At 39.9% G+C, this 144179-nt stretch overlaps 2 protein-coding genes across 4 annotated transcripts; one reads left to right on the top strand and one right to left on the bottom strand.

Annotated features, from left to right (window-relative positions):
* The first annotated feature begins 3645 nt into the window (after window positions 1-3645).
* Window positions 3646-14982, top strand: lmo4b (LIM domain only 4b). Its single transcript, XM_029430466.1, has 5 exons — window positions 3646-4102; window positions 5709-5949; window positions 10427-10523; window positions 11620-11775; window positions 13993-14982. The coding sequence occupies exons 2-5, from the start codon at window positions 5714-5716 to the stop codon at window positions 13999-14001; spliced, it is 498 nt and encodes a 165-aa protein (XP_029286326.1). The 5' UTR covers window positions 3646-4102; window positions 5709-5713; the 3' UTR covers window positions 14002-14982.
* Window positions 14983-40668: 25686 nt separating this feature from the next.
* Window positions 40669-111774, bottom strand: LOC115007250 (uncharacterized). 3 transcript variants are annotated; one of them, XM_029430031.1, is made up of 5 exons: window positions 111543-111774; window positions 106984-107105; window positions 100496-100543; window positions 54281-54486; window positions 40669-45625 (listed from the first exon to the last, which is right to left on the bottom strand). In XM_029430031.1, exons 1-5 carry the CDS (start codon window positions 111598-111600, stop codon window positions 45406-45408), a joined length of 654 nt encoding a protein of 217 aa, XP_029285891.1. In that variant the 5' UTR covers window positions 111601-111774; the 3' UTR covers window positions 40669-45405. The 3 variants fall into 3 exon arrangements, with proteins under 3 accessions (XP_029285891.1, XP_029285893.1, XP_029285892.1); XM_029430033.1 differs by having other exon boundaries at window positions 111594-111774; XM_029430032.1 differs by having other exon boundaries at window positions 111645-111757.
* Window positions 111775-144179: the final 32405 nt, after the last annotated feature.

The following is a 144179-nucleotide window of genomic DNA, read 5'->3' as shown; positions in this document are numbered from 1 at the left end:
AGCAACACAGCCATGAACTCTGATTGAAGGGTTTGATTATAATAATTTTGCCATTCTGAATGTGCTTATTTTCATGCCATTTCAGCTACACATCACATCACACTGGAGTGTACTGATATGCCATAGATGTAACTGAATGTGGTCTGACAGCATCCCACAAATGCACCAGAAATTCCTTTTCTATTTGTTTTTAAACTTACCTCCAGACTTTCATATAAAACTGTCAGAGTTTTAAGGAGCTGAGTAATGACTTTGTCCAAATGTTGCAGAATGAGTTAAAGAAATAGTTTTTTGGGAGTTTGATTATGCCAATTATTTCTTGCCAAGTTACCAAGAGTTAGATGACAGATAGATACCGCTCTCATGTCTGTCAGAAAGATTCAAGCTCCCACCAGCAGATGGCTAGTTTAGCTCAGCTTAAAGGCTAGAAGCAGCTAGCCTGGCTCTGTCCAGAGGTAACAAAATCCGCCTAGCAGCAACTCTCAAACTCTCTAATTAACATATTGTGTCTTGTTTGTATAATCTGTGCCTGAACCTGACGTGTAAACTTTTGTCAGAGCCAGGCTAATGGTAAGCTAGGCTAACCGTGTCCTAATTCCAGCTCGCCACTCAACACACAGACGTGAAATTGTTATTGAACAATTTGTTTCCATTGCCTAGTATCACCACGCCAATTTCTTAAGCCATTCCATGTTTTATCGACACACATTTTCTGTGTGTCATTTCAGGGCGCGGCAATATAAGACGCTCAGAGTAAGTGCTACAGAAGTCAGGTGACGTAGTAGCCTATAGAGTGAGGAAGTCTACAGAAGTTGGAGCGGGTGGGGATGGATGGATCAAACAAACACAGGACTTTAACCAAGGAGACTGCTGATTTTCTTTCGTGTGAAACCAAATGTCAAATGTTGACTTCTTAACTTATGTACATAACAAACATACTTATTTTAACTTAAACCATGATCTTTCCTAAACATAACTATGTTTTGTTTGAATTCACAATGTTTGCCACATTTTAAAACTGTGATTTTGCGTCCGTATGTGATAAATTGGGAATGAGAACAGGGCGTTCCATAAAACCTTATAATGCGTAGACATTATAAAAACTTATTAAAAGTGGCATGCTATTTTCTGTCTCCCATGAGATCACGTTGGTTTCCGTCTCTTTCCTGTCTCTGTATCCACTCTTTATGCTAAGATTAGCTAACTGCCGGCTGGATATAGCTTCATATTTAGCATACAGACATACGAGTGGTATTGATCTTTTCATCTAACTCTAGGCTGGAAAGCAAGTAAGGGAATTTTCCAAAATGTCAAAGTATTCCTAATGTGTTTTCAGGTAAGTAACCAGTTACTCATTTAGAAGATTTCATTTGGAGATCTTTCTGCTGAGTCTGCCATCCCCCGTTCAGTCATGGAGTGGGCCCTCTCTATCTGTAGATAATCTGAACTCTAATCTTCCCTCATCAGTTGGCTCAGCTAACTGAATATAATTCTCTCTGAAAGACAGCACACATACACACACACATGCAGTAAAGGGAGTGTGATGCGGTTTCACAAACAGGAGACAAGGCCACACTTTGCTGTGGTCAACAATGCAATGTGATCTTATGAAATGAGTGTGAGAGAAAGTTATGGTGACCTGCGTGTTGTTTAGTCAGAAGATTGCCTGCACTATGTAAACTTGCAGATTGGAATCGGCCTCTTTGTGGCTCAGTGTCATGTAAATAGAATATAACACAGAGGGAGTCCCAATCTGAAGTTAACCACCATGTTGAAGATGGCTCTCTTGCTTTTTCCCACAGGGCAAGCAGCTTCATTATGAACCACCGCGGTCTCCTTTTCATCTTGGTGAGATCACCCCTGTGGGGAGTATCAACACAGCGAGCCACGTCTGACGCTCTCTTGTCCTTGTTTAAACATTGAAATAGTGTTGCGCGACATTGTTGTGTGCCGCTGTTTTTTTTAATCTGGTGTGCTTCATAATGCAGCTGCTTGGAAACTGCCACAGGACTGAGCGATCTCAGCGGAGAAAGGAGATGATCAAATTGTGAGGGAACACCCCCCTCCCCTCTTTCCTCCTCATCTGCAAACTCTCTCCCCCACACAGCTCCCTGACCCCTCCATCTCCTCCTCCTCCTCACTTCAACAAGCCATAATTATTTTGCAAAAGAGCTCCAGAAAAAGAACGTGCAGAGTAATTTCTCTTGCCCAGTTATGAAAAGCTCATTAAAATAGGCCTGGAACAAACAAAGCTTTTCCTGTGAGGCCCCTTTTCAAATTCATTTCATAATTTCCCTCTGTTTTAATCATTTATATCAATTAATCATTCCTTGGTGGAAAAGATATTCTTTGCCATCTTCTGCGGTTTTTGTTCTACTGAGTGAGAGGCTTTATGAGGATGTCAGGAGAATGTGACTCAAACCAAAGTGGAGTAGCATTGGCTTTGCCAAAGGGAAATCAGCTTGATGCAGCACAATCTCTTTGGAGCCGCAGGAATAATTAAACAATTAAAGTCAAGAAAAAGATAATCTTTATACATCTGATGTCTTTCTAATGAAGCCAGGGGCATCTTACAATCAAGCTGTTTTGTCATGTAAAACCGGTCAACCCAGTGAATCTCTAACAACTTTTCTCTGAGGCAACTTTTCTCCAATAGCAACACTTTTTTTGTTTCACTGAAGACGTCACTTGTTTTTCACCTAACAATATTTGGCTGCTACACTGCTGCACTTCGGCTTTTCTTTTGCTGAATTCCCTTCTCTTTCAACATCATGTTAGGAAACATGTCAGCACCACATTATTTTTATTAAAAGGTGTTGCAATCGCTTCCAGTTTATCTTGTCTTTGAAGTCTCACATGATGGTGGAAAACTAAAACTGCAAGACTGAATGAATTAAAAGATCTCAGCCAAATCGAGGTCTTGCAGATTAGCCTTAATAGGTGTTGAAACCAATGACCTGAGGCTTAATGAGGTTGTAAACGACAGCAGGCCTTGCGATTACTTTCAGTGACAGACGATGGCGCCACTACGCAGCTATTAGGCCATGATATTTCCCAGAGGTTGGAGTCATCCTCGGTAAACTAAGTAGTTATTGAATGTCAACTAATTAAACTCAGACGTGAGATGAATGCAGTTTACTGGATGCTGCCATGCAGCTAGTATTTAGAAAAATGTTCAGTCTGCTCTTAGATGAAACCAGCCAAAAGGGAGATCCATCAGCTTTATTAGGATAATATCCAGCTATCAGAGCGGATCAGTCCCCTTATAAATATTATAGACGATTGAATGAGATAATACATTACACCCTTTATTGATGCAACTAATTAAACAGGAAACACCCAAAGAATAGGTATATTACAAGGATTGTATTTGGTGTCTTGTAGCCTCTCCTCTCCCTGGCAATGTTCATAAGTGTGTACATTTGACACTCCGTTTCTTTCGCACCTCTCCGGTCCATCTATACCATTCACCTCCGTTTCCATCCTTCTCTGCTGCGTGTCCAAGTCAATCTCACATCCCTCTGATTGGCTGGATTTGTTATTCCTGTTAAATGGACTGTGCGCCGATTGGCTGCGTTGGCCCCTTCGTCACGCGGCTAAAAGGGTTTTTTACTGGAGGTTTCTTCCTGTCAGCGACACATGTAGAACAAGCAGCTAACGGGACCCAGATAGCAGACCGGAGGACAGTCAATTATAGCCTCTATGCGAGCCGCGTTATTTCTTTTCCCTTTCCTTTAACAAAACACTCACTTCTCGGTCTGAAGGACATTACGGCATAGAGTAGACCTGTAATTACGTCTTGCAATGGACTCCTTTTGTTCCAGAAAAAACAAGAACACTATTGCAGCAACAGTAAAACGGGAACCATCCAGTGGAAATACTATCTGATAACTCCATTTGCTCGGCACGCCGCTTGTTGCCAGTGAATATCCGAGCTTGAGCTCTCACTGAGGTTCGCTGTCGCGCGGAGCTGGAGGCCGACCGCGCGCGTGTATCCGCTTTTTACCTGTACTTTTTGGGACTGTTATAGTCTACCTGTTTACCTGCCTAACCCTGCAAGTCATTAACTTTACAGCCATTACTCTCAAAAGAGACAAACGAGGTGGGTGTTTGTTGATATTACAGCTCTGTCGCATGGTTAAAATGTCTGTTTTTATTCTTTCTAGTTATAGCTAGTTTACACTGGAAACCAGCCTCGTAGGTTCTACTCATGTCTTTTTGGTCTTTCTTTTAAGAATGCTAGCAGTGATATTTGATAGACTGTGTTGTTATTCTTGTGACATTATCATTCTCCTCCTTCTCCTCTATTCACGCATTTACCCCTCAATAACGCGAATGTGATGCTACATTTCTTTTCTTTTCCATTAAAAAGTAGCAGCCAGCGGACAGGACCTTTTTAGCACATGTCTGCCTGATATGTTTTTTCTCTCTCTCTCTCTCTCTTTCTCTTTCTCTCTTTCTATTTCCATGACTTGGTCTCTGCGCCCAAATTGCCTGCCCGTGTAATTACTTGAGTTAGCCCATTTAAGTTAAAAGCCACCCCCCTCCTCTTCCCCTTCCCCTCCTGTCCCCTCCATCTCTCAACGAAAAAAAGAGAAAAGAAACTCCTCTCTGAATGAAACTTGACGATGGTCCGTCTTGTTTATCCAGGGAGTCACTTTCAGGTCGGCTTTTTGATTCATCTCCTTTTAGATTTAATCAGCACTAAGGTACTGTGGTTTGTCCCTAAGAGCCATCGCTAATGGGCTTACTGAATGCTTTTCTGTGTGCACCCCCCTCTCCCTCTCTCCCCAACTCTAATTAGCCTACCTGCCTTTCAACAAAGATTTGGCTTTATCCAGGCATGTAGTCTGCCTCACCAAATTGAAGAGGATTACATTTGAAAGAACCCACATTAATTTTGTGGGGTGAAACAAATGCCTGCATTGCATTAGATTAGAACACTTAGCATCATTACAGGAGAGTATATCAGGGCCATGTTGCCTATTAAGGTGCTGTTAAATGTTGGGTTTTAGTTGCAAGACCATCATCTTCATTTCTCAGGTCAAAAGGCCTGCAAGCACCAAGTGTTGGTAAACACAGAGCCAGCAAGCCTAACAGTTTCACATGTCAGTTTGAAGCTGTTCCAGCCTATTCATACAGTATTCCTTTGTGTTTTGCCCATAACCACAACCTCCCAGCTATTCAAACTGTAATAGAGTGAGAGATTGTGTAGTGAAGTATTGTGCTATTTAGAATTTCTTAGGACAGCTCAACAAAAGCCCATGCTGCATAAGTTCCTTTTGCTCCCGGGTTAACAGTTAGCAGACTTTTATCATGAGAGGTCCAATGAAGCAACAGCACAGGGATGAGACAGATCAAGGGCAGATTAGTTCGCTAAATGACTCGTGGCTCTCTTGTAGCAGAACAGGACTGTTTCCTTTATGAGATCTTGTTTTTTTGTACGATTTGCAGTGTGCAGCCTTTCAAAGACCACGTTGATGGAACAAGATTTTAAAGGGTCTGGAATTTTAAAATTGATAATTGATAAATTCACTTGTGGCGTACATGATCCTATTACCCTGTTGTATAGGGATCTTACACAGCCCTGTGACCCATCCCAGGTCCTGACCCAATTGTATACAAAACACTACTTGCCTAGTAAATGTATGAACAGCAGCTTTCTGGGTGCGGACTGTAAATATCGTCTCTTCTGTGTGTGTTTTTAGGGACAATGGTGAATCCCGGAGGAAGCAGCCAGCCCCCACCGGTGGGCACAGGTTCTCTGTCCTGGAAGCGGTGTGCAGGGTGCGGGGGCAAAATCGCAGACCGTTTCCTTCTTTACACCATGGACAGCTACTGGCACAGCCGATGCCTCAAGTGCTCCTGCTGCCAGGCCCAGCTGGGCGAAATAGGCACGTCGTGCTACACTAAAAGCGGCATGATCCTCTGTAGAAACGACTATATCAGGTGAGAAAAATACTTTGCATTATTTAGATTAGCACTCATTTTCTGGAGATTATCATTGGAATTATATGTTCGATAATCCATTTTACATTTTACATGAATTTATAAGAGAATTGTGTTTCTCAGAAACCAGACAAATGTACTTTAAAAAGTCCTGGAATATATTAAGAAACAATAGTAACAAAACAGACAAAAATGAGGCTAGTCATGCAATGTTCAGCAAGGTTGGGTGAGCATCAGCAAAACATGTGTCTGAAATTGTACTAACATCATCAGTGTTTATTAAAGTATCCTGGTAGAATGTCCCCGGTCAAACACACTGCTGGCATGTTGACAGAGCACAAAGCAAAAGAGTTGTTCTGCAGGCCATCTGCACGTCTGTCCTGTTTGCTGTTCATGGTCATATGAAGGACAGAAAATTGGTCGTGTAGGATTTATGTTTGCTGTGCGAGACACATGGGCAGTTATCGTGTCGGGCACAGATTATCGTTTTATTTTTGGTCTTTTTTTTTATGTAACAGAAAAACACCATTTAATTAGCAAAGAGAGCCTTTTTAAATATTCTAGTAGGTGTGCCAGACACCCAACCACAGCTTATTGATGACACACTCATTCTGGTAATGTAGAGCAGTCTGGTGTGACGGCACAAGGCACAGTTTACTGAAAGTTCAAATACTTTCTTGAATCACCCTGGGCTGCAAGAAAGGTATTGATTTCAACCCTGTTAATTAACTGTTTATTATAACACTTTTATATCAATGCAATATATCAAGTAGAATTTTCCTGATTTCACAAGTCAAAATGCATGTAAACCCGTGAATCTGCATTTGGATACAGTTAATTTCTTTTGCATTAATCTGAAACTCTGAATTGCAGTACAGTCAACATGAACATTCAACACTGCTATTTAAATCTGCACGGATAATTCAAAATCTAAAGTGTGCCTGTGCGCTCTCACTCACCCACCTCATAAAAAGGATGAGGAAGTCAATGGGGTACTTCATTCATTATGGGACTATAACGTAATTAAAATTGGAAGGGGGTAAAATGTGCATACACCTTTCCACTTGTAATGAGAGCATGCTCAGTGGAAGAGCTAAAACGCATATTATGGAACCACGAGATCTCTGTAGAGATAAAGATAGGAGTGGGGGAAAAACATCTGACAGTGAGTCTACACAATTAAATGCTTTAATTATAGTCCCCCTCCATTTCCTTTAGTCCTGATGGGTTTTATCTAATGAGATCTGGTCCCTGGCTTGTATCCGCTCCCAATGACGTGTCCGAAATGAATGAGAGCCACACTGCAAACAAAACATTTAATTAACCAAATTGGCTTTTGAGAGAGAGCAAGAGAGAAAGACAGATAGAGAAGAGGGATTATTGCAAAGGCCATTTGCCGCTGTTTTTTCCCCTCATCTTAAAGGGACAGACTCAATTTTGTAATAGACTGCTATACTGCCCAAACAACATACATTTTAATCTCCAAACTTATATTAATACAGCTGATAAGAAAATGCTCATCTGAAAGATCAGGAGTCGAATCACATCACAGCTATAATGGGATGTAAGCCTGTTCTGGGGTGATACCCATCTCCTATCAATCACGAAGGAATATACACACACATCACATGACAAGCACCATCTCTGTTTTTCATGCAGTGCTGCCACCAAAAGCTTTAATGTCAAACTCTAAGCCAAAGTTGCGTTTGCTGCGGGGATCATGTTGTTTTAAGCTCAGGGTGATATTATTTCTGTGGGCTGCTAGTAGAGGGAGAATTAATTTACTTGTGGCTGCTGGATTCAGGGAGAATGCTGTCCCCTTAATTGAATAAGCCTAGGTAATTAAATGGCACTTTTCCAATAGAACGTGTGAGGTAAATCTAATAGTTGGTTATTTAATATCACTTTGAAGTCGGCCCACTCAAGCACTATGACAGCACAAGAGAATGTGAACTATTAGGCCAGGAAAAAACCGGGATCTCAGAAATTAATTAAATCGCATGCAATTTAGGGGAAACGTTTATCTTGATTTGTCATAACAGAATTAATTCAAGGCCTTCAATTCACTTGGGGCCAGATCTGTTACTCTGAATTAACCAAGTGTAATTTGGCTGATCCCCCACCACCACCACCACCCACCACCCTTACACACACATCTCCCCATCCCCCTGTTCCCAAAACACATGCACATACACAACACAGATCCACGAGCGCCCTCCCTCATCCAAGCAATCTCCCCACCCCACCCCGGCCCCTCCACCCTTTTCTCTAATGCAGCTCTTGCCATTATGCAAAGCCCCGCTTCAGTATCAATATGGCCTAGTGCTTTTAAGGTGCTTTGGCTGCTGATGTAGAGAGGCATTTTTAATGGACTGTGTTGCAGAAATCATTGCTGTGGGGTAATTTTACCCTACTCAAAGGCCTTGGTGAATGAGGTCTGCATTTACCAGACAGCCTAGCAGCAGCAAGCCATGCTATATTTCACCTGGCAGTCAGTGCTGAAATGAAATCCAATAGTTGTTGCCTATATAGACAACAGACAGCTCCAAACGTTTTTGTTTTTTGTGTTATTTAATTTAATCAAACGTGTTGTTCGTACCAAAGTCAGAGAGACGGGGGGAGAAAAAAGATAAATCCAGTCAGCCAGCCAGAAACATAGTAAGAGCCACGGATTTTTTTTAGGAGGAAAAAAACTGAAACCAGATGTGTCACTGCAATTAAAGGGTCCCTTGGCCTTAATTATACTGACCTGGGGTGTCTACTTCACCTCAGCGCTGTAGGTCACTGGCAGCGGAGACCATTAGAGCCCAAGTTCAAACCGATATAGCAGCTTAATTTAGCTCCTAGAGACTTCGACTCCTTAAATCAAATACTATATCAAGAGCTATCCCCTTATAAAATAATTAACCTGGTATGAGTTCCACATTGGTGAAATAAAAAAGGCTGTGGTGAATACGTTCTGTAGTCTTTGTTTCGACACCTCTCAAAAGCATTCACGCCGAGGAAACTCCTTGAGGAATACAATTAAACATGAACACGAGGAACATATTTTCAATTTGAGCAAAGTTTGAATTTTCGAACGACTGGGCTTTGATATGCAGAAATGTCTTTGTGTGAGAGTGTAGTTTTGTTTCTCCACAGATTGCATGAGCACAGAGTCTTAAAGCGAGGCCTATATGTTCATTTCCACGATCATGCTTGTCCCAGTGAAAGCGCAGAATTGGCAGTGTTGTGACGACAGTCTCCAGTTAATTAGTTTCTGAAATTGAGTTTTGATGGAGCCATTCCAAATGATGCTAAGACAAAATTTGTTTCTGCCTAGGCTCTCTTATTGAAAACCATTTCTGTGTCCCTTTGCAAAGAGCTCTGGCTTGTTTGTTTGTCAATATATCTAACAACTGCTTGGGTTATGGTTGGGATAGTAGAAGCGTTTATTCCCTCGCTCCGTCTCAGCCTGAATTTGCTAAATACTTTTGGTAAAATTGTCCTCTAGAATGTCTAAACAGAAAAAGTGTCCTTCTTATAACACTTTCTCTTTCTTTTTCTTGTTAATTTCTTCTAAGCCAAACAAGTTTTATCTGATGCACACACACCAATGTTAACCACTCCCCCCTATCCCTTTCTTTTCCCATCCCTCTCTCCCCTTCTCTCTGGAGCATGTCAGATGCCGTGGTCTTATTTGATTGCTTAGGAAAAGTGCAGTGATAGAGCAAACACCCGGTGAGATATGATGACAAATGGGTCCAGATCCCAGTAAATTACTTTCTGCTCAAATCGAAATTTCATTCAGTTTGCTGCTCACCGAGATGAAGTAATCTAAATTGTGGACTCAGAAGGAAGATAGAAGGGAAGCTGGAGCAAGCATTTCATTATCAAGAGGCAGAGGGGGAGAGAGGGAGAGAGAGAGAAGGTTAGGGACGAAAGAGATGAGCAGAAGCAAATCTAAAGTGTTGACACCATGATTGAAAAGGTTAACCCATGCACATTATATATCAACCCGAGTAGCTACTGGTTTCTAATGGAAACACGGCACTGACAGAGCATTCACAGGAGTCCTAATGGCAAAAGCACTACATCTGCGCCTGGATGTACAATCAAATCCTCTTAGGTCCTGATTGCTTATGTTCCAGGTTATTATTAGGTTGCAAAAAAATGTGCACCAAAAGTAATATGCAGTTTCAGTGCTAGATGCTTGTGGAGTGCGAGAGGATTAATTTCTCTGTCGATATTGTGATGATTTTGTATTTCTTCATTCTGTTGCTCTCCTGTCTTTTTTTTCCTCTCCTGTATGTTTTCCCTTCAAGTTAGAAATGGAGCCGGGGCACACTGAACTTTGCACTGAACTTTTTCATTCAGTCACATACTCAACAGACACAAGTGTGGATGCCACTGTCCATTACACACGGCTAAATCTGTGACCATGCCTACAGTGGTTTCATAGTAACACCTGCTCTTCTCCTACTTCCTTTTTCCTCAGGCTATTTGGAAACAGTGGAGCTTGCAGCGCTTGTGGTCAGTCTATCCCAGCCAGTGAACTGGTGATGAGGGCGCAGGGCAACGTGTACCACCTCAAGGTAATCTCAAGTTTCCTCTATGAAGTATTAAACTGGACGTAACAATGCTGCGCTTGTTGTTATTTGGTAATCGCAAACTAACTTTAAAGATGCATACCACCCCCCTATTGTATCGGAGTGTTTAGATACTGCGCTCGTTAAGTCAATGAAAGCCAATCTGTCTTCATATAGAGTGCTGCAGGGGGGACAGCCTTGTGTAGGCCAGCCCAGGAAGTTAGCATTGCCATGGTTTCCTCAACAACAGCCACTAGGACATTTTGGATTATTGCAGAAAATAAGCTCTATGTTCACCTTTTGTACAACAAGTTAATCTTCACCAACGAACACCACCTTTATTATTTTTGATTATGATTGAAGTAAAAAGCTAACGTTAGGCTATAAACAAACTCCACCACGGTCGCATGACTTCACGTTAGCGCATGATGACCTTTAGAAGTCTCAATGAGCCACTTGTTAGCGATTGCCTTTATTAAGACACGTTAAAGCTTCAAAAATCACACGTGCTGTATTTACTGACATATTTTATGTCTTAGAACAAAACGTTAAATCTTGTGTTTACAGCAGATCTTATTTCAGGCATCTAACCAAAACCATAATCATTGTATTTGTAGCAGCTATAACAGGTAGGAAAAGGAAGAGATTGCTGAAGGGTTAAAACAATTAGTTCATTGTAATCACCATCTATTTATATATTTGATTAATCTTAATCTTTTTAAGCAAAAATGCCAAACTTTAGCTCACTACAGCTTCCTGATTGTGGGAAATGGTACTCTTCTTTGTATAATCTCTGATAGTAAATGAAATACTTTGGGTTTTGGACAAAACAAGGCCTCTGATAAAATCTAATTGAGTTTAAGACAATTGTGATTGCCATTTTTCATTATTTTCTGACAGTTTATAGACCAAACTATTAATCAGAATTCTCTAAATTGCTGTTTATTAGTTGTACCTGTATTTTCCTCCTTTAACCACCACTGCACACACAGTTGTGCAGAAATGCATATATGTCTGCTTTCACAAGGTGTTATTACATAATAGGATTGAGCACTGGGGCCTGCTTGTGAACACTTGTCTTTGTGCCCCCCCCTCCCTGCAGTGTTTCACATGTTCCACCTGCCGGAACCGGCTCGTCCCAGGAGATCGGTTCCACTACATCAACGGCAGCCTGTTCTGCGAACACGACAGACCCACAGCACTCATCAACGGCCATTTGAGTTCACTGCAGACAAACCCACTACTGCCCGACCAGAAGGTAAGACCCCCCCCCCCCCCACACACACACACCCGCACTTCTCTCTGCACCAGTGACACATGACGCGGGAATGTCTGATGATGGAGAGTGCTCCAGAGCTCTTTGTGCTCTCATTTCAGAGTATTAAAATAGGCAGAAGGCTCATAACTTCAAAGTAAAGGACAAGTCAGTAAAAGCTCGCCATCAGTCAGCTGGAGTCATTAGCAGGAAAAAAAAAAACATCTGTAATTGTCTCGGCGACATTTTTCACTCTGTTTACATTGATGTCGTTGATTCAACTTCCACTGCGAGGCACGCTGCAGATACTAAATCTTACAGAGCAGAGATGAATTTTATTTTTAGACAGCCAATGGATTTTTCCATCATTCTTGTTGGAGGACTCAGAAAATCTGTATTAACCGTCGGCACAAAACATGTGAAAATGATTTTATTTTTTACTGCTGTTCTCACACTCGGTTTGTTGTGAGTAGATACATATTTAACTCCTCTTGAATTTGTTTGTTGCTCGATCCCGAACCGTGCTGAAAAATGACCCACTAGGCCATTAATACCGAGTGTTAAAAACAGCATTTGACTACCATATCAACGAGGCTGGGATCACCTGGGCTAAGTTATTCCTCCAAGGCCAGAAATATGTATCCGGGGCCCCGAGGTTGAACACAGACAGCAAGCTGCAGCAGCCAGTATATCATGAAAGCTGTCATCATGGCTTTCCCTGATTTCATCTTGATGCCTCCAGTGAAAGCAAAACAGAAGGCCTAATCATATACGAAGGATAACTTCATTCTTCAGGATAGCTTCATTCTGCCCGCAGGAGATATAATCATTTTTGCCTCACAACAAGGAGCTTTATTGATACCTTGTCTGCACACACAGCACACAGAGAGATATGGGGGGTGTTTGGAGTGTGTCAGAGTCTGACTGAAAGAGGAATTATATTGTTGGGAGCATGCATTTCACCTTGAGTGGTTTTGTGAGTAGAGGAGAGGTAGAACTCCATTAAGCCCCCCCACTCCCCTCCCTCCCACCACGTCACAGGCCTTTTAAGGGCTTGTCACTTCTACAAATCAGCTCTTAGAGCTCTTAGAGCTCCTCACATTTAAATTGAAAGCCGTTGCATTATCTAGCTTAATTTCAAATGTCTGTTTAAGTCCTTACACCCCCCCCCCCATGTCTCTTGTAGCATGGCTGGTGTAGTAAATATGAGGCCTCATTGTTTATTTATGTGCTAACATCAATTGTAGTGAAAACTGCTGAATTATTGATGCTAAAATGCAATCTGAATATTGGCTGCGGTGCTTTAATTATAGCAGAGAGAGAATTATTAAATAAACAGAGACACATCGCTCAGTGGGAACAGTCTCAGGATGCTTTTGTTATCTCCGTGAGTGAAATAAGGAGTTAGCCCGCTGCTGCAGCACTTTATCACACAAACATGCTCATTTCTTTTGCTAAAACAGAATTTGGACGGCCTGAAATAACACAGACTCCCAGTACGATAACAGCTCTTCAAAATCAATACACCATGTATCCTCAACATGGACTGGATATAGAAACACAGGCTGGTTTAGCAGAGAGAAAATGAAGCAGTCACGGCTCATACTGAAACACGGGGGTTATCTACTGACCGTTGTTTTGATTATGTGCGATTTTGCCGTGACATAATTGGTGTTGTCCACATCTATGGCGTGGGACATTTGATGCTCATTTATTAAGCTTTCTTCCTAGCTTCTTCCTAATCTCTTTGTTCAGAACAGACAAATTACCTCTCTCACACAGAGCTGCTTTGACCCAGGGGAGCGAGACCCTCCCAGCGTCAGTCACTTTAATTAGCCCCCAAGTAGGAGTTTGCAATTACTAATAGACTGAAGCCCTCCTAGTGATTTGAGGGATGAAGGGAAAAGTAAATCGCCCCTAAGAATCATAAAGAAGAAAAAAAAATGTTTCTGTTTCACAGGACTGAACACCTCCTGCAGTGATGTCGGAGCGCGGTTATAATTATACCAAAGAGAATCGTGTCATGGATGCACTTTTAAGTTAATGCAAAGTAAATGTGGCACCAGATGGGTTTCAAAGCCTGGCTGATCAATAAATTAAACACTGGTTTTCTACCAGTTGATTTATCAGGGTGAAACATTCATGGCATTTTGTGAACTCGTACTCTTAATGACGGTGCACATTTTTTAAATGTTTTATCTTTTATCTCTCACTATTCAGGTGTGTTAGGCGGGAGCCGTGCAGGAAGCAGGATGTGTGCCTTCATTTTAGCCCTTACTCATCGTCACCCGAGACAGCGTGGATCAGCAGCACCCCAGCCTTTTAGCTGTGCTCCCAGGCCCTTTGCCCCAAAAGGAATCCTCTACCCATCTTACCAGTTACCTGACTTTTATTTCTGCAACCCATACCCAAAGCTCAGCCTTCAACCTTGGCTTTTCCCCAAATATGGGTGTATACTTGCACTTAATGCACCTGAATCGGGACGCTGAGGACTCCATGACCTTGGAATTTAAAAAAAAAAGGAGACTGATGAGAATCCATGGGGACTCTTCAGGAAGAGAAAATGAAATACAACACACAAGAGGATGTTGTGACTGAAGCGAAGGGAAGAGAAAAAGACTAATGATGTGAAAGAGATGCAGGCTTTTCAACTCTGCATATTTGTTTAAAGACATTTTGGGGGAAAACCTGGGACTTTTTTCATTTTTCCTCTCTTCCTTTTCTATCCTGATTTCCCAACAACATGGTGTTTCCACTTTATATATTTTAAGTGTTGTCAAAGGGGAATGTGTTTTTTTTTTCCTTTTGGTGGTATATATAGAAAAAGACGGGGTTTAAAAAAAAAATCTGTGTTTTTTTGTGGAAAACAAATCATGAACACTCTTGGTGTATTTGTAAAACTACCATGTATGTACAGTATGCATGTAAATGTCGTTGTCCAGGCGTGGCTACAGTACAACTGACTCTCCGCACTCCGGTCCTCCCTCCTCCCTCCTCCCTCCCCCCCTCCTCCCCTCCAACCTCAACCCTCCCCCCCTCCCCTCCAACCTCAACCCATGGCAAACGGAAGAAATGTGATCATAGTCAGTAATGTAGAGATCATCACCAACATATAAATGCTGAATGAAAGAGAAATTTATTTGTGATATTTTCCGAGACATTTGCTCCAGTATGGTGTATTTAATTAATAAAAATATTGAAGATTTAAAAGCCTCCTTAAATTAATTTTAAAGCCTCCGATTTTCTCAATTTGGGTTTTTAGATTTTGAAAGTATTAGCGCTGAGAGCTCACACACTTGGCATTGTGATGGAATGTTGTCTTTAGTCCCTTGTTTTTTACCAATGAAGCATTTCAGTCTTTATATCTGAATGACATAATTACTATAAGTTAAATTCATCAAGTGCCCAAGAATGTATCTTTCGTGCAAAAGCCTGATTTTAATGGACGACTTGTTTGCCTTACCATTGAAAATGCACTCAATTTCCAGCCTAGCAATCATCAAGGTGCATGATGAGTGTCTAACGGAAAATGGATAAACATGTATCCTCTCTCTGTTCAAATGACCGTTTGCTATTCATCACTATAATACCTGACAGAAATGGAAGAAAATGTCTCTTTGAAGATTCAATTACTGCAGAGAGGGAGAGAGGTGTCTCTCTTTGGCAGGCACAAATTGAATGGGCTATTTGCAGAACAAATTGGTGTTTGAAGTCCTTGCAAGACCTAATAGGTCTGAAGGAGGAACCCGGTAATGGCTGATGCGCTTATCTGTGGAGTCTGGGCCTCTCATGAGCCCGCCGCTGTGGCTGAAACAATGCTGCTGCACGGGATAAGGCTTTCATGCAAAAATCTGCTTCAATAGCAGAGAAAATAGGCCTAAAGAGTAAACAGAACTTCGATTTAAAAGCTAAGAAAATCATGCACAGCCAACAAACTGATCTGCTTTGATTGCTTCTGAAACCCTCTCCCAGAACATAACCCCCTAACATGGGGACTCTTCAATGTTCAAGGCTCGTCAATGTTGGAGAACCCTGAAGTTTTGAGTTATAGTTGATCTACAGCGCATGAAATTCATGTATATTTGGTTCAACATACAGTAGGTCCTCTGGTATATCTGACCGGTGGAAACCAGATAGGCCTTTTCCACAGAAGATACTTTGACATATCAGAGTGACAAAAAAGCACAGGTCTAAATAAGAAAATGAATTCCATTTAGCTGCTTCAGTTTCAATTTCAGGGTCTTGGTTTAATTGTCAAGCTAATTTTAAACAAACTTCAGAAAAAGTCACAAAGAAGAAATTGGAATTAGGGCATGCTTTAATTATTCTTTCATGTCAGCTAGTATTGGCCATGTTACATGCTGTCCTTGGATAAATATAATATAAATATATATTCGGGAAGACAGTGGAAACAGTTTCCATATTATATTAAGCTCATCAACTCTTTTTCACCAAAAGCAAAAACCAGTGTGCTGCGAGTGTAACAAAAAATGCTTTTAGTAACACAGTCAGAATGTCTGCTGTATTTATTTGTACATTAAAACATTAAAATGAGATGATCAATAAATAGTAAAACAGGAACAAGACCTCTGTGTTGTAGGTTCACAAACACAGAAAGCATTTGGGACATGTTGTAGTTGCCTCAGAGCTTTCTAACTGGCTGGATTCACTTCTCAAAATCATGATTGGACAAGAGTCTCTTTTATCTTGCAATCATTTTTAGATGATAAAAGGCTGATGCTGGCACTGATTAAATATGATTTCTATTATTTAGATGTGATTCCAAGACAACACCTGGCCTGACTCACAGTCATTACAGAGGAAGAGGGAAGGTGAGCAAAAAGGCCAAGCTCAGCAAACGCTGGTACCAACATAAATAAAACTGTTTTCATTTGTAATAAATACAACAACTATTCTTTAGACACCAATACCCACACTCACCGTGCATGTAGTCGTCAAGTGAACTTTAATACCTCTCTCTTGGAGTTCAATCTCATTGCAAATGCACAAAAGCAATATGGTCAGATTAGCAAAAAATAAAACAATCTCGAGGGATAATTCTGCTTTTTCACATGACATATAAACGGAGCTTTGGCTGGAGGTTCTATGAACCACTTTAAACAGGAATTTGGGGGAATAGCTATGTAAATATCATCAACATGTAGTCAGCATTAATACTGAGATGACTGTGAAATGCTTCAAAATCATCATCCTCATTTAGCTTAACTGCTCATTTGATTTAAGGACTTTTAGGATGATTTGAGTATGAATTATGAAACATGTTGCAGTTGTCATTCATGGTTGATGCTCGGGGAGGTGATGACCGGACGATGCATTCCACTTTCACCTGCTTATTAAACGACTCTCAGGCCAAAGAAGCCTTTAAGTATCAGATTTTTTTTAATGAATTATCCTTTAAGTTGATTTTGGGTTTGAATTTGCTTTTAAATGTAATCCACATCATAACAACACTGTTTCGTGCTACGCTAACGTTGGCCTTTTCCATTATGAAATCCGCTTGGTTCCATTAAGCTGTTTACTCACACACACACATAAACACAAACACACACACACAGCTAAATATATGTAAGCTGCACGCACACACATTTTATACGTCTCCATTTTCAACTTATTGAACAAGTCAAAACCAGACTCACTGAAAACATTTTTTAAACACTATTTACACATAATCCATATGTGAGAACTTGCTTTGATGTGGCAAACCAGAGTGAGGTCTAATGGATCTCACCCACAACAATGGAGCACACTTAAATGGCATGTCTGCCTGAGGGAAATCACTTTGCCTCAACTCCAGCTCCTTCCTGCTCTCACTGGGGAGTCTGCTGATGCACCACAACTGGATTACTTATGATTAGTCACCTTGTATTTATTTATAATTACTTTATGTCTTCATTCTGCCGCATGTTTTTCATTTATCTCTGTGTGATTGGAAGATTTTAATGGAGGGCTGTCGTACCAAGGAATGTTATTCAGAGGTCTGCAAAACTACTTATCTCTGTTATTGTTTACTGTATCAGAAACATGACATAAACATAACTCCTTCCAGATGCTCAGTGATCATCATTTCAACACATTTTATAGATTTAATTTATTAGACAATGTAAAGCGTTTATGACGCAGGAACATGCTGCGTATCTTTCCGTAGTTATGTAACACAGCTGAACCTTAAACTGAACAAAAAAGCCTCTATTGAATATTTAGATGTAATAAATATTAAGCAATATTATCACAAGCCCCATCCATTTAAAAAACTATTACAGACAGACACAAATGTCATAGTGGAACAGCAACTTGGCACACATCTGATGGCGGAATACGAATCAGACAATAATATTCCAAACTACCTTAATCTAGATCTAGTTTATTCCATGATTCAGAATCTCATGACTTCTTCCTCCGCCCATGCTGCACGTTCCAGGAACATCAGACCAGTGTTTCTGTAATCCTGGTGACAAACAAACCAACAAACCAAACTGAAAACATAACCTCCTTGGGTGGAGGTTAACATTTTCCAAAAGAGTATAATTATAAATCAGTAATGCTAGACACAATATCTATGAATACATGAAACAACATAAAGATAACAGAGTACACACTATACTGTAGTAAGTAACTACAACCACAGCCTTGCATCTGTGCTGAGTATTTTATTTCCTTGAATGAAAAGCACAGGGCACACGTTTTGACAGTTTTCAACCCACAAAGAATTACTGATGAGCTCATGATGGCTTTAGATGTGAATACAGAGGCTTGTCAGGGCCAGAACATTGATATTCTTTGAATCTTTAACTCAATTTATAGCAGGCACAAAAACAGAACCAAAACTAGAAGGATACCCTCCCTTGGCCCATGCTACACCCTTCCAACAAGTTTCATGAAAAGGGGCGAGTAGTAACAGACAAATAAACTGAACAGCAACATAACCTCCTTGGCGAAGATTAAAAAAGGTGACATGAAGCAGAAAGGCTACTCACTGACTCACATCCATCCATCGTCTACCACTTATCCAGGGTCAGGTAGCGGGGGCAGCAGCTCCAATAAGGAACCCCAAACTTCCCTTCTCCGGGCCACATCTGCCAGCTCCGACTGGGGGATCCCGAGGCGTTCTCAGGCCAGTGAGGAGTTATTATCTCTCCACAGAGTCCTGGGTCTTCCCCGGGGTATCCTCCCAGCTGGACGTGCCTGGAACACCTCCCTAGGGAGGCGCCCAGTTGGCCTCCTTACTAGATGCCCGAACCACCTCAACTAGCTCCTTTCAACGCAAAGGAGCAGCGGCTCTACTCCGAGTCTCTCACGGATGGCTGAACTTCTCACTCTATCTCTAAGGGAGATGCCAGCCACCCGTCTGAGAAAACCCATTTTGGCCGCTTGTACCCGCGATCTCGTTCTTTCGGTCATGACCCAGCCTTCATGACCATAAGTGAGGGTAGGAACTAAGATCGGTAGATCGAGAGCTTTGCCTTCTGGCTCAGCTCTCTTTTCATCACAACGGTGCGGTAAAGCGAATTCAGTACCGGCCCCGCTGCTCCGATTCTCCGGCCCATCTCTTGCTCCATCGTCCCCTCACTCAAGACAATACACAGAGGTACTTGAACTCCTTCACTTGGGGTAAGGGCTCATTCCCTACCGTTTCACACTCGAACCAGTTTTCCAGAAGCCCCTTGGTGCCGACCGAAAGTCCTTCTCCATAGCTTCTCCGAACTTCTCCCACAACTGCTGCTTTGCCTCTGCCACGGCTGAGACCACAGCTCCTCACCACAGCTTCAGCAATAGAGGTTTTGAACATCGCCCACTCAGGTTCAATGCCCCCAACCTCCACAGGGATGTCTGAAAAGCTCAGCCGGAGGTGTGAGTTGAAGATCTCCCGTACAGGGGCTTCCTCCAGACGTTCCCAGTTCACCCGCACTACCCGTTTGGGCTTACCAGTAGTGATGGCGAGATGAAGCTTCATGAAGCGTTGAAGCTTTCCATCCAATTGGTTTGCACATGGGCCGAAGCTTCATGGTGCGTCATTTGATCTACTCTTGATTTGATCTATCTTCCGTGATTACTCGACACACGCTTCGAAGCCTCGACACGAAACGACACATCACTACTTACCAGGTCACTCCAGAGTCTTCCCCCACCCCTTCATCCAACTCACCACCAGATGGTGATCAGTTGACAGCTCCGCCCCTCTCTTCACCCGAGTGTCCAAAACATGCGGCCTCAGATCAGATGATACGATCACAAAATCGATCATTGACCTTTGGCCTAGGGTGCTCTGGTACCACGTACAGTTATGAGCATACTTATGTTCGAACGTGGTGTTTGTTATGGCCATTGCATGACTAGCACAGAAGTCCAAAAACAAACAACCGTTCAGGTTTAAATCAGGGAGGCCGTTCCTCCCAATCACGCCTCTCCAGGTGTCTCCATCGTTTCCCATGTGTGTGTCTCCCAGCAAGACTACGGAGTCCCCTACTGGAGCCACCTGCAGGTCTCCATTCAGGCTCTCCAAGAAGGCCGAATACTCTGAACTGCTGTTTGGGGCATAGGCACAAACAACAGTCAGAGTTTTCCCCCCCATAACCCGAAGGCGTAGGGAGGCAACCCTCTCGTCCACCGAGGTGAAGTCCACCGAGGTGAAGTCCAACGTAGTGGCGCTCAGCCGGGAACTTGTGAGTATCCCCACACCCGCCCGACGCCTCACACCTTGGGCAACTCCGGAGAAGAATAGAGTCCAACCCCTATCCAGGAGTACGGTTCCAGATCAAAGACTGTGCGTAGAGGTAAGCCCCACCAGATCTAACTGGTAGCGCTCCACCTCCCGCACTAGTTCCGGCTCCTTCCCCCACAAAGATGTGACGTTCCACGTCCCCAGAGCCAGCCTCTGCTGTTCGGGTCTGGTCCGTCAAGGTCCCTGACCATCACTGCCACCCGTGTGACAACGCACCCGACCCCAGCGGTTTTTCCCATGAGTGGTGGGCCCACAGGATGGATGGATGGGAGTCACCATGTAGCGTCTTCGGGCTGTGCCCGACCGGGCTCCGTGGCAAACCCGGCCACCAGGCGCTCAAAATGTTGTTGGCATTCAGTGAACTTAGTTGCGTGTGAGGCGCAGCTTCACCCGACTAGAGGCACATAGTTAGAAAGGTTTGCCATTGCAACTATAAAAAAATACATATAAAATGAAATATTGTTTGTTCACGATTTGGGAAGAAAAACGTTGTACAAAACATTAAAACAAATCTAGGAAATCAGAAAATATTTATGACTAAATAGACAAAAGTCCAAATTAATGTTTGGTAATAAATATCTCTAGTTGTTGATTAAATTTGTAACAGTCAACGACTCCTGTGCTCCTTGTCATCAGGACTGTATGGGTGTCATTTATCAGATTTGATTGACAGCGGCCACACAACTGTCATCCATGGAAATAAATGACATCACCTTGTTCCAACCAAGCTCCGCCCACTTAAAAGCCAAGAGAAAAGCTCAGAAACACAAAATACAAAAGATATCTCGCAAAATAACCAAAACAGTTGGAACTTGGACAGAAATGTTCATATGAGACTCCATCACTCAGAAGAAGAAGGTGAAGGAACCTTTAAACCTGATTGTTGGCAAACAGCTATACAATGAGCGTAAAACTAGCTGTGTATTGATGTACTACATCAATTATTACAATGCTGGAGCCTTACAGGGTAAACCCCTATCTCATGTTTCCTAATATGTATCTAAAATAAATACATGCTGTGTTAGCTGTTTCCTGTATTTCTTAAATAGATCTTCCTCCATACCATCAGTCAACATTTTCTTTATTTGTTCCATCATTCGCTCATCCATCCATCTGTTTTCTTGGCTAGTCTTGATCAGATTTTGCCAAAACCTGTGAAAATTATGCATCTCACTCTGCGTTCCAGCATTTCTGTAATTACACTGATTAGGTCCAAGGGGTTTTGTCTGTTCCTTTGTTCATTTGTATCTCATAAACCATTTATCAGATTTTGACTAAACTTGGGCAAGTGCTGCATCTCATCACCACACTCTAGTTTTCCCAGATTATAATGATTATAGGTCAGAACATTATGATACAAAGGTATTTAGTACTGCTTGGCCAGTCCGGAGGTTCTCCTCCTTTTCACTGTTCCATGTTAAATGGTTGACTGCTTCTTTCTCTAACACATCAAACAATAAATTATGTATTCTAATGTTATTTTTTAGTACTAGACCATCTGTAGATGTTGGTACCTGAGCATGGAATTCAGTAGGCCACAATCCAAGCTTTCAATGAAACCTGAAGCCCCTTCAAACACCATAATGGTGTGAAATGTGGTTCATAATTGTCTTGCTTCAGCCCACCGTGGCATCAGCAAACAACTTAAAATAGTGCTGGGGCCGGGGTGCTCAGTTACTTAGCAGGGTGTTCAATAACACAGTGAGGGACATGCAAATATTGGTAAGGCAATTATTGGCAGTCATGTTTGGCCTAAAGTAGCAGGAAACTCTATCCTCTCCATTATGTATGCTGCAAACTATGGTGCAAGGAGCTCAGTTAAAGCTTTGCTTTTTACTGTTAAAAGGCTTACCTTCTGACGAAGAGAGGCTCACTTTACGCTCAGATGTCCTTTGCAGTGGAAATGTACTCGTAATGCAAGGAGAGAAACAAAGCACCTCCTGCCCTCAGGACTCTTATCTTCTTAAAGCCACATTTACTCAAAGTGGAATTTGTTAACATGCAGTGCTGTTTCTTGAAAAAAGAAACAACAAATAAATGAAACTTTGTCTCTGATTTCCTAAAAAAAACAGCCAGAAATTTCCTTTTTTCTAACTTCCATACCATAATGACATCAGGAACAACTAATGTGAGATAAAGACATTTAATCGTTTTTTAATAAAGAAACAGCATCGTCTTTACCCCCACATAAATAAATAGACAAAAGGAATGGGAGCCATTCTTTCTCCATTGACATTAGTGTTTATTTCACTAGGGAATATTACATACACGCATGCTCGCACACACACATCTCCTCCCCTTTAACTGGTCTGACTCTTGAAAAGAATTTCTTGTTCCATTTTCCCCCATTCTCCTCAAGAATGTAGTAACAATAATAATGCATTAAGTGGGCTGAGTACTCTAAACACTCAGAGCTTCCTCTCACAGTAAGTGCAGAACCAGTTTGTCTGCTGTTGAAAGCATCTTACAGAGTCCTACAGAGAGCGGAGAGTTTGCCTCCACTCCCCCACCCTTCTCTTTCTGTCTCACACACAAACACACACACAATTAGACTCCCACACACTGCCTGTGACTCCCTATGACGAGTCGAAAACACCGTCAGACTCGGGGTCTCGCACTGTCCGGTGAATCAGAAGACCTCAACGTGTGATATCGCAGAAAAAGTCCCATCTGAGTTCCAGCGCACATCGTGCTCCCGTCGGCTGGTGCCATCAGCATGGTGCAGCTCTGAGCAGGGGGTTAAATCCCCCGTAAGAACACCAAAAGGTCACCAAATGCTGTTGTTTATGAGCCATGCTAAAATGAAGCGCTGAGCGGGTAACTTGTGGATATATTTTAGCCCCTCTGAGCCTGCAGCATCGCAAACACACCTTAATGATGAACTCAGTACTCAAATACTGTGGAAACAAAAAATAAGTAGGGATGTACATTTCAAGGACTTTTATGATTTGATTATTAAACGTGTTAAAGATCATTACTTGGTAAATTGTTAACAATAAGAATTACACAATAGAGTGCTGCTGGGATGATTTTGTGGGCTGAACCAAAGTTAGCATCGCCCTGGTTCCCTCCATCATTCCCATGAAAGTTTCTCAGTGGCGCATGAATCCAAAATGGCTCAACTTACCTGGTTCACTATTGCCGGGGCGCCCTAGCAACCACATTTTTTAGGACACGAGTTGGGTATTTACTGATGTATTTTATGTCGTAGAATAACATGTGATAATCTCTTAAACTTGTGTTAACCTTATTTTAGGCATCTAACTAATAGCCCATTGACTTTGAGAAAAAGGAACCGTTTAGTGATTTTCTTCGGAATTTTACAAGTCTGAAGAAAATGTTGACCGTTGCATTTTCTGCATTACGTTACCTGCCGCTACGCCGACAGTAACGTTAATATTGCATTTGCCTTAAAGAGGTATGTACACGATAGAACACCTCTAGGAAAGTAGGAAACTCAATAGGATTCACAGTGTTTTTGTTATGACTCAATTTTTTGTTGATAATAAATTGGAAGTGATGGGACAATCTTTTTAGTCTTTTAAAAAGGTAAGTATAAAATACATTATTTTTCAGTTTCCAGTCCAGACAGCAGCTCAAAAGTACAAGTAACACGAGGAATTGCTCAGTCTTCAAAGTTAGAGCCATTAAAGAGCACTAAATCAAGTTCAATCAAGCCAGTTGTCTCAGCAAAGGACTGTGTGATTTGGCATTATCTTTGCAATTACAAGGAAGGGAGGAGGATCTGCATAAGATATCTCTGTACTATGCCCTTTACACACACACATACACACACACACACACACACACACACACACACACACACACACACACACACACACACACACACACACACACACACACACACACACACACAAAGTGAGAGAGACATACACAAAGAGAGAGAGAGAGAGAGAGAGAGAGAGAGAGAGAGAGAGAGAGAGAGAGAGAGAGAGAGAGAGAGAGAGAGACAAGCCCTCCAGAGACAGAACATATACCTGAGGGATATGTTCTGTCTTTGATTCGGTCTCTCCACTGCCTAAGTTCTAAATTAACTTAAATACCACAGTAATATAAAAAAGAGGGTGAGGGTAGTGTTTGAGGGTGGGGGCATTTTGTGTTCATGTAAGTTGAGTTATGTCCGTTAAAAATGCAAATTTTGCCCAAAGTGTCATTTCTTTTGGCTGCAGTTGTCAAATGATATTAAAGGAAGTAAATCATGAATGTAAAGAACAACAGATTTCACAAATCCCCGTAGCAAAAATGCAAATCACAAGACCTGAAAGTGAATTTGTACTCATCCCCCGGTCTATGACCTATACTTGTAATTATGGGACCAGTTCAAGCAGCTTCAAATATACCCTGAAGAATGTCTTGAACCATCCCTCCGTCGCCTCAGAACTGAAGTTTTTTTTGTTAAGGCATTACAGCTCCCTGTTTCTTCATATGTCACAAAGATTCAGAATCTGTGACCTGAAACAGCCCGAGGAGAGCGACTTCACAGGCAGTTTCCTCGGGGACTAATGTGTTTTCAGAGCGGCGACCATCTTTTTTGCTGTTTAATGAGCTCAGTCATAAATAAATGCATGGCCTTAATTAGCCTGCGTGTGGCGGGGGCACTGGAATTAGTGAGGAGCTGTGGAGATGGAGGCTCCATGCCCGAGTTCTTCTGGAGATAGTGATCCGGGCGTGGGGAGGTGGCCTTTGAGCAGATGCTCTCGCTCTCTGCTGGTTGAGGCCTCCATGACTTCCTCCTTTCATCTAAATCTATTAAGCTGCTTCTCACCGAGCTCTCCTTGGCCGGTGGAGGGGCTTAAATCGGACAGTGGGCCAAACCTGGGCCAAACTAATCTGTTTCTTTAAGATGATTAAATCAGATTGATGAAATTAGGCTAAAGATTAAAGGAACCTTCCACTACTGAAGCAAATCTAAGCAGTTGTAAAATTTGAATGATTATTATCGATCTTTCAGGTGCATAAATTGCTAGAATTGCACAAAATCGCTCCTTATTTGCTACCTTACGACTCGACATATAATCCTAGCTACAAGTTAGCATTTTAGCTTCCAGGCTGGCCATGGCAAGAAATCATTTGAATGCCATTTTAGAGACAAACATGCAACTTTTTCCTTCTTTGGAACCTGGGAGCTTGTGGTTACGACATGGGAAGTCGCGTACATGATACGCTTGGCGTTCAAGTGGTTAGTTAGTGAGAACACAGCTGCTAGGCAACAGCATGTCGGCATCTAGAAGAGCCTCGCTGACGTGATGCAGGAAATGTAAAGGCATAGTGACAGTAAATGAAGACGACGTTGGGAATATCAACATTTTCATCGCATTTTCATTTAAATGATTAAAATTAAAACATATTAACTTTCTATCCACTCAAAGTTGAACTGGTTTTGCCATTTCAGAAAACGTCAACAAACTCGTCACAACTCGTGAAATCGGAGCTTTCAGAAAATGTCCACTTTGAGGTACCATAAGAGGGGGGGGGGGGCGTTCATATCTCCTGAACACGGTAAATATAATCCTATTTGAAGGCAGGTATCTAAGTACGAGACTAAACATTAGGAATCTCAACGTCACGTACTCGGCTAATGACGTCTTTATGTTTAATGCACACAGATTAGGTTCCTGATGTCTGCTTTGGTGTCAAAACACTAGGATGTATCAGGTATATCAGTTTACCTGAAGTAAATAAGTCACACGCTGCTTTATTAAAAGTCTCTAATGTCGGGGAGATTCTTAAAAACAAATGATTGACTTAAGGATTGATTGTATTCAACCAGAAATCTAGAAGTGAGATAAGTATTTTACTACCAGCAGGTGAGGTGGGCAGCTGTAGCGAGAGAACATGACCATCTACAATACACAGGTGGTGACAGAAACATTACTAAAGTGGGCGGATGCCTGTAGGGGACGTGGTGACTAATTCCCCTCTCATATTGCATTCTAAGTTACAGTGCAGCTATGAGAAGGCTGGGGGCTAGTCCACGCCGGCACCGGCCAAAACCTGAGCACACACACACACACACACACACACACACACACACACACACACACACACACACACACACACACACACACACACACACACACACACTGATGACTAACCAACCTCACTTTGATGAAAGCAGAGAGGGGCCAAGTGCATCCATTGTCCCAGCACGGTCTCATTTCCAGGTCGTCAAATACCGACGCTTTCTCACGTCCCTCGGCGTCTGATAGCTCCTTTTAGCACCTGTATGAGACGCACCAGGCTTTCAAAAAACTCCAATGTAAACCCATCCGTGGTAATATTACTGGTACTACTGAAGTCAGGTGACATAGTATAAAGAGCCACAAGGTCCGTGTAGGGAGGAAGCACGGGATGGATGAATTGGTCTAACAAACAGAGGACTTTCACACAGAAGGTTGCTGTTCCTTTCCTGCGTGAAACAAAAAGTCAACGTTGACTTCTTCACGTTGACTACAATTACATACGTAACTGAACTTACGTAACAAACATACAATGTTCACAATGTTTTCCTAGACTGAACCAAGTTTTGGTTGAATTCACAATGTCTTTAAAACTGCGACCGTTGTGGAGCATCACAGTTTGGCGTGTAAGGTTACCCAGTGCGTTAAAACACGATGCCAAGGGGTCCTGACCAGGCGTCTGTATGTGACAAGTTGGGAATGAGAACGGGTTGGTTTATCCACGACATCACTGCTCCTGACCATGTAAACAGCTCGAGCATAGTACACTTTGCCATCTCGCCACACATCAACATTTGTCCAAAACAATTTGTGATGAGTGGTCCTGGATCCGGATTGTAAAAATACATCGGGACCAGACATTAGTAATATTGCCGGGCCATATGTGTGGCAGACCACTGAGGTCACCTGACACTGAAGGTCACCTTTTTCAGTTCAAATTATTAAGTGCTTCCCCTCTAATCAGATGAGACGTCCCACATACTGCCCATGCTCATAGCAACCAGTGTATTTATAGGCTCCAAACTGAAATGACCAGTTGGTTTAATTTAATAGTGAGCAATAGGATTATACATGGAAACAAATTACCTAAGTGGGGGTACCAAAATCTTTTAACAATGATGGAAACCACGGACATGATGTCTCCCAGTATTATTTCATTATTGGGTTTAGCCTCTGCATCTGTCAGCTAGGCCTGGCTTCTGGATGGGCCCAGCTTGCGTCCAGACTGACGCACAGCTGCTCGCAGCTCACATAGACCCACGCCCTAGCCATCCCATACTGCAGGGTCATGAAGGGGAAGGGCAGCATCCTATCCCAACAGCAGACACAGGTCTATTACCCAATCACAATTCAATTTCATAGCCTGCTGTGGTCAAAAGAAACAAGTCAGACGTGACGGTTTGGCATGTTTTCTACCCTGCGTATCAGGAGAGATGTTTGTCCAACCAACATTGACTTTATCTGCAGATCATCTGTTATTGTGTCTCCTGGTAGTGAACAGAACATGTATTGTGACATTGAACCTCTTTAAAACGTGAGTAAGCGCAGACATTACTTAATCTGATGGAGTGCAAGGAGCCAACATCAGCATACGAGCAGAAAGCTTAAAAACGTAGTAAACCATTTCTCCTCTAAAACAGTTGTGCTGGTGACAACATTATTATTAATATTTATTCATTTTATCAAGGAATGCAATTAGACTTCAGCCTTAATATCTCAGAGGCTGTCTCATTCTCCAGCTACTCTGCTATGCTTGCCAACTGCAATCAGAAATAACTCTGTCCCTTCAACTTAATGAAAAACAAGTACTTGGCTATAAACTTGTAGTCATCCTCTATCCAATCACATTGTCTTGAGTAATTAAAATGATTAGCTTAATTAGCTTAATTAACTAAATTTGACTACAGGACATGGCCATATGGTGAGGAAAAACAAAGATGGGAGCTAATTAAAGTTAAAATAATGCAGGTTTTAATTAACTCAACCCTAAGGCATCAACATTTTCAAATTTATCCAAGCTGATAATTAAAAAGTCCTCTTGCCCAAGCAACATTTCTTCTCTGAGCTAATTAAATCTGGAAATAAATTAGCAACATGACGCTCCAAATATTAATTCCTGCTAGAAGATGACTTCACTTTCTAATGAAATTAATTAGCTGCACTGGACCCTCAATCAGATGCCAGGCGCTGTCCGTGAGCATAGACCTCATGTAATCTAGCACCGGGCTAAGGGCCCAAGGGCAGAAATTTACAATTGTAATGAACACTCTTTAACTGTGTGTCTCTCTTAATATACCAAATGAACATGTAGATCTATTTCTGCCAACGGCTTCCTCATTTATAAAGGAGCGGTAAGACCAGCTAGTTAAAACTTTCCTTTTTCAGAAAGAATGTGTAGAGCACATAACCACATAGCTGCCAGAAGCAATGCCAAGACCAGCTTCAGCAGCCTGTAAGGTTCCACAGGCTGTGCCTGTGTGTGTGCCAGCCTATTACAGAAGACCCTCATGAATTCACCCCCCTACACTCTCTTGGCAGCTTAAGGGGATGACACTGTGGACGGGAGGATGCAGTAAAATGTATCCGTCTGCATTTTCAAGTCTCCATTGCCTATGCATATCATTTACTGTATATACTGGGGCAGTGTTGTAAAACAAACTTCATTAAGGACCATTATGGCTATGTTTAAACAGACGTCTGGTGCGAGACGCGTTAAAAAGCAAGCAATGGCTTCAAACCTTATATTCTTATATATTTTAGGAGCCGTAGCATTGAGCATAAATTAGACTGTTTACTGCATCAGTGGAAAAGCAGGTTACAACATATTCAAACAGATTTTAAGATTATGATTAAGAAGATACGATCAAGATGAAATTTTAATGATACCCCAAAGGGGAAGTGCATAAAAATTCAATAATTACAGCTAAATCCAAAAAGTTCTAGCATGCAGCGCCGCGACAACGAGTCAGGTGTGATACTTTATCACAAGTTCATAATGCATCACTGCAGTAAAATAACATGACATATTTTTCCATCTTATGTTGTGCCCTCTATTTCATCTTATTTTTATATTTATCTTATTTGATCAATTGTCTTTTATTTTCCTTCTGATTCAACATCAATTATGGTATTCAATCCTTGTTTTTATTTTCATCATATGTCTGTTTTCCCGTATTGTGAAGCAGTTCGAGCTGCACTTCTTGTAGAAAAAGTCCTATACAAATAAAATGTATTATTATTATTACAGGTATAATAATTCATAATTATGTTTCATAATGCACACTACAAACTGAAGTGGATGTCTTATGTTTATCACACAGGCAAAATGATGTCATTCAGTGTCTTGAATGCAGTTGTTAATAGGATAATGTGCAGTAAAGAAACTACCTGGAATGCAGTACTGTGTCCGCTTCCTTGTTAGCGCTCTGCTTTACTGTCATTAATTAAGGCAGTACAAGTCTGACGCTCAATGTCACTGATCAATATGATGCACTTTCCATTATTCAGAGACTGTTAAGCACATCAGCAGCCTGGTGCACAAACAAAGCTGCAGACTGTACAGTAGGTGGCTCTCCAGAGGCTGCACCGTCCGCTCAGACGCTTGTTACAGCCTGTTGTGGCATGAAGGGCAAACCTTCATTTTACTATGGCGACAGAAGATGCTGTGGCCTTTGTGTGTCGAGCATGTTCTCTCAAAAAAAAGCCTGCAATGTCTTTAAAATTGAGATAATTGTGTTTACTGGGTGCAGAGCGGCTTTCAGTCTGTGCACAGACAACAAACTATGAAGAGGAAAAAAGCTGCTCTTTTGATTCTGTCAGTTTTTCAATAATTAATGCTCTCCTCTGGCAATTTTGATCCAATATGTAAATATTATCTCATCCCATTATGCAGGGCATTGATGAATATGACAAATTTCCAAGAGATGACAGTCCGGCTCACACAGTTGAGGGCAAACATTACAATACACTAATGACCGGGGCCTTTTAATGTCATCCCATCTGAGACATTAGAGAATTTGAAATTAAAGGTACAGTTGGCTCACACGACAAAGTGGAATCATCTAAGAGAAATACCCACATCAGTCAGGATGCAGCCATGATGCGCCCGAGCCGAGCTTAAAGCTAGTTATAGCTCACATCAAAGGCACGTCATCGTGCCCAACAGCTACCCTTGCCATTTGGATCCCACTGAATCCGATCCTTTAGTTACATTTTTCAAGCTATCTCTCCTCCGGCTTCCACGCTTAAACACCATTAAAATGGAAAATATAGTGTTTTCCGCATCAGCCCCGGCCTTCGTTATTTCACAGACTTGTCCTTGTTATCTTGATCGCAGTAAACAAGCAACATACACTCCTCTGAATTCTCAGCTCTATTGCAGAGTTGTCTGACAAAGTGGTCAAGAATGTAGACACAATTAGTGCTTCAGAGAAACGTCTAGATATCAACGAAGTGGTGCAATGACCTTTAAAACAAAAGGATTATAAACACTGGGATCATAGCTATGTACTCGCTGCTGCCATAAGGGTCAAACTCATTTATTTCAGGTGCTTCTCACATGTTCTGCTTTGAAGAATAATAAAGCTCAAAGCTCTAATCATGCTGCTTGGGGCTGTGATATTTCTCTTAGATATTAATAACACAGAAAGTACACAGAAGCATCAGAGATTGGGTCAAATGCAAACACAGCTTTTAGATAAAGACTAAGCGTCTGATGGTGATTGTTGATTTGATATTCAGAGACCTAATTATCCTGCTGTGGATTATATAATGAAAGCTTTTTTTCCCTTTCTTGACGCATATTCTCTTTAAACTGAACAGAGCTTGACTGTGATTAACTTTAAAAGGTCATTTAAAATAGCTTTCAGGAACCATGTGATGAAACCCTGGTTGAACGTTTCTAAATGATGTACTCGGAGATGAAGACACCACACCAGTCTTGCTCAGCGACCCCAAAAAAATACACGTTATGCTTTAATAACCCCTGACAGCATACAGAAGTCATTTCCAGACCTCCCTGCACATGTACCTGCCGAAAAACATGCCTTCTTCCAACAATATTACAGCAAGATTGCCTTAAATGAGTCTTTACATGTCTCCCACTGCACCTTTCCTGACCTACCTCAGACATGAAAGGTTAATCCATGACAGGGTTAAAAACTTATCTGGCCTCTCTGGTCACATAACATCCCAATTACTTTAACAATCTCACAGTGAATGAGGGGGGAGAGAGGGAACGAACGAGATGGGAGAGAAGAAAAATACAATAGATAAAAGTCTGTCTCAGAGTAAAAGATAAGTTCTTATCTTAATCTAATGACTCCACAGCCTTAATTTGTCAGACCTGGCTTGCCTGGAAGGAAGAAAAACGAGAGTTTGTTGTACACAGTGTTAATAAGAAGATCTCTCAAGTCTCGGTGTCTGCGAGCGGAGGAGAAAGGATCATCAGCGGAACGTTCAGTGGCAACAGAGAGATGTGCGTGTGTACTTTTGTACTTCTGCTAACAGTTGCTAATTAGCACCTTATCACCCTCCAAGTGGCTCCGTACTGTGGAGACGCCAAGCACTGAGTATTTATAACACAACTCCAGTGACTGAGGAGATAAACAGCTCAGTGAGGCCAATGGCCACCTCACACAATTTGCTGCTGTTGTGAAACTATTTTGCTGCATTATTCTAGCCAAGATGTGGGATTCATTTAGAAAACATTCCCTTTTAGATCTAGTTGTTGTGAACTCACTGCTCCAAAGGGTACTCTATTTAATCTAAGAACATGTAAGATACAACACTTGCAAATGAAATGTAATTATTTACACTTAATGGGATAATAAGGATTGTTTGAAGTAGGGTTGTATGGGGTACTCATCCATAGTAGATGTTTGGAGAAACAGACAGGAGTGCCAGCTCGGAAGCTAAGCAATGTACTGCTGTGGACGGGGGCAGCAGCAAAACATATTTTAGACGCCTAAAAAAAGGTCCACCTAAAGAAAATTAATATCAGTACCTTGCTGGCAGACAGCCCTTTCCGACAGGGAGGTTAAGCCATTATCTATGCTCTCTTCAAATCCACCATCCTCCATTGACAAGAACAGTCATTACCTCGCAGGAGTTCCTGAAATACCGTTGCCTCGATTGGTTAGTTAGTTGGACTTTGGTGCTTTAAAGCATAGGTCTTAAACAGGGGGTCCGCGGAGGTACTGCAGGGGAGTTGCGAAATTGTTTGTAGATAAAGCAATTATTATTATTATTTAGTTTTTTTTGTTTTGCGCATTCACATTCCCTCCTCCGCTGTGTTTCGGGAAGGGCGGGACTTTGCTCCCAACACAAACAGTCAGACAGACAGTCAGACAGTCAGAGACAGAGCGGAGGAAAGGAGAGGGGTCGCACGTACCTCGTCCAGACCAAACAGCTGTCTGCTTCTTTAAACTGGGGGCGTGCCGACCATCATTTACCTACAGTAGATGATGATCGGCACGCCCCCAGTAACACACTGACTATGGAGAAGTACCTGATACAACCACACTTCAAACTATCCGAGCTACCCCTTTAAAATCTGTTAATTCTCAGCCAAACCACTCCTATGTTAGCCCCCTGCTAATGCTACAAGTGTATTCATGTATTGCATGGTTGGATCCCTTTGCAATCAAACTGTTAAACCTGGCAGTGTTAGTGACATGCTTTGCTAACGGAGCTACACAGGACCAGACTGACAAAAATGACAAGGAAAAAAAACGACATGCCTCTCGAGCTGCAATTTCTTCGATGAGACAAAGGAAATAGAATGGGAGCATTGTGTGAGAGCAAATCTCAAAAGATTAATTTGAAGTGTTCACTGAATTGTGATTCCTTTTAATTAATGATAGAATTAACTGCTTTGTTAATGCGTTCCTGGAGGAAATGAGCTGCTGGCATATTCTGCAGCGAACAAAAGAAGGACACATCTCTCTTGACATTTATACAAGTCTAAGTTTGCCAGTGTCAGGGTGCGACAGCTCATGTTGGGTGAAATTTATTTTGAAGGAATGTTTTGCTGCACTGTTAGGAGACAGTGATTCGAAACCACTTCTTGGTTTGAAATCAATAAAGGCATCCATCCATCCATCGTCTACCGCTTATCCGGGATCGGGTCGCGGGGGCAGCAGCTCCAGTAAGGAACCCCAATCTTCCCTTCTCGGGGCCACATCCTCCAGCTCCGACTGGGGGATCCTGAGGCGTTCCCAGGCCAGTGAGGAGATATAATCTCTCCACCAAAAACTAACTGAGAACTGGTGTTTTCATGGCAGCTGAAAGTGAAACATGTTGCAGGGCTGTTGATACCATTTTCAAACTGCACGCATTGTGGTTGATGTCAATTTTAGCTGCCAAGTGTTGTGAAAAAACCCAGATCATCAGCTAAAGTGTCACAAATCACCAAATTGGGAAAATTTCCAAAGCACCTTCCTGTTTAAAGGATCATTTCGGTTTATTATATACGCCAGACGTAAGCCTGTGGGGAGATAATGTGTAATGTGTGTCTGCAGCTAATCTCACATACTTCTGTATTCATCAGCCTGATATTGTTCATACTCATTTATGACTCTAAACTCAAGGACCTCTCGTGGGTTGAGGAGATTTTTGAAAATGACCTCCTCTGTTGCAGGCCACATTTCTGCCTTTGTCGTGGGTCAAAAACTGACATCCATAGAAAAGTTTGATCTCATTTTGAACCAGAGCATCTGCAGATTAATTCCATACCCAATATGTTATGATCCATTAACTTTAGGCACGATACAAGATCCCAGTTTTTGTTATATTTCACCGCCATCTTGACTGTAAGGGTGCCTGCAGGGACAATTAAGTGACATTCTACTCTACTTTGTTTGGGAGGTGACAGGGAGACACACCTTCTAGTTACAACTTGAGTCTTACTTCCATAGTTTTTGTCATCATTACGATTGGAAATACTGACACTAAGTAAAATAAGTCAAAAGTCAACTCAAAGCTGCAGTAACATTAAGGCGGTGGTATGCTTGAAACAAATTAGTTGGCAAGAAGTGTTGTCTGATTTTTACAAGTGGAAACAACACTTTTTCTCCACACAAACACATGTAGTTCTGTAGCTGTGCTAAGAGGGATTGATCTCACACTAAAAGGCTTTTAAGCCCACATTGAACTAAACACTGTCTTTGTGGCAAATGGCTTCAGCTGCTTCCTGTGTGGGGATGTCCTTCTGACAGGCTTAACTTACTGAAAATAAAATGACGATTATAGGGTACATACAGAAATGGCATGGCGAGGTCGCTGAAGTGAACAATCTGCTGTATTAAAACAAGCATATTATTACAGTTATTTTTATTTGATCCACTTATTGGAGACAGAACAAAAGCCTCCAAAAGGTAAAGGTGTTTTCCCGGAACAACTGGAGACTTCATACTGCATCAGTGTAACACTTTGACAACATCAGTACACTGTGTGCTCCCTGACAACAGCAGGGTTCCATGTTTCAGGACATTTTCTCGTACTTTGTGATGATTTTGTATTCGGCAAGACATGCGGACAGAAAATCACTGAGATTTCAGGAACAGTGATATTGGAAGTGGAACTGAGTGAGTATTACAGGCTACATCCCTGCAGCGGCTTCTAACACATACTAAATTACTCTGCGTCCACGTCCATACTCTATATAAATCCATCAAAGGGAGGGGAAAAGAATATCTGTGAGAGTGAACATAGCGCTGTATCTTTTCATCCAGTCATTCAAGGCATTTAATTAACTATTTGGAGTGTGTCTCTCCGGTGAGTTGGGATACGCATCGGGTACCACTGGGTATGATAGTACATACTCTTAAAAGGACAGGTGGACCGTGGAGCTCCAAATTAAAAATACTTTAACTCAGATGAGTCTTGGGCGTAGGATTTCAAGAAAGGAAAACTATTCCTGGCTCCTTTTGGCCCACGGTGCTTCACCTATCAGGCCAGGAGGAGCACATGTTCACACAAATGTCACCTTGTGTGAGTAGTGCTACACCCACCGACCCTCCTAAAAACAAACAACAGCTGCATATTTTATTCAAGAGCAGGGCAACGGGGCATCCATACGAGCATAATATCAGCGAGCAGGCGATTCCCTGCACAGGCCTGTCGAGCATGATGTACGTAGCGGACCGGTATCTTCCCTACCAGAGCTCAGATTGTTTTGATATTTTTATTAACATGTGCTCAATCATAAATCACCCCGCGCAAGTGAGGCCGATCTCTCCTCTCTGCGCTGCATCAGATTACAGGTGGAAGACAAAGTTATCGGACACCTTGCCGCGTGTCTTGCGTTTAAGCTACAACACTTCTTCCTTAAAGACTTAAATTCAGTTTACATTCAAACATTAGAATGGAGCGGAATACAATATACATAATATTATGCTAATGGCTTTTCCTATACAGTGGTTAGGATTCAAAAGCAGCCTTCTATCCTTCACCTGTTTTTATCAAAGTTGGAGACAGACCCAGTTGGACAGGCAGTAAGCACTTCCTGCAAAGTCAGGGTTTGATGTCGTATCTCTTTAAATAACCTCAGAGGACATCATTTTGTATTATTGTGCATCTTGTGATTTTATCTGCACAAAAAGGATGTGTTAATGCATTATTTAAGTACAATAATGTGTCATTGCATCACAATAAGACTTCACGCTCTTCTTTTTTTTACTTCTCAGCAAGCCACCGCTCAGTGCCCCCGACTCAGGCCAAGCAGCGGCCGAGCCGTTCTGCAGCCACACACATTTGCATGTCATACTAACTTGCCAGTGTGCGCAAAACTGTCAGACTCTCTTAAAGGCTCTGGATGCTATGTGTAATTCCTTTAACACAAGGCCATGCTGATATCCTTATCATTGTTGTAATGGCGTGCTCATGCCACCCTGCATCCTGCGAGCTCGCACAAGGCAGCTGGTAATTCATTTAATTTATGCAACTCGACCCGCGGTGCATCAGACTGCGCTCGTGTTGCGTTGACGGCTAGAATACATGTCCGGACACTCAGCAGCCTTCGTCCTTCAGAGGTGATCTCAGATGGGATTCTGTCACAGGCCAGAAAAACATAATTTTTGACTTCCTCTCTGCAGCCAGGGACTCATGAGGAACACATGTGGGAAAAGTCTTGATCCAAACTGTGATGATTTATGAAACGGTGTAGGACTGATCAGGGGCGGACTCCGGGTGTCTAAGAGACAGGGGCTGAAAAATAAAAAGGGCACCAGCGCACAGAAGGTTTTCTAGCATATATGGCACTGCATCATGTTTTCTACATGTTAGGGGCCACCCTAGAGCAGTGGTTCCCAACCTGGGGGCAGCTAGAGCTCCAAAGTGTGTAAGACAACTTTGTTTTAAATATACAGTTCACCTATATCCATACCTGTCAACATTGGAATTTCAAAATAAGGGAAATATTGTAGGCGGACTCGTCCATATTTTAACAGCTCTCATCCCCCCAGCCCCCACCCATATAATGTAAATGTAAACACATAAGGGACGGGTATATACATTCAGAAAATACATGTTTATTTAAAGTATGTATTACTTGTACAGACATGTTTATAAGATTTATGTATTTTATTTATGAGTTATTATCATCAACTTATTTGATGATTGATGAGTTGTGTGTCTTTTGTTTCCCCGACGAGGACTTCCTTGCGATGGCAGGTACAACTGCGTCTCCATCTACCTCCCGTTCACTGTGACTCTCATCCATATGTTTTGTCTTCTTGTTTTGTTTTCTTCTTCTGTGTGTTTACTGGCGGATAACGTTTTTCAGCTAAAGTTAAACATAATACTGCCACCTGCTCTACCGGAGGCCAAAAAAAAATTGAAAGGTTAAAAATACGGGATAATTACGGGAAAATATTTAAACAGGATGAAAACGGGATAGAAGGAAACATTCTGGATAATCCCGGGAAAAACGGGAGGGTTGACAGGTATGCCTATATCTCAGGGTTTCATTCATTTCTGTTTTAAAGTTTGGATTATATATAAGATATAAACTCTTTCACAGTGAAGACCTGAACACAAGCTGCTATATTCACAGAGCCTTCCCTCTCTGCTAAACATCCTCGTCCTGCATTACAAAGAGCTAACAGCACAATCGCCAAGCGTCAGGGAGAAGAACACACGGAATTCGTCAAAAAAAGCCTTTTAAGTATGCATGATTGTTAAGATAAAAACATACAAAAGAGACAGAGGATTGTATTAAAACTTCCCAAAAGTAAGTGGAAAACTCATCTCTAAAACAATATTCACAGGAAATCATCTGCTCAAAATTCATCCAGATTGCTTGTTTACTCAAACTTCCTGCAGTTATTGCTTTCACTCTTTGGGTTAATTGTACTGTAACTGTAATATTAAGTGGTTCTACTATTTTTGTTATCTATTGAATATAATGTGAAATATCCATAAAACTTTACTCAATGATAGGAAATTAGTCCCTTAAAGGAAAAGGATTGGGAACCACTGCTCTCCAGTCACTGCATCACATGTTCTCCACTAGAAGGGCACCGTAGAGGGCCCTTAACCATGTTTGATCTACCATAGGAGCATCCGTGAGGACACCTTTGCTTCGTTATTTTCGAAAATGGGGGCAACACATTAGTTATTTTCTACTTTTACCTACAACCTCTCTTGATGAAAGCATTTTTCCATCATCAGAAGAGAGATTGCCTTTGTTTGTTAAATATGTAAACACCATCTGTACTTTGTTTAATCCTCCTCAACAGGTAGCCAACTCGAAAGCAGATCCCCCGTCACTCACAACCTAGGACATTTGGCACTCTGACACGCTGATTCAAATCTGTGTGTTGAAGCTTCAAAGCAAATATCTTGTTCACATGTGGTCTGAAGCGCTGCAGGCATGTTCAACTGGATCTCAGTCAGCGCAGCGCGGGAGATGTATCTCTCCTGATGGATCTGGTCACTCATTATGAGGTGGACTTGTCTAATGAGCTCTGATTTCACAAAGGCCTTGGCTTGAGTTCAATGTAATAAGTTGATTCATTTTATTTCAGATTTTTTTCAATTTAACAACATATACATTTTTATTAAGAATTTGTGGATACATCTTTTTGACTGCAACACATACTGTGTCAGTGTCATAATGTGAGCACAGTGATGGTCTGCTCATAAGTGATGATTTCTGCTTTTCATACCCATGTGGGTTAAATGTAAGGGAATGGGCGACTGATAATTACTTAAAAGTTTGTCTTAAAATCAAACCCTGTTTTTGATACTACATTCACAATAACTATGCAATCCAGTGTTACTGTTTGCAATTGTATTTAACTGATATCAGCCAACTGTTCACACTCTTAAAGTGGTATTAAGTTACTAATAATGCAAGCTGAGCATCTCCTACTACTGCTAGATCACATTAACATGGTGCTGCTTTTATTGTATGCTTTTACAGAAAATGCAATGTATTTGTCACTGAGGGTAAGCATTATAACTATCATTTTCTTTGTCAATAAATCTGCTGCCATTTTTCTCTCTCTTGTGAAACCACTAAGGTATGTCGCTTAGTAAATACTATGTCAGAAAATTAGGAATAAATCATCACAATTATTCCAGAGTGGAGGATGACCTCTTCATTCCGTCTAAAACACAAAGATATTACATGTACAATTATATTACACACATAGAAGCAACACATCCTCACACCTGACGGTTTGTATTTTTGCTTGATACATTACTTAAAGTCGTACTAATCAATATCTTTTTTATTAACAATGGTTCAAACCACTCTGTGTAATGTGAAAGGTAGGACTTGTAGCGATGAACCCAGAGAATTATCCGCTCAGCTCTATGGAGCATTTTTACTGTCTTTCTATTTTACTGTCTCCACAACTTTAATGTTTTGGCTCAGTCTTACCGCTCTCATCAACCTCGTTTCCAGTAACAGCAGTAGCTGTTTTCAGCAAACAAGCTCTGATAAATTGAGTGTTATACCTGCACAGCACCAGACAGCACAGGGACAATGTAGCTGGTGAACATAGTGGAGCATTTTGTCCCAGGACTTGGTGGAGACCAAAACAAAGCTTAAAGGAGAGTGATTAATGAACCTAGATGGACACAAACATGACTCCGAATGAATGCTAATGTTACCCTTTATGTGGATGATTAGTATTAGCAGTCATAAACACTAACAAACCATGAATCAGTACATTGTGTGCTAATTTGTTGATGGTGGTGGAATGTTCATATTACGGGCAGCTGCAGCTAAGGTGGTAGAGCAGGTGGGCCATTAATCATACGAGTGGCGGGGCTCCTCTTATCCACATTACAAAGTGTCCTTGAGCAAGACACTGCACCCCATATTGTTCCCAAATGTGTATATGGGAAAAATGTTTTGGACAAAAGCATTTGCCAAATAAAGGATAAGTAAAGAGCACTGTAATCCCATCTGACACCTGGAAACGGTAAGTTGTTGCTGTCAGACATGAGAGTTAAGGACAGAAGGTTTGCTAGGAGAAGCATTTGTTTTCAGGATCGTCTAGTAACCTTTCGGTCTGCCATTTGCGGTGATGCCCCTGTCGGTGGGTATAGATGTAAGAGACCCCACTGGAGGGGTGCCCTCCCCACCTGTCTCTCTTACCGCAGTCTGCTGTACCATGTGGAGCCCCAGATGTAGCCGGCAGAATAATCCACACTCATACACTCATGAAAGTGTCCATCTGGCCCCACACGCACACATTAAGCCCCGGAACCATACAGGCATGGGGACACTGGGAAGCCTCTGCAGTCCTGTCGTTGTGGCATTAACCAGATACAGCAGTGGGAGATACGGCTGTACTTCTTCTGTTCCGTCTATAGAAAGGCCCGAGCTGAGGTGGCACACAGCTGAGAGTCACTTGGCTGTGACCGAGAGGTGAAATGGAGAGGGACTGAGCAGGATAAGCCTGCAGAGCGCACTGCTAGCAGAGCCGAGCAGAGTAAGGAGGATCTTTTTACATTAGCTGTGCCTCAGGCACATGCAGATAACAGCAAAGCTCCTGCCTGGCAGGAGAGGCACCAACATTACAGCCCTGCAACACAGCTGGCAATGTTTATCCAATCAAAATAAAAGACTTTCTGTATTTCAAGGTTTTCTTTGCAGATCTGAACAATAACTTATATATTTTCCTTTGACTTAATGCTTATAGACCTGAAAAGTAGTCAGTGTAAACATCAGAGAGAGGCCTGCCTCCGTTTTTATTTGTTCCAAGTTTTTTTATAATAGTTACATAATTGTTTACAGTAACACAACAATCAGTTATTTAATGCAATCATTTCATATAAAATACAGTTACATTTATAGAGGAGCATTTATTTACAGTACTTTTATAGCAAACATTACGCATTAAAGTGGAACGCCTGTGAGTTCTATAAGGTCTTGTGTAGCTGTGGGGGAGCAAAAACCCAGATGATGTCATCAGGGTTATTAAGATGATGTCATCAGGGTTATTAAAATGATGGCATCAGCATTATCTCGGACTACACATGAATAAGAGAAAGCCTGCGGTACAAACTGAATGGTGAAGAGTTGATGTTGGTCTGATCGCTTGTGTTTCGACTTTTGCATAATCGTCTTAATGAGAGCTCTCAAGCATTAATCTCAGAATGAAAATGTCATAAATTACAAGAGTGATTTCCAAAAGCATGATATAATTTCCTTTAACCATGTTTAAAAGATAGGGCTGTTGTTCAACAAATCCCATGAGGAGGCCGAAACCAACAGTGAAGTGACGCTACTCAAAAGTGTTGGTTTCTCAGTTCCTCTTGTTGTCCAAACACTATTAAAAACACACTGTTGACATGTTCCTTCATTAGTAGGAACACACAGACTGCAGTTTATGTTGACTCAATCCTTCATGAACCTCCTGCTGCCCCAGATACTCACTAGTGCACCAAATGGGGATTAATCCGCCGTTGAAAATAGTCCCAAAGAAAGAAAAAGCGATTAAGAGTAATGTTTGCTAAAAACTACAGTGGCCAGCTGTTTTGGGAGATTAGTCTTATCAAACGTTTTTTATTTAAAAAAAACTACACTCTCTTCAGTACCAGTGGGTTTGGTGCTGAGAGTTACAGACAAGGTAGTTGAAGGTTTTGGATTTTGTTCATTTGGAATAGAGTAGAATACAAGTGTGTGTTCCACCGGAGTGCAACATTGTCTGTGGCTCATCAAAACATAAAAGCAGCACGAGAACAGTAACATAAAACAAGTAACATATAGAACAAGTGTGGCAACAAGATACCACTGAGAGAAATAACAGCTTACACTACAGTGCACACATTGAAGGGTACAGATAAAATACCTAAAACAAAGCTTAAAACAAAATACTGTAGAGCAAGATTTGTAGCTCGTCATTTTTTTAAACTTTAAAATGCTGATTGCACTTGGAATAGAAGACTTCTTAAAACTATTTTTGGTTGTCAAAGGCACCCCTTAGCAACTCCCCGACACACTTTAAGCAGACTGAAAGGCTTCAAACTCAGAACAGATGGTGCTAGCTAATGGTGCTAACAGCTACAACAGTGCTGACAGAGCTAACAGTTAACCTGAGGGTGGCCCTTACATTTCCGTTATCAGTGCTAACTGCCGTTTGAGCGCAGTGCAGTGCAGTGCAGAGCGGCGATTATTAGCTAGTCAGCTGAGCACACAAACAAGGACTCGCATGGCCGACCTGGCTTTGTAAACAAAGCACAGAGTAGATCGAATAACAACACACACAGATGGAGAGTGACTTCATTCTCAAACAATAGTTGTTTACTGCTATATTAATGCTCTAAATTTGGTATTAAGACATTTTAGGGCTTTATATCTCTTGTCCTGATGCATTTAAAACTCAATTGGTCATCCAGGACTGTCAACATGTCAAATACATTTGGCTTTGAAGTGAAATCCTGCTTGTCACAAACAATCTTTAGTCCCATCAACATTGATTTCTAAATTGTTTCTTTCGCACCAAGTCTGAAGCGAGTGTGTTCGGGCCAAACACTCAGGTTCACTTCACGAAGGCCAACTAAGGCTATGTCATCTGCATACTTAAAACCCCCTCTGCTCTTTCATCTTGAATTCAGTTGGGAACAGCAGAAGAAACACATCCGTGAGGAGCAAGTCGAACGTTGTTCCACAGAAGGAGACTCGCAGTGCTTGGTTAGAGAGAAAATCTTTTATCCACAAAATAACGTCACCATTAACCCCAAAATCTATGACCGAACAAAAACCCACAAATAAAATTCTTACATATTAAACATAGCATATTAAACGTGCATCATGTGTACCAAGGAGGATGTTAAATGACTAGCTAGAACCCTCTCCATGGTTTTACAAAGGACAGAAGTGATGGCAAGTGGTTGAACATCATTTAGCATTCTTTCTTTTGCCGTGTTGGACACAGAGCTAATGATTGAGATCTTGCCTGATCAGGGCACTGTGCGTGACTGGGATAACCTTGTAAAGTATCCTTTTATTTGGATCTTTCAGGACCTGTGCCTGTAGTCCGTCTGGGCCAGGAGCCTATTTTCATCTTTGCACGAGCGAATCTACTGTAATAAACATTTATTATCATTAGTAAAGAACTGACTGTTGCTGACAGAGCATTCTTCCCCCCCCCCCTTCATTTACGCCTTCCTGTGCTTCTCATGTTATCCATTGTCATTTCAATCTTATTTTTCTCTGAGTTGTCTCTTTTTCTCAGATAATTCACTGTCACCACTGCAGAAGACCATTTTCTTTCCATTAAGACTTCCTTTTAGTTCTTTTGAAAGCCAGGACTTGTTGTTTTGGAAGATTCTCAGTCTTTGCCTAACACACATTAGACTCTATAGATGAAATGAAAAAGTAAATCACAGACACTGTTTCCTCTAATCTAATCTATGCAAGATATAAAGAAAATGTCCCATACAATGTTCCCTAGACAGCCACTCGGTTCCTCTTTATATTCCTCAGACCACACTTAACTACAAACTACTTTGGTGACGGGTGTCATTCGTGTCACTTGTGTCAGCAAATGGTGACTAACACTGTGTACGATCGCCCAGCCTCATCGCCATCTGGGATGCTCCTAAAGTAAAGAGTCAAGAGTGCGGGTAAAGCGAGTGGGACGGTCCATATATTATGGAGGGTTGGTCAATACCCAGATAAACCACATGGATTAAAATCTCTTTAAAACAGTTTGATCTGCAGAGCGAGAGAAGGTGTCATTGTAACAATAACCTCTCTGCTGCAGCATCGTTATTTGGACCAGGAACATAAGTGAGAATAAGAATGATTTTCTCAAACTGTGCACTGTTTATCCCAGTTATTGTCCGATCATGTATGTCTACTCTGACTGTTGTATAGCCTCTTAGATTAATTTAGGCCTGAAACATCAGCGATGCGTGAGTGAAGAGACAAGTATGAAGGCCAGGAAGACACGCTGACTTGTCCAACAAGACTTTCCAAGCAGCAGGGATGCCGTAAGGCAAATAATAATCCACTGTTGCACTAAATTCATTGTGATTCTGTGTCAAAACGTCGCTCACAATGAATAATTCTCCACATGAAACAAGAACCACAAAAGATACAAACGCAGACAAACAAGCAAACAGTGAGCACAGGGTCAGCAGCAGAGTCGTGCCGGTGGAATTAATCCAACCATCATCTTTTCATGGCATTTGTTGATAATAAAAATGTTTTAGTTTTCAAAATCTTAAGGAATAGTTTGACAATTTGGGAAATTGTCAGCACATAACCCCCCGAAAATATGTGAATTGCCTTTTTCACGCTTTGGTTTTGGTGCGGATTAAACAAACACGTTATAACATGTTCATTTGTGAGATTAGGAGGTCCTGGTAGTTGGATTTTGTTACCATTTAAAAGCCAGGCTATTTCCCCCCTGTTTCCAGTCTTTGTGCTAAACTAAGCTAAGACAACCAGCTACAGGAGAATATTTAATGGACAGATATCAATTTTCTTAACCACTCTAGGTATCATCAGTGATTGTCTTACTGCTCTGTCCAATATGAACTCTGTGTGATACACTAAAGAAAGGTGCAGTGCAGCATTGCATCCCTATCAAAACATACAGTGGATGTTAATTGAAAGCTGTTGTATGTAACATAATCCGTAGACGATATGACGGTAATATAACATGAGGACTACTTGTTAGCATCTTTTCCATCTGTATGATAATGGTTTATGTTTTAAGAACCTCAGTAGGGTCTCACTGGGAAGCTTCACTCTCATTTGTGAAGCAGCAGTGGGACAGACGTTGCTCTCGCCCCCGTCCTCGTCACCACTTCACAGGCTATTCAATTAGCAGAAGAAGCATGGGAGATGGAGCCATAATGGAGCTGATGAGATGCACAAGGACAGGTGACACTAATCAGAGCGGTGCCCCATTGTCTCTGTGCGGACATTATTAAGGAAAGAGAGTGATTCAAGGCTTTTCTTTTCCTTCCTGAGCCTGAACACACTCATGAAAGCTGCGTATATTAGCTTCCTTATAATCATTTTGCAATATGTGAGAATATACTGAATATACTTTTTTACATTACAGGTCAATTATCTGTATCCAGAGCGACTTACAGTGAACTAACTACAGGGACAGTCTCCCTGGAGCAACTCAGGGTTAAGTGCCTTGCTCAGGGGTACACTGGTGGCAGCCCGGATATTGAACTCACAACCATCTGGTGTTGTATTTGGAAGCCGTACCACTAGACCACTAGGTCATCACCACCACACATTCAGTATGTACTGTATATACTGAATGAAGAGTGTAAGGGTGGGAGATATAGGAAAACAAGGATATTTGGAAAATAGGTTTTAAAGTGTATGATCTCATAAAGATGATAAACTGATGTGATATCTTGAATGACTAATACTCATAGGCTTCACTCACACCCTGTATTCTGTAAACTCCTTCTGTTAGTGGTTCAATAAAGGCCAAGACCTCCACTCTTCAACATATCCACTTTCCTCTCGTCCACTTGACTGGGTGAGGCTGTTGTTGAAGCGTGACCAGCCACTGATGAGGCCTCAGACCGATCCCAGCGGCCCGGGCTCGTTCTGTCCTCGTCAAAGCCTCTGGCCCGCACTGTGAAGGATCTCTGCTCCGCCTGCCTGTAACGACTGCTCAGGAAGCTGGACAGACACCTGAGAAAACACCACCAAGTACAAACATTAGGAGAGAACAGACTCAGGCACTCAAGGTGTGATTGCTTCCTCTCACATATTTCTAAGTTCAATTAGTTACATTTACACTTTCACTCAAGCAAAACAACATTGTTATCATAATAAAATAATCCTAATCCCATTGTTAAATCCCTCCCATCCTATTAGCCCAATGTTTAGAGTGTGTGGGAAACCACAGATGAATCCAGGTTGCTGCTTGGCCTTCTGATATGATGTAACCATACGGTCCCATTACACACTCTCTCCAGATATTTAGGAAGTGGAGGTATTATGTCAAATGTTAAGCTATTTAATGGGCACAGTGAGTAGGATGTGCCGCGGTTTTTAAACACAACATTTAAAGTTGGCCCCTCCTCCCGGCTCAAAAAGGGTTACGGTGCTCGCCATCGAGTGAAAGCCAACCGGAGGTTCTTTATCCGCCTGCTGTTTCGCCTGAGGTCTCTGTAGATACAGACACTGCCACACACTTCTAGTGGGTCATAAGTGATGATTGAGAATAAAAATTAAGTATAATGTTTGTATGAGTCTATACATTTGCTTTAGATGTTATTCCTGCTGTGCTTTTGTACATTGTGGAAATGTGAAAGTCGGACACCAGTGACTTCCGTTGTTGGACACTTAAGCGCACTTGTATCCAGGACACAGTCTCTCCCCCTCACTGTACTGTTCTTTCATGTATTCTAAAATGCCCTGCTGTAAAACCAACTGCCCTTCAGGGACAAATCATTTTGAAAGTTGAAGAATCAGAACCTGCAACAATGTAGTAAAAGTATACATTTTATCCAATCCTGTTTTTTACAGTATGTGTACAAATAAAGAAACTAGATATGTTAATACGAGAGCTAGAGTGAGCGAGCGAGAATGTCGACAGGCAGATTTATTTTTACCTTTGGACAAGCTATGTACAGTATATCTCAAAAGTGAGTACACCCTTTAGATTTTTGCAAATATTCTGTTATATCCTTTCAGGGGATAACATTATCCTACTGAAACTTTGATATAACTTAAAGTAGTCAGTGTGCTGCTTGAATAACAGTATAGATTTATTGTCCTTTGAAAATTACTCAGTACACAGCTGTTAATGTCTAAACAGCTGGCAACAAAAGTGAGTACACCCCATAGTGAACATGTCTAAATTGTGCCCAAAGTGTCAATATTTTGTGTGACCACCATTGTTATCTAGCACTGCTTTAACCCTCCTGGGCATGGAATTCACCAGAGCTGCACAGGTTGCTTCTGGAATCTTCTTCCACTCCTCCACGACGACATCACGGAGCGCACGGATGTTGGACACCTTGCACTCCTCCACCTTCCTCTTGAGGATGCCCCACATGTGCTCAATTGGGTTTAGGTCTGGAGACATACTTGGCCAGTCCATCACCTTAACCTTCAGCTTCTTCAGCAAGGCCGTTGTCATCTTGGAGGTGTGTTTAGGGTCATTATCATGTTGGAAAACTGCCCTACGGCCCAGTTTCCGAAGAGAGGGGATCATGCTCTGCTGCAGGATGTCACAGTATATATTGGAATTCATGTGTCCCTCAATGAAATGCAGCTCCCCAGTGCCGGCAGCACTCATGCAGCCCCAGACCATGATGCTGCCACCACCATGCTTGACTGTAGGCAAAACACATTTGTCTTGGTACTCCTCACCAGGGTGCCGCCACACACGCCGGACACCATCTGACCCAAACAGGTTTATTTTGGTCTCATCAGACCACAGGACATGGTTCCAGTAACTCATGTTCTTGGATTCATTGTCTTCAGCAAACTGTTTGCGGGCTTTCTTATGCATCGGTTTCAGAAGGGGCTTCTGTCTGGGGCGACGGCCATACAAACCGATTTGATGCAGTGTGCGGCGTATGGTCTGGGCACTGACAGGCTGACATCCCACTTCTGCAACCTCTGCAGCAATGCTGGAAGCACTCGCACGTCTATTTTTGGAAACCAACCTCTGGATATGACACTGAGCACGTGGACTCAACTTCTTTGGTCGACCCTGGCGAGGCCTGTTCCGAGTGGAACCTGTCCTGGAAAACCGCTGTATGATCTTAGCCACTGTGCTGCAACTCATTTTCATGGTGTTGGCAATCTTCTTATAGCCAAGGCCATCTTTGTGAAGCGCAATAATCCTTTTTTTCAGCCGCTCAGAGAGTTCCTTGCCATGAGGTGCCATGTTGTCCAGCATTCAGAGAGAATTGTGCCCAAAACACCAAATTTAACAGCCCTGCTTATCATTTACACCTGAATCCTTGTAACACTAACGAGTCACATGACACCAGGGCGGGAAAACAACATCATTGGGCACAATTAGGACATGTTCACTATGGGGTGTACTCACTTTTGTTGCCAGCTCTTTAGACATTAACAGCTGTGTACTGAGTAATTTTCAAAGGACAATAAATCTATACTGTTATTCAAGCAGCACACTGACTACTTTAAGTTATATCAAAGTTTCAGTAGGATAATGTTATCCCCTGAAAGGATATAACAGAATATTTGCAAAAATCTAAAGGGTGTACTCACTTTTGAGATATACTGTATATTATGTGTTAAGCTACAGTTAACATCTCCTGGCTGTAGCCTCTTTTCACATTTAGGTATTTCCCACAAATGTCAAACTATTCTTTAAAACATTGAAAAAACTCAAATTGTCACATCTCTTGCTTCGTTACCATACAAACGCTTATAGTGTTTCAGTTGCTAGGAGCACATACTTCATGGTAAAAAAACAAATGAAATACGTTGACAGTGAACAACAATTGGCCAAGAGGAGAAGTACCTCCACCGAGTCATGCTGTGAGGAATGGGTTCGGGTTATGTCATGTGCATTACATACGTTTTCTTCTGAAATAGTTAAAAGTTCTAAAACTGTTAAAAACAAACATCAAGACCTTACAAAGGGCTAGTGCTGTATTCTCCCACAGAGTACTCAGCTGCTATCAGATAAGAAAAATATGCATGTTTTAGTCTTGTGGGGGGCTAAGTGCTATTATGTGATTGTTCATGTTGGTGCATACTAACTATCTTCAGCAATGAATTAGTTATCATGAGGTTCATGTGACTGATGTAGGAGCTAATCATGATAGCTTGACTCCGAGGTGGTTGGACAGCCTCAAACTGTATCATTTCTTACAATCAGTAGCCACTTAAGATCAAGACATACACCTTCCAGTACTGCCTGGCAACCTGATGCTCATTATTTAACTATAACAGTTGGAGGTACAATGTGGAACTCTCAGGAAATCCTTGTTATTAATGCCACCGGTGGCCATTAAGTGAACTGCAGTCAGCATCATGTTGCTGGCACCTGGGCATCGGCCAAAACAATGATGTGACATAACATTACAATCATATATAGAATGATGTCTCTATCTGTAATGCTCCTATGTTATTTGGACTATTGGCTCCACGATACTAACTAGTTTCCTGTTTGCAAATTACTTTATCACCTAATGTTACAAAGCAACCAACGCCAGATCCATGGCGTGTCGCTAAGTTACAGCTAACTGGCTAACCTTAGCTTTGTCACGGTGGGGAAAAGGTGAGGACTCAAATGCAAGACGGCAGACGAGGAGATTAACAAAAAGAAGGCTTTATTCCAAAAAGCTTACAAAATAACAAAAATATAAAAGGTAAAACGTAAACTGAAAAGACAAACCAGGATGACAAGGGGAGCATGAGGAAGCACGAGGAGACATCTGCAAGGGTGACACTTAGATGACAAACTGACCAGCAACACTGGGAAAGACAGGGATATATACACACAGACACTAAACGAGGGGAACGAGACACAGCTGCGGAGAGAAGCTAAAACACAAGTGCAAGGTGAACGGACACAGTAGGAACAAATCAACAATCACAGGGAAAAACACACAGACAGGAAGTACAACTAGACATGACATAAGGGGGAGTAAACACTTCAAAATAAAACAGGATATACAAAAATCACGAACATGACAAGCTTGACAAGTTACAGTTAGCTATGCTGAAGTTACGTTATAATCTGTTCACACATTGACAATACAAAGTGAATAATAGATGTACATTGTTACATATAGTACCTTTAATGGCACATTTTACTTCAGCAGTTAAACATGTTTAGGAACTGTTTGGCACAAAGTAATAGACTGGACAGCAAACATCCCTCTCGCAGCAGATTGACTGGATGCATAACCTCAGTCCACACAGTAATTGGCTGCTGAGGCAAATCAATGCCTCAGATCAGAATTGAAGCATTCTGCTTGTTTACAACATCTATCATTTGTTCTTATCAAGTGTGATCAGAGCAATTTTCCCTCCCTTAATATAGGTTTGATGGGACAAAGAAAAGCTCAATTCTCAGAGAATTGGAAAACACATTTCTTGTGCTTTGCGGTAACTAAACTGTCAACAGATAAGAGAGTCCATAGTATCAACTCCTGGGTAATTCATCTTACAATTTTGCCGTTCTGTTTTCTCTGGGAGCAGCTTGGAAATATGGTTTGAGGCCTTGGTTTAAATGTCACAGCAAATGCTTCGTCCAAATGTTCACACAAAGGACAATGTAAAGCAGAATGCAAAATGTGCATACATTAAGCACTGTGCTCTCTCTGTCCCCAGATTCTCTTAACTTATGTGTCGTTGCTACATTAAGAAAAGTACATTTGTCCTCTTGTGAACACTTATATCTGCAAAAGGGCGAAGGGCTACTCATCCTCCGGCAGCTCTGCAAACTGCTGTAGACAGTAGCGTGAGGTGAGAGAGCAGTGTAGGCCACTTTGTATCATGTCAGTGCTAGCGGTTAGACGCCATCTCCACAGTGTCCCTTGTCACCAATCACATCCTTTTAAACCACCCAGGGAGCTCGACGAGCCCCCCCCCCCCCCCCCCCCCAACACACACACATACACACACTCCCTTATCTGTCAATGCTGCTTAAATAATGTAATTAATGACTTAATTAACATTTCCATAATCTATTTTAATAAATCTAACACGGCATAATGAGAGTTTCTAACCTCCAGGCAATGGCATATAAAAATTCACAGTGCAGAGCTGCATGGTCAGGGCACTGTCTCAGTGCCCCAACTCTCGCCGTGACAGTAAAGGAGGGAGAGAGCGCATAGTGTGTGACAGCATTCTGAAAGGCAGTTCATGCCTGACAAATGTCATGTGTCCAATAACAGCAGCATGTGGAGGGCAAAAAAATATTATTTTGGAGGTTCAAACTGTTGAAAGTAGTGCGAAGGAAATGAGAAGGATTCATATGCAGGAAGTTAGTAAGTAGACTGTGAGGCAGTGATCATGTTTTTAACTAAACCTGTGAGGACAAGACGGCACATTAAACGCTAACTGTGACTCTATCAACATGCAATGTTGTTGACGGAAAAAGATAAATGTAGTTATAAAAAACAGCATGACTAAATATGATAAAAATTAGCAAGGACATTGGACTAAGACAAATCAAAAATAAAATAGCTGAAAAAATACTGTGAAGAACAAGTGATGCACAATTCAGTGGGTCTCCACATTAACCCAAAGTGGCTGTGCTCTCTGTCCTCTGCCTGCTTCTTCAGTTGATAATAAAATGCCTTGATAATAGCAGGACAACTTCCAATTTGAATTAAATTCTGATATTAGTTAATATTTTTCTCATTCTCAACAAATTCCACGAAGCCCATTAGTTCCTACGCACATGTCAATTGTTAAAAACGGGTCAGAATTTAATAGTTTCATTTGATTAAAAAATATATATTTTCTAAAACAGCTGGGCACTGTAGTTTTTAGCAAATGTTACTTAAACAGGAGGAAATGGTGCATTTGTTGGGGGGACTATTTACAGCTGTGGATTAATACATATGTGGTCTTCCAGCTAGTAGTTACATGAGCAGGATGGTGTATGTGGGAATGAATCAAAAATAAACTGCTGTGTGTATTGTTAAAGGAACAGAAGAGAAAGCTTTGCACTAACAAACTAAATGACCATAACTTCTCATTATGGTGAAAATATACTATTTGAACTGTCATACTTCTTTAAATGTATTGAGAACCATTTAGTTGCTTTGTAGCGAACAAAACTTGCGTCTGAAGTGTTGTAGCCATGGCAACTGACAACAGGTAACAGAGACACGGAGGGCAGCAAAAGGCTTTAGGCATGAGGCCATTTAATCAAGAGTACACAACATGAATTCAACACAATGAAAGATTGTTCTGAAGTGTTAACGTGTTTATCTTTGTCTCATGTCTGTGTCAAAGACAAGCAGGCCGTGTGGAGGGTGAGAGAGAGGGGGGGGGGGGGGGGTGAGAGAGGAGGGGGTCAGAGAGGAGGGGGTCAGAGATGAGGGGGTTACTCCTCACAAGGACTTCCACCCTCGGGGTGAAGAGTGACTGAGATGCACCCTGACAGGGGGCAGCAGGAGGCTGGCACGTCCCAGGCAGCACAAGCACCATGGGGCACAGATCTGTGAGGCCCACCAATCCTAATAAGGACACCCACCAACCTTCCAATTGTACCAGTGATTATGTGAGCATGAGCGAACACAAAACCTGCTTCATGCAGTGGGATACCTTCAGTGTCATAGTTGCATGTTGAGCAGACAGACATGTACAGAATATAATCAGAGTAACTAAGTACATTTACTTAACTTCTGTATTTAAGTATTTCTTCGCCCAAAATGTTTTATTTACTTATTCCATTGCATTTATTTAACAACATAAATTAATTTGCAGATTCAGATTATTAACACAAAATTATGATGAATTAAGATTTGCTGAAGTAGCAGAAATTAATAACATTACTTACACATTAATGCATCACTAATTATAATCTAGTAAAGTAATATATATTATTCTGAAATGGGCCGTTCTGTATGATGAGTACTTTTACTTTTGCTACTTTTAAGAATATTTTCATGGTAATGTTTACTTCAGTAAGATTATGAATGCTTTTACTTCTTACAGTATTTTTACCCTGTGATATTGCTACCTTGACCTGAAAAATCTGAATACTTCTGCCATATATATATATAAAAATATATATATATACACATATATAAAAACATATATATATATATATATATATATATTTAATATATATATATTAATATATATTATATAATATTATATAATATATCTATATATATATTTCTTTTCCTCTATAATATATTAATAATATATCTATATTCTAGATATATCTTATAGATCTAATTATATATAATATATCTATCTATCTCTCTAGAATATATCGCTTAGATTCAAAATCTATACAGAGATTCTCTCCCTCCTCTCTCTCTTCCTCTCTCTCCTCTCTCTCTCTCTCTCTCTCCTCGGTGATCATCTCCCCCTATATATCTACACCCACCACATCACACACACATTACATTATATATACAGTACACACTATTGAAGAATGGTCTTTACTGCATTCCTTTAAGATTTGAAGCTTCAAAAACAACATAAAAGTGTAAATTATTTTTGAATGGTTCATGCTCATTAACAAAGTGTTAGTATTTTAACAGAATAACTGTTAGCATGACACCGTACGAACCTCTTTCAACTCAAACAATGAGCAAATACCTGCAGTCGAGATCTGCCAAGAATGTATCTCGTCTGAAGCTGAATGTGTTGTAAACAAACCAATTTCCTGTCATAAAATTACAGCTCATTACTAGCGTGGATAAGGGCTTCAACAACATAATGATGCAGAAGCACATTACCAGTGCAACCATATTTATTAATTACCAGTTCACTAGCCACATTCCTCGCAAAGGCGCTTAATGGGGGGAAAAAGTTACGAGCCTTGTTGAGTTAATTACAAACAGCCTTTCTTATTTTAGTTAAGACAAATACTGGAGGAAGGACAGATGTAGAACACAAAGTTTTAATTTTGCTACTGGCACGAAAAGCAGTTTAGGGTGATTGGAGGATTACATCACTTCGACTACTCCCATCATAATTTATAATGAATATTATTAAGCAGGGGAGCTTGTCTAAATCCCAGCATTCAGTTGATTAAGGCCAGTCAATATGGCACATTATTTTGAAACATACTATCAGGACTATTATTTCTCTTTTTTTTTTATACAAGTAATCCAGTATTCTTTAGAATTGTGCAACCTGATTGGGATACTGCTTTAAGCAATTAGAGATTACATAACCTGTATTTGTAATCTGATTACAGTATCCGCCATATGTTGCTTTCTAATCACAGGGTAGATATTGTTTATGCCAGGAATCTAATGCATTATTTACAAGCTAGATGTTGATGAGAACAGACTGTTCATTTACTAATGGTTTACAGTACCGCAGGCATCATTCCAATTAGCAATATCAAAATGGGAAAGAAGCACAAGTGAAAAAAAGAGAGGTGGGGGGTGTTTGGGGTCGGACAACAGCATGTTTTCAGAGATGATTATTTGGATGACACAGACACTCACCGCTTCTTGTTTTGAAGCTCACACAAAAATGAAATGTTACTTGAAAACATTTTTTGGCAGATGAAAACACATCTAGGACAAAAATAAAACCAGAGAAGAAACACCGTCTTCATCAATTTAATATTTTATATTCTGACCAAGGGCACGTCAAATACAGATATGAGAGTTAATACATACAGAGTAAAAAAAATGAAAAACTCACTTGATCAGCAGGATCTCTGTCAGCAGACCAAAAGAGGCAGCTGCCACTTTAAAGGTGCTGGGCGGAGGGGGCTTGGTGAAGGTGGTCATCATGCAATAAACAACGTAAGGTACCAGACTCATCAAAACCAACGCAGTGATCAGCACAAGCCATGTTTGCCACTGGAAGCTCACAGCCCACCATGGAGAACTCCTCTGGAGATGGTACTGGACAAGAGAGAGGGGAAAGCAAGTGACATGAATTCACCACACAATCACACAGTCGTGTCTAATCACTGAAACATCAAAGTCATCAAAATGGTTCCAGTTTAACATGCATAACAATGATAAACTAGAAGGGCACTCAGAGCCCAGAGCTCTGCCTATCTCGCAATGTTAACGTAAATGTAAAATAATGTGTGTATCGGCCCCGTGATTTATATCTGCTCCAAAAAAGTAATGGGTTCCTCCTTGGACCATGCTTCACCCTTCCACCAAGTTTCATAAAAATCTGGCCAGCAGTTTTTCCGTTATCATGCTGACAAACAAACATAACTGAAAACATAACCTCCTTAGCGCAGGTTAAGCTGTACACAAACACTGGAGAGTGTTTTCAGCAACGCTGGCAGTGTGTCTCAATAGATGGCACTGTTGGTCGGTCCAGACTGAAATATCTCAACAACCTTTAGATGGATTGCAATTAAATCTTCTACAAACAATGTGTCCCTTTTAAGATGAACTTCAAGAACTTTGAAATCTAGTGCCACCATCAGCTACAGAAACAACTTGTCCAATACTTTGGTTTATGACCAATTACCTGCAAAACAAATGGCATTCCCATCATCCCCAACTTTACTCTATGTTTAGTGCTAATTATCAAAGGTTAGCATGCTAACATGTTAGACTAAGGTGGTGAACTGCCAAGCATTTTTTACATCGTCATTTGTAGCCTGTTAGCATGCTGACATTAGCATTTAGTTCAAATCTCAGCTGTGTCCAAGCACAGCTTCATAAAGATGCATGGCCTGACAATTATACTCAATAAGTATTTCCTTTCACTTCATTCATACAGCAATTTAGTCATTGCGTTCATATTAGATGTTTTCTGTTAAGGAATGGGGTTGTTTTGTTTTAGTTTGCCGTTTCCACCTAGCTTCTTGCAATAGTTTTTTCTGACGTTTATGTATAAATGTCGCGGTGGGGAAAAGGTGAGGACTCAAATGCAAGACGGCAGACGAGGAGATTAACAAAGAGGGCTTTATTCCAAAAAGCTTACAAACTAACAAAAATACAAAAGGTAAAAAGTAAACTGAAAAGACAAACCAGGAAGCACAAGGAAGCACGAGGAGACATCTGCAAGGGTGACACTTGACAAACTGACAAGTAACACTGGGAAAGACAGGGATATATACACACAGACACTAAACGAGGGGAACGAGACACAGCTGGGGAGTGAAGCTAAAACACAAGGGCAAGGTGAACGGACACAGGAGGAACAAATTAATAATCACAGAGGGAAACACACAGACAGGTAGTACAACTAGACATGACATAAGGGGGAGTGAACACTTCAAAATAAAACAGGATATACAAAAACACGATCATGACAATAGATGCCTTCCGTTGCGCTGGTCATTGTTTATAGTCCGATCAGCAAATTGAGACGCGATAATGGCGTTGACTGTATATCTGCATTCATATGCTCATATCTGTTTAAAGAGATAAATAATAAGCTAAATCGTCGTCAGCCGATGGCTTTCAAAGTTACAATTATGCCAATGTGTTCCTCCTCTTTTCCTCAGATTACCTGCATGCAACCAAAGTCTGCATAAACGTGATTGGCCAATACTACTCTGACTGCAAACTGAAACCAGGACTGCATTCATATGGAACCAGATTATGTAGACTGTTTGTCTTATTAAAAACTTTACGAGTTAAAAGATTTGGCCTAATAATTATCTAACTAACAAGTGAAGAAAGGATCACTCGGCTCACTAGCCATTAAGTCATTTGTCCAAGGCGAGAGTTTTACAGCTTCTTTACAACTTAAACCCTACATTTACAAGATAATGTGCACTGACTGTGTATGGTGACACAAACATCCATTGGCCATTGGGTTTTAAATTGTGAAGTGGGTTTCCAGCTAAAAAACAATCAATATAAACCGAGCTACAGGGGCAACGAGTAAACAGGAGATGTTTTCCACATATAGAAATCCTAGTAATTGTAAGGTACCCACGATGGAGAGTAAACAATTAACTCAATAATACTATCTCACACATGTTCTGTACATCCAGTCCTTTTTTACCACTGGCTTGGCACTTCAAAAACTGTATAGAACACTTAAACAGAAATAAAACAAACTAAATAAAAGATAATCACCTATGCACATCCATAAAAAACACTGAAGCATGCATGTAGTCATCAAGACAGCATGCAAACATTGCCTTGAATCCTCGCCAAATATCGCTTCACTCTGGAGACAAACCAAGCAAACCACTTGAACAGCGTTTGATTAGTGTCTGGAATTCATCTGCAAATGCCCACTTGCCTTGTCCTCTTTCATGGCTGCTATTCATTAATTAGATTCTTTGTGCAACTGAGCTATCCTCAATGTTTAAGGTTACATCAGGCCCCAGTAAGTGGCTGCCTGATAACAGAATGCATCCATCTTCATTACTCAGCCCTTTCTGTCTAGGCTTGCTCCTCCACAAGTGAGCTATGTCAGTAGGTTCTAAGGAACTGATACATTTCATTGCATTCAGATCCTGAAATTTTGCCTCCTTTGATTTTAGTTGCTCTGATTAAATTATCAGGTTGTGGTTTCCACTCATATCGGGTTCTTTTGTGGTGATTCTCCCTTCTCAAGGTGGAACAGTGCTGCAGCCAAATGAAAACCAAACACCTTTTTTTTTCTGTTTTTGGATTATGAACCCTTTATGAATGCATAGTAAGGATCGTAAGATAAACATTACAGCCAAGGAATCTGTAAACCCTGTGTTAATGTCACATTCCATCCTGTCCTGCTGGAGCCATTGGGTTTGAGCCATTGTAGCCATGCAAGTCAGTGGACAAGTTATTGTTTAAATGATTCCGCTCTAAATAAAAAATATTTTAAACATTCTGGTTGATTTTTAATAAGACAAGCCAAAGCTGTAGATTAGGTTCACAGTCAGGTCATTACATTAAAACATAATCTATATTAATTCATTTGGAAGAGGACAAAAATTAATTCAGAAATTATTACATTTGAAATTAGATTTCTATCAAATTAATTATTAAATTAATGATGTATAAATCAAGAGCTAATGTTGAATGTGTAAATATTTTTACATGTGGTTTCATAATGCACAACAGTGTCTTCAGTGTCCAGACTGTTCGAGAGGAGAAACTAAATGAAAGCTTATTCCATCCGTTTTGCCAAAGAAAGCCCAGACATTCAGATAAATGTCTTCACAAACTAAACATGTGTTTTCAATTTGTGAGGAAATATGAATAGACTCAACTCCCAAGGTAACAATAGTGTGAATGTGTTGCCACACAGTGAAGGTTTCTTTTATCATTTAGATATGGAACCTGATCACACAGGCTATTAAAGATGGGACTACATGTTGTGGTCAGTCCTTCAGGTTTAGTTGAAAGCAATTTAACACATTGTGGTGACAATACTGAAAAGGAAAATTTAAATTAAGCTGTTAGCATCACATCCATCAGTGAGACCTCAGCCTTTAGTCAGTTCGAGGCCAAGCCAGTGTGAGGTTCAGGTTAAAAGCAGCTCAATGTGTTCATTGTATTCCCTCAGCCAAATGACCTATCTGTGAAGAAGCTGGGTAAAGTAACCATAGGGAGACAGACCATCACATCTGTCTTGTCGCCACGTGACTCTGCATGGAATGTAAGCAGGGTTTAGTATGTTGGAGGTCGGTGGTTCAGAGGAGAAGGAGACACAATAGTCCATCTATTCCTTGAAGGAAACCATGATTAAAGACACACTATATGAGGATATGTATCACAGGCCTGGCAGTCATACCTGCCCCTTTTTTCGGTAAGGAACACCAAATTACATTTCCTCTGAAGCTAATCTTAAATTCAAATAACACGTTGTAATCCAAACACTGGACAGAGAAGCTATAACTTAAAAAGTCAACACGCAATGCAATAACCACTGGTTAAAAATCACAGTGTGTTAATTACATGCTGATGTTTTATGGCTATGACCTTTAAACACTAGACTAATCAATCAATACAGGAGGGAAGCAGCCTATTGGGAATATTTAGATCCACAGATAAAGAAAGTAGGGCACTATTTATCCAAACACAATCATTATTAATAGCCGGACAGTCAACCCAAATACATTTTCTGCATATTTTCCACATTACCCCCCCTCCCTTCAGAAGTACAACTACAACACAATGTTCAACATGGAGATCATTAATTAACCAGCGCTGTCACACTGGTACAACCAGGGTAACACTAATGCAATATTATCCTTATAAATTCATGGTCACACCTGTTTGACCTGCCATTTAATCTCTGATGTAATATCAAAAATGAATAACATTAAAATTTTAGAGTTCTCAGATGGAATGCTCAGGGGGAAGAAACTGCTACAGAGAAAAAGCGATGACATGGCAAACCACAGTTATATTAACAACTGAATCATTTTACATTTCTTCCTCTTTTGTTACTGTTGCCGACGGCACCTGTGCAGATTACTGCGATCACGGTGGCAGATTGACCACTCAAAATTCTAACTTATTTTTGGAAACAATGTGTCCTGAATTTCAGAAGCAGGTTTCTCATTTCTAACAAATGACCTTCACTTGTTCCATCTGAAATGATAGCTGTAGCTAGATAGATAATAACACTGGCTGACTTTCTAATGTTTTCAGCTCACTTGTTAGATGTGACAGTGACAAAAAAAAGTCTGAATATGTTTTGATGGTTACATACAGTTCATGATATCATGCTAACCAGTTGCAGGCCGTGCATTTCCCACCTAGGCCTTCAGTGATGTCCTACACAGTCCTACCTGAATTATTCCACCTCTTAATACCATCATTATGACGCCATGGCTCTAGAAACTATACATTTAGACAGAAACGCAGTATAACCGGGCGTTGCATCACCTTAACATAGTCAAGTACAACAGAGTTATATTAATATTTCCGAAGCATTTATAATCAATAAATCCGCATCTCCCTATTTTTGTTAACCCTTTCGTTGTGGAGCTCCGTTTCCCTGCGCACTTGTTCGTTGAGCTGTAGATCCACTCGGGTGTCCCCAAAGGTTTTCAAAAGCACCGTTGCTTGTAAGTGCCCAGCCGTGCTTTGGTGTCTCGTTGCTGCCTTGGTTAGACAACTCAAGTTTCCAAACCCAGTGTGGCTCCAAACACCAAATCGATCAGTTGTAAATAGCAGGCATTCCCAGCAGTACAATGTGCAGTGCCTCTCGGAGGCTGTGAGCCGGGAGTACCGCTCGTAGTTAGTGATTTGAAAGTGGCGGACAAACCCTGTGATAGGCCAGCAGAGAAGGCCTTGCTGGCCCTGACGGCCCGCCACTGATGCTAACTAATGAGTAAAAAAGACTGCTAACAGGTCCCAGGCAAAAAGAGGTCACATTTATAATTTAGCTTTTGTATTTTCAAACAACATGTCAAGAGAAAAAACTTTAAAAATCTCAGGTAAATGATCCTGACATACGTTAGTTTACTTACTTACATACTTAACTAACGTACGTAACCTAAGTTACGTAACAAACATACTTATTTTAACCCAAACTATGATCTTTTCCTAAAGCTAACCAAGTAGTTTTGTTACAATTTACAATGTTAACCACGTGTTCAAAATAGCAACGCTCGCATATCCCTGGTACCGTCCACCGTCATACGCTGCACGTTGTTTTGGGAGTCATTGGTAACCAACCTATTCTGTCATTCAGGTACCAGGATGTGATTGAGCAGACAAACACATTGTAAATCCATTCTTCATGATTTCGTTTTTTTGTTTTGGAAAGATGAAAAAATGACACCACCAAGACCTCAAAGCGTGGCAGGCCAGTTACTGTTATTTTTAGACCTTCATTGTTCAGGGAGGACGCTAGCTAACAGTTAATTCCACCTTCAGATGTCAACACAACGTGACATCTGTGCACGTTTCATGCTTGAGGACGTTATCAATCATGTTATTGTGTCCTGTGTGGTTTAGGAGTTTAGGATGATTACTACATACATGTATGCCTTCAGCTAAATGAGGAATCATACACTCATAACATATTTACAAAGGAACTGCACCATGGATCACTGCTGCAGTAGAGATCTGGATTAGTTGTTTTAAACTCAGTAATTAGTAACCTCTAACAGGCATTTATCAGCGTATCAACAAACTTTAGTTAGATCTCCTAATTTCAGTTGCAGCACAAATCCATTGCACACGCTGCTTGTTTGCTAACAACAGAGATGAAGTTCTACTTAGCAGGACCCGACTAGAAAGTCCATTAACTTATTGAGATTAAAAGCCTGATGCCTTCCCTCCCACCCGACCCTCTGAGGCCCCTTCCCCCGACAGGCATCACACCTCCAAAGGAGAAAGGTGATTGATGAGAGCCATCAGGCAGCTGGGAATCTCTTCTCTCATTAGACTCCTTATGCATCTAAACTGTTTCAACACACACTGGAAGAGCAGGGCGGGGGGAGGGAGTGAGGAGGTGTCCATCCTCTGACTTTTTAGAAGATAAGTACTCACACTAAAATATTTACCTTGTACATTAATCTCTTTGAAATTAATTTGCCATTATACTTTCTCGCTGAGAAAAAAGAGACTTCTTATTTTTTTAACCAGAGAAGTGTTTCCACTCCCTCTTCATGCTCAGTGAGCGTTTTGACTCACTCATGGGACTGCTTGGAAATTAATGTCCCTGAGGGAGCGGTGTTTGGACAGTCGGGTGGATCCTATCATCGACCAGCGAGGCTCTCTTGAGGAGGGTTAGCTGGTGTGGTGGAAATAAAGGAAAGAATGTTCCATATGCATATCTCTAAAGCCCACATGTTCAATCACATTAATGCAAGTGCAGCATTTTATTATGTACTAATTGCCAATGAATAGTAGCGTTACTATAATGTGCTGTTGATTGTATCGCTGCAAACCAAGTGGGGTCTATCCTGTTCAGATAAATAACGTCATTGTGCTGAAGACAACAACCAAGATAAACAGTCAGAATCAATCCCTTCTATGGAAAACATTTACTTTTCCTGTTCACTTTTATTTAACACACTTTGTTTCAATTTAAAACACTTTATGATGAACTTGACCAACACATCAAACAGTGTAAATAAGGAATAATCAGGTAAAGAGTGGTCGTGTCATTAGAATTCAGCGTTTGCTTAACACCTCCGCAGAATAGGGATTGTTAAAATCAGAGCAATATTAGCACAAGTGGTAATTTTGTTAGCTATTTATTTTATTTAGTCTTAGTCTGTTTTAGTCGTCAGATTATATTGAACATTTCTAGTCTAAATACCACCTGGTTTCTTTTTCCTGTTGTTGGTAACTTGAACTTCAGTGAGGAAGTTACTCCGAGTCCTCCTGACTGAGCTCATTGTGTGCTGCCGCTGTAGTCCTCATATCGTGCACGCAGCACAACACACTGCTGCATTGAATAGTCAACAATATTTAGTTTCTCAGTTTTGTCAACAATAAAGAGATTTTAGTAAAACATTTTCTTTCTTAAATTATATAAAAAAAATGTATAAACTTTTTTGTCATCAATATAGCACGTTATCGTCACAGTTAATGATGATGAAAGTTTTGTTGACTAACATTTGGTCATAGTCCCTAACGAATATTAACAGTGTTTAGCAAGTCCTTGGATTCTCTAAAGGTTGAAGTGGTGAGCATGGGACTATAGTGAGATACTCTGTATCTGAAGAGTTTCGAGTGTGATGTCGTTTTTGAGCCTTTTTGAATCTAAAGCGGGGGAATAGATTGAACAGTGCGTTCATCTGCTCTCATGTAAGCTGCAAACAATAGCATGTCCCACAGTAGTAATCCAAACCAGTGTTCGAGAGGTGTTCAATGGTCAAGAGTTAGCATATCATTAGCATATCTAATAATTCCTTAACAGGGTACTTGTCCGGTGGAGACAGCGTTTCCAAACACCTCATGGAGCTCACGTTAGCTGAATGATGCGGATAAAATCTTCCAATGACAGTTGTCATTTCATTGACGTGCGGAAATAGAAAGCTTGACAAGCGCACCGACTGGAACTTGGCTGAAACCTCAGTTGTGGCTGTGCGCGTTTGTGGGGAAGTGTGAGAGTGTGAGAGAATGTGCGTGAGTGGGAAAGACACAGAATGCATTGTCTGGAGCAGTTAGTGTGTCAGGAAAGAGAAAGGAAGTTTGTCTGTGAAGGGTGGGGTTTTGGTCATCTGCCATTGGATAAGATATCCTGACAAGGCAATCAGAGAGAAACAAGTTCTGCAGCCACGCGGGTTCAACTCTCTCGTTCCTCACCCAGATGAGCTTTTGAAAAATGGAGTGCGGTTGAAATTGGTTTTGTATGAGAGGCTTCAGATCTGTCTCTTGTCTGGATTATTGCCACCTGTCTTCATTGGCAGCAAAGGTCTGTTAATTAATCCGCCTCATTTAGTGGCCGGAGAGGACGGAGGGAACAGAGCGCTGTCTTCCCTCCTCAGCTCTGGTGTGTCGGAGGTACTATTCCCAGCAAATACGCGTCTAATTTAGGATAACACTGCTGTGATGTTAAGCAACATCCCTAATCAGTATCATTAAAACTCTACATCATGTCCTTCCTTTCTAATTTTATGAGTGAAGCTATTTAATTGGATATTTAATCTAATTTATTTAATGAAAGTCCTGGGAAATTTTGTTTGAGGGACAGTGATATCTCTTGTAATCAATGAAGCTGCAAATGGCGCTCTTCAGAGATTCTCCTATGACTGATTAGTAAAGCATATTAATAAATACAGATGCTAATGCAGAAATATATGCAATGTGTTCTGCTCTATGGAAAGTGAACCCAGGTACAACATGTCAGCTCATATCAGGAAATGTAAGAGGACCAGCATGTGATCCAGCATTGATTAATTGGACATGGGTAGATTAATATGCCACTGCATACCAATGCCAAGCTCATCAAAGTAAAAGTGTTATTACACAACCATCAGCTGTGATGCTGTAAATGAACATAGAGTGTACAGGGATTTGTTTAAAGCCAGGTTATTGCAAGACCGGAGGCCGGGGAAAAAAAGCAGCTCAATGGACTTCTTTCTTTTGTTGCCAATCACAATCCCACAGGAACTTGTCATTGGCATCAGCCCTGCAAAGTGTCAAATTGATCAAGTGTTAGCTGGGATTGTCTGCTGCTGAGTGTCTGCACCTGTGCATTCCTCTAAGTGTTGAGATCCCAGTGATTTTTGTAAGGGAAGTTTGAACTTGGCCTGCTGTTTGCAGCTCAGGCGTACCCAGACTTGCCTGGCTGATAGAAGCTTGTATTGTACACACACTCCTGTCACTCTCCGCTGTTCCTTTGGAATGTAAACTACCAGTGTCACAGCAGTGTGATACACTGTGGCTGCACGTTTGTGTTGCAGTGCAGGTGCAGTTCAAGGTGCAGCGTGCAAATGTTTCAAGAGAACAACAGTTACTTGGACTTAATTGCATGCTCAATAAAAGTTCCTTCCTTTACAAGTCTGAACAAAGAAAAATAATCAGATAATGTTCATGACATATTTCCCCTCTGAATGCATGCCACAGTATCCTTAATCAACAGCACTTTTACATATGTTTGATTAAAGTAAAAATGAGCTGTTGTTTCTTCAAGGACATCTTTTCATGTGAAGAATACTTTCTTATTTAGCAGATGCTTATATGCAGAACAGTGTTGTTGCCGCCCACAGGTATAATCAACCAGAAAATTAATAATCATTCTGCAGGACTACAATAAATCATTACGCTTTGGACAATTAATAATGGAGGCGAAGCCTGGGATGTCTGATTACAATAGTTACGATGCATATCATCAAGATTTAAATCTAACATTTCACAATGGAATTTCAGACACCAGTGCACATTACTGATGTTTAAATCTGGCATTAGGGCGGGTCGCAGGGGTTGAGGGATGGTGCGTATCTCCATCTTCAACTCCAAACAGCTATTACAAAACTTACAGTGCAGTACATTTTGTAGCTATTAATTTACATTTGATGCACAGTAAGAACAGGCTTGACTAGTCATTAAAGGAAAAAGGTAGTAATAAAGTGCTTTTTGGACCGTCTCGTCCTACAAGTTATGTGTCAAGCATAAGCACATTATGTTTTGGGATTAAACTAGTTAATTAACATAACCTAGATTGGAAACTGATGGACCATATTTCAGGTGCTAAACCTATCAGTATTCTTTCTCTACTTCAAGTTCAGGGGAAGAATTGTATTTTCATCATACATTTAAAGAGGGTTAGCTTTAATGGAGATGGTCAATCACTAGTTGAGGGATGCAGAAAATCTTGTTTGATGCCTTTGAGTTGATGAAACATGAGATACGCTCAACAAAATATGCTGTGCATAATATTTTTGTTTAGTTAACTGATCAAGTATGATACATTAAGGTGTCCCGCAGGGATTATACTTGGTAACACTGTCTCTCTATTTTTTTGCTCCGCCAAGGAAGATATGTTTGAGGTTTGTTTGTCAGCAGGATTACAGAAAAGCTATTTGACCTGATTTTCGTGAAACTTGGTGGAAATGTTAAGCACGGGCCAAGGAAGAACCATTAACATTTTGGAGTCCATCCGAATCGGGGGAATATATATGTTATTTTTCACTTTTTATGTCGCATTGCTGGTTAGGGCACGACTTTGCCACTTGTTTTCAACAAAGCCTATGTCACAATGTTTGCTGATCTCACCGCTGTTTATACATCATCCAATAATGAAATGAAAGTTAAATAGAATGTTGAGAAATCAATTGAATTAGATGTCAAATAAGTAAACAGAAAACTATTTTGTTTTATATTGTTTCTCAGACTAAATGTATAGTTCTGGCTCCTGCGAGTACTAAAGAGAAATGCAGATAATAAACACATGTTTTCGTAAACAAATATTTTACTTTTAGATTGACTTCAATATGGACCTCATGCAGGGTAGTTGTTGCTAAGGTAAAAATGTATAACAAAATAAAGAATAATACAGTTTAAGTTCCAGAGAAAGACAACATCCTTCTGTTTTCACTGACTAGCTGGCAGCATCACCTGTAAATGAACCCGACATGCACCAAAGTCCGACCAAAGCACAAGTTCCCCAATGTTTTACCATTATTTTTTACAGTGTCCTCATAACCCAGGTGTGCAGACATCTTACACGCTGTGAGGCTAACTAACACTGGCTCCACTCAGTTTTGACATCCAGCTTTCAAGAGTCAAAGAAGAAACACTGCAGAGCTCTGGGGGTCCAATACCTGAGCGGGGTAGTCGGCTCATTGAGTGGACATAAACTTCCTCCACCTGACATGTGGTGGGAAGAGGATTAGTTAAACACACTCAGCCTTGGCTCACTCACAGTTTGTGGAATCACAAAGTAATCTCGAGGCACATTCACTTAGGAGGCAGCTTGATGATCCCAGGCCAGTGATTTATTCATCTTAGGCACGTTGCGAGGCTGTAAGAATTTGTCAAGTTAGAATCCTAATTAAAACTGTTAATCACAGATTCCTGTTTGTTCAGCACTCGAGTGAAATGAAAAATGTGATCAAATTATTCATTGCTCCCTTTCAGACAGGTAAGTCAGCATAGCCGCGAGCGTCAATGTGCCGCAAAATATTTTTTTCAAAGGCTTATGAAGACTTTAAGCCCTGACTTTTTAATTCACTTGATATACATCACATTTTTAGGTTGACATCAACAATTTAACCACCTGATCAGTTTGAAATATCTCTGTATGTAGATCAGCATAAGTTGAGACATCTAGGAAATGGGCTCCAGGTAATGAAACGTATGCAGTGGACTGGATCAAAGTTCAGGCTCAGAACTCAAGCAATGTGCGGATCATATCGAGAGTGAAGCCTGGAGCGACGTCACACACAAGTAAAGTCACCCTAACGTGTCCACCATATTGTCCCTGTTCCTTGGCTGTAGCGTTCCAATATCTCCTTCTGGATGTCCTCAACACATGTTCAACACGGATCATAATATTGCTCCTCGTGGCCCTAACGTCCGACATGAAAACAATACTACTTCACTGGAAAAGTAGGAAAAAGCTCTGCAAAAAAACCCAAAAGAATCTTGAGCAGTTCAGTGAAATATATTCAACAATTCTCAGATCCATCCTGCTGCCGGTGAGCTTATGCCACAGCTCAAATGTAAATGTGAGGATGTAAGTGGGGTAACATGTGTATGTTGGAGTGTGTATGTATAAACAGAAATAATTAATTAGTAATTAAGTAATACTAAACCAAACCCATCCTGCAAAGCTCGCCTGAAATGAATCCAGAGATCACAACCTCCGCTTCTTTAGTGTTACTTCTACTCTCCCTCTCGCTCTGTTTTTTGTCTTTCCTTTTTTGTTTTTTTAATTAAGGTATTAGCCTTTTTACTATGTTCTGTAAATCAATAACATCTGTTGTTGCCTTTGTATTCCTTAGTATGTCCAAATTGTCTGCATGTGTCTGCACGAAGAGGGGAATAAAGGGGGGAAGAAATCTAAATATTGGGACTCTCAAACATTGACCAAAACATTCAGACTTAAGTTAAAGAGGGAAAGAAAGAGCACTTAGCAGACATGTTACTGTTTAAAAAACATTACATAAGGAAGGGCGATCTCTGACCCTGTGACGGTGTCCTGCACAACAGCAGGTGGTGTGAATGACATTTTGGTCAGTTTCATCATGAAGAACTATTTTGTTTGTGTTGGATGTAAGAAATCCAGAAAATCAATGTCAAACAATCAGAGTGAGAAACACAGAATCAGATGGTCAGCTGTGAGCAGATGTCAGGGCTTCCACTGGTGATGTCACAATGTCAAAAACACGTTTATTAACAGCACATTGTCCAAAATCTTAAACATAACTGTAATAGATAAGAGAAAACAGGCTTATACAGTATGTCCAATATTAATGTAAAATACAGAGGACAGATGTCCAACACTCTGATGTTTAGGTAAAGTGGGTAAAGTTGTATTCTGCTAAAAGAGTAGCTGATGTGCGTTGAGGAAAGGGGTCGTTAACACTGAAATATATCAGTTTAGATCACAATAAAAGACTTATGCTATTTTCAGGTAGTAAGTAGTGGTACACAAAGAACAAGGAAGAGTGGAAATGTTTATGTGTAAAGAGTACAAAATCATTTCAAATAAATCTAATTAACTGCCTTATGCAAATGCAATTATTGAACTAATTTCTTTAGGAAGTTGGATTATTATATTTGGGCTGACATCACAAGACCAAATGTGTCATATGATGTCTGTAAACTCTTAACTAGTGTTTAGTTTAGTTGGACTGGACAGTTGCACCATAGCAGCAGGATCATCCTCCAAGGAAATAGTTTAGAAACTCACTGGAAAATCTCCAGGGATTCCACTTTGGGAAACTCCTAGTTAGTGAATAACAGTGAAGAATGTGTGTGTGGGTGTGAGTGTGTGAGAGTGAGAGTGAGAGTGAGAGTGAGAGTGAGAGTGAGTGTGAGTGTGAGTGTGAGTGTGAGTGTGTGTGTGTGTGTGTGTGGGGTTACTGTAAATGAATTGGTCTACTTCCCTCTTGCGTGACATCCTGCTTCTTTCACCAATGTAACAAGGTAACTGGAAGACTGTGCAAGATGGGACTTGTTTAAAGAAACATTGCCTCGTCACCACCATCTGTACTGAAACTAAACATACAGTGAGGGACACGGGGGGGCCTGAGGCTGTACCCTAAGTGCCTGTGATAAGATAGAAAGCATTACATCATGCCACGGTACATCTGTGTGCACTATCAACATGAATGTTAATCTCTGGAATTCAACAGCAGTTTCTGATCTCTCCACACACGGAGTAGAGATATCCAAGTCAAAAGAAAAACTATTAAAACATGTCTAGATTGACATATCCAGGGTAAATCTATCTGGGCCATAGTCTACAGCAGTCTTCAATGTTTTTGTAGCGTGGTGCAGGGACCCCCTACTATATATATTGTATAGAAGAGGCTTGAAGAGGTCCTCCACTCTGTCTCTGACTGTAGGTGTGTGTCGCCGCCCTTCGCAAAGTACAGCGGAGGAGGGAATGTGAATGCGCAAAGCAAAAAAAATAAAATTTGTATTTCTTTATCTACAAACAATTTTGCGACCCCCCTGCAGTACCTCCGCAAAGACCTATGGTCTACAGTAGAGAGAAGTCCTGAAGAGCATGGATCTGTGAAACTACATATAGTGACATCATGCTCATTGATATTACTTAAGCTAAGTCTAAAACAATGTTCTGATCTGCATAATGAAGAGGGTTCAAATATAAAGTAGGTATGTGTTTTCATAAAAAAAAAAATGCTGTGGTCAACCAAATACCATGCCAATCCATCCAATAGTTGTTGAGACACTTCAGCCAACATTGCTTACCCTTGAGCCACTTGGCTAGCAGGGCTATTTGTTATTACTGCACCGATTCCTGAGATTTCTGCATTAATCTAAATTAGAACGAAAATATATTTCATGCAATCTGCCTTTATGGAATCTACCAAATCTTTTTAACAATAACAATACACAATAAATGTTTTTAAACGTGTAATTACACACAGTTCCTGCAATGTGCTTCCAGACTAAATAACACTGGATTGGTGTGGAGTGGGAAAAAGAAAATGAATGTGCCTTTAAAAAATGTACACAACATGATTGCTTTATATTTCCCTTCCTCTTCGGGTCCACTCGTTCGATGATTGGATAACATGCAGTCAGTCATTCAGTACATTAACAGCAAACAGCTTTAAGATTACAACTCAGTGATTACCACAAATGATCAGGTAAATTACTATAATATTGCTTCCTTAGCTTTATTTATTGCAAGTTACTGTGATAATGTGATGTTAGTGATGCATTGCAGCTTAATGAGCTGAGACAATGGTAAATTAGCAGCTAGTAAATTGATACATTGCTGTTCTTTTCTCAGATTTCCCTACGGGACGCTGCTGCAGATGGGCCCGCACACAGAGTTTATATTACTTATTTCGGCCCCTTAGGCCTTTGTGTCACTTCATGCTAAACAAATGGCGGCAGTTTAAAAAAAAAAAAATGTTAACCTACATACATCTTAAATATTATATTGTTATGCAAGTACAATTTGGGCAGTGGCTCCCAACATTGTTAGCATGTACAGTCTTGAAATGAAGCAATGTCTATTTGTTGCGCATCAAACCTGGTTCCAGAAGTAAATGGATTATGAGTAAGTCGACCAACAAGTCACTTTTATAATACTTTATTTTACCGGTCCATTACTAAATATTTCCTGGAAAGAAGTCATTTAGTACAAATTGTAGATGAAATCAAAGTTTTATCTTAGTTTAAAAGCAGTTGTTGATTTCTGGAGAGATTTCTTTGAAAGAACTGCTCCACTTAAACCCAAATAAGTATTCATTCATCAGTCATGTATCATTTGAAACATTATTCTCCATTCAAATGGTCAGTTTTGTTCAATTCACAAGAAGAAAAGTTCTAAAAAAGTAAAATCATTGTGTGTAGCATGTCTTTGTTCTCCTTTTCTATCCCCATAATCACCTCGCAACACTACAGAATTATCTTGCAACCCCCAAGGGAGTTTCAACCCCTAATTTGGGAACCTCATATTATATGTCTAATTATATGTCTGTCACTGAGCAGTCAATGACATTTGGAAATGGTCTATTCGTCTGATAATGTGAGAGCAACTCAAACTGAAATTCTGAACTAAGCATCTAATTGTTGGAACCGTTTTTAAATGAAAGGTGTAGTCGAACATGGGTTTCATTTATGAATTAGTCGGAGCAGCTGTCACTCAAGTCCTCTTCATCTGTGGCAAATATCCTAGCCTTCAGTCATCTTAAGGTGTTCATTCTACCGTGTGACAGCCCCCGTGGGTGAGTGGGCCCCACTCTAAAAGCCCATCCAGACATAGATGCGTAGCTCTAGTGACCTTTAATTTCATTCAGACTGTGTACAAATGACTTCAGCATAGCCCACTTAGGAAAAAAGGCCTGTGAAAGAAAGTCTTTGCAAGATTGTAGCTACTCTGGGTTTCGGCACACTGGCATTATCTACTCCCGAGCTTTAATGACTTCCCGCCGAGAGGAGCCACGGTGAGAGCCTTGGCAGTCAGACTAAGAATAGCATTAGACACAAGGTTATCTGGGCATTACACTCACTGTAACATGCAATTAACTCTACTCCTCCATTTTCATTACACAATTATTCATTAATGTCAATTTAATTTTATGCATTGTTCTACATGACCAAAGCCTGATTACGGGGCCCTTGCACTCCAATATCCCAAGTTAACTGGTGCCAGCCTCACTTGCAGGCCGACTAATTGCAATTTAGCCCTAGACAGCACCTCCCTCTTTAGGCTGTCCTTAATGGAGCAACTGATTCACAGACAGGTAACGATTGGAAAGACAAAGTGCTTCTCTCTCTGAATGGAAAACAAATGCACTGCTGCTAAGCTGTTTTCTTTGTGATAGCATTAAGGCCTGCCCTTTGTATTCAGAGAGGGACAAGAGGTAGTATGTTTCCTTAAATCCTATTTGTCTTCCAATTCTATCTCCATATAGAAAAAAGAAGACCCTATTAAATCACACGCCGATGTCTATACAGCAGGAGCAGTGGAATTTAGTTTACGGACGGATAACAATTTGCATTTGCCATGTCAAGATTAAGGTACCATTGTGTACGTTTTTCATTATAAACTGACCAAAAGTATTCTAAAATGTTCTAAAGATATGGGGAAGTATACACTTTGATACATTTATTCTCAGTTTGGACTGTTCCTGTCCCATGTTTTTTTCTGGCCATATAAAAGTCCTCCCCTAGAGCTGGAGCTTCTCGTACTTCTTTTAAAAGTTCAGGCTTCACCAGCTCCAGGTGATATTTACATTTAATGTATTGTAAAATAAGTCAGAAAGAAAAAGGTGACATGCGTCACAAACTGCCACTTAAGAAGCGAGGTCAAATATAGATGGAGGAATCTTACTCTGGCCAAAGGAATGAGAGTTGCTGAGTTTACTGTTTCTCTCACTTACAGATCTACTTAGACGCCTCCTGTGTCTGTTACTCAGAACCTAGGGAGTGCCCTAATGCAAGAATACAAAGAGCTACGAGTTGTGTGTGTTGCTGTGCTGCACTGCTGTAGTCCTACGAAGCTGCTTTTGTTGTACAATAATAATAATAATAATACATTTTATTTATAAGCGCACTTTTGTGTAAACAAAACTCAAAGTGCTACAGAGTAAAAACGATGAGCAAAATATACATTTCAAAAATAAAATAAAAACCTTTGATAGACAGACGAGACAACACTTTAAAATGGTTAAAGTCTAGCAAAATGCTTTGTTAAAAAGATGCGTTTTTAGGCCTGTCTTAAAAGCATCCACAGTCTGTGGCGTCCTCAGATGTTCAGGGAGAGCATTCCACAGTCTGGGAGCGGCGGAGCAGAAGGCGCGATCTCCCATGGTTTTGAGCTTGGTCCTGGGGGGGAAGGACCCCAGAGTTATACATACAGAGTTTCTGCAACATCGGGTGTGGGACTGTGAGTTGCTATCAATTTAGAGTTTATACATAGTAATAGCAGTGGCTGTTTCCCCAAATCTCTACAACGGAGGTGGAAAGTACAAAGTTACCATGACCTTTAGTCAGTTGCCTGGTGTTGCTGAAGTCTTTACTGAGGGACAATATACACCTGAACAGTGTTCCGAGGTTGGACAGCAGCTTTAGCCATGGATTGTCCAACAGTAACCATACTTCAACACAAAGGGCTGCTAAGTGTACATGGTCCCAGTAAAACTGGATTGTGTGGTAGTTTCATTACGCTGCTGACAAGGCCTGGTGGAAGACTCAGTCCAGAGCTATTTCAGCTACCCTGTAGTGCCATCCTTTTCTTCAGGTGGGGAAAAAGGTGGTTCTGCTGGCTTGGACAGTATCAAGGATTTTGCAAAAGGACCGTCTGAGCGGTGAGGTAACTGGAGGCCAGAAAGGCTCCGTCAGGCTTAGCTCAATATTCTGCGTCGGCTGCACTTGGTGAGGTTCAGCTGTGCTTTCTCCAGAGCAGGCCCTGTGCTTGACTGCTTTGAATGAGGGGCAGTACGAGATGCTGGTTGGTCACCAATGACTAGTGTTAGTATGAGTGTTCTTTGGGACTGTATGCTATAACGCACACATTTTTATCTGGAGCTATTTTCCAACAGGTACAGGCAGGCTATGTACTATAATCAGGGATCACAAGAGGATATGGAGTACCCAGCCAGTGGGAACAAGAAACAAGCTAAAGGGCTGCCCCATAAAAGCCCACATTTGGTGGCTTATGGCACATACTAATGCCACTATTACATCATCGATATTGCATATTTGAATGAGCTGGCCGACCTGATTGTAAACATTTAGTTAATAATTGTAAAGGAATATAAATATAATACCTATTCCTGACTGATCAGAACTTTGTAATTAGGAATCATTAGACCTAATTTATTATTTGTATGTATTTATTGTCCCCTTCACTCCCTTTTCTTCTCTATTGGTATATTCCACCTCTGGGCAGCAAGCAGGTATGATTTAAGTATGAACATTCACTTTACACACAAAGCATGCTCTTTATAAAATGTATGATAAGGAATAAGAATATATCATATATTACTGCAGGAAGTTACATTACATCATACACAGAAATGTGCCCATGCTTCCCAGTGTCAATATTCCTGCAGACGTTTAGCACAAAACATATCTGAGTTACTGTATGAGTGTGACACTTTTCTCTTCTTTTATTGATTGCTTGCTACAATAGGTGTACATTTTACTTCAGATCCAGCATATACTGTTTACCTCAAGCATGCCACAATGCTTACAGTTACTATGTTTTACTATGTTTACATGCTAATATTTAGTATGTTAAAAAGTTAAAGCATTTCCGCGAGTAGCCACTGGGTGAGATTGGCAGCACGGCTGAGTGGCGGTGAATACATCCTGGTCATTAAGATATGTTAGCATTAAACTAAAAAAACATGAGAATGTTGGGGAATCTCATCAAATACAGTGTTGGACTAGTGCACATGTCCACCTGCTGGTAGTGCAAGATGCACACGATGCATCCAATCCCTTCACATTCACATTTTACTCTGGCCCACAGTATTGTACTGAAGGATGGAAAGACCAACATGGAAATCCCTAGCGCTGCATTGGTAGCGTGGCTTAAAAAGGCTGTGACTGACCTTTCAGTTCCTTCCATCTGATGGTAATGAGGTGCTGCAATCCCAGTGTTTATGAAGGTATTAACACAACAACTGTTTGGGCTTTTCCTCCCATCCTGTCTGTGTAATGTCTTTCACAGCAAGCAGCAGTGTTGTGTGTGATAACTGAAACCACAGCAAATTGTTTCACACACTTCTGTCAGAGAATTTGCCTCATGCAATAATGGTAAAACATTATAAACCACAAGAGACCTTTTTTTTTTTTGATACACCTGACATCGAACCTATGATTAAAGAGTGCAAATTTGAGGGTCACCCCAGGCCAATTGGACCTGTGTTTCATGCACTGATTCACATCAAAGACTCTCAGGCAACACTCCTGAAGGCATACAGTATGTGATCAAAGCACTCTCCTCTTTGTGAATTCTATTTTATCCTTGTTGTTCATATTATGTTCCAGGGTAACCATACACATCTCACGTATAATTGGGAGGGTAAAAGACATTTTGATTCTTCCAGAACTATGTTTCATGCACAAAACAAAAAATTGTAATGGAAGATAATGATTAATGTACTTCTTTGTTGATTGACCATTGAAAAGACTGCTCTTTTATTCTACTGTTCCACAGACTTTGTAAGCAGTAGGGCAGCAATTATTGTTCATTTTCAGGCCGAGAATAATCAAGGCCTTCAAAAGAAAATTAGATAATAAGCATATAAAATATGAAAGGAAAGAAACAGCAAACTAGAGAACTCGGAATAAAAGAAGATGTGATTAGCATGGCCAAAGGTTTACAACATTTGTTTGAATATAATAGACATAATTACTTTCGTGTTGAATTGAATTCACTTCATAACAATACTTCAGAATGAGGTGAAATATGTCTGGATTAAAAGTGTGATATTTTCTTCTTCCATGTCTCGTGGTGAGTGTGGATCATGTTACAGTCTGTTGTCATTGTTGTTCTTTTTATAACCAAAGAAAAGCATCTGAAAAGCATGATAATTAGATAAAACATTATTTTTGTTTTTGCATCAACATACATATACAAATAGTTAGAGGAAAGATGACTTGGGTTGTGCTAATTATTCAACATGTATGATGTGTGTAACAGCTTTCACTGACCTCACAAGAGCTTCTGAGCTAATCAACAGGACTGCTCTTCATCAGCCGAGACAAATTTGCTACAAATTTCCTACTTCTCATTATACTGAATTCATCTCATACTAAAACATGTGGCACCATTTCATGTAATGGGAACACTTCAGACACGTTCTGTGTTTGGAAATGTGTTTTGGGAATCAAGAACTATAATGGATGCAAAGCTACTCGAGAACAAACTGCTGCATACTGCGATAAAGCAATTTACGTTTTGGAAAATAAGCTTCTTCGCTTTCTTATCAAGAGTTAGATATCACATATCTGTTTGTTCCATATGAAGCTGGAGCCAGGAGATGGTTAGCTTAGCTTAGCATAAAGGATAGAAACAAGGGGAAACAACTAGCCTGGCTGCGTCCAAAGGTAACAAAATCTAACCAAGTGTAAAAAGAACAAGTTGCAACTTCTCTACTCTGTTTGTTGCAATCAGCCTTTTTCAGTTTCATTTTCAACATCAGCTCCATAATTTCCTAAAACCGCTGTGCACTGCATTGTTTTAGCTCAAACAGGAATACATTTAGCATTTATTTTCAGCCAAGGATTACATGTGATGCTCTGAGTATTTACAGCACAAGGACGATGCGTGTCGGATTGCCTCAAATCAAAGTCACGTTTTTAAAGAATCTAGTTTGCAAAGTAGCCATCCAAAGCCTAAACTACACAGAATGAACTTTGTTCCGTTGGCAAACAGCAACACAACATTTTCCATCTATGGTGATGAATCAAAAATGCTTCCTTTTCAGATGCTTTGGTGAGTGAAAAGCTGGCACGACTCATTAGCTTTCTCAAAGAGAAAACAATAGCCAACGGATAGACATCAAACAGACGACTAAAGGTCAAATATTCAATTGTTTCCCATGTTCGAACGGCAGTTTGTTCATAGTCATGATAATGAGAGAACATGTCACCCAACAATGGTGAGGCTCACTGACGTGTTTCTAATCATTTTTAGACAACAATGGAGGTCTAAGGCACCGAGGAATAAACTACAGTATATTATGCTTCGGCTACACTTTTCAGCAGAACCTGTTCTCGTTGGTTTTGGTCTCTTCGTGGCATTTGTTCACAACAGAAAAATATAGAATATCATGGGCCTTGTCCTTTAACCTCATAGCCAACCACTGAAACAATTAACCTTTAGTATAGAACTTTAGACAATAGACAATCTGACTTGTCATAGCAGAAAAAGCACAGGTGTGACTAATAACATTAACGATGGCTTTGTTCAAGTGTCCCAGTGAGTCAGCGTATACAATACCAGGACCCTGAAACTGAAGCTAAATGCAATTTAGCCACCATTAATGTTATTATTCACATGGGGGCTTTTCCATGTCAGAATGTCCTTCTGTTCAAAAAGGCCTGTGTAAGAAACTGTGACCACCAAGAAATTTAATCCACTGTGAGGAAATACAAATATAGTTATGAGTAATGAAATCACAGACACATTTAAAAATGGACAGATTATAATAGACATACTTTCCAAATGTATTTTCTCGGTTTCATATTTGATTAAAAAGACAATCAAGAAAAACAGAACTAGTGCCATATAAAGGTTTGGTCTAAGTTGGTGTAGGATAACCTACAAAATAGTGAGAGTTTGGCAGACACAAAAGCTTTCATTGTGTCTACAAATGTTTATTTTGATCCACGAGAAAGAAAAAAACATATCAATATATCTGCTCTCTATTCACTTCATTCTGTTGCCTGGTTGTTGTGCCATCATCATCCTGGCTGATTGGTGGGGATTGATGAACAGCTTTGTGCATCCCCCACTTTCTAATTTCTTTGTGTCTTTTAATTAAAACCCAGTTCACTTCACCTCTGGCTGTATTATGCAGCAGTATAAGGAACATGAATGAAGCCTAGGGGGTAAGAGCACTCCTCATATGATTATAATTGTCAAGATGAAACTCTTATAAACAAGCTTCAGACAAACATGAATGACATTAGCATTCCCTTGTACAGTGAATACATGCACCCAATATTTTGTTATTCTTATTTTATTAATCCACCCTAATAAATAATAAACTCCACTGCACGGTTCTTGGAGAATGTGTCACAGATTCTTTTCCCTCCTTCTTTCATAATTTACAAGTTTTTGGATGAGGCAAAACGAGCCACAAAACACTCCTGTCAAACAGACAATCTGATTTGTTGCTCTTTTAAAATGTAACATTTCAGAGACGCAACGTTCTTGCAGTGCACGGTAGAGTGATTTTCTGGGTAATTAAAACAATAGGATAATTACATCTAGATGAAAAGATGCAACATTTAAAATGCAACATTAGACAGCTCATACGCTGCATATCAGAGTGTACAATTAAAGGACATATGGGAAAACATTAGCATGAGCACTGGAGGCCCTGGATGTTAATGGCAGACTGAACTCTCTTTGTACTCAGTGTTGAGATGGCTCCTCTCATTGTCCACTGAGAGTTGTTTACATTTCTTCAAAAGCTCCATTTAGTTTCCCCTGACAAGGTGGAATAAGTGACTTGGCCATGATGGATGGAGGCACCTGTCCTAATGGTGGCTCAAACTGTGCCCACTAGTGCACGATACATTGATAAATTGACAACAGTTGGGACATGCTCTGCTAGCAGGGAGAATGAGGCTACTAGGACATCCGACTGCTCACCATGTTTCCATGTCAGCACTATGAAACCTCACGATGTGGAAGTCCCCAAACAGCTGCAATAGCAGAATGAGCGCTCAGAGGGGTATTTGACGATTAATGTTAGATCTTTGTCATTGCCAAAGACTGGAGACAACACTTTAACTGTAAAAGTTTAGGTCTAGAAATCTGAATTGAAATGTTTAGGTGTTCTTGAACCATTCTTGTGTCGAAGAAAACCAAAGTTACATTTTATAATGAACTAAATTAGAGACATGTAGATTAGCTTGTTTTCTTAACAAGATATTCCATAAACAATATTAGAGTGATATTCGAGTGTCATACAAATCCAGGCTTCAAAGATGCACCAATCTATAATTTGTATTTTAACAATGGATCAAATACCTATATGTGTAACGGAAGGTGTTGTACGTATTATCACTCAACTTTGCAGCTTCTCTCAGCTCTACGAGCTTTTGTTTCTTTTTGGCTCATTGCTTTGGTTTTACCGCCTGCAACTTTGGTCTCTCTGCTCTCATCCAACTTTCCTAGCACAACAGGCTATGTTAGCACCTAGCTGGTGAACACAGTAGAGTTCTGAGCAGCCAAAAAGCCATTTATATATAAATTAAATGAATGCAACTTCAAAGCATCTTTTCTGAAAACTGTGTGGTATCACTGGTATTATATACATTTATATGTGTTTACAGTCCACATCTGTTCTGTCAACTTCAGCGTTTCGGTGTCTCTCACCTCATCCTTTCGGTTTTCTGGCCCTTAACTCTACTGTTTGTCTCTAATAAAACCCATTTGCAGCTGAAGAAGGCCACTGTTTACTGCGAGACACCTCGATAAACCCACTGTGCACAACCTGCCCAGCATCAAACAACAGACAACGTTAGCAGCTAGTTGTTGAAAGGAAGATGATCCCCTTTGGGAAGTGGGGACCAAAACAGAGCTAAAAGGAGAGTGAGATTTACATGATGAAAATGAATCCTAATATTGTACTATACTGTTTGCTAACACGTTCGCCACAACAACTTTATAAGTTGATATGTCGGTGTTGTGTGTACAGCTTGTTTCACTACCTCAAAGTTAAAAACAAACAAAATAAATATTGCTGTTTTAAGCATTTGATCAAAAGAACAATGGCGTGAGTTATCGGGGGAGGACAGCCTCTCGACTATAGAATCAGGCCTCCTCGTGGTTTGAGATGAAATAAAAGTGTGCAGAAATTCAATTCCACTAATAATGACCATAAAAACTGCAAATGGTTGTTTTAAAGGCTCCAGATAGTTATGTAATCTGTATTGCTGACTATCTCTCACACAACTCATACAGTTTATAATGAGCGTCAGTTCAGCTTACCTCAAATGAGACTCATAAAGCTTCCCTTGGCATCCTCCCTGCTGTCTGTTTTGCCTTAGTGTGATATGGGGTCCATAACAATCAGCACCGCCCTAATTATTTTTGGCACTCAAAACTTGCTCTGAAGGAGAAAAGACCAATTTGAGGCCTTTAAAATGCCTTAACCTTCTTTTAAAGAGCCAATTAGCCAGCATATCTACCCATGAAACCCAGAATTACACCATTTCTGTCACTTCTTTGGAGAGAAACCTATTTTACACAATTAATGAGGATGCTTTGCAGCTTGCATTTCAAAGTCCAAGCTCTATTGTTGCCTGTGCAAGTGTGTCTTTTAAAATATCCTGCATGTGTGTGAGTGCAGACCTAACAATACATACACAGTAATAAATGTGTTCAATTAAATTAGAACATGGACATGGAAATCTGAACATACATTCATGCCATTTGATAAGTCTCTAAAATAAATCCCTTTACATACGGTGGCAGGTCAAGGCACTGAGGGGAGGCAGAGAAATGAGATAGGCCAATCACCTATCACCCCACATATTGACATTCTGAAAATGTAAATGAAGTTATTTGCAGAGCCAGTCCCTGCAATTACCTCACATCTGCAATAGTTTTCTTGGGTTGTGCTGGTGATTAGTCAGACTCCTCAGGCCTTATGAGATCAAATCCAGATGTTGCTGTTTGTTCACAGCTTTGAGAGCCTAATAGAAACACATCTATCTATGTATTTATCTACGTAACAAACTCTAAAAAGATCTCCATAATTAAGAGCCATTTGACATGACAAATTGTCTACTGAAAGGGACTTGTAACTGATCTTATATAGGATATAATATCTGACATCCTAAAGGCTAAGATTTTTATGCTGTGTCACAGAAACATCTCATTTGGGGGCTAAAGCCTATCTACGCCACACATGACTCGTGATTGTTATTTGTCTCATGGACATAAATGTCATAAATGCTCTTGTTTCAGTTAAAGCTGTTGTCTACTGGCTCTGTGCAGACATGCGTTCAGCTTTGTCACACATGCGTCACTGCAACCTGCTGCGTCTTGGCATGGAGCGCATCTGAACATGGGGGGGGGGGGAGTGTTACCTGAAGGGGCTGATAAAAATTGTGAGGGGGCAATTTTTTCATAGAATAAAATGTATTGATTTAACAATGCAATAGCCTCAGACAGGTTACATAACTAAAGCATAAGGCTACAGTTACAGAATCAAAGAATGCGTTTAATAATCAGTGAGTAAGAACGTCGCACTGTCAGAGTGCTAAATATATTTTCACTTTTTGAACGATTCTCTGTCAAAATGAGCTGGGGAGGTGCGTGTCTTCACTTTGGACTTTCTGCTTACCATCTAATATTCACTTTATAAAAATAACTAATAAGCCTGTCACAACAATTTTACATTAACATATATCTTCAACAATCTTTATTTTCAGTGACTTTTTATAATAGTCTTTAAGTTTTTCAGCTTCAATGAGTGACTCAGATCTTTGTTAGCAAAGATGTTTTGAGGAACAATAATTGTATCAGTTTACTGTAATTTACCACCTACAGTATGAATTAAAGGATAATTATCACATTGTCATTCCCACTGCTTGTGTTTGTCAAGGACCTTTTTTTGTATTGTGTAAATAACACTATTTTTAAGGAAAATATGGTGTCAATGAGGCTTTAAATAACTGCATGAATTATACTTTTTCTAATCAAAATATGGTGTCTGTTAGGGTTACAATTACTGCAACGAGTCATCCAATGGAAGCTTTGTGGTTGTGTACTTCAGAAGTGTGAAATCAAGACATGGAGAAAGACACACAGAGAGAGTGTGTTGGTGCATTTTGAGATGGAGGTGTGTGTGCAATGTGAATGTCACACATTTCAGGATTCCCCCCCGTGACCCTGAAATCACTAATAGGCCTAAACACAGTTTGCTTTGCTTCTACTTGACTTTTTTGTTTGTGATGTTGTCATCAGCTTAGCGTAGATGTTGGGAATTATTAGACATTTTGAACTCATGCGGCAAGCTTTAAAATAGCATTAATTCATCCTCTGAACCTATCATACCTTTCACTTTTTAAAAGCCACGTAGCCTACACGATTATTCAGAGTGTCAAACGCTTTAAGATTCTGCAATCAAACAGAAAATGCAGAAAGTATCCGACTTTAAGAAGAAAAAAAAAATGCAGACACAAGAAACGGCAAATGCATGAGTGAGGTGTCCCGGCTTGGTAAACCTGCATTGAATTAATCAAACCAAGAGTAGAGGCCATTGCCTATCTCACTGATAGCTGCAGGCCAAAAGTTGCGTAGCACAGGGCCAGACAAAAACAACACCTAAAGCCTGATCTATTTTCTTGTTTGGAAGCAATATGACTTCCTACATACCTTCTCGTGATTTAAATCAAGGTCATTAACTGTGATGTGTTGGAGGATGCAGAAAATGGGACATTAATCCTGAGGAAATAGTTATCTGTCTGAAGAGATGTGATCAGAATGCAATGGGACTGGATAGAAGTGGAAGAAAAATGCGACAACAAGTCTAAGTCACCAGACATTATCTTCCACAACTTTTGCACATAACTCCTGAACTATTCAAGATGTCACTGAGGCTGGAAAATCTAGGGCCGTACTGCTCGTTCCCATGAGCGTCATTTTCTCAGCTATTTATTGTGCATTGCTGAAATTCTCCCTCTGTTCTGGGCCTACTTCTCAAGAGGAAAGACACATTAATACCAGGCTTTACTTGTATTTTAGATAAGATTAATGATAGAATCACAGAAGTATGAAAGCCTTGAAACTGGCTTATATAAGAGAGGCCATTATTTCTAGTTTCCCTATTTTATTATATCATATATAAGTAAAGAACATGGATGAATGGACGATATGTCGTTGAATCCACAAATTTAGTCTAGATTATAGATTGCATCTAGATTGTAATTACATTTTGTTCGGACATGAATGATCCTTAAAGGAGACAATCTAATGACTGAGGTGATCCTCTGTCTTTTCCTCTAGTGCCACCAGAAGGTCAACGTTTTAACATAGTGAAACTTCTCAACACCTAATTTTGAGCAAATATTCATGGTTCAGAGGCAATTACTTTTATTTACTTTGGTGATCCACTGATGTTTCCTCTAGCGCCACCATGCGGTTGACTTTGATGTTTCAGCCAGATCACTGAGGTCCTTCACCACATGTTCCTTATGTGCCTATAAAAGTACCAGTGAGAGTGACAAGTCTTTAATGACCCAAACTGTAGAACACACTGCGTCTGGATGGTAGAAGGGAAAACTCTCTCTGTGCTTCTAAAGATCTTTTTAATCTGGCTTTTTAATTTGTAGTAATGTTATTGCCTCAGTTTTGAAGCTCATTGGGTTTTACATTATTTTTATCCCTGGTGTTTATTTTATTGACAACGTTTTATTGTATTGTTGTCATTTTTAGACCTGCAATATTAACTATTGTTGTCTATTTTTGTTTTTCTTTGTTTTTTAATTTGCTATGTGAGGCACTTTGGGCTGCATGTATGAAGTGTGCTATAAAAAGAAAGTTGATTTGAGCTTTTAGGTTTTTATTATTATCATTATTATTAAGAGCTATTGGAGGGATTGTCTTGACATTTAGTACAGACATTCATGGTTCCCAGATTGTTATAACTTCAAACACCTGGTCTTTCCTTTAAAAGTTGAGTTTATGACCAAACACGTGCAGAAATAATGACATCTTCTCAGCAGCCTCAGCTGTACTTTATGTTTAGAGAATTATTTTTATTAGCAAATGTTTTCATGTCAACATGCTAAATTAAGATCGTGAACATTAAACCTGCTAAGAAGGCTAGCGTTGACATTGTGAGCATGGCAGCATGCTGTTGTGAGCACTGCGCTCAAAGAACCACGGCGCTCAGCTGCAGGTTCACAACTAAAAAAAGATTTTTAAAACAATTTTCTTTCTTCAGCTGCTTTCACAATCACATTGTTCCACATGTTGACCAGTATACAGCCTTTTCTGCTCTGGTATAAGGAGACTGAGGTATTCCATGCATGTATTAATTAGACCGGCGCATCTGTAGCTCAAGGCGAAGGTAAATCCCTTTCTTGGGAATTGGCAGGTGTATAAAATGTCTGAGAGCTCCTTGTATTTTTGTGTAGCTGTCCATATGCTAACATCTTACTTTACATATTTTATGGACATTACCACTTTATCCTTCCAGTGAATTCTGTACTGTAGGTTAGAACACCAGATTCCATCTGTGTATAAAATGGGATTTCTTTCTACATCAAAAACCTAAATTGTGACCAAAGGAGATTAGTTAAGCTAAACCCAATCAAATTTCAGCTTTGCTCTGCAATTTGCATATTCTGGAGTAATAAGATAGGATGATTCACCTTTTATAATTTCACAGATGGGATCATCAAGGATCAACTGATGCATCAATGTATTTTGATTTTCCTTTTTCCCCGGCATTAAGTAGCTTTTGATAAAGTCTTAATTTCCTTACTACATCATTATTAGCTTTTGATACCGACGTGCCATCTGGCAAATGTTAAAGCACAAGCAGATAAGAATTCATAATGAATATGGTTGACTCTGTGACAGATTGTAATAAAAGAGAGGGGCTGTGACAATTATCGCAGAGACAGAGCGTGAGGGCATTTGACAATGTGGCAGGCCTGCATTTGCTAATTGCAAAGCTGCTCGTACATTTCCACTATCTCACCGACCATCGCATTTCCTTTATGTGCAATTACATCTTTTTTTTTTCATGTTCCCACACTGAAAGTCCCACTCTTCTGCTTACGTTTGTGTATCTAAATGGATTTTATTTAGCAGTTAAACTGAGTTCAGTGATTTATAACAGAAGACCTATAACACCTTCCCACCTACACATGGTGAGAATGAATCCAAATTGTTCCATTTCGCAGCCGTGTGAACTCCTCCCCAGCACCACCTGTCATCAAGATATTTTTGCAGCAATGTCAGAGGAAACACTTTAGAGATGAGCTGTGTGCTTTCATCAATGTCCCTTAATTAAATCTACCTATCCCCAGGCTCTTCCATGATCTCTGCAAATGAAATACAAAGTAAACACACCTAATTAAAGACGGAAAAACCCAACCCAAACAGGTTCTGCCTCAACGTAGGCTGGCATATCTGCAAAGGCTCCGCAGTGCACTGTAATTCCTCCCCGGCTCGCAGTCAGTGCAGGCTAAAATCATGTGTCATTAGTAAATTACACAGGTGCCAGAATGAGTTATCATCTTGAGTATGAAAAGCTTCATAATAACCTAAGGAGGTGCTTCTAAAACTGTCCTATCTTTTAAGCTAAATGAACACGCCACACTGATATGAGATTATCCAGCTTTAGAGCAGACACTGTTGCCTCGAGGCCTGCAGCCAGTTTATGATGCACTATTTTCCCCTAATCTTTTTCAACCTCAACAAGCACAAGTGCGGGGCAAAAGGGAAGAAGAGAAGAGAGAAAAATGTGTTGTGCAGGTACAAAAAAATGTAGAAATGCTTTCATAGCACACTGTTTTTTCCAGAGAACTCTTGGAACTGGTTGCCAGTGGTGGGAGGGTCGACTGTTATGACATTCCAGTGCAGCTGAACAGCTGTGTAGTGCCTTTCACTCAGACGCCTAATGGAGGAACGGATGTGTTATGATTTATTCAAGCAGTTGCATTATAGCAACAAAATTTTGTTACATTCTTATGCAACACCTACATTATAAAAACAAATTGTTGGATTGATATTCATATTGAAAAGTCTCGAAATAACTAAAACTGTTTTAACTTTGGCAAGAAATGACGTGTTCATATTCATTACTCAGTGAAAATCTGATACAGTGCATACATCCCTAACCAAACAAATACTGATACAAATACGATATAAATAAATAAATGTATGACAGAGCTCTTCTGTATAACAGCATTGTAGGTAAAAAATGGGGGGGTAATATTTTGTGAAGAAATAGATTAAAATGGTAAATTTACAAGAAAGAATTCTGTGAGATTAAAGTCACAAATTTCTGAGAAAAAAAACTCATATATATTTATATTATATTTTATATATGTATATATATATATATATATATATTTTAAAGAAACCACATTGCTTTAGTCTGCAAGGTTGGATCAACCCCCTTTTTTTTTGTCAATTTGTGACTTTAATTTTAGAACATTTCTGATTTTGTTCCCTTAAATTTATCACTTTAATCTCAGAGAATATGCAAGTTTTTTCTCATAAATGTACAAATGAAATCTTGGAAATTCTGAGTTTTTTCTCGGAATATAAATGGCTACGTTTTTAATTTAATTTTATACCTACAATGGCCCTAATACGCCATCGAACTTCTGCACTTAATGTGTTGGCCAGATCTTTCATACAGAAGAAACTAGGAACAATTCTTTACTTGTAAATGAATTAATGTATATGAAGTGAGTCAGCTGTAAGGGGAATAAATGAGTGGATTAACAAAGTGAGTAGCTCTATCTGAGGCTGCGTCGTATGAAAACATGTTGGCTTAGCAGTCCTCTACAGTCTTTAGGCCTGGATGCCGGTCCTGCAGCTCATACATTGTCAAACAAAGAGATTGCCATATTTAATCAAGATTAAAGGAGAAACAGTGGAACAGGTGACGGTGAGAATACCCAGGACGTTTACAGGTCCAGTATATAATTCAGACACCGTGATATCACTGCTTAGTGACTGTTTTATGGTGCACGGTTTGAAACAGAAGATCTGTATTTCCAAAAAGTTGATTTACCTTGTTTTGTTACATTTAATCTTTTAAGGATGTGCACTTCACTGACAGCTGCACGTGGCTGAGTTTAAGTAGAACATACAATTTGTCAGCAACATACACAGAACTTCATTAAGGTTGTCATATATGTGAAAGTTCCTGAAATATGTGTTTCTGTTCTTGCACAATCTGTCCTGCGATGTGAATAACACAAGTGGTAAAACTGTGAAAATGCCAGACATTGATGTGTTTGTATCCCCCTTTTAGAAAAGAATCATGTGCATTCAAAATGCCAATATTTGAAAATAATGCTGAAATATTGCAAACAAAAACTTTTAATTTGTGGCTGAGGTGGAAAGAATAAAAAACATATAACATTATAAAATATGATGCATATTATGGATTAAACTACCCAACAGTATAAAGCAGTCACAATGATATCTACCAAATATAATGCATCAATAATAACTAAATAATATCACATTTCTAATAAAATAACATTCGAGAAGAGGTAAACAGATCTTAGTTCTTCTTCCACTGCTAAAGAAAGAATATGTAAATATTTTTGAGCTAAATTAAGTGGAGAACAAAATTAATTTTAATTTCAATAACCAGAAGCAAAAATAAAATGTGATTTAAAGCACAAAACTGATTAATGATCAGAAACAGTATATTATACAAGGCAAAACGCTACAACATGTCCCTTTGAATGGCAATTTAAGAATAAAAAAGTTGTTTCTAACTTTTTCAATAACCTATAATTTACCTGTGTTTTTTTGCCTGTAAACGTGTTTGTCAGTGTATTGCACTTCCACGTGTAAGGCATCAGTATGTGACTGTCGAACGCTTTTTTCTCCAGGAGTTATAGGAGTTAATGAGAGCAGCTTGACAATGTGAGACTACCTGGAGCCCGAGGGCCTGTCGGGGAGTGAGTAAACCATTAGCCCTAGCCCTGGGGCAAACGGCTCCTAAAAAGTGAGGAGTTCTGCAACACCATTTTATTCCTAAGTCTCCATGCAAAGCCTGATACTGTGCTGGTGCGTGCTGGAGACAGGGACAAGCTGCTTTGTGCTGCTCCTGCCATTGCAGATATCTAATACTGTGTACTGTCAGAAACCTGAAGCCAAAGCTGGTCAAAACAAGCCAGCGATATAACACTGACATACAGTAATCCCTGCAACCGACACACATGCACTGGCTTTTTAGAAAGGCAGGGAGAGTTGATACAGACAAGAGTAATGGGTCTCTCACCTGTAACATGATTCTGTCTTTAGAAGGAGGCCTGAGGACGGGTGGGTGTGCCCACCCTCGGCCCTCCCAGTTGGACACCACTATTCTGCAGCTCATTGTCTTTGTGTGATGGGTCAAGAAGATAAATCCTCTTAGCTCTCCGCTTTTGCAAACAGCCACAGAAAAATGATAGCCCTGGGAGCATATTTTTGGCATCATATAAATAAGAAATGAAAAAAAAAGAAAGAAATTATACCCCTGCAAGAATGATCTGCTTTGCAAGCCTTGTAGGGATCCACAACCATAGGCATGTGGCACACGTTCAGCTACCAAACCATGTCGCAGTGAATCAACAGCTAATAAATGGTAACACTCTACAACACTGTTTGTTGTAAACAGTCAAGCAAAACTATGTATGATTCATTAACCTCAGAAATGCTCAGAGAATGTAAATATCGTGGAAGACATTTCCTAACTATATGAGCAGTGGAAATGTTTAATTAAACAAAGAAGAATTTATATTTTTCTAAAAATAAAGACAAACAGTGTATGTCACTAACACATCATATGAGCAGACAGCACAGGAATAGAGGACTCTGCCACGAACACTGAACACTTGTATTTAAAGAGGTAGTGAACGTACTGAATGTAAAGACACATGTCTCAACATTGATCAGACGGAAAATGGGCCCAGAAATAATTCTTGACAGTAAACGAACATTGCTGATCTGAAGTCAGGGACCGTCTCAAGAGTATGTGCCAAAAGGCCAAGAGAGCTTCTCAGATTTTGCATCTACAGCTTTCTCTTTTTTTTTTTCATAACCACTTCAAACCAACGTTATTTCCACCTCGACGTGCTTCCATTATATGCACAGCATCCAGGTTTAGTAAAATCAGGGACATAATTACAATATGAATTAAAAATTAAAAGCTAAACAGTATCATTTAAAAAGTATGAATGGAAGTAAAACAAATGTATTGCAGAAAATGAAGCAGACTAGACAATGTTTAACAACTTCCTGTATAAGCCATGGCTTTTCCACTTCTGGTATAAATCCCAATACGGATATGTTTGTGAAATAAACAGATTCAGATAGTTTCGATGAGTTACACCTCCAGTAAATGTCCTCATGTCTGCAAACAACTTTATAGTGTTAATAATAATACATTAGATTTGTATAGCGCTTTTCTAAAACCACAAAGACGTGTTAAAACCTGTGTGTTAATTGTCTGTATAGTGCTCATAAGTAAAGACCTCCTGGTTCTGCACATTCAAAGCCACCATACATTGATAGAGCATGTGCCATTGTCATGGTAACACAGCAGAAGTTTGATGTAGGTAGAAGTTTGAGTTAAACTTTCCAAATCTTCAGTCTACAAAGGTTAAGAACACCGGCTGCTCATCACACTTTGGGTCTTTTGAGTATATTACAATTACTCTAAAACTCATGAAACAATTCCAAACAGAGAAGTGATTTATTACATTAGCGGCGAGCCGTAGAGGCCGGCACAAAGGGAGATTGTATGAAGATTACAGTGATGAAATAGTCAAATTTATTATCTTGACAGCTGGATATTCCAATTTCTTTGCCGCTGAGCCATGTAGATTTTCCAGAGTGCAAACACGTTTAAGTACTTCTTCAGAGTCAATTAAATCAGATACTAGTTAAATTACCATTTTTATTAACCTACAGGTTCACATTTTTGTAATTTTAATCACTATTGGAAAGACTATTAGAACAGCATTCCTATGAAGACAGAAACGAAGGGTCATTTAGAGAGCGGCAGAATTAATCACACAATGTCACTTTAAATCTACCTTTCAATTCACTTTAAAGCACACTCTATGATTTACATGTGCATGGAGAATTATCTGTAGTTAGTTAAAGGGGAGATTAGGTGCGGTGATGGGCTGCACCCACCTAAAGCTCCAGGAAACTTGAGCATCATACCTGAGCCAAAGTAAGATTATTAAAATGAAGGTTATACAGTATTTCAGAAGGCTTAGAGCTGGGCTGTTAAATATCCAAAGTTCAACTACTGTCAATATTACTCTACAAATCATTTTCCGTTTTCCATTTCCCCCCTATACCTGTAGAGTCTGCTTTCCCTCCCCCACAGTGCGGTGCCAGCCAGCCTATAGAATGTGGGCAGTAAATAATATACCAAGAGAACATTAACCTTTAGTTGTGGTGTTAAGATGGAACCTCAATTAACAAGAGTAAATAATCCTTGTGATTACTTTTGGCTGGCCTTTATCTCGTACATAACCTAATTAAATGGACCATCCAAACATAAAACCACGGCTAATCAAGAGCTTTGCTGAGGCATTGCAATGTCACTTTATGGGATTTTAAAAGCACGCCCACGCGTGAGCGAGCGTTCATGCGACACACACACACACACACACACACACACACACACACACACACACACACACACACACACACACACACACACACACACACACACACACACACACACACACACACACACACACACACACAGAAAAAAACGTGACTTACTTGATGGATAATAAAGAGTTTTTTGAAGTACTTCCGATACTTACTTCAGATAATAAATCTACAAGGCTTTTATTTTAAACATAAAATTGTTTAAAATAAAATCTTTGTGATCTCCAACTAGGTTAATCAAAAACAATTATTACGACAACAATGAATGTACATACTCCCCATCTCTGAAGTTTGTTTCATTAATGTACTATCAGAATTGCCTGAGGTGGTCCGTGGGGGAGTTGTTCATAGTAGAACCAACGACTTTGGTCTCCAAAATATATTGAAAAATCCATTAAAAAGATACACTATGCAAACTATTTAAAACAAACAAGACCATAGGATAATTGCATCTCCAATCTCATGCCATTATAATATTGCCTACTAGAGATGTGCAATATACCACAGATTGACCTATGAAAGCTTTACGAGTCACAGACTGTTCCCGTCAGTACGAGCTTTATCCACTCGCTTTCAAGAGATGTTCCTTAAAAACAACCTACAACACTAGCCTCGTATCACCAAATGGCTTAAAACTAATACGGCAATTTTGCTTTTCATCAATGAGCATTTTTTGCTTTTCGTATTTCACTTCACGCAACGACAATATTTTAAAACGCTCAGAGCAGGTGCTCCAGAAGTCACGTGTACTTTATAGAGCGAGAAAGTCCGGGTTGGGAGGAGGGCGGGGTGCAAGGATGGGTCAAACAGAGACATGACTTTCACCCAGGGCAGCGCTGGTCTTGTTCCGAGTGAAACCAAAAGTCAACGTCGACTTATTTTCACTTAAGTACGAAAATTAACTTACGTCATGTACGTATCGTACTTAACTTACGTAACTTAAGTTACATTACAAGCATACTGTGCGGATGTGGCTCAGGAGCTAGAGTGGGTCATCCACTGAGCGGCTCCTCCAGTCTGCATGTCAAAGATCGACCCTTATGAACCCCAAATGTCTCCCAAATGTGGTGAATGAGTATTTACATTAGATTCTGATGAGAAAGGTGCAATATAAAGTCCATTTACTTATTTTAACCCAAACGATGATCTTTTCCTAAACATAACCAAGTAATTTGTTTTAATTTACGTTTACCACATTTTTAAGTCAATGGGACTCCCCTGCATGTTGAAAAATTACACTAAAGGGGTCGCCAGTGCGCTAAGCAAGCGTCCGCATGTGACGAGTACTGAACATAAATAAACAGGTGTTTATTTACAGTTTCCCAGGAGGAGCTGTACAGTCCGCCATGATGGAGTTGTTACGTAATGCCACATGTCGTTAGGAAGCTTAGAATCTCGTCTATTTAGTGAACACTTTTGAGATCACGATCACAACAGCAAGTACAGTAGGCATCTCAAACTAGCAAGCAAACTCAAAATCAAACCCGTAACTTTGAGCCAACTCACCTATGAAGTCTCATCATTGTCCTGTAATCAGTAATAAAAAAACAACACTTCCTGTGTCATTGCAGAGGTCGTATAAATCGTTTCCAGTAAAAATATATCCATCATGAACATCGTCACATCAACAAAAGCCCATGAACAGCTGTTGCAATCTTTGAAATCAGCTGATCAATTTTGTGATCATACACGGTAAAAACGGGATCTCTCTAGCATTCAGCGCTGTTTCAATGCTTCTAAGATGGTTGCGAACTCTGACCTTTCGATTGACACTTCATTTGAGCCAATCGGAGCTTCCATGCGTTATCTACAGCCATCAAGAGCCAATGAGTGTCAACTAGATAAGGAAGTGCCCTCTTCTTTTGTTTACAGACGGAGCCAGCAGCAGCCCAGTCTCCCGTTGACTTGTGTATCATGTAGCCAATGAAACGCTGAAGAGTTAAACATACACCATCAATGTTTGTTTTTTTAACAAATGTTATTTAGTTTTTAATAATTGTATTTATTATCATCAAAATACAAGAAAAACACAAAAATATTACAAAAAATGTGTTTGTACTTCACTTACTTTGTGTCATTACTACTAGCAGGGAATATTGGGTATATAATAGTTATTTATGGCCTTTTTATCAATAAATATTATAATATCTCCAAATGCTTGTCAACGCCTGGTGTTACTCTTAGAAAAACCTGTGTAATAAGTTAAGTTTTTGTGCCTTTGTTCTGAAATTTGAACCTGAACTTGGTAACACTTCTATGTTCTATGTTTTTATTGTGTTTGCCAGTCCATACCTACCAGCTATATCCATCCTCAGGCATCTTTTTCAACAAAAACATTCAGGCAGAGTGTATTTTCTTCTAATTCAGTATATTCAGACCACTATTACTCAGTGCCAGAAGCACTTGGAGTGATTCTTCATGTTTTGCAAGGACAATAAGAGAGTTATATTTTGAATGAGATCAAAATCATGCAGCTGGTGCAAATGGTTGAAGAACGGCTTCTAATTTACTTTGGGTATGTCGTTTGTAGGTATTTTCAGATAAATTCCCCCACACTGTAAGAGGCTAGATACATTATATTTCCATGTTAGTGAATAACAAGTCAAAAAAACATTTTCAAAATGGCTTGCAGTTACAAAAGTAATATTAATAAAACTACACCTGTGTTAAAACAATGAAAACACTTTGCACATCCTCAACCTCTCAGTGGACAGTTTAACTTATTTGAGGTCTTAGTGCAGTAATATCAGATTTGGCTCCATTGTGTTTGGAATAAATAGGCCATTGGAAATTGACTCCATTTAATCTGAGCTTTGAAATGTAGACCGTGTAATCAGTTCTCGTTCACATGTGGGCCAAGATAAGACTGGTTTTATTTGTGTGTAAATCTATCCTGAGAGGCCTCATTCTTGGCTGTGGCAATAGTAAGCCATGCCTCCAAGCTATAGCAGTGTGTGTGTGTGTGTGTGTGTGTGTGTGTGTGTGTGTGTGTGTGTGTGTGTGTGTGTGTGTGTGTGTGTGTGTGTGTGTGTATGTGTGTGTGTGTGTGTGTGTGTGGTGTGTGTGTGTGTGTGTGTGTGTGGACATAACTGGTCCTGCACTTGGGTCTCCACCCTCTGCCTCAGGATCCTTGTGTAATTATGAGATGATGTGGGCATCGCACACAAAGCATGGTCACACTGCCTCAGGAAGTGAGCACAATAATCTTTGTAACAAGGCGAGGAAGCCTCTTCAATGGTGGAAATAAGGAAATGTAACTAAAGGGGAGATAATATAATACATTAAGTGTATTGTTCAATAAGTGAAGAAGTTCAACAGAGGTTACCTTTACGCAAACTGAAATCTGACATTGTATTTCCTTCAACACCTCAGAATCCCAGCCACGCCTGTGTAGGAACACTGTACTCTTTGTTTCAGCAGCCGTCGCAGTGTAATAAAAGACGTGTGTGTATTCTTAATCATTTGCATCCATATCTGTTACTTTAGCTCGGCGCTGGCACGATGCATTATGAAGAAAACTTGATTGCGAGTTGTCACCTGAGCCTCATTCCCTTTAATTACATCTGTTGTGTGGACATATATGCATACAAATTGCTTATTTGAAGAGTGGATGAAAAGGAGTTCATTTGAAAAACTACAACAAAACCATTTGTTCCCACCAAAACAGCACTCTCTGTATGACAAATGATGCTTTAGTCTTATGAATAATTCTCAAATTCTAAGCAATCAAGTTTTAAAGATATCGTAAATCCTGTTTAAATGGCCTCATTCATTACAGTGTGGATATGGGGGGGGATGCTAATAAAGTGTTACGTCTGAAATTGTCACTGACTTCATGCGTCACTGGGAGATGTTCAGCGCAGAGCTGATGTATGGTGCGACTGACTGTATGGTGATGGAAATGTCGCTGTGGCCTCGTTAGCATTCTGCTGTAACCCTCGGGCAGGGGTGTCAGATTCTCTCAAAATTTACAGCTCAGTTTGGATCCGAAAGATTCCGTGCATAATGGCTGTGAGGGGCCTTATAATAAAATACTGATCCACACTAGCAAGGCCCGCTATGAGAAAGACGTTTGAACAACTACATGTGTAAAAAGTTACAATTGGTTCAAAAGAGGCAAAAACAATGACTGAAATATTTGTCATTAAATGCAGTTTAAGTTAGTTTCCTTTCTTTGTATGTGTCAAACATCATATGGTCTTTGGACCTACAGCCCAAGTGTCAACCTCAGGTAGTTATCAAGAGGTTTTATGTGTTAGATGTTTTTTTAATGTCAACAAATCATTATAATGAGGCCCCCACCATATTCTCTCATATCGTTTTACCATAAACAGAAAAACACAGTATGCGAGGAAAATATGGTTCAAAATGATTTCAAATAATCTAATATTACTTATATTTACAATTGATGACAAATACAGAAAGGGTATCCTCTTAACACCCGCTGACTGTCATTACAAACTAATGCTGTGCACGAAACATTGTACAAACACAAAATAACAAATCATGCAAAGAAACCCAAGAAGTATTCAGTTCCTCTGTGCCATGGAGCTCCATTGTTGTCCATGAATGATTGAAAACACAATGCGCTACACGTGCGCACTGCGATGGAAGATGCCCCTTGCTCATTTCTAGAGTGTAAGGTCATAATTACCTCCCCCAAGGAGGTTATGCTTTTGGTTCAGTTTGTCTATTAGCAGTATTACGGAAAACCTACTGGCCCAAGAACCCATCACATTTGGGAGTGGATCTAAATTCTCATATTATGGGATGGAAATGGTCGTCTACATATGGATGTGCTGCTTCTTGCCATGTGTTGACCTATATATTAAGAAGTTAGATGTAAATGTAAAAATAAAAAACCCACTAGAAGAAACGACTACAGTAAGCTGAGCGCTGCGCAGGCCTCACGTGTTCCAGACTGTATATACATGAATGCTCCTGCATGTGCTGCTCTCCTGTCCTGCGTTAGATGCCTCATTCCTTGAGCACTCTGCTAAGAAGGGTAGAAAATGTGAATTACAACTAAGCTACTTAACCACAATGAATTAAGGCCTACCATTTGAAAATTTGATACTAAATTACTGTCATTATGGTGCATTATGTCTGAGCATAATGATTGCTTTGGCGCTGTTTGAAGACAAAGGCAGACTCTGGGGAGAAGTGTAGTCAGAGGAGAAGTTGATTTCACGGCTGTTAATGATATGTGAACTTCCAACCTTGATTCCAGCAGCATATCATTTCCTGCCAGTTGACAACCATTAGCCATTTGTTAGCTACCTAAACAGTAATGTGCTTCAGTAAAGAGCACATATAAAAGAGAACATTCTGTAGAGGCTCAGCAGGAACACAGTGTTTGAATCTCTCATCACTAATTGATGGATTCGATGGGTTTGCAGAACAGTACATGTTGTCTTTGGCCTCTGCTGTGTTTTTGTGGGTGCAAAGTTTGCACCAAACTTCCACAGTGTCATATTGAGCTCAGGGACCACACAGTAACTGGGAGCACGTTTTCTTCATAGCTGTATTAGCAAACAACCAAAACAGACATGTGGAGAATGGGGCCGATTTCGCCTTCATTTTTTAGGATGTTTCCAAGGTTACAAACAGAGCAGAGACCAACTGGAGCTGTTATTAATTCTCCATCAGTTTCAGTTTGGATGCCTGAAAGCCAATTAAAGGAAACTTAATTGAATCAGCCTCAGAAACCTCCCGAACAGGAACTCAAATGAATTGTGCCTGGGGACGGATGGCAGGAAAGAGAGGTTAAATAAAAAGGGTGGAATTACCAAGAGTCCAAGTCTTCGCTTGGAATAATTGCTACAGACTGACCCTGCTATGATGTAAATTAAATGTTGTTTGCAACCTTATCCAACCAAACCAGATGCTGTAGTTTTTGTTTTTTTAGTCTGGTGAATTTGTGAACCTTCAGTTTAAACGTGACACACGTATCAGCCAACATTGTGTCTGGAATTTGCACCAAATACAGAAGCTACATTTACATTTGTGGAGAGCAGGGGTCAGATGCATAACACTCTGTGCAGATTCACCACTAAAACTGTAACACACAAAGACAGAAATATGCATGTGGATTCTTTTTGTGGCAAAAAATCTAAACAATTTCTTTTTTCTATATTATAAGACACGTCTCTAACCTAATATTTAAGCTCCTCCCTATCATCTAGAACACTGAGTACGCCTGCTCTCATGTATACGGGAGGTTTTCAGTCTGCTTTTTTAAATTACGTACGTTTATGTGTACGCATCGTTCATGCATCTGCCCCAGGACTATTTGCAGCGTGGGAAAAAAGGTTCAGTTTTAAAGCTGAACTGAAATGAAAAAGAATGTATGCTATGAAATTAGAACATACTTATAATATGACTTTGACTTGTATACATGATAGGTCAAAATTGTGATGTGTGTTAAGTGAAGAAGAGACGCGTGACCTGCTCCTTTATATAATGTGGGACGACTACAGAGTGTACGAGAGCTGCCCATAACAAAAACTAACGTCTATTGTGGATTAGTACTGACAATAGCAAGATAGGCTAACAAATACAAACTTCAAAGTGTGAGTGGCCCTCCCAAATGTTAGATATTCTAAAGGGTTCTGCTCAAACGCTAATATCGCTGTATCGTTAGTAGAATACAGTGTGACATTCTCCAGTCAGTACAGAGGTGCACCACAGAAGCTGACAGCACTTCTCCTAGCCCTGCTATCAAATGTCGGTCAAACACTGAAATGGCAGAACAGATGGAATATCATTACATTAGATATTTTGAATCGCACAAAGAAATATGGAGGATTCAAATTCCAGTTCTACTTTAAGGAAATGATTTACATTTCTATAAGAGACATGAAAATATTGTTAAAATAAAATAGAAGACAGATATACAAAGCTGTTGTGTGTTCACTGTCCACACACATGCACACAAAAAAAACCACCTCAAGGCCACGTCCCATTGTCCTGCGGAAGCCATGAGGAGGAATTCCTTTCATGTGTCATCTCCTGTCACAGCACTGTCCTGACAGAGGCTTAGTGACATATGAGAGGCCTCGGCAGAATGTCCTGCTTTTAGTCAAATGAAGAGTCTGGCAGCTGCTGCATTCATCAAAATCAAAGGATAATCTGCTTTCCATATAAAATCAAGTGATGATTAACGTTTTTTTCTTCAAAGAGGGGGATGGGAGTGTAAATGCTAGCACCTTTAAGGAGACACTTGAGAGACACGGGGCGGGGAAGGTATAGAATTGTGTCAGAAGATTTGACGTTATACAAACGTAGTGTATAAACTAAGCTCTCGGGTTAGACCCTGGCTCTGTCTGGACTGATTTCTACATTATGACTTTAATTGCCTTTTAAACCAGTTCATTCGAGTTACAATGTTTTTCAAACACCACAAATGTTTTAAGACATGAATCACTGAACGGACAATTTAAGAGTTAAATGTTAACACTATACACAATCTAGAGAAATACATTGTATTTTGAAGTCTGCAATAAAAATATCGCAAATATTTTATATTTTTTTAATGAATCCTCTTAATTTACATTTATTAATTTGGCAGATGCCTTTGTCTAAAGCGTCAAACAAATGAGCTCCATTTAAAGCCACAATCGGTAACATATCCATTTGTGTGATGGTGTAAAACGTAACTCGAAGATTTAGCGAGGCTGCAGAAGCTTATCTGCTATTAAGAGAAGTAGACGGTCAGAGCTTCCCAGGTTGAGAGTCTGAAAACACGCGGAAAATCTGATGTTTAAAGACACATTTTTAGCTGGGTGTTCCCAAATGAAAGTCTAGAAAAATGTAGGAACAACTGTATTTTAAAATACTAATAATAATAATAATAATAATAATACAAAAATAAAAATGAAAAATAAAAATATAAAATAATATATATATACACTACAAAGCAACCACTCCTTATGTATTTTCTTGTGGTTGCTATGAAAACAACCCGAGAAGTAATTACAGATATGAGGCTCAGGAGGTAGAGTGGTCGTCCACCGGTCGGAAGGTTGGTGGTTTGATCCCCAGCCCATGCAGTCAGCATGTCGAAGTGTCCTTGGGCAAGATACTAAACCCCAAATTGCTCCCGATGACCTGGCCAACGGTGTGTGAGTGTGTGTGAATGGTTACACTACTGAGAGCTGATGTGCACCTTGTATGGTAGCCTCTGACTCTGTATGAATGTGTGTGAATGGGTGAATGACATGTGTTGTAAAGCGCTTTGAGTGATCGTAAAGATTGTAAAAGCGCTATATAAAAGCAGTCCATTTGACAACATCTTTACATCTTTGTTTTTAAACTTCAGTGAAAATGTGTTATACTTGTATCACCAGTGTGTTGGTTATGTCCAAGTGAATTAATATATTAATTATAATTTAAGATTAAGACAAGATTGGAGTGCTCTGCTTTTAACATACATGGGATTAAAAGAGCTGACAATATGTTTGCAGCAACAATCAACACAAGAAAAGCTTGACCCCCCCACTACTGATTGAAGACATTCACAGAAGCCGACCTCGTCATTTCCTTATTGCTACTGTATATTGTTTGCATGCTGACAAACTGATTTTCTGACTTGCAACATTAATAACTGTTATACAGCCTTGAGCCCTGTCACGAAAATGTAATTTACTAGCAGACGACAAGTGTAAAAGTGAAGGGAGGGAGCTGTGAATGTGCTTCCTCATTCCACACCCCCAAACCAACGTCTTCTCCACCGGACTCCAATCAAAGGGAGCAGAGGCCATTAGCGGCTCTGGACCTCCTTTTCTTTATAATTACACCCTCCTGGATTGAGCGAGCAGCAGCTAGCCCTTTGCTATTTGCGGTAATTAGTCCAGAATGTGAGCTGTCAACATGTAAAAATGGTGCCAGTAGGCCCACAATGCCACAGCCTCCCCACTGTGTTTAACAACAAGCACCTAGCCTCGGACACTGGAATGCATTAACTTTCTCCTCTCTTTTTTTTTTCCCTCGGCGACTCGGTGTCAAATTCAGGTCCCTCAGAACAAAATCTTAATAATTAACTGGCAAATTTTTACATGATTGCTTGTGACACACCTACTCTGGTAATAATTGCTTTGAGGCCATGTGCTAATGAAATTAATGCATTCATTGCCCCAACAAATTAGCATAACTCATACAAATGGCCCACATTTGAGACCACGCTGCGAAAGGGGAAAACAACATAGACGCAAAAGAAGCATCAACAAGAAAAACAAAGCAAGAAAATGAAATGAAATTGCATTGTATGATGAGCACTGCCGGCTCAAAGTCTTAATGGCTAAAGCCTGTTAATGTTAACCAAGGGTGATTGCAGCAACGCATTACAGAGTGATAGCAGCGCGGGACCAAATGATTATCACTATCATCACTGCAGTCATTGCTGATGTACATATACATCTCTCTGTGGACAAATATTAAATGGCCTTGCTACTGCAGACATTAAAATGTTATTATACTGATGCATTAACTTACTGTAGCAGAGTTCATACAGTAAAGGCCTCCCAACAATCATTCTCTAAATGGCACCGCTGCCACTCGCAGCATTCACCAGTCCTGCCACTAACCCCTGTTCATGACTCTCGGTGGGATGTCTCTGCCTGGCATTAATAATGGATGACGATCTGTACAATGGACGGAGACAAGTGCAACGGTCAGTTGGAGATGCTGCAGAAGTGCAAGAAATGTCCCTTCTTAGGTAAAAGAGGAGCAGAGATAGCTGTAACGCCTAGAAAATGTGTTTGCCTGAAGCCAAATACTGTCAGGGAAACAGAAAGAAAAGACAATGACTTCCATTTAAACAACACAGTGTTACATTACTCCAGTCAGGAGGGAGTCTGCAGGTTAACATGACACCTCATGGTACAGAAGATATATCATGGGGACTTAGGTTTGGTCAAAATATTTGATGATTTCCGGTCTTGCCGGTCTGGTCCGGTCCGGTGTACAAGCCTGAGCTGGAGAGGCATGTAGCATTATGACTCGTTCTGACACATGACAAAAGAAGCAACCTGTGCCGACTGCGACAAAGCACTGAAGTGCTAAATCCAACTTGTTATGCATTAGTAAGGCAATATGACAACGTGATTAACGAAAGTTAACGGCATGTATCCTAGCAACTCTGGCTCTCAAATATCAGTCAACTGCTGCCAAGGAAACATCGACCCCAGGGATCCAAGACTACATGCTGTTTCTACAAACATGTACAAAAACTGTTTTATCCTGTTTTTAAACATCTGCACAATACCCACAGTATCAATATATTGACTTGTACAAACATTGAGAATCATTTCAAAATTCAGTTTGACTAAAAACATACTCGTCCCCCTGTTGGAAACAAAGCCAGCTGTATGTAATAGAGACATGTTGACGTCCTTATCCGGACCAACTGGTCTTTGACCCCAAATGGAGACAAAGACAAATTTCTCGATGAATAAAAACAATCAGTGGAGACTTCCCGACAGACTAAATGTTTCATTTAACTTCCATCAGTGTGTGAATCTGTGTATATCTTTAAATCCTGAAAGGTCGTTGTCAGAGTAACTGTGACATTTTCTTCCACAGAGTGGACCCCTCCCATGCATACACACAAGACCAGACAGCAGAGATCACATTTTAAAACCGCCGCTGTCGAGCTAACAATGAATAAAACAGTCAGTAGCCAGCTTCTGATGCTTTGACCCACGGCACACGCATGAATACATACAGCACATCAACAGCATACTTCCTAATCTCAGATGGTTAGTAATGTGACCACCTTATCCAACACGCAACCCCATCTGTGATGACACATCAGCCGCCATTTCATACGAATAAACTCACAAACACAAGACACAATGTGTTGATGGAAAATTTGCATTAAGAATGTACCACAGGAAGGCGTGATTAATTTCTGCTCATGAAATGAATACAGATTTGGTCATTACATGGCTTGTATCCTTTGCCAAATATTGTACTGTTTCTGCCTCCTTTTCCTCAGCGAGTGTTCTGCTGCAATAATAAGGAATAAGAGACAGCTTACAGCTCATAAGCAACACAACTGCTGCAAAATCTGCTAAATCACAGAGCCAAACAAAGACCTGATTGCTCATTAGTATTATGGATCTGCTCTGTTTAAATCTCCTTTGTGAGATGCAGCCACTGTCTAATGACCTAAACGGTGTTTGTTTAAATGCTTGCTACCTACATTTCACACAGTGAGATTAAAAGAATGAGACATCATCAGATCTCTCATTGAATTTTTATAATACCCTCCCTCTCAAAACACACACACATCAATACACTTACCTTGGCTTTGCAGATAATGCAGTGCAGCCTGTCTTCACTCCCACATCCCTGTAAGGAAACAATATTTAAAAGTAGTTTAGTGACAGTGGAGCTTTAAAACAACAGCTCTAAAGCTGGACTGTGGAACGATATGAGCATGAGTGACAAATCATTTGTTTGGGTTTTGTTCAATAAACTAATTATGATTGTTTGGAAAATGTGTTTGTGTCTTTAACCCAAAAGGTGCTAAAGACACAAACACAAATAAGTTGTCTGAAAACATCTTTCACTGTGTTGTGCTTTCTAAAGTCTTGTGTTTTCTGTTTAGTCAGTGTTTCTTAGGGCTGAACAATTCAATCGCATTCAAACCGACACCGCAGTGTAATAGAACGCAATATTCAAATTGCAAAAGCTGCAAAAATTAAGAGGTGGAAACAGTTTATTTTGCATATATAACAGTGCTTTGATTTTCTTTATTAAATGTTTACACGGCTTGTACAATTTTCTACTGTGATTAAAGTTTCTTTAAATTCAATAGCTAAATAAAGATGTTATTCATATCAATTCATGCATCAAATTATCTCATTTGATCGAAACACATGGCTTACATTAAAGAGCAGTTTATATGTTGACTGTATACAATGTTGTGTTGGACATAATATAGAATTATGTATTGCTTGTATGTCATGAATAATACAGAAGGAAAAAAAAAAAAAAATTGCAATTAGATTATTTTCCCATATCGGTAAGCCCTAGTGTGTTTTGTCCATGTTGTGAGGTTTATATATAGTAATTAATGGCTAAACATACATAACTAAATGTTGTTAAAATGCACTTAATGTACCGCCGCTGCTAACTATCTGAAGATGCAAATAACAAGAAAAGCATTTGTACAAAACACAAACTGCTAATACGCATGGCATGTAGGAGCACATTTTGATCGATGTTAATGGCATATAATTATAGAACACTGCTATTAGGCAATGTGATTTTATAAAGAGGACCATTGCCCCTGGCACTGTGGCCTGATTGCTGTGAGTGTTGTGCTAATGAATGTAAACCAAGTCTGTTTGCAGTGATGAGAATCAACCCATGAGAGACAGAGTGGGGGGGGGGGGTATAGGCATGCACACTTATAAGCTGGCCCTGCTGGCATAAACACACACTTCAGTCACAGATGAAAAACATATCTAATGTATGTCAGCATGGTAACCTATCACGCAGGGCTCTACTGAATGTCACTTCTATACATTCACAGATTGTATTGAGCTTTTTGAATGACGTCCTCCAACAAAATCCTCATATTCATAACATTAAGTTTCTTTAATGAATATAACTCGTCAGTGAGCGCCTCCCTTTGGAGCGGGAGAGCAAACAGTATTATGTCGTTAGATTTAAACATGTTATGAATTCTGGAAATCATAACATTTATCTTTTTTCAATAAATGTTGACTTTTGGACTTTACAACGCTCTGGAGAAATGTTTATAATACTTATAATATATGCTTTATCTGCAACTGTCTGGCTTTAAACTAAATGTATGCACATGCCAAAAGAAAAAGCATTCAAATGTTGATTTAGAGTTGGACTGTCAACATTGTGTAGCATCAAACTGTTAGGTACCTAGTTCACACTTTAGTCAATGCTTCACTCTCCACTTCATCAACACTATGTTTAGCCAGCAACTTGTTAGCACTTTTGAAACCCCTCTCCTCACTTCTTCCCCCCCTAACTACCATGTGTTTTATTTCAGATGTATTGGGTTACAAATTCTGAAGAGCCTTTTTTTTTTGCAGATTCCCATTAACTTCAATAGAGTGAAACCAGATGTATAAAAATGAAAAACATATTTATCTGTCGGGATAGTGAGTGTATAGCATTACTTTCTGTAAGCCTGCGTCCTAGCTCTGTATTTTCTCAAACCGCTGTTGTGCTGGGCAGTGAGACACACCAGGCCACACTCGGCTGGTGTGGTACGAGCCATACAGTCCTCCCATGCCCTTGTACTTTGTGCTGCGAGGGGTTTCACCCCTCTAGGAATGCACTCCCTATAATGAGGGTCAGGGGTCAAAGTGCTGCCGCGCCTGGAGGCCGGGATCTCCTAGGCACACTCAGTCACTGACTCTGTCCCTATATTTAAATCCTGCCTCAGGACATGCTTTTCAAAGGGCATCTCCTAACTAGTTCCTGGTTACTAATTAGTTTTGTGCCATGCTATTTGTCTTTGGGAACCTGAAATGGGGAAGGAGAGGGGGGGCACAAATGAGGCAGTCTAAAAAAAGATAGCGTATGGTTTGCTTCAGCGCAGATGATGATCATTCAGATATTTCTCTGCTGCAAACACGCTGAAGTATGCATCAACAGTTGTGGAAATGAATGCCAGCGCTGTTTTGTTGTGTTTGAATTCAGCCTGCTCACTGTTTAGTGACAACATCTGTGTCATACTGTTGTGGGAATTAAATAAGGACGTGGAATTTGCCCTTTTTTGTTCAGGCTGCTTTTAGGAGTGGTAACGGTGCATGCTATCACTCCCAGCTGGCTAGCTCTCTCTCTCTTAAGTCAAATCATTATTGGATTACATTTTCTGGCTTCATAAAATGCGGTTAAGAGGCACTTTAGACATATGGGCATGACCTGCTTTCCAGAGATGGCTATCAGAGCAAAAGTGACAGGTCAATTGCTGATTTCTGTTCTGTAAAAGGGAAAGGGGCTCCCTACCCTGAGCACTCTAAAAGGTCGCACGCTCTCTCTCTCTCCCTCTCTGTTTCTCTCTGTCTGTTTCTCACACACACAAAAACTAAAGTAGTCTTGTAGCATCGGCACACACTCTCGGCAGAGAGCGGTGTTCTGTGCGAGTGTGTGCGTGCGTGCCTGCTTCATGAGCCTGAGTGTGTGTGTCTGTATATAATTGTATAGTGGGAAGACACACACTTAATGGAAGTGGCTCTTCACTCTGACAGCTGGGTGGTGCAGATGAAAGGTCTGCTGTAGCATGTTGTCTACCACTTGTGGAGTCTCCAAAGAGAGCCGCAGCTCACAGGAGTGGACAGCAACAACACAAACCATTCAACAGCAGACGCTCGTTTTATCCTTAATTAATATGCAATTTACACATATTCTGTATATAGGAACTACAGATATTGTACAGTCCAAAAGTGCATGAGTGACAAATTGAATCAATTTTCAGCTGCTCTTGCTGGGTGACTTGCGCGATACAGATTTAAAACATTTTAGGTCAGTATTCGTAGAGCATTCCTAGATTAACATTAAGTCGCGAGTTTGGATCAAGCTCCATAAATACTGGATACTACACTTCCCATCAGGCAACCCAATAGTGTCTGTTCAGATACAGATTCAGATCCAATCCTCCAGTTTGTAACACATCGTCTCAATGTGGATCCTTCTGTTAGTACACTGTGTGCACTATATACTCACTTGCATAGTGCGTGAATCTCAGCGGGGTGGTGTTTTCTTAAATCAACCACAGCTGTTGTGCACTTAAATCTCAAAGCCCAAGCCTAGATAACTCTGATGACCTCATCAGGGTCATTTACTCAGACTTGACCCCCACACAGGTCGCCCACTGTGACAAAACACTATATACAACTGTTTCCACAGGCTGAGTAGTACTCCCCGTGACTAGTACCTTATCTTGACTTGTGAAATTGGTGTACTTCCCCTTGAACTGGATAGCTATTTTATATTACCAGCTAAACTACATACTTAAAGCTGCACCAACTCACGCCACAACAAGCTAAACATCTCATACGTTTGACCTATTCTGCCTTTGTGAAGTTAATATGGCGATGTGTTAGAAAACTAATGCCTGCTTACGGAGACAAAGGTCTATAATAGCATTCGTTTGGAGTGATGTGTCTGGTAAACACAGTATGCACTCTCTGTTTTAGTCTTCACCAACTCCTGAGAAAAATCTAACTGCTAACTGCTCCGCTATGTTCAGCAGTCTGTCATTTGGTGCTCGTAGGTTGCGGTGTGTATATCCAAGACCACAACAATTCCTTGCTGCTACTAAGACAGGGTTAATACAATTTTTGAACTAAAAAGTAAAGTTGCGGGGCATAAAACCAAAACTATAAGCTATAATATAGCTATATAAAAAAAGACGTTAAAAAGCTTTGGCTAATAATTCTCTTTGGATTCATGACTAAGAGCGACTCTTCATATTACACGGTCATTTGATCCATTGTTAATATAGAAAAATAGATTAGTGCAGCTTTAACTTGCAGAGTATCGTACGTTATGATGCCCTGTGCTTTGACCCAGTGCTGGTAGTACATTTGATTGTTACGACGCGCCTCCACTAAACATCTTAAATAAAGCAGCTTCATTGAATTTTCAACCCAAAATCTATTTTACATGAAGACACAACCTGTAATTAACCACACACTTTATAAATCTCTTAGTTTTCCCCTTTTCACATTGCAAAAAGACTGCATTTTATTAGTGGACACCTCTCGATTTTCTTGTTATAATGGTTTGCTTTGGTAAAGTAGTTTTCTAGCTTTAGATAGTACTTATGTAGCCTAAGAAAGTCAAAGAAATGTGTTGATGCAGCACCTGCACGAGAAAGTTCTATTTTCTCTGTGATCAATCAGCAGCACACACAATCTCAAAAGTGTGTGTGTGTCTGTATTTTGCCTGTGAACTTAGGTCATGGGTGGGTAATGATGCACCTGCCCAAATAAGTTGTTGTTTTTCTGAGATCAATCAGTGGCAGCAATAATCTTTTTGTTTGTCAGAGTGTGTGTGTGTGTGTGTGTGTGTGTGTGTGTGTGTGTGTGTGTGTGTGTGTGTGTGTGTGTGTGTGTGTGTGTGTGTGTGTGTGCGTGCGTGTGTGTGTGTGTCTGTCTGGCGGTCAGATCTGTGTTTTTTGTGGTGTATAACTGACTGTGACTGTGATTTTAACTGCCGGGTCAAAAATGACTCTAAGACAATCTGTGTACCCTGGTACAGCTCCCATGAGATTATAAACAAAAACTATTTACTATAACTATATAAACTAAACTATATTTAACTTTTTCAAATTCTGGGCTCCCTTTAGGAAAAGTCATCAAATGTCAAGTTAAAAACAGGTCCTTTAGGGTTTCTTCTCTGCTGCTAAACATTGCGGTCATTTTTGACCGAAAGACAACACAAGGGTTAAGGTAGTTGAACAGTGATTATATTATGTATAAATAAAAATCATTTTTATTCTATTGTTTCTGTATGTTGCACTTGTGTTTGGCTTATTTGAAGTTATTGTTCTGCACTTAAATGATTTCATCTCAAGCTAATGTACTCACAAGATTCTTGCCGTTCGGAGTTGTATCCTCCTGATTGTTTGCACTTATTGTAAGTCGCGTTGGACAAAAGCATCAGCTAAATGAACTGTAATGTGGTCTGTTGTATTCAGGCCAACTAACAGGCTCCTAAAGTGCATTTTCCTGTCAGGTGACATAAAAACTCATTTGCTTTAGGGCTGCACTATGTGAGAAAAATATGCGATAATGTTGTTGAATATCGAGATACAACAACATTACTTTCAATAAATAGATATTAAAGTCAGTTTTGCATTTCTGTTGCTTTCAGTATACTGCTAAAAATACAACAAATAGCTTGTTAAATGTAAAGAAATGAAAGGAGACTGAACACAAAAGGCACCAATGTAATAAAGTATTCTTCTGAAAGTTCTGAGTCTAATATCGCAGTCTTTCACGATGTGTTTATCACGAAGTTGACATTCCGATGACGATAAGAAAAACGATATATTGTGCAGCACTAAAGGTTTATTAGTTATGTGAAAAATTGCAGTTGAGGTGTAAAACTCTGCAGTTGAATTTACATTTTCACATCAACACTCCTTTGGTAACTTTAAAACTTTTTACTTTAAATTTCTGGGGAAAATACTTATACAGAGGTAATTATACATTTTACAAGTCTCACAGCAGCAGGAGCATCAGCAGCAGCAGCAGCAGCGGTTTGCTGGGATGGATGGAGGACGAGTAATTAGCATGAGCAGCAATAAGCACCATGACTGAACAGAAAGAGAAATTCATGCCACCTACAGAAGAGGTGCAGTGCAAAAGCAGCCCATCAGTGACCGCTGTATCAATACAACTGCTGGATCAAGCAGTGCTCAGATGTAAATGAGCCATCTTGCGGTAGGTGACAGGTGTCGGGTGCATGATAGCTTCCTGGATTCCTGCCAGTCTATTATGAGGCACTTCTCACTGTTTCAGCTGTGCTTCAACTGTATAACGATGACGTGTTATCATTGTTAGCAACCCTCATTAAAACTAATTGGTGTTGCTGTTTGAAAGGTAGCTCATTACCTTGAGGCAAACAGCAACGTTTTGTCTCAATAAGGTATGCTAACATGGCAAACACATTTATTCACTGTTGGAAGACCAACAAAGACATTTTCTTCCCTCAAATTCTGACAAATGGCTGATGAGGAGAAGCATCCACACTGAAATATCAAGGTTCTCTACATGGAGAGTCTTTCTTACCTTCTGGATCCACGTGGACAGACACACGTGATGAGCAAGTAAATTCTTGCAGTCACAGAAATTCCTCAGTGGGTCACTGGCTTGAAGTTCAACGTCCCTGCATATAAAGCACTCTGACTTCTCTGCAGAAGAAGAGGAGAACATAGAGGTGATGAATGGAAGAGCACTGATTCACATTGCATCAAAGGCTAATCCCAGATCCATGTGAAGATTCATTGCTGCTCAGGAAATGTTGAATTGATGTATCATAGTTGTAAATCATTGTATCTTCTGCAGAGTTTTGCAAATATTCTCATTTATACGGCAACTTATTTCATATTAAAGCATACAGCACACAGTGTATTCGACCTGTATTCTGTTCCCTTTAAAGGTAATGGTTCTATTTAGTGATGACTTTCAATGCTGGAATCTTGTACATTATTTGGTTTGGTTTTCTCTTTTGCTAATACTGCCATTATTTGTATTACGTGCAAAATGTAGTTACTTCAGACCAAAATTATTATTATAAAAAAAACATATTCAAGAGAAATAACATGTCTGCAGTATACCCACTTCCCAAAATTTATTTTGGCATAAATAGCTTTTTAAATAGTAATTAAAGCCATAATTAGCTCATGAAATCTAAAGAGGACTTCCACAATGTGTTAAAGTCTGCTCTGATGCAAGATTGTGTTAGGCAACAAGGTGAAAAGAAGGACCAGGAGTTGTTAATTGTTAACGACAACACGTTGCGTGCTGCTTTCAACTCACAGCTGAAATGATGACTAATATCTTGCAGTAAAACAATCCGTCCAGGTTCAATTAGGAGCGGACATAAAAGGCAGGCAGTGGAATACATCATGCGCTAGCTGCCAGACATGTGGTCCTACAGCCCGGGGCTCGGGTTAGCCACAGCAACCAGCATCTCTGATTTAACAGAAAACTCTGTAAGTGATGATTCCCAAACAGGAGCTTTGAAGCTAAACATCGGACAGTAGCTAGGAGCCAGAGCTGTTGGTTTCATCCCATAAAAAGATTGGGAGACAGCAATGAAGGCTAGCTGTCATCTGTGTGGGGATAAAATGCTGCCTCAGAAGCTCCTGTCTCTTTTGGGCCTCTCGTTGAACCGGATTGCTTCAGGTGAAAATCTATCTTCGGATGAAAAATCTTTTAATCAAAGGGTGGGTTTTTAATGTAGCCCATCAGATTCTGTGTAAGCATTTTTTATTACTGACCAGGCATATATCTCAGCTCGCGTTAATGTCTCTGAGACAAGCTGTGAAATAGGAAAAACAGATTAACTTCCCTTTTCAACACCCATTTTGGTTAAAAGTCAAGAATGTGGCATTTTTAGATACATGTGTGGTGTCTAGGTGTCACTACTTTTACCTCCCTGTTACTGACACCAGCCACCTGTCCTATGAATGGAAATCACTCTAGTGAGGCACTCTACAAATACTACTGTGTGTCAAAATTCATAAGCCTGCTTCCTTTTCGTCTGCCTGTCTAACAATGTATCGAGTTTAGTTGGTTTTCACTCATTGTCAAAAAAGCTTTGTATGTGTAGAAGAGTTTGCAAAAAATAATGGAGCCATGCAGAGACATACAGAGTGTGACAGTCTAGCTAACAGGCAGTCTTCGTGTTTCAACAGCCTGAATATTTCCAAAGTTACTGTGATGGCAGGTTTACCAATTATACCCACAAGTCCTTTTAAAAATGTCCCTCCCCCGAATCTGTACTGCTTTTACAATCATTATGGCAAGCCCTGAGGCACTTCTGGAGCTAAATAACGAATACACTGCAGCTGAGTAAATAAATAGAAAACAACATTGCAACAGAGATGTAAACATGCGGCGCATCAATTGTAGCCGAGGTGACACGTCTGCATGATCTGTGACACCCATAATTAACTGTCAGCGGTGTCAGTGTCGGCAGCGTTTCACATGAAGGTGAGTGTTCGACTAACTGGCTGAAGTCAACCTCAACGCACGTTTTAACAGCTAACCACACCTCCTCTGTGCGGCAGCAGCAGCAGCAGCAGCAGCAGCAGCAGCAGCAGCAGCAGCAGCAGCAGCAGCAGCTCCAGGCTGTGTTGTTTCCATACAGGGTGATGTACTAAAACAAAGTTTGTCAGTTGGAGACGCTGAACTCCCACTATCACAGAGGAGAATGTACCAACACGAACTCTGTCAAGAGCTCTGTTTATTCTACGTGACTGTCTGAAAATGGCTTTAGTGGTGAGCGTCTGTCAGTGATGTTTTAATTACCTGCTGCACAGTGTCACAGACATGAATCAAAAGAAAGAATAGAAGGATAGAAAGTCATAATGTCGACAGGAGCGGTGAGACTGATGTTGGAGGAGTTTCAAACACTGTACAGTACACTATACAGTAAACAAATGGGGAAAATGCCAGATTGAGATGATTTAATTGTCCGTTGCATTGCTAACGACCTCATTAACAAAAGAATGATGGGAAATCAGCATGGTCTGGGCAAGGAACCGCCCGTGTGACCGCCATCTGGCTACAATGGGGGGTGGGGTTGAGGGACTGGTAAGTTAATACCACGGCCGTCACGACTTCCAGGCGCAGGCTTACAGCACCTCTAGATGGAAACAATTATTACTGTTTTACTAAACATTCAGCTTTTATTTTCTCTTCATTTATTTGAACTATATTATGATCTTAATTATAGAGTAAATGTATCCACTGAATACATCGTGATCATTTAACTGAAAGGAAAGTAATAAGGGAAAAATGTTTCCTCAATCATTTTCACATTTATGGCAGGTAGCTTTAAACAATAGACCTACAGTACACATATAATCTATGTATGGAGATATATTTCATCTGGGCCTGCACCTATCAAGCATCTCAGAGTAGGGAATCAGTCCTTATTCGACAAAAAAAGAGCACATGATCTCTGCAAAAATGTCCTCAAAATCTTAAAATGGAACAAAAGAGAAACTGTAGCTTCAGTGATGATTTAATTCTGCAATAACCACAATATCAGTGGTAGTGAATCAAACTTGGATAGCTCATATAGGGTATCAGATAATATAAAGATTAATCTCTTTCCATAAACTGCAATTATGCATATTGTAGGTCTATCAACTATTTATGTATTTCAAATGATCGATGATGGGCCTTCAATGCTTGAGTGGCATGTTCACATTGTTACAGTGTATATCCAAAGATTTGGTGACAGTAGAGAAATAACTAAGATCTCCCCAAACTGCAATGGCTCATAAGTTAAAGGGGCACTCCAGCAATCTTTTCATTTCCCAATATGCAACTCAATACCATCTTTAATTAGTCCCTCACTGCCTGGTTAACTCCAGGCCTCGAGTGTTTAAGGCAGGCTTTCTGGTATACATTTGTAGTCCAGGCCGAGACAGCCCTGATGACATCATCGGTTATTTTTCTGATGAAAAGCTCCCTCCTGAGCCACAGAAGATATGATATAGGTTAACTGTGTTCACAGGCTGAGGAGTTCTCTCTGTGTAAACTGAACTAACAAGGACTGTCGGTTATCACTGCACATTTATAGGCACTATTATGAGCATTGTAAAACAATGTGAGGGCAGAGTAAAGCCAACTACTGGGCGTGTAAAGATCCTCCGATCTGGATCCATATATCATCTCAATGATCAACGATATCAATATTGAAACATATCTTTTAGATACGCCCTTATTTTGAAATTCTTAACTGATACAAAACGTTTGCACTTAAACATGGGAAATTGAGCCTTTTATAGTGAACAACAGGAGTTCTGTTTTTATTCCTTTATTATAGAATAATACATTGTTTTTCATTTAAATTGTAAAATCATATTTTAGTTGCTTTTTGTGAGTTGATATAAATGTAACTGATGTCACTTTCATCGCAGGCCCCTGAATTGAACTGAAATTGTATTTTGGCAGACTTTGTGATATCAGCAAATATCGCACCAGCCAAAGAATCGATATAATATTGTACTGTGATGTAACTTGTTATTTACACCCCTAACTATTATTAATAGTATGTATTTGTTTTCAAGCTACACAGGTGGCTTGCATCTGTTTACTATGTGCAGCCTGCAGTAAATGTCTATTGGTAAATATTTTTAATGAAGCTTTTTAAAGATAGCTACTTATTCATTTTGGCATAATATTTACATATCATAATTAACTTAGCTACTAACACTATTGATCATACACATTATGTCGACATAAAAAAATGGTTTCTGCATATCTAATGTCACAACTTTCAGAAAACTACAAAACATCAGCATCATTTCTACTGCAGCTGAGTGTTGTAAGACAGCAGCATCACACCTCCAGTATGTGAAGGACTATTTCATAAATGACCAGCAAGTTCTGCTCTGAGGTAAGACGGGGTTTAGTCCTGGCTAAACTTTCTGAGATGCTTGATAGATACAGGCCCCGACCTCAGCGTGGTAAACTCTGGGTGACAGAGAGAGTAGACATTATGAGATAAAAACACAATAATAATAATCAGATGTTGTACTATTACTGTGTAAAGGTTGAATATACAGTATGTTCCTGATCAAACATAAAGTATCGGACGACATACATACCTATGAATAAAGTTCTGCATGACTCTGCAGAAGACAGTGGTTTGTACTCACTGCCCATGTTTCACTTTGTGTTGTGGTGTCGAGACGACTTCTTCCACTCACTTCTGAGAACTTCCAGATACGAGCAGTTTCTTCCACTTCCTGTTAACATTCCTCAGTTTTAGTTTTAGTCACCGGTGTTATATGGACTTTAAGAGACAAATCAACATGTCTAAACTAGTACTGCACTCACTGTCAGCTGATCGCTCTGTGTTTTTGTATTTGAGGAAGTTGTGAAAATGAGCAGCCAATCAAAGCTGCACACTGGAGCACGTCAGGACAGGAAGCCAAATGAAAAAAAAGAAAGAAAGAAAAGCTTAACTTGATGCAGTCTCTGTCAAGACTGTCTACAAACAGATCAGTGAGAAAGTGATGATTGTAAACCACCACAAAGGTAGATTATGTTTTGTTTAGGGGGAAAGTGTAAGATGTTATAATGAAGGAGGAGAATGTACTGATGTAATGTAGCTGAACTGAAAGAGAAAGCTTTCTTAAAAACATCAGTGTGTTGCAACAAACCATCACGTAGAGTCACTGCTGGGAAATGACTAACAGATCTCGGAATTTCCCCCACACATCTTTCTGCGTATTAGTAGAAATGTCAATGGAAAGTTCCACAATAACAGTTATTTGTCCCCTTAGCTGCTTACATGGACTTAGTGGGTAATAGGTTACTAGGGCTTTTGATATGGACATTTGTTTTATCAATCGATATTCACAATATAAATGATGTCACAATTTCTTTTGAGCCTTAAGAGTCACTGAAGCTTAAAATGATCTTGTAGTTCAGAAACTAAACAGTACAAAAATTGCATGAGCTGCAAAAAACAAAAACAAATAAAGGGGAAAAAGCAGATAATAATGTTACTCAGAGGCTGGAATACTTTCTTTTTGCACTATAGCAGTTACAGCACAAACACAAAGTTACAAAGTGTGTTATAGTATTGAACAAAACAGTACAAAAAAAGTATATAAAATCCAAAACTACATCAAATATTTAGGACCGGAACATCCCCCGTGTTTGAGCCATTTGTACTCCAGTCAAGCTCTTTGCCTTAAGTAGTGTTAGGTTTAGTTCTCAAAGCATTTTCTCTTTAAAATTAAACATGCTGTTTAAATATACAAACAAAAGAAGGATAAATATAACTAATGTGTTGCTTGTCCAAGTTTGTTCATGAGTTAGCATCCAAAAAAACAATGATGTTAGAACAAAATGAACAAACTACACAAAAACAAGATTTGAATGATATTTTTAGTAGTATACTATAATACTGCAGTACACGGACAATGTTGTTTATTTATTTCCATATCTTCCACATGAGTCATCGGCTGGTGAAGAGCTGACTTACTGCCTGGGCCATGTAGCTTCAGCTTCAGTCTTTTAGCACATCATCATGTATATATATATATATATATATATATATATATATATATATATATATATATATATATATATATATATATATATATATATATATATATTATTCTTGTGTTGAAATGATCACACAGTTTGCAGATGCAAAATGTGAAGAGTTCCATACCTTCTCTAACAAAGCACTCAGCTCCAAATAAAACAACCTTGGAGAAGTTGTTGGTATGGGATAGGTCTACACTCTGCCTAATTAAATGGCACGTCTCCTACTATTCATGCAGAGCACTTATTAAAACAAGCATTCACATCCAATCCACTAGATAAATGACTTAACACCAAGTGCCATGAAGCCCATTAAATTGCTTCTTTAGAGATGGATCAGGTCCAAACACACAATCAAAGGATTTGACTGGGATTATCTCAGATTAGAAACACTCAGGGACAAATGAGGAGATGACAGGATATCATACATTGAAAGGATAAATTAGCAGTCACATACCAGACCAAATTTGTGATGGGTTTTAGGAAATAAAGAGTGGGGGTGGAGATTGAGTGCTAAAAAGCGAGGAACAGCTCTTCACTTTTTAGTAAACCCAATGATACATGGCCAATGTAAACCACAGTAAAAGCTTTTCCCTCTACCTCTAAAACCTCCTGCCATCTAAATAAAGTCCACATCAGGGAAAGAATCAACCACTAAAGACTGAAAAATGGACGCAAAGTAACTGGTGAGAGATTAATCTGTTAGTTTATGACCTTATGGTGTTACTATGAAAAACATATTTTGTTTAAGAACTCCTCACACACTATCATACCGTGCTTTTAGTACATTTTCAAGTTCACTCTCAAGTCTCACAAACGTTTTGAAGTGGATTTGAAGTCATTGCTCAAAGTGGAACTAAATTCATGTAATACAATCCTTGCATCACACAGTAATTCTGGAAATATATTTCAGTATAGCTGTGCGGCTGACCAGTTATTGTTTGTTTCGATGTTATTATGATGTTTAAAATGAATCTTCAACGTATTTTATTTGTATCACTGAAAATAGTTTGAGATTTCCTTCATTCAAAACTGTATTTCAGTCACATAGTCAATAATATTGATTACTGCGGGTAGTTAGGCCTTTGGCAATTCCTTTTAAAAAATGCAGCTCTACAGAATTTACAATACACCAAACCATTTTTAACCAAACTTAATTTAAAAATCAAATGTGAAAGAGCACTTTTCTTGCATGGTCGATATTTTAGTTCCGCTCTAATTTGAATATTTAAAAGTAAAGTAAAGCAGGCCTAGTGCTGATAAAACACTTTTCAGGAGGATAAATAATGTAGGCAGTGGTTAATGTTAGCATGTACTTCTTTGCATATTTTAAAACCAATGAGGACCTCCATTCAATCGCATTAAAATAAGGCTTTAGCTTTTTCACAGACAGCAATAAAAGGTATTTTGGAGGGTTTTGCGCATTAAAGAAATGTGACCTATGAACTCGACATAATCTTCACTGTCATGTGCTCACTTGTCAGGCTCTTTTCCCTTTGTGCTAGGACTAGGTGGCATGGACAGTGGAAGGCAATACCGTATCTGCTGCGCCTGTTGAAAGCTGAAAAGCTCAATTCATCTACTCTTTGATCTGCTTCATCAACGTTAATGATGAAGGATGTGACTTACAGGTTGTCTTTGTGTAGGATTTCGTTTTGAGTTTCTCCACTGTAGACTGAAGGTTCATAAGTTCACTGAGTATCTGTTAAACTGTGGCTCTATGTTTGAATACCGTATCTTTCATGAATTACGACTACAGACTACAGGATGATTGGTGCTGCGGATAGTGCATTTTAAAAACAAACATCTTGATGTTTACCATGAAGTCATGCTATACCAGAAATTTGTCAATAAGTCTTACACCAAAAGCTACTTTCAGAACAGAATAAACCTCCCTTTATTTTTTGTAAAAATCCAGCAGAAATCTTAAATCTCTTCACTTTTTCTATAAGGAAATATAAAATGTAACGATTCTTCAGCTACAAATGTTTCAAATAAGGATAAACCATTATTTGGACACAGGCTATCTGTGGAAACAGCGTCAGGCCTTTGGGTGGAGATTTCCCTTGGCAGCAGAAGTAAGACATGTAAAGGTTAGTGTGTTGCTTGGAGACACACTGTCAACTCCAATGGTGCGTTTTTACTGGAGCATGTTGCTATATGTCCTATGAGCAATGATACAACGCTTTTTGACATTTTTCAAGAAGCTAACATAGCTTTAGTTATCAAATTGTCCATACAACATCTGTTAGGACCCATCCTGCTATTAGGTTTATATAACATACAGAAAGTGGAAGCTAGCAAGGTAGGTTAACTTGCTTCCACTCGAAAAATAGGGGCTAGCAAGGTAGACTAGCTAGTTAGCATATACAATTAAAAAATCACTTAAAGTGAAAGTTAATATTGCTTAGCTTTCTGAAGGACAGTTGAAGTTAGAATGCTAGGCCTAAAGTAGAAGCTAGTTAAGTCTGTCTTGCCAACGTTAGCATTGACTCCCACTACAGGTAAGCTATGCAAGTATGTTCAACACGTGCTTGACAGCTTCTGCACACTCAGTGCTGTGTTTGTCCTGTATTATAGAAAGGAGGGGGTCTAGCTAACGTTAGCCGTCCCACTTTCATGGGTTCAGATGTGGTGACAGCAAATGACCAGACTGTCAAAACTCACAAAGTATTCCACTTGAAAAGTGGGAGCTAGCAAGCCAGGCTAACTAGCTTCCACTAGTACAAGATAGCTAACTTGTAACCAATGGTAAGACTGATTTCCACCAGACATTTATTTTTGTTTATTTTATTTTAACACCTGATGAGTCATTGGCAGTTCCTGTGCATTCAATGCTGTATTCGTCAAGCATTATAAAAAGGAAACACACACACACAGTACTCTCAGTGGAGTACTGAATGCCTTTGATCATTCCACTTGATCACAGCTTTAAGATGTCAGCTGCGTTTGAGATAGGGAGAATTTGTCATTGGCTGCTGCCAACTTTCTTTCTGTCATCCAATTTTACTGCCTTGATTTACAGCAGAAGCTGACAATTTGAGTGTGAACGAGGGCGTTTCACACACGCATAACTCCATATCTAACACCTTCTCATAAACAATAAACCACTGAAGTTATTTTGTTCTTGTCTCATCCTGCACTATTAACAAGGCTTAATTAACAAGCTCTGCAGGGAACAAATTCTGATCTTTTGGATTATTCACTGAAGTTCTGCTTGCAACCAAAAAAAAAACAGTTATTGTCACAATGTTCTAAAGCAAGGTCAGACGTTCAAGGTTGCAACAGTTTAAATATTCAGACTTGACCATGTAAAGCTTCGGGAGGTAGAGTATTTTCACTCCATTAGAGAAAGGACAAGCATAATTATGAAAATGAGATAAGGGAGAATCAAAATGACCTGATTGAAAAAAAAGAAAAAGTCCTCCAGTGCAGAACTTAGTTTGATTGATTCGGAGCAGATGAGCCCAGGGCTCCACTGTTGGCAGCCCAGGGTTCATGCTGTAATGATAGCTTTATAATTAAGATTAAAGACCACAGAGCACAGACAAGACACTTGAGTGGTGTTGCGGGCTTCTCCGATGACACTGGGAATAATTGGAGAGAAGTATCTTCAATCCCTACCTCCCCAAAGAGAAGAAGACGGTGGGTATCACTATATGCAAACACTGGATGAGACTGACAATTGGAATGAGGTTGAAATATCAAGATTGCTGAATTCTTTCAGACTGTGTGATAACTCTGTTCTGTGTCGCTTACAAGTCTAAAAAAGATAGAGCTTGATTTATGTATTACTGTAGTGTATAAATTAAAAAAATTGAACAGCAGATTATGTGTGATTATGATGATTCACTCTTTACACGGGGCAGATTGGAGAGCCATCTGGGCAGTAGTTCTGACTGAGACAGATTGACTTCTGTTACTAATGAGTTGGTAAGCATGAAAAGAACAACCACATTCTCAACAACTTTCTCATTTTATATTTGAGGAGACGGTAAAAAAGCCTTTTGTCCAACACTCCTAAAAGTTCTACGAGGAAATCATGTGAGTAAGAACAATCTCCCCAGACATCCATTGTTAAATAACATTTTCAGTCAGTCGTCTGCTTTTCAGTGTTTCATCGCAGCTTGTCAAGGTTCATGTTCAAAGCGGCCATCATTTTTCACCTTCGCTGACATCTCCTATCTGATGAGGGTGAAGTCGAGTCGCTTAGATGACTAATAATCATATCAAAGGTTCTATGTCATGCAGCAGATTTAAATAAGAGGGTTTGCATGCATCTGTATGCCTGGGCTAAGAGGCTAATGTCATAAAGTACGGCGCAGACATGACTTAATGTAATCTGTCATGTCATATGCTAATCTTCAGTCCTCTCGGTAACATACAGCATGTTAGCACGGGGGGATTTCAAGGAGTCATAGGTGTAGAGCTGAACAGTATAAGATTAACTACAGTACGTGTTTGTGCTGAAGTTATTATTAAGTTATTACAGTCCACCTGTATTATTAGTTACTGTAATTTTTGTTGCTTGAAAAAAATGGATTGAATTTAGCACCAATAGCCTACTACTTGAATTTGTAGGGCCTTACAGCAGATTTATTTCAAAGCTTAGTAAGAGAAGTAGAAGTTGTCACCTACCGCTAGAAAGAACTCTTGCCACTCTCTGCCAGCCCTTACCAACAGTAAACAGCTGCATGCTGAAATATAATCATCAAATCTTTTAGAAGACAAAAAAAGGAGAGGGTGTCTGTTGTAAAACTGTGATGTGATGTTGCATGAGGTTTATTATCATCTGGTACAATGGATTCCTTTATTTTGTAGTTATTATCATTAAATGGTTCCTTGACAGGTAAGTTAGTAAGAAGTATTGCAGCCTACAACATGCAGCGAACACATGTTTACTCACAATTTATGATGTCAAAATACAGTATATGATGACAGCAGTCTTGATTCAAAACACACATTTTATAGTACTTCCAGCTGGAACATGCATTCGAATACGCATAATCAGCAGTGTTTGCTGGTGAGAAGCCTGCATGGGATAAAAGTGGAGGATGGAAGTGAGAGGATAGCATGAGTCCTTTCTGCTAGCTCATTACTGGTAAATGGACATGCATTTTTACTAGGTGAAAAGAGGCAGCTAGCGACATTGTGGGCCATGAAGGATCACAGTTTGTCTACACCCTCTACAGGACAAAACTAGAGTTAGCAGTTACTTTAGGACTTTAGTTAAGGACTGTGGTGTCGAGCAAATTGGGAATTTTTCAGCTCCATCTAACCAGGGTTCAAACACAAAGAGATTTTTTACATCACATAACTCACACAAATTTGGCCTTTGCATTGTTTTGGTAGTCTCAATCTCCGTTTATTTGACCCTAACAGCCATTAGCTATCAACCTACGCACTGACAGCTCAGCCTCGGCTTTAATCCTACTGTCCACTTTTCCTTGAGTAAGACACTTAACCGCAAGTTGCTCCTGATGAGCAGGCCAGCGCCTTGAATGGCAGCTCTGCCACCACTGGAGTATGAGTATCTGTGAATGGGTGAATGAGAGGCAAATTGTAAAACATTTTGTCCAGTAAGGTAGATGTGCCAGAAACTTTTTTTTGTTATTTTCCTTTAGGATCCCTCAAATCTTTCATTGCCTCTATACGTTCAATTCTATTTGATTGATAAAACCTTGGGAAACACACACATTCTTGGTCTAATTAAAACATTTTGTGAATCTTATAACAAGGCCTCAATTGGCACTGCCCTTGGAAATTCATGTCCATTCAAAGCTTTGCATCGACTTTGAAGGCACCGCTAAAATTTGGGTTATTGACTTTGTCAAACCTAATACTGGGTTCAGACTACACAATACTTTTGCATGTTACGATGGTCACGTGTCAGTTTAGGGGTAAGAGCACAGCTCTTCCAATCAGGCCATACATGTATGTTGTTGATATTCAACTAAAAGCAAAGAATGTAGTTCTTTCACTCTCAGTGCCATTACACATACAGGACTGTCTCAGAAAATTAGAATATTGTGATAAAGTTCTTTATTTTCTGTAATGCAATTAAAAAAACAAAAATGTCATACATTCTGGATTCATTACAAATCAACTGAAATATTGCAAGCCTTTTATTATTTTAATATTGCTGATTATGGCTTACAGCTTAAGAAAACTCAAATATCCTATCTCTAAATATTAGAATATCATGAAAAAGTATACTAGTAGGGTGTTCAACGAATCACTTGAATCGTCTAATTAACTCGAAACACCTGCAAGGGTTTCCTGAGCCTTGAAAAACACTCAGCTTGGTTCAGTAAACTAAATCACAAGTATGGGGAAGACTGCTGATCTGACTGCTGTCCTGAGGACCATCATTGACACCCTCCATCAGGAGGGTAAGACACAAAAAGAAATTTCTCAAAGAGCAAGCTGTTCACAGAGTGCAGTTTCAAAGCACATCCACAAAAAGTCTGTTGGAAGGGGGAAATGTGGCAGGAAACGCTGCACAACCAAGAGAGATGACCGCAGCCTTAACAGCATTGTGAAGAAGAGTCGCTTCCAGAATTTGGGGGAGCTTCAAAGACAGTGGACTGAAGCTGGAGTCCAGGTATCAAAAGCCGCTGTTCACAGACGTGTCCGGGAAATGGGCTACAATAGCCGTATTCCCATGGTCAAGCCACTTCTGAACTCAAGACAACGGAAGAAGCGTCTGACTTGGGCTATGGAAAAGAAGCACTGGACAGTTGCAGAGTGGTCCAAAGTCCTCTTTTCAGACGAAAGCAAGTTTTGTATTTCATTTGGAAGTCAAGGCGCCAGAGTCTGGAGAAAGGCTGGAGAGGAGCAAAATCCAAGTTGCTTGAAATCCAGTGTGAAGTTCCCACAGTCAGCGATGGTTTGGGGAGCCATGTCAGCTGCTGGTGTTGGTCCACTGTGTTTCATCAAGCCCAGAGTAAATGCAGCTGTGTACCAAGAGATTTTAGAGCACTACATGCTTCCGTCTGCTGAAAAGCTCTATGGAGATGAGGAATTCATTTTCCAGCATGATCTGGCACCTGCCCACAGTGCCAAAACCACCAGTAACTGGTGTACTGACCATGGCATTACTGTCCTCGATTGGCCTGCCAATTCCCCTGACCTGAACCCCATAGAGAACCTCAGCAATGCCACAGGCTGATTGCCTCCATGCCACGCCGCATTGATGCAGTAATCCATGCAAAAGGATTCCCAACCAATTACTGAGTGCATTAATGGACATTTTCAAATGTTTGATTTTGTTTTGCTGTTATAAATCTTTTTTTTTACTTGGTCTGAGGAACTATTCTAATTTTTTGAGATAGGATTTTTGAATTTTCTTAAGCTGTAAGCCATAATCAGCAATATTAAAATAATAAAAGGCTTGCAATATTTCAGTTGATTTGTAATGAATCCAGAATGCATGACATTTTTGTTTTTTTAATTGCATTACAGAAAATAAAGAACTTTATCACAATATTCTAATTTTCTGAGACAGTCCTGTATTCTACTTGGCTTGGCTCCAGAAAACAAACTAACTCTCTCCTTATCCTTTCTTCTCTTAGCAACCTTCTCTCTAAATCCACAGTTGTTTACACTCCTTTCTGCTCCGCTAACGTTACCTACTGTGGCATTAGCAGCTAGCGATGGCATCTCTGTTTCTTTTCTGCTCTCTCCTGCTCTGTGTGTTTCATGTTTAGCTATTCCTACGCCTATGTCTGATGTACATGTATTAAATGTAGCTTATATGCAGGGTTGGAGACGGGTTTAGAGGGCCAGAAGCGAGGCTCCGCACCATAGAAAGTCAGTGGTTAGCTACTGTAGCTGTTAGCACGCCGCCTGTAGCCGGTGCGGGCCGACCAGAGGTATCTCCTGTTAGCTGTCCCCCGGTCATCCCCGAGCAGCCGTGAGACTGTTCTCCCCACTTAATGACACACCCGCTGAGAAGCCAACTCCGGTTATCGGTAGCTCTATTCTGAGATATGTGAGGTTTGAGACACCAGCGACTATTGTCATGTGCATGCCTGGGGCCAGAGCGGGTGGCATAGAAGCACATTTAAAACTGCTCACTAAGGCTAAATGTAAATACAGTTAGATTGTAATTCACATTGGCGGAGCTAATGTGTATATATGCAAAGACAATCTCGGACTTCGTAGTTTTCTCTGATCACCTGCCAAATCTAACCAGTGATAACATGTTTGTCATGGTGGTGTCCAGATAATGATCTGGGCTTTGTAGATAATTGGTGGACCCTTTGGGGAACTTCTGGTCTGATTAAGAGAGACTGCATTCATCCTACTTTGGAAAGAGCAGTTCTCATATCTAGTAACATTACAAAGTTTATCAGTGGACCTAATCCTTGACAACCCGGAGATGAGACCAGGAGGCAGAGTTGCAGTTTTACACATTTCTCTGTGCTTCCATCCGGGCAGTCGCCTACTCAAATCCCTATAGTGACTGTGTCTGCCCCACGACCACTGAAATTATAAAATCAATGTTAAACAGAAGAGGAGTTATACATGAATACCTAATAAAAATTAACACCACCGCTGCAAAAGTGCAACTAAATAGACAAATTAAATGTGGGCTCTTAAACATCAGAGCTTTGTCATCTAAAGCTGGACTAGTAAATGATTTAATATCAGATAATACAATTGATTTATTTTGTCTCACTGAAACATGAAGAATATGTCAGTCTAGATAAATCCACTCCGTCTGGTCATATTAATACTCACGTTCCTTGAATTTTGTCCTTAAAACAGATTAAGTAATTATTGTAGGTGACTTTAATATTCATGCGGACGTCGATAATAACATCTTAATACTGTGTTTATCTCATTATTAGATTCAATTGGGTTTGGTCAGATTGTAAATAAACCAACTCACTGTTTAAAACTACACCCCGGACCTTGTTCTGGCACATGGTATTGAAATTAAACATTTATTAGTCTGTCCACATAATCCTCTTTTATCAGATTTTCTATTTAAAAACTAGTTAGACCTCAGTGGACCTTAGCTGGTTTAAGTCCTATTTATCTGAACGATCTCAGTTTGTACGTGTTAACGATGAATCCTCCATGACAGCCAAAGTCAGTCATGGAGCCCCGCAAGGTTCTGTACTTGGACCGATTCTATTCACCTTATATATGCTTCCTTTGGGCAATATTATAAGGAACCACTCTATAAACTTTTATTGTTATGCGGATGATACCCAATTATATCTATCAATTAAACCAGATGAAACCAATCAATTAGCTAAACTTCAAGCATGCCTTAAGGCAGGGGTCACCAACCTTTGTGATACTGAGAGCTACTTCAAGGGTGCTGAATAATACGAAGGCCTACTTGTTTGATACAAACTTCCTGAATAACATAGTTGCACGGTTCACCTTTAATGATAATATTATCATTATTAATAATAATAATAATAATAATAATAATAATAATAATAATAATAATAATAATCATAATAAATATTCATATATGTGAAGAGAAAATATATGTGTAAATATCTTTATTGACAGTTTTGTATGAATGAGCACATTTGTAGCATTTTGTTTAAAATCACACCGGTTATATTTTAGTACAAAGTATCACTTAAGGAAATCCTACCTGGTGAAAAGAGATGCTGCTGCACATAAGGAATCTTTGTGTTGTCTTTGATGAGGATCTGTCCTTCAACTCCCACATAAAACAAATCTCAAGGACTGCCTTCTTTCATCTACGTAACATTGCAAACATAATGTACATCCAGTTTCAAAATGATGCAGAAGAACTAGTCCATGCACTAGCTAATTAATTATTTTTAAGATTAGCTTAAAATCTAATCTTTGCCATGTTTACAGTTGTGTGTGGAAGAGCGCTCTGTGCACATATTTGTCAACGTTGGTTGTCGTCCACTATGACACACTACACGGGATATAACGATTGATTGACTCAGAAATGTTTCCGTGCCTATCTTAGGTCAGTAATTGTCATGGTGTGCATTGACATTATTTACTGGTTTGTTGTTCAATTCTGGGTGACAATCTATTTGAATGAATCCACTTCTAAGACATTCCAGGCATTTCTTGGTGAAATGTAGTAAAAAACAGTGAGCTTTATACATCATTGCCTTTGTTCTTCGCTTCTCGAAAACAGACTGATAATGCACTATGTTGATTAGAGCTAAATATTTGTTGTGGGCAAAACCCTTCATAATGGTGTCATATTAATGCAATTGTTGTGAACATAGTTGACCTTTACTGTAAAATGCCACATAGATGTCCTTCTTGTTTTTGGTTGATCACACAAATGGCATTATGGCATGTTTGATTCTGTATAGATCATTGATATGGCTTTACTCTTTGATATTGACATTCAGAATTCAGTGGCAATTTATATTCTTGCTAAATATTGTACATTGCACATATAAACCAATGAATCAAAAACTAATAGATCACTAATGTAATTGCCTGTTCATCTGCTGCTTGATGTGACCTTTTCTTGATGGGGGTAACGCTCTCTTTTCATAAAAAGTGCAATTTCCATGCACTTTTTGGCATGCAGTACACATGGTGGGAGAAAAGAGCTAAAATTGGTCACAAGTGGCACTGCTGCCAAAATACCAAAGAATGAAAAATAAATTCACTGGGGGAAAATGTCAGGTACGAAGCTGTGAGAGGGACTTTGGAGGTCTGACAAGACACAATTACAGACCGGCCCCCCACTGTGGACTGGGATGTGGTATTTTCATGTTGGTAGTCTCTCAAGTAAACCCACAGCAGCGTTGCACACCCTTCTTTGATCTGTGTGGAGGGGGCGTCTGGTACATCCCTCTTTTGCTGCTGATATAGTGTGGGAATGAATGTCAGGACAAAGTCAGCAAAAGGCCAGCCCCCCCAAACACACTCTCGATGCACACAAGAATTAAAATGTGTAAACCAGTGTGCCTTGTGCCTGTCTTTTGCTAATGATCTCTGTAAGGGAGGACAGACTGTGAATGACTGGACAATGGTTGCATCTGACCCATTTGACTATAATATTATGGGCTTTAACACTAGTAGTACAGCAGGTAGTAAAACTCATACCATATTTCCTTTAATCTCCTCAAAAAATACCTTATATTCATACTGTATATCCTGATATATACAGTTTGAACTCTCATCTAATAATCTTTGCAATTATTCATACCCTGAAGACAGCCTGATAAATTGCCTGTGGTAATTAAAATGATTAAGTGAGAAGTGCAGAATGGTAATTTATCCTTGCCTGACAGAGTTAAGTAAACCTGGTTATAAAACTTGACTAATTAGCTGTGGTAAAATAGAGCAGGATGGTAAACTAGTGAACAGGTAGTTACAGAGAACGAGGTATTTAATTTCAAATACATCTTGCTTATTTTTCACCCTTACTGTCTGAAGCTCTTTGTATGTTACCTTTATTTCATTTAACATTTGACACAAACAGATCATATACCTATTTTTGTTGTATACCGCCGGCACAAAAGTGGTATGAAAGCAAATAATGGCCTTTAAATTTAAGCAACTCACTATATAAGACATAAAGGTGGGCCCAGAGCTATGCCCCCAGCAACGCCAAGAGTGCATGGAGCTTGTTGACCGAAACAAAGATGTGTTCTCGGCTAAGACAGGCACGACACATCTCGCGGTACATGAAATTTGCACTAATCCCGGTAAGATTGTCAATCTATAGGAGTACCAGAAGCCCATAAAAAATTTGAGATGAAATTAAAAAGTCCCATAGGGCCTGGGCGAGCCCTATTATGCTGGTCCCGAAACCTGACTCGATTCTGCAATGACTTTAGGAAACTAAATGAAGTGTCACAGTTCGATGCCTACCCCATGCCCCTGGTCGATGAAGATCGTCTAGGAATGGCTCGCTTCATCACGACCCTTGACCTCACAAAGAGATACTGCCAAGTTCAGCTCTCCCTGGCATCCAGAGAGAAAACAGCCTTTGCAACAAGCGAGGGGCTTTTCCAGTACACCAAGTTACCATTCGGTCTACATGGCGCTCCTGCAACCTTTCAGCGGCTGATGGACCAGGTCCTGCGACCACACAGAGAGTACGCTGCGGCCTATTTAGATGATATAGTGGTACATAGCACAGATTGGGAAAGTCATTTGCCCCGTGTCCAAAAAGTCCTGGAGGCTCTTTGTGTAGCAGGTCTCACAGCAAATCCCCGCAAGTGCAGGCTAGCCTATAATGAAACTGTGTGCCTTGGATACACAATAGGCCGTGGCCTTGTCAAACCTCAAGATGCTAAACTGAGGGCCATCCAAAATTGGCCACGCCCGGTATCAAAGAGACAGGTGAAATCTTTTGTAGGCCTTGCCAACTACTATAGGCGCTTTGTTCCTAACTTTTCGGATTTGATTGCCCCCCTAACAGATCTGACAACTAAGAGAGAAACCCAAATGGTGAAATGGATACAGAAGGCAGAGGAGGCCTTCTCCAGCCTGAAGAAGGCATTATGTTCCCACCCAGTGCTGGCAGTCCCAGACTTCAACAAGGAGTTTGTTGTTCAGACTGACGCCTCAGAGGTAGGTCTTGGGGCAGTACTCTCCCAGGTGCAGAATAGGGAGGGGCAAAACTGCAAATTTGTAATCTACTAAATATATTTCACATTTGTATAGCCCAATATCACAAATTATACATTTGTCTCAGTGTGCTTTACAGACTGTACAGGTTACGACACCCTCTATCCTTAGACCCTCGCATCGCACAAGGAAAAACTTCCTAAAAGAAACCCCAAAATTAAAGGGGGAAAAATGGAAGAAACCTCAGGGAGAGCAACTGAGGAGGGATCCCTCTCCCAGGACGGACAGACGTGCAATAGGTGTCGTATGTACAGGAAGCTATTGCCCTATGAGAAAAGATACTCTACGCTGGAAAAAGAATGTCTGGCTGTCAAGTGGGCCCTTGAAACCCTTCGCTATTATCTCATAGGGCGTAAGTTCACACTGGTCACAGACCATGCCCCGTTGCAGTGGATAGCATGGAATAAAGAAACAAACAGTCGAGTAACAAGGTGGTTTCTCAGTCTACAGGCATTTAATTTCTCTGTTGTTCACAGGGCAGGTCGGAACCATGGGAATGCAGATGCCCTGTCCAGAAGAGACATCCTGTGGGCTTCTTCCACCCGTCGGGAGGCCTCAAGCCAGGGGAGGGGGAAGTGTGATGTCATGAGCGGCAGGGTCATAGATGGGAGATACATTTCCTCCAGGTGGATGCAGCAGGGATTACAAGTTGCTGCCCAGCTATACCATATCAGCTGATTGCCCTAGTACAGCAGCTAAAAGGGGGGAAGGAGACAGTGGAGAGGAAGAGACAACGCCTGAGGTGAAGAGAATACAACTAGAGGGTTTTGATCTGAATACCTGTTTTGTTTTGTTTGTCTGTAAGAAATAAGTTAACCTGTATAAGAACTAAATACACCCGATTTAAGTTTGACAACTACGTATTGGCTGTCTTCATTTCCTGCACCCACACCTCCAGAGCTCCCAGAGGAAAGCTCCCAGAGGAAAGCTCCCGACCTCTCAAGACGTCACAATATATATATGTGGAAATTAATGAATCTTTTTTAATTTATACCACTTTAATATTTTACTTAAAAAAAATTAATTCATGTGGTCTGAATTAATCTCTTTGCAATTTCCAACAGTCAATAGGGTTCACAAATTCAGGTGAAAAATTCAAGAACTCTATTTTCAATTACCCAAATACAATCAGCAGCAATCAAGCCAGTATGGAATGAATCAGACTTCCGGCCAATCACATTACATTCTGTCATTTACATGATCCAAGCGTGTACGACCTTTCTATAACCAAAAAACAGTTCCAAAAAAAGTTCTAATTCTGGGTCCCTGTGTTAATTGTCCATTCATCTCTTATTACATTTTAAATATGTGTTTTAAAAAGGTCTGAGCTCTTTTCTTTTCCTGTAAAACATACAAAATATGCATAATGTGCCAGACCTCTCCTCAGTCGCAGCCTCTCTAACCCGGTCCTGTCTTTGATACTAAGTTACATTGTAATGCCGACAAACAACATGTCGCAGCCAATGCACAGCCCACAGAGACATGCACAATAACCTTTCCCAACATTGCCCATCTCAGCACAAGTCTGTCACATGCTCAATAGCATTGCATGTGACACAATACTCTGGGGCAAATTTCTCCCAAATATGATTTGAGATGATTGAAAGCTTTTTGATTTAAAAGTGTATTCTCTTAAGCTAAGTGCTCTCAGAGACCATCAAGTAAATTTAATTGCTTCACTTAGAGAGAGAAAAGCAGGTTTTCTGACCCAAACGATATCAGATCTTAACATCTCAATAGAAACACATGGAATTGGATGGTCAACTGGGCGCCCAATGTCATTGTGAAATGCAATTTTCTGATGGCATTTCCTAAGTCTGTCTCACCGAAAGAACAAGATTGATCAAAATCTTAATGAGCCATTTTCAGAAGTGGACTTTGGCTTTATGATAGATTATGGAGCCAAACAACCATGCATGTCGACCTTATAAAAGGAAAGTTTATCTTTTTGAAAAACAGTCGGCATGAGGTGACTATGTGTAACCGGTGTGTTACGCCTTTGATGGTCATTTTGGGTTGTGTCCTGGCGTCTTAATGAAGAGGCGAGAGGCAGTAGCAGGTCTCTGGTTGTTCTTTATCGCTGTGGTGAAATATATACATGGGTGTGTGTGTGTGTGTGTGTGTGTGTGTGTGTGTGTGTGTGTGTGTGTGACAGATGGCTCTCCTTTCTGTCAGTTGGAAAAGGCTGTTTACAATAAATACTAACAAATGACAAAATAATAGCTAATTTTACACAATGAAATTCAATTTCATAGGCTATACAATATGAATCACATAAATATATATAATAATATAATATATAATAATATATGTATATATATATATATATATATATATATATATATATATATATATATATATAAATATAATCAAACATCAGAAATATAAGTTATAGAAACATGAATAATTATAACTCAAATTAGATAGTAAGCAGTAAGATTCAATTTGATAATCAGAAATATCCTTATCTCAATACTTTAACCAATGGAAAAAAAAAGAAAATCACAGTATGAATAAAAAATAGACATTTCAACACAACACACCAGCTAGACTCAACATATATAGCTAACTGGTGTGAAGGAACTATAAGCCTACAGATCAAAGAAACATTTAAACACAGGGAAACATCTCTATATCTGTGGTGAAATTTATACATGGGATCATCCTCTGTGTGTGTGTGTGTGTGTGTGTGTGTGTGTGTGTGTGTGTGTGTGTGTGTGTGTGTGTGTGTGTGTGTGTGTTTGTGTGTGTGTGTGTGTGACAGATGGCTTTCCTGACAAAAACAAACCAAATTGATATAATTAACGAGGACGGAGATCTCTATGCTAGGTGGCAAATTTCTAAAATTAGCCCATATTTTCCAAGATGGAAATCATACAACCTGTGTACACATTTGTCGGACGGCGTTTTACTAACTGCAACCCACTTTTCTGCCAGGTGGAAAGGGCTGAGAGACGCATGATCACGTAATTAGGATTAGTAAATTATTATTTTTTTTAATTAGGTTTATAAGGAAGAGTGGAACTAACAAACTGAATATAATGTGCACGACACAAACACACACTGTGCACATACAACACAGTGACATCATAACAAAGTTAGAGAAGGAATATTTCTTTCTAAATTTCGTAAACTAAGGCACTGATTTAAGTTCATTTGCCTTTTTCTTCCACCATACTCAACTATATCTATCTGAACAGAGCACATCAATTTCCCAAATGCTATCCAGCATGGTGTGAAGTCCAGACTGGCCAGCAGCCTGCTTGGATAGTCATGGTCGTTGGTAATGCCAAGCTGAGGTGGATCATCCCAAACCTCTTCAAACAAGATTGAGATATTGTTTGTCCAAAATATTGGTAAAATAAACCAGGCAGTCCAATAAAAATCTATAAGGAACATAAAGTTTCTTGTATAAACAAGGAAAATAAAGTTTCAAGCAGACGAGTATTATTATGCTGCATATGAAGTAAGGGCACCGCTCTGTCCATCAGGCCAAACATTTATGTTGTTGATATTCAACTAAAAGCAAAGAATGCAGTTCTTTCCAACAAACCACTCAACGCTCTCAGTGCCATTGCACTATCTTCAACTTGGCTTGGCTCCAGAAAACAGGCAATAATACCGTGGCAGTGTTGGCTCATGCTGTCATCAAAGACGTTCTCATTACAAAGCCTGGTCGCAATTATTGTTGATCACATTCACTTATAATTTTGTGCCTGTCACTCACTTTCTTTTTAAGATTATCTGAAGGTAGAGTGTGCTAAATGCTTGCACCTCTGCTTGTTCCACTGCCTTTAAAGTGTACTATGAAATAGATTTAATTAACTATACAAGGCTGTAGTCTACTTTTATACACACATTTTATGTCTTTTCCATTTTCTCTTACATGGCCGTCCTACCGTGACTACCATGAAATGTCAAGGCACTATAGTTCAAAGCACTCCTTCGTGTTACTGGTTTAATGTAATGTTCATGGTTGAATTAAGGTAACAGCTAAACACCGACATGTGAAATGTGAATCAACGACGAAGCCCAAATAATGCACCGGTGAATGTTAATGTTGGACCTGGAACACACACATTATGTGAGGGATTGTTATTGCTAATTGTACAGCCACTAGTGAAGGTGGGCAGTGAGGTGAGGAAGAAGCAGGCTTTTAGCTAGATATTATGAGAATCTGTAGGAGTGCTTATCCACTCTGCACTCCGAGTCCAGTGGCTTTCTATTCCATGCCTGGCATTGAGAGAGCGTTGTTGCACAGTAAGAGGACAATGAAATCAGCCAATACAAACAACATGTTGGTGATTGTGAGCCTGGCTGATGAGGGTTAAAGGTAACATGCAGCCATACATATGGTCAGCTTTGGCTCTAAACTGTTGTGTGTTGGCACACATCTTCATGCAGTGCAGAGTCTGCCACTGCCAGCATACTGTATGATCCAGCACGCATTGCCTCATTGTAAGCCCACAGAAACAACACTTTAAAATCTCTCCAGTATGGACTCTTCAAACACTGTCAGAGATTACTACATAAGGCTACTGCACATTCTGGTCCCTATTTATACAACTCAACAGTAACAGCACTGCGTTGTGTAATATGTGTACTTTAGTCATTTGATTTTTTTATTTATTTCTGTGATCCTTATTACCGTATGGTTCCTCGCCACGTTATTCGTAGTGTAAGCCAATATTTCCATCCAGTATTAACAAAGCATTATAAATCAAAGTCATTATTTGTCAGATCTACATTTTTGACCCTTTTAAAACATTAAATGTTCCATCGCTACTACCTCCCTGCACTCTATAAAGATCAGGATCTATGCTAACAGCAGACTTCTCAGTTTGTCAGCTGTATCAACATTCATTTTGTGAGTTAGCCAAGCTATAAAACCAAACTGTTGTCTGGAAACCCTGCTGGTTTCTGTATGCTTTGCTAAAGATGGTTTCTGAGAGAGAGAAACATCACTCTCTGCTCTTTTGATATTTTAAAAGTTTTGTAGCCCTATAACTTCTATCTAGTTAGCAGTCGACAGCTGACGCTAGTGGATAGGAGACCATTGTCAGAATCCCTCTGTTATACTTCATATCAATGTTAATTTATTAGGATCTCCAGTGCATTCAGTGCTGAGCAACAGCTTTTTTCTGATAGTCCATGAAATTAGCTCAGCAGCCAAATTGAGAGTGAGCGCTGTCAACAGGACCATTCAGATCAGTGATTCCATACCAGGGGTATCTGAGCAGAGGGAACTTTTGCAGTGTCCAGGGGGCACATGGAGAGAAATGAGCATTTGGTAAATCTAACACAACAACCAGTAACCTTCCAGCTATAATAGACCGACTACACAGGACTCGCTTTCCAACAACCAAGTCAGTTGGAACAATTGAACACTATGTGCTGCAATTGAGAGTACATGACAACTCGTTGGCATGCAAGCAAAGACGTCAGCTACAGTATGATGTTCATGGTCAAGCTTATTCCAACCCAAGTGGTAGTCGTATGAATGCAAACTTAAAAGAATCTTCAGAGAGAGAAAAAAAAGAAAATAAGACGAAGCCTGAATAAAGTTCCTTTCAGGATCACTATGACTACTGTATGAAATTTTTTTATATAATTAGTAGTGTTAAAATGATAGTTTCCTTAAAAAAACATAATTTCTATATTGTAACCGAAAACATATTTGATCTGTACTTCTAACATAATGTGCCAAATATTCAGTCACGTAACTTTAATATTTTAAGGTTGCACTTAACTATTGTGCATCAGTGGAGACGCTACAAACAATTAAATAATATAAGTGACGTCCTCCATAGACAAAGTGCGCTGGTTTTGAGGAACATTTGACAGTTTTGCGACAATCAGGATTTGTAATATTCAAAAACTCTTTGATATGAAGTTTTATTTGTAACATTTTATATTGATCTGCGTATGTTTACAGACATCTATGAAGATAAGCAGGAAAGTGCAATCTAGTCAAGCTCATCACAGACTGTCCTTGAGGCTTTGAAACAAGATCCATTTAGATTGTATGACAGAGTAAAGGAATATGGCCTATAATATCTACCACGGCTTTGTAGATAATGATCAAATGAAGAGGTCTTAGCAAAATAGCTTGAACCCCGACGCTGATTAGGATCCAATTATAGGGTGAGAAAAAACACTAATTAACTTTAGGATGGTGTGTTTCTGACTCCATCCAACTTACCGTTATTTTGTCGTTTAATTTGATTGAAATGTTGTTTTATTCAGATGTTTAATTAATGAAAATCCCTTCATGACTTATTCCATGACCATGTTATAAATATATCCCATGTATGATTTGATTCCATTGTGCAAGTTACGGTTGCTTTGGATTAGAATCATTAAGAAAGAAAACAAAAGGTAAATTAAAAAGAAAACAATTACATTTTGAATAAAAAACTGATAGAAATGTAAAAACAGTGTCCTGCTTGAAAACATGCTGTATTAAACACTTTACATTTTTAAAACTCAGCTCATAATTATTATGTATTATTGAACATTTGCATGGCTATATTATATATTAAGTCATATGAATGTTTATTTTTTAAATATTGGCCACTCTGGGTTTCCATACCTACATGGTGACAACTTCAAACTACAGAAAATATGGCGCCGCTACTCGCTTCATGCTAGTTATGTTGTCTCACATTGTTGTTAGCATCCAGGTATCTAGCAGATTTAATTGTTATCGAATAAATTATAGAACATTTATAAAAATACTTTGTCAGTCTAGACGGGTGCAAACTGACCTCATCAACATTTGAGAGCATCTCCAACCATGGAAACGTGGCAGTTTTAGGGTTACCTCACTATATGCTGTACATAGAAGGACAAATAGTGTATCATATCTAAAGAAAAAGGTTCACATTAAGAGAATAATGTGAAATATCTCTGAAAAGCCGCCTAAGATGACAGTGCCAACAAGCCACAGCAAAATCATCCAAAAACAGATTCCACATGGATAATATCAAATGAATGGATTTATTAGCACTGAGTTAACAACATCAGGTTCCTTTAGTCCTCCCAGTACTATAAGACCTACTACGGTGTTTGTTTGCCATGTAGAAATGAACTTGCTTGATTCAGTAAAACCGATTCAGTGTCACACTGTGACAGCGGCACTCACAGCTGCCTGTGAAATAAGATAAACTATTAGCAGATGAAACTGAGCTATCGGTTCCATCTCACTTGAATCAGGAACTTGTTTGCCTCTGCACAACCTTCAGGAAATATACAGGGCCTCGGCTGGTACCACGAAATGACGCCCAGACGCCGAGCGCAATTAAGCCCTGCGTGGCATGGGCAGCCATTATATATGAAATCAAATTACCTTCATTAACCTGCCAAGTTGGCTGAAGGCGTCACTACCCACTGGTTCTTTCCCCGCCCTCGACGAGGAAGATGAATGACAAACCAAAAGAGGTGTAGCATGCTGATATCCCTGTGGAGTTCTAATACAATGTCCCCTCCCAAAATTTTCTAATGCATTCATACTCATGGAAACAATTTCTGCTGCCTCCACCACGTATGTTTTAATGTTGCAAAATGAAATGCATGGCTTGAAAACAATATCGCACAGTTTGAGATAATTAGCTCTCCTGGCTTGACAAATGGGCCAATACCTATGTGCATACATGCTTTTGAGCACTGCATATGTTGCCTTCATGAATAGGCATTGTGCTGAAGCACCCGTTGAAATACATATATGTATTTCCATAACTCTTCACGTCTGAACAATGGCTGCACAGAAGGAAAGAAATACAGCTAAATTGCACCATACTGACAAATAAGGTACATAAGATATGGGATCATGGAGGAGGCTTATGGCCACATCACAGTCATGGAAGTATGAGAGGGCATTTTTCTTTCACTGTGTTTTGCACTGACGTTCTACCACTGACCTCATTTTCCACCATGAAGGAAGTCAAAAACCTACAGTCTTAAAGGGAAGAAATCTCCCCACAAATGGTTATTTCTTGTAGGAAAACACGGATCAAGTTAACAACAAAATGCAATCCTGTCTGGTTGCTCGCATAATCATTCGGCCTTATGTAAAATTGCCGACAGAGGCACCGGGGGGAACTGATATTTGTGGTGACTGGCTATCAGAGCCAGCATCAGAGGTAAGTGATTCTATTTAGATAGATAATAAATATGCGGTCATGGGGAACCTATATCCAAAAACCACATAATGACTTTCTGCTGTGGCTGGAGGGGGAGGTTGTCGATCAGTCCTTACAATATTTACAGCAATTTGCTCCCCTTCATCCTTCTCAGTGATAATTCTATTTCCTCTTCATTACGAACACCATATTTTTAATGACAGAGGCCTTTCCCCGGTAGAAATGTCTCCTCAATTCTTATATTTATCAATCACACAGAGGCTTTTAGGCTGCAGGCACACGGTATCGCATGGTGAAATCAGTCTTGAATTCCACTTAGCCGATGCACTGACTGAGTGGGGAATTAGCTTGAATGTTATTTTGAGTGATGGTCATGTAACAGTTCTGAGACAAGTATAGAACAAAAGCATTAAATGTGTTCTCTCTCTATATATATATATGTGTGTCTTTTTCAATTGTACAGGTCACAATGTGACGTTATAGACCGAAGTGATTCAATGTGGACATCCGTGCTTATTTCTGCAGGTTCCCTCAAACATCTTGGACCCTTGATAACTAATACATTATGTATGAAAGCTGATGATGCTTTGTGTGAATTGATTTATTGCTACTAGCAAATGTTATGCTTGTGCCACCTGGAGCTAAGCGATGTATCAATATAATATAATATCCTCAAATGAGAGTGGATATTATCTGGGATTGTGGCTATGGTAGTATTGTGATGTAGCCTAAATGTTTTCTGTTCCACATCCTAAAGGCTGCGTTACAGTCAATGGGACAATTTTCCTTATTAGACTCTCGTAGCTGGGTGAAATGAAACATGGATCCCTCTACCTGCTTGGTCGTTATATTTACGTTCCTAATGATGATTTAAAAAAAACTTTAATATATTCTGAAAGCACCAATAGCCATCAACTAAATATAACCCCATTACTGATACAGATTATTTTTTCAGTACTATCTCAGGGGTGAAATGCAGAATAGTTCTGTGGAGGCTTTTGCGACAGTACTCCAGCTAACGTGCTAACTGCTTTACCACTGACAACATGTGGCTGCTACATCTGGAAATGAGATGAGAGTGGAGAGACTGAACTAAAACAGTTAAGTTTTAGTAAAACCAAAACAATGAGCTGAAAGACGCTAACATAGAAGAACTGAGGGGAACTGCAGGCTAGTGGTTGTTGCTACAAGCAACCCCTCACATAATGTTACAACAGTAGAAAGACAATATACACTGCAGGCATCATTTAAATATGGTAATAATGTAGTAAATATAACGTTAAATTCAATATATGACTCTCTCAGCCTCTCAAGAACCAAGGAACAGTGTTGGGCTGTGAGCTGACTTTGGAGTAATGGCCACGCTGAGTACTGCAGGATGCACACTCACATCCCCAATCATTACAAAAGAAGTGACTGTAAAGCAGTGAAAGCATTATTGTTTAAGTGACACAAACAACCCCAAATGATTTGTATAATCAGAATTTGATCACTTTGGTCCAATAAAAATCAAACGGTCTAGAAGAGCCACATTGTTAAATGCCAGTCATGTGTAAGGGCAGCCAACAGGAAGTCAGCTCGCCCAGAGAGCAACCTGCTCTATTGTGTATGCGCTCAATGAGCAGCGTCATAGGAGTGAATAGGTCGCATTCTTGGAACGTGTTATCCAATGTTCTTATTGCAGCCATGTTTACTCTGCATCACAGAGCTGAAACACACATCTTTGACTACCTTTAAACCCATCTTAAAATATGTTATGTTCTCCTTGACTCAACCTTCAGCACTCCTCATGATCCACCAGGCATTCATCTTCACCTGTCCATATCTATTTCTCTTTTGTTTTTACCTCCACCAAATGTTTGAATTTCCTTTGTGCTTTAAATGTGCTATATAAATTAACTTGCCCTTTGGAAGTCTTTTTAAATGTCGAATTCTACAGTGCCGTTACATTTAGGTTAAATATGTTTCTGTGCATTTATCCCCGACTTAATAAATTATCTGTTGTTTGAAATGAGTTTGTGTGTGACAAGATGTTAACTACAGTTCTTTCAGCATGTCCTCACATCTCCTTTCACTTCTCAAAGAGCATCTTCAGAATCACAGCAGACATGCATTACGGTAACTAAAGGAATCCGGGGTAGTATGTCATTGATTGACTGTAATAGGTTACAGTAAAACACTTTTTTTCCCCTCATCAATTACTCTCGTTTGTTTAGTGGACCATAACTCTATTTGTGAATGAGAACCTTTTTCAAAAGACAAGAAAAATTAGCTTGTGGGTGCTGGATTGTTGGAAAAGGAAGAAAATGAGGTGTCTAACCCAAAGTGACATTTACAAATTACCTGTTAATTTCAACTGGGTTGAGGGATGATAGGACTGAATTACAGTGACAGGAGGGTAACCGGGTAATGAAAGTAGAGTCTGTAGTGGCTAAATGGGTAACCTGCACGTAGAGACAAAGTGGGTTTATTCCATGTGAGCACCTCAAGTACTTCCAGCGTCTTATCTGAACTGTATTCTGTCCACGCCCACCTGAGGGGCTTGTGCCACCCTACAATCTACTTTTGGTCCAATTAAGTGGACGCTGGATGATGAATAGTTACAATCAGCCCTGTTTCAGAGGTCTGTGCTCAGGAGGATACTAACCATGCAGAGAGAGTGTGAGAGAACGTCCAGGTGTTAGAGTGCAAGGTGAAGTGGCGAGACTTACAACGGTGTCACCTTGCATCCGTCCCTGCTAATGTCTGCTGAAAAAGTCTCTCTCAGTGCTGAGACAACAAGGCACAAAAACTGCTGTCCCCTCCATCCCCTCCCCCATGCCGCAAGCAAACATTAGGGAAAAGAAAACAGTGCCAAGTGGAAAACGGGTGACATTTGAATTGAATACCTCAATAATGGATGCAATCTCCCTGTAACCTCCATTTAGCTGGCAGAGCAGAAGCAGCTCAAAACCAAGACAGGATCCCTCAGGTCAATGAAAACAGAGGACGTCGGTTAATGATGCCTGTTCTGCTCTGAAAGCATTATGCTAGATGCTAGATGCAAGAGGGAAGATAAAAGCCCCCGTACTTGTTAGCAGTGGAGAGAATATACGTTTCCACATAGGTATCATGGAATCTGGATTTAAATATAAGCAACATTCTTAGTTTTGTGCTGTCATGTTTATCAGCTTCTCTCATAGGTCAGTAGTTTCCTATACATGCGAGAGAAAGGAGGAAAGACAGAGAAAGAAAAAGAGATAAGGTCAATTAGGAGTGTGCACTGATTTGCCTTACAAAGGTCACCTAAGTCTTCACAGCGATCTTACTATTGTCGGATCCTGGCTGGAAACTCCTGAACAATCTCTGCTGTGGCTGTACAGAGCACGAGACTCCACCCTGACCTCTTTAGAAAGGCCGGCCCAAGCTTCTCCCTCACTCTCGTCTGACCGGAGAAAACTAATGAGTGTGAGGCTGTGGGTAAAACCTAATGGGGCTCAGTAGTTTTTGCTTCGGGCTGACTGCTGAAAATGAACATTTAACCACAGCTCGAGTAATTGAAAAAATGACAAGCAGTACATACAGGCCAATGCCCCACACAAACACACACACACACAGCGGCCAAATTATTCTGATTATTTGCCACCTCTGGATTAGAAACGCCTCTCCACACTGTCACTTACAGCACCAACCAGCAGTAGCGTCAGAATACACAGGAAGAAGCAGAGATGTGGAAGTAACATCAATTAAAATGAGACTGTTAGCCTCTAGTTATGCCAGATATGGAGAAAGTGTGGAAAGGCAAGGTCTTGATGTTACATAGACTTAACTGTGGGAAGCAGGCTGCACAATAATAAGCTCCGTCTATGAGGAGGAACTTTCTCAGGAATAAAGCCTCAACACATGAGATAAAATGTAATGTTACATGGAGTTTTTCTTAGCTTAACTTTGCTCACAGCTCCACCTGCTTGTCATTTATTGACACTGACACTTGTGTCTTTAGAAAGTCAAACTGGAATGACGTATGATGTCTGAAGGATTACCTTTGATCCCCAATACATAAACCTAATGTAATGTACAGATGCAGAAGAAGAAAACTGTTTTAGTGAGAGACTTAAAACTAAGATTGTGATACCTCAGTGGAGTGTTTGTGTTCCATCGCTGAACTTTGCTATTTAACATATAAATCACTAAACACTAAAACAAAGACTGTGGTGGTTACAGCAACATCAAATACTGCACACACTGAACACTATGCTAACTGTAAGGCGACCTTGGGTGTCCTGAAAGACGCCTCTAAATAAAATGTATTATTATTATTATTATTATTATTATTTTTATTAAGTGAACACTTTTAGATTGTTCTGCTTTATTGATTAATTAGGTGCATGAGGTTGAACGCAGGCTCTGGAAGAAGTATTCACATCCTTTACTTGAATTAAAGTAGCAAAACCACAGTATACACAAATACCATGAAAATACTCTATTGCAAGAAGTTACTTCACTTCATTTTGGCAATAAAAGGCTGTTTTCACAAGAGAGGGAAAGTGTCTCTGTGCTCAACTTGAACCTCAGTTCACGTGTTCATGCGAACATGATTTAGTGAAATCCCTCACAACTGGTTTGGAGCCCACCATGGTCCAATATGCAACTTATACAAGTGTGATGTGTAAACCTGAAGCTTCCAGCGCCCACACACTGAGAATGGACTTTTCATCCAGCAACTACCACTGTTTGCATATTCATAGATAAAGATAAAGAGTAGAATATGTAATCCAACGTTGCTGTGTAAAAACCATATCAGACACAAATGATCATTCCTAACAGCAGTTTTATACTTGTGTATGTTTAAACTTGTGTATTAAACATGTAAGTATCAAAGTAAAAGTCTTCTGTCAATGTCACATTATTAAACATCTACTATTGAATTATAGTTATTAAAGATACGCAGCATGTGATGTGGCTGCTGGCTGAGGTGGAGACCATTTTGGCACATTTCTTCATCTTTCTATAAAGCTGAGCTGGTTTCATTTATGGTATACTGTTTTCATTACTTTTTTTTTTTTTTTTGTTTAACTAGACTGGCCTAATAAATGCAGTGGAATAAAGCGTACATATTTGTGACATAGTGACATGTAGTGGAGTTGAAGTGAAGTAGCATGACATTTAAATACTGAAGCATATATATATATATATATATATATATATATATATATATATATATATATATATATATATATATATATATATATATATATATATATATATATATATATATATATATTAAGCAGCCTCTTAATAATGTAGCTGCGGTGGAGCTCATGTTAATATATACTTATATATAACAATAGTACTGCAATACTCGGCTGTTAAAAATGGTACAATACCCGATTTTCAGTATCAGTACTTTAAGAATGACAGTATTTTAATAAGAGCCGACCATCCATGGCTTGCTGACAAAGCACTCATGTAGTGAAACATGGCACTAAAGTACTGAACTCTTTATCGCTGCCACATTTGCAACGCACGCTGTCCGTTCTTACCTTTCACAATAAAAGCCCGACATACACATCACTGCTTATGAGAGGGAACTTAAATTGTACTTGAGTAAATGTAGTTACTAGTTACTTTACGTGTTAGAAGATTTATAATCTCGTCCTGAATTTAGATTTTTGAGCGTTCCCATCTTTTCGCAATAATTGTGATTTATTTGAAGCAATTATGATAAATGATCTAGACCTAACTAATTGGTACTATGGCGTATTAGGGATTAGCCATTGTAAACATAAAAAAGTTGAATAATACGGGGGAGGGGGTAATAATAATTGGAAAAATAGTGGGGGGTTTTGTCAAGGACTGTTGTCCTGATGCACAAAAGCTTTCACCTCAACCAAATCACTCTGTTGTTTTCTTGTGAGGAGCCCGATTCACAGCAATGTCACTTCCAAGTCCAGATGCTTATGATAATATGATTCTTCAAGTATTTCCTTATTGCTAAATCCGATTGCAAAGTTTGATTTGATTAGTTCTCCCACTTTAGGCATAACACAGGGCAAGCAGTGACATGTGGTGTGATGGCCACATTTTTGACAGCCGCGTGTTAAACACAAATATGCCGACTACTGTTAAAGACTGTGTCCGAAGTGTATATGCATCATTGTTGCAACGAAACACTAAGTCCAGAGAAATCATTTTAGTATTGCTTTCGATTGTTGTGTTATTCGTTGTGGACCACAAGAGCAGTTGAGTGCCTCAGGAGGTAGTGGTGATTTTAAATATATAAAATAAGACTGATTAAAGCTAAATTATTATCTCAGACATTAACCAGATTGAACACGAGCACTGAAACCATGATCCATCATAATAGTTGAGACTTATCTTAAATGTCCAATGGCTATCCCATTTATGAATGTTATGCTTGATGGATGATGGCAATTAACTAAATGTAATCTCCAAAGAGTTCTCAGAATTCTCCCCCACATTGAAACACATGCCGATAGAAAGGCGATACCTTGTTTGGTGTGCCGTCCTTCAGTAGATGTACCATATCATTTCAATGCCGCAGTCAAAGTTAAAGGAGCATTTTTTGCTTTCAGGGTGATTTTTTAAACATTATGTGGAAGAGATTTCTTTGCTAAACTGAGATACCAGTCACCTTCTGGCTGTAATTACCAGCAGCTAATAGGGCAGCTTCTCATTTACACCTTGTTCCAATGAGAACAGCATTTTTGTACAACACTTTTTCAATCTGAAACAAAACATGCTTGTTCCTCTTCCTGCCAAAACGAAACCTCAGCATGCAGAAAGCCTGTTCAGAAGTTTTGGTTGGTACACCGTTGTCTGGTTTAATTTGAAATGTCTGGTATTGTGTCCCCTCGTGTCATGTCCCAGTCCCTTGTCTAAATTGTGTTCTCCTTGTTTTTCTGTCTTTAGTTGTCTTCCGGTTTTATTTTGGTACAATCTCCCTTGTCTGGTTTCTGATACTTCACTTCCTGCCCTCGTGTGTTTCCCACCTGTATGATTACCTGCCCTGATCAATTTTACCTGTTCCTAATCACCTTCCTCTCCTTGTGTGTTTAGTCTCTGCTTTGTCTGTGCCAGTTCGTCTGTTCTAGTGAGCGTTCCAGCAGTAGTCCAAGTGTTAAACTCTAGTTCTTGTTACCTTGCCTCGTCACTAAACGTATCTTTAGTCAAGTGTTTTTTGTTACTCTGTTCTGTCCGGTTTTTGGACAGTTTCCTGTTTGTTTTTGCCTTTTTAAGTAAAGACTGTTCCTTAAACCTTTTTACCTGTAGGTCGTGATATTGGGTCCATTTCCTGCTCACACCCTGCCGGATAGAGAAACCACCCCTCCCCCCGTACCAATGCTAGGTACATCCATGAAAAATAGTGACAGGTAAATGGTCACAAAAATGATATCAAAGCAGCTGCACATGTTGTTGTCAGTCAATATATAGATAACAACTCTTAAATTGGCATATTATTTTGGTTGTTGTGAAAATCATTAAGTGAACTGCTCCATGCAACAGCTACCGTCAGCCGGACGAACACATCACTCACTATTGATTAGTTAGCATTAGGGATGTAAGACAATATCGATACACTAAAGTATCATAACACGATATTATGTTTTGTGATGATGTATCGATTCTCAAAAACACTAATTGATTTTTAATTCATGGTTCACATGCATAGATTCATGCAGACGGAGCCTCAGATGGATGTGACAGGGTTACGTGCAGATTACTAAGATGTTATGCATATGGTGGTGTATTCTTTATACTATGAGTTTTCCTAAAAGTTGATTTAAAAAATGCTTAAAGTATCTCAATATATCACAATATGTTGAATCGTAACATTCATGATACATATCGTATCACCAGATTCTTACCAATACTGAACAAAACCAACTCCTCTGTTCTCCAACAGAAACTGACCGACATAAACAAATATCAGTCTGATTACCAGGCTTATGTAATAGATATCTTAGCATCTTAGATGTTCGTCAAGATTAAGATTAAAATACAAAGCTACTCTTTTCTCTCCAATCCATATCTATATAAATCAAATCCAAACTCCTGGGTAACGATGCAACAAACCAACGACGGGTTGTCCAAAGCTAGCTGAAGTACATTGTAAACTCTTATTGCTTGGACAACAATTGTAATTGCAGCTTTTAGCTGTAACAGAAGGTACTGAATATAAAGCTGGTTTTTTTGTACCCAATTGCCTTTTGACTGTCTTCAGTAATTACAACAATGATACGCTTCAATCACCTTGCTAACAGTTTCATTATTGCATCAAAAGCTACATAGAAAAAGACAAACATTTAATTGAAATTATTTTCCTATTAATTTCATTATTGAATAAAAAACAGCGAGTAAGCTGCCACAATCCACACACCCATTACTTCTACTACCTCTCACTACCTCTCACTTTCAGCAAAGAAAGAAGTCTGTTAACTCTTTTATCCAATAACATCTTTGTTTTCTCTTTGATACGATTCTAGAGCTGCAATGATCAGTCGACTAATATATAGATAGAAAAATGCAAAAATATTTGTTTCCAGCTTCTCATTGATGAGGATTTTCTCTGTTTTATGTGATAGAAATCTTGTATTTTGCACTGTTGGTTGAATAAAAGAAGAAACTTGAAGATGACAATTTAACACAATTTATAGCTTTCAAATTTCAAAGAGCTATACTTATGATGTCAAGGAATTGTCTATGCATTGGTTATTGCTTGACTCAAATCAGGTTTACACACACACACACACACACACACACACACACACACACACACACACACACACACACACACACACACACACACACACACACACACACACACACACACTAATGTTTAAGGTACTTACAATGGCTATAACAGGCATAATTACAGTTTTTTTGTGAAAAGGGGAAGTTGTTCTGCAGATTATTTTTTAAATAATAACCCATACATCTTTTTTCATTATTTCACTTGCAGTATTGACCTTCTTTACAGAGCGCTCCACCTGTTTTCCCTCTCCTCCCACTTCATTGCAGCTTTTCCCTTGGCCTCTGTGGGGTCTTCATTACCGCAGCCTATAGATGCTGCTGCCCTGACAACCTGCTGTAATGAGGGGGTGGCTCTGCATGTGGACACCAGTGCAATGCAAACTTACAGCCAATGCTTTAAGGAATGCTTCTGGGGTAATGAGAGGTCAAGTGATTGGGTTTTGGCCTCACAACACAGTTGGTAATGATTCTATAAAATGCTTTTAAAAAACCTGCACTCGCTCCTCCTTCTGTCATTGCCTTCATATAACACGCTCCTCATTTATAACTGTCAAGAACCTACTCATCTGTACCCCCAGCTTATTTGGGTGAAAATCACACATAATATTTTCCAGCGGGCAGAGGATAGGAGAGAGAACTAATCTCATTTCTTTTGACACTTCCCTATAATGTTTTCTTTTAGAAGGGAGACAGTGGAGGATGTGAGCCTATCCATGTCTGTGAGTCTGGTAAAAGCAGGAGATGCAAGTTGACTTTCAGATGTACCCTCTGGCTTATGCAGCCGTTGAGGTTGTGGGGGTGGAGCGGTAAAGAAGAGGTAGAAGACACTAACAAGTTCATGCAATATTAATGAGGTGATGAGATGTGGGACATGCAAAGCAAATCGGCCACTGTATATGCAGGAAAATAATATCTTACACAAGCATGGGGACTTGCGTTTGTGAAAGCGGGTAATTAATGATAACAAAGAGAAAATGGCCACAAATATGGATACATATTATCAGACTTGACCTGGGACTGAAGAGGAAGTGCCTTTAGCTTACCTCACAACTGGGCTGAGCAGTCTTTCTAACATTTACATGGAACTTTGACTTTCCAAAAAACATCAAAAACATACTCTCATACTAACATGCATTTTATTGTACTTTGGGAAGGTCGAATACTGCCAGATTACATTTTGTGTAAAGAGACTTAACTTTATATTTATTGTCTGTATCAGGATCTTTTTAAAGAAATTATCATACCTATATATTTGAATAGCTTGGGTAGGTGGAGGGTATCAACCATTTTTATGTTCCTATGTTATATTAAATATTAAATTCCTAAATAAAAAATAGTCAGGGATTAAGGTTACACGAGATATTTCATATTTCTACTATCTGGTACCGCTGACTCAGTGTTTACATAGATTTCAGAAGGGGTCGTGGCCAGTAGCAGTGTTCAGTGACCTGCGACAGTGGCAGGAGAGGAAACAACTTTATTTCAGACCCTGTCCATATTTATGAGCAGGTCATGTGGCCTGACGCTACAACATCCATGGAATAATTAAATGATCTTCGGCGCAAAGTTACTCGCAGTGTTACCTTCAGTAGCAGCAGTAGCCAAATGATACTATCATGAAATATGTAACTCAACTTGTTAGTACCAAGATGCATGTTATAAACATGATTTGTGGTC

Source organism: Cottoperca gobio, chromosome 4 (assembly GCF_900634415.1).
Source record: "Cottoperca gobio chromosome 4, fCotGob3.1, whole genome shotgun sequence".
Taxonomy (NCBI): Eukaryota; Metazoa; Chordata; class Actinopteri; order Perciformes; family Bovichtidae; genus Cottoperca; species Cottoperca gobio.
This window is presented reverse-complemented; position numbering and strand designations above follow the sequence as displayed.

What these genes read in the sequence shown, in the direction of transcription:
- LOC115007250 (XM_029430031.1), bottom strand. Translation starts at nt 111,600, where the DNA reads ATGGGCAGTGAGTACAAACCACTGTCTTCTGCAGAGTCATGCAGAACT. An exon ending in TGTCCACGTGGATCCAGAAG is followed by an intron (nt 100,544 to 106,983) that starts GTAAGAAAGACT and finishes GTTTCCTTACAG; the next exon opens with GGATGTGGGAGTGAAGACAG. An exon ending in GCATTATCTGCAAAGCCAAG is followed by an intron (nt 54,487 to 100,495) that starts GTAAGTGTATTG and finishes TCTCTTGTCCAG; the next exon opens with TACCATCTCCAGAGGAGTTC.
- lmo4b (XM_029430466.1), top strand. Translation starts at nt 5,714, where the DNA reads ATGGTGAATCCCGGAGGAAGCAGCCAGCCCCCACCGGTGGGCACAGGT. An exon ending in TGTAGAAACGACTATATCAG is followed by an intron (nt 5,950 to 10,426) that starts GTGAGAAAAATA and finishes CTTTTTCCTCAG; the next exon opens with GCTATTTGGAAACAGTGGAG. An exon ending in GCAACGTGTACCACCTCAAG is followed by an intron (nt 10,524 to 11,619) that starts GTAATCTCAAGT and finishes CCCTCCCTGCAG; the next exon opens with TGTTTCACATGTTCCACCTG.